The 144179-nt window shown below is 38.5% G+C and overlaps 1 protein-coding gene across 2 annotated transcripts; it reads right to left on the reverse strand.

The window, feature by feature from the left end:
- Positions 1-28882: 28882 nt before the first annotated feature.
- On the reverse strand, positions 28883-108638 carry LOC149259679 (uncharacterized). Of its 2 annotated transcripts, XR_016257782.1 has the most exons (3): positions 107246-108636; positions 106468-106530; positions 28883-29490 (listed from the first exon to the last, which is right to left on the reverse strand). XR_016257782.1 is itself a non-coding variant. In XM_089418925.1 (2 exons), the coding sequence occupies exon 1, from the start codon at positions 108088-108090 to the stop codon at positions 107260-107262; it is 831 nt and encodes a 276-aa protein (XP_089275051.1). In that variant the 5' UTR covers positions 108091-108638; the 3' UTR covers positions 28883-29490; positions 107246-107259. The 2 variants fall into 2 exon arrangements, 1 of the variants encoding a protein (XP_089275051.1); XM_089418925.1 differs by lacking the exon at positions 106468-106530 and having other exon boundaries at positions 107246-108638.
- Between the last annotated feature and the right edge of the window lie 35541 nt (positions 108639-144179).

A 144179-nucleotide genomic window follows, 5' to 3' on the forward strand; every position in this document is an offset into this window, starting at 1 on the left:
TAATAGAAAATTAACATTCATCAGACCATTCTTCCTAATTCTAGTCAATGTGCTTGACATAAGGATAACATCCCTAATTCTGGTAATAGCACAGGACACGGGAGGAATATTTGTCCATGAAACCATTATTCCTAATTCTGGTCAAATTGACATAGGGATAATATCCCTAATTTTGTATACATTAAATTTCTAAAAATAAAGGTAAATCTCATTAATAGCATCTTTATCTAGGTCAATACGCTTTAGCTACATCAACATCAACATCAATCTACACCACAACCCAGTTTAGCTCTACTAACAATGGTACTTACTCAGCTAGTCACCATGATCCAGTAGGCACCTCACCTCATGGTACTCTGACTAGTTCAGGGTTGTCATCCCCCATGGTCAAACCCTAGGGAAACCCATGTACCAAATCCAAATGCCTCTCTCTAGGTCATGATGTTGAATAAGTACCCACTCCATGAGATTTTGGGCCTTAGAGACCACTGCTTTCAAGAATGTGTGTCCCTAATGCCATCTTACCAACAGTCAAGGTCATGCTCCTATTGTCACTAACAGTCCAAGCCATACCGTTTTCTCCCATGCATCAAAAGTCCAAGTCATCCTCCTATTGTCACCAACAGTCTCATCCATACTCATGTTGTCCATCCATCAACAGTCTAGGTCATGCTCCTATTATCACCAATAGTCAGATCCATAACCCTGTTGTCCATCATTAACAGCCTAAGTCATGCTCATGTTGTCACTAACAATTTGATCCATACCCCTATTTTTCATCCATCAACAACATTGTTCACGTTCTTATTGTCATCAATAGTCTAAGCCATACCCTTGTTGTCCATCCATGAATAGTTCGGGTCATGCTCATGTTGTTACCAACAGTTTGATACATACCCATGTTGTCCACCCATTAACAGCCCAAGTCATGTTCCTATTTTCACTAACATTCCAAGCCATACCCATGTTGTCCATCCATCAACAATCTAGTTCATGCTCCTTTGTGACCAACATTTTGAGCCATACCCTTGTTTTCCATCCATCAACAAACCAAGTCATGCTCCTATTGTCACCAACGGTCTAAGCCATATGCTTGTTGTTAATCTGTCAACAATCCAAGTCATGCTCTTGTTCTCACCAATAGTCTGAGCCATACCCTTGTTTTCCATCCATCAACAATACAAGTCATGCTCCTGTTGTCACTAACAATCCAAGCCATACCCTTATTTTCTATCTAACAATAGTTTGGGTCATGTTCTTCTTGTTACCAAGAGTGTAATCCATACCCCTTTTGATGTCACATTAATGCTCCCTCTCACTTGATAGAGGATTTCTCTACTAATCCAAGCTTGTCTCTAAAGTATACAAACTTCACCTGAGACAGAGGCTTTGTGAGAATGTCAATCGTCTTCTCATCAGTGGAGATATACTAGAGCCTCACTGATCCCTTCTATACCATATCATGAATGTAGTGGTACTTGATACCAATTTTCTTCAACCTCCATGTAGATTTGACTGTCACAAAATATCATGGTTGATTCCAACACCTACTCAAACATTCTGGAAAGAAATTTCTAAAGCCAAATTGTTTCACAACAAATTGTACAGGCTGCCATATATTCAGCTTCAGCAATAATAAGTGCCATGGAAGATTGTTTCTTGCTCATCCAAGAAACCATTGTTGATCCCAATTGAAAACATCTGCTAGATGTACTCTTTCCATCAACAACACTTTTAACCCAATCAGATTCAGAGTATTCCAACAACCTAAGTTCATTACCAAGTTAATTAAAGAACCAATCAGTTGTTTATCATCATCAAACTTTTGTAAAGAAGATATCATCAGGTTTCATCAATTCAAGATCACATTCAATGGCCAGCTCCCTCTTAATTTGAGACATATTCTACTATGATCATTTCAAGATCCTTCTGAAGCCAACATAAGTTTTTCCATTTTCCCCTTCTTTAATACAGCATATCATAGTTGCTTCATGTGAGTCCTTGTGGCCCTCTTAAAGTATGAGACTTATTCAAAGTCTTAGCAACTGGAGCAAAACATGATCTCCCTCTTACACGAAGAATCTTCTATTCTCTCATCTCTAGTCACAGACAGGTATATTTCAAATTTGTTTATCTATTTGCTCCCTCTTAAGCTCATATCTTCAAATCTTGATTTTGGAATATATCCTTTTCTCACGGGGTTTGCTTCATTCTTCCAATTCTTCTCCCTTTGTTGCCAGAGCCATTACCTATAATACTCATTACCTTTTAAGGAGAATGTTAGCTCCTAGGGAATTTGAGAGATAAGTCTTTGTCACAGTTGGTATATCAAAATATTATGATGCAAGTCTTCAGACTTCTGACTGAGCTTCTCTTATGATGATAAGAGATCATCTAAGTATACTTCAAATAAGATTGTAGTGATGATGCATAACACACATTCCAACTTAGTTCTCCCATTATAGTATTTTATGCATGGAAACCTTTATCAAGCTTGACTTCATTGCAAATTCATCTAGGATTTTGATTAGAAGAAAGTATCTAGGAATCTCAAAGACCTTTATAGACAGCTTCAATGATGTTAATATTCTTCCATGTTATGATCTCCTCATGGTCACTTTATAGTGAATATCCTCGGACTTTAACACAGCAATATTTATACACATAAATGAGAACAATATGCTCCAATGACTCAGCTTGACATCTATCATAGGTCTTCAAACTTAAAATTTTTATCATAGTTGTAGTGTGCTTACAAATACTTCCAAATTTTCCATAATTCATAATTTGGTCAAAATATATTTGATACATGGTAAGTAAACAACATCATCTAATAACCAACTTTTGGTAAATCATCAGCATTAACTACTCACCATATCGTGGTTGATACCTGACACATGGCATATCTTAGCATCAACTATTCATCATATTCTGGTCACACTAACATATGGTACGCAGGCTAATCACCATCATCCTGGTCAATATCTCTAACTTGTGGTGAATCTCCAAGGGCCTCACTCTTCATGAGTGATTTCTAGCCTAATGCTAAGTGTGCTCCTCATCCTATCTGGAGAGTTTGAGCCTGATGTTGAAAGGCACCCACTCAACTAAGTGTATGGGCCTCTAGGACCATTCTTCCTCATTTTGGTCAATATATTTGACTCAAGAAGAATTTTTGTCCTCTACCAGACCATTCTCCTTAAGGTAGAATGTTTGTCCCCTACTGGACCATTCTCCTAAGGTAGAATTTTTGTCCCTTGATGCTATCATATCAACAATTTGGACCATTATTTCGGTCAACCTAATCTAAAGAGAATGTTTGTCGTTGATGTTTTTATCTCATCACTCCCTCTTGTTGAGAGAGACATGCTCAATATTTTCAAGTTTGTCCTCAAAGTATATAAGCTTCGTCTTGGGATCAATCTGCTTGATGTAGAATTGGAGCCATACTTATCTCTTATGTATCGTGTCTTAGTACACTACATATCAAGGTGCCCCAACCTGTCATCATGTTATCACTTGCACCTGAACAAATAATTCTACAAGTACTTTCTAAAGCCCTACTGCTTCACAATTTTCCATCCAACTGCAATATACTTGGCCACCGCAATACAAAGTGCGAAATATTTTTGCTTCATGCTCATAGTCATAACGAACCCTAGATTGAAACAATATCATAATGAATTTCTTTTTTCAGCACTCTCTTCCTAATATGAATATGTAATTGTACTTCATTATTTGAGACAAATCTCAAAACATAATTAACTTTGTCATGACCAATTGTACCATGCTGGTACATTGACCCTTTTACAAGGTCTATCACCATAGTTGCTTTCCTATCATCCTAACTAGATGCTCCCTCTCACACTAAGACATATCTTATTGTGGTAATTATGGCTACTCTCTATGCCATTGCAACCTTTCAACATATAAGCTATCTAGCCTAACAATGTCAATGGTGGTCCATAATTTCAAATTCGGAGATCTACTCTCTCTGAAGCTAGTACAAGGTTCTCTAACTTCTCACAGAGGAAATTCTTTCTGCCACAATTTCTCCTTTTGACACAAGTCCTTCAATTTTTTTCAAAGATAAATCGCATGAGATCAACCAAGCCTAGTATGTTTGCTTGTAATAGCCTTCTTGTGAACTTGTGCCCTTAATCTTTAGCTTTGTTGGCAGACAGAGATCAGCTTAGTTCCTTGTATAGGCTTAGATGTGATCTTCAACTTCCTTGCTTTCACCAAAGCTCTGACACCATGTTGACTTTTCAATACGATTTATACAAGTACTTTATTTCTAAACTATGGTAATTACTTGTGAATATATATTATATTTTCTTTATCAATCACACTTAGAAATTCAATTAATAATAATGAAAGGAAAGTAGAGATCACAATGTGTGTGAAAAATGAAAAGTTTCAATTGTATTTTATATCCAAGAGACATGTCTCTTTGTAAATTAGATCACGTCTCTTTGTAAAATAAACTTTAGTAAGTCTATTCATTTACATTTTTACTCATATTTGTTAAAGTGTTGAAGATCACATAAATAATGGTGGGCAGTAACTCTTGGTAAATATATTTATTTACATTATGTTCCTATTTTGTATTTTATGTAAATACTTGCTTAAATTATGGTGGGTAGTAACTTATGGTAAATATGTTACTTACATGAGTATGAGCTATTTTTAAGGATCTTAATTTTAGGTGTTTTTGTTGATTTCCTTTCTTTTAATTTTTGTTTCTTTTAATTTTATTTTATGTGTTTACATAGTATTATAAATACATCAAGGATTATGAAGACATGCCATAGCTACTTTCTTCAACATCAAAAGTCGCTCCACTTGTTACATGAACTATCACATTCAACATTCAAACTCTGATTTGGTTTTATGGATCTAACATATGTTCCTTACCTATGTTTTGCCAAAGTATTTAGTGTCTAGTGACATCATGGAAAGACATTCGTTCCAGTGGATAGTAGCCAAAGGGGATTTCAAATCCTTGTATGGATTTGGTGTGTAAATGATATCGTTTATCGGTCGTCAGGAATGTCTTACAACCACTGTAGTGAATTATTACATTTAGTTGCTAGATTTCCTCCAAATTTTGCAGAAGGGAAAATTTATAAATAGAAAGGTTTCCCTCGGACCATCCTCTACTTCAGGATTTCTCATTAGTTAGGGTAAGGATTTTATAGTTTTTCTTTTTCCATGTTTGTCAGTCATGTTGGCAGTATTTTCTTCCTCCAACGATTTTGGGTTTTGTTTGGGGAAGTCTTGGGTTATTTGTTGGTTTGTGGGCTTTGGTCTACTCTAATTCTAGCAGTCTGATTAATTTCTATACTAGTCACAATCCAGGAAAGTGTTCTATTTGATTAGTCAACTCTGCCTGAAGGTCTTTTCTTGCTACACAACTTTAGGTTTCTTTATCATTCTAAGTCTAGGTTGTGTTTCATATTCGAAATTCTTGGTTAGATGTTATCTTACTTGGTCATTCCTTTCACTTTTTGGGTTTATTTCTCAGCAATGGGAGAGCTTTGGGACCCTTCTACTCTTCTTCCACAACTGAAGGTCTATGTAGGTCACTTGCAGTCCTTGCATTGATCCTTCTCTTGTCACTCAAGTGAGAATAGGCTTGCAAGGGCTTTTTTTATCTTCATATTAGTCATTGGTATGGTCTCTTTGGGCATTGGTGGTGCCTCCTAGCTTGGTTGAAAAGGAGACGTGTTTAAAACCTGCCTTCTTGTTTCCATTCAAAGGTTTTTAGCTTGGTTGTGCAATCGCTTACTTGCTTCTTATCATCCTTGGAGGATGTGCTCTTATAATTACTAGTCAATAATGCCTAGATACTGAGGTATGGGTGGGCGTAGGGGCAAGAGAAGCTCCAGATTTCCATCCACATCCCAAGTTGAATAAGGTGTGGAGCACTCATTTGCAGTTTATTATAGGAATAACCCACCTCATATTCGTAGGAAAATTAAAGAGGCAAAAGAGGGAGCTCATTTAGAACATTGTTTTATATTTTATGTAGATGCGATAGAATAAGTAGGTTGTTGGGTTCCAGATACTAGTTATACGAGGACCAGGCATACTTGTTATTTGCAAGTGGATGATGATTTGGAAAATTAAGATAATAATGGGTATGGTTTTGATTGAGAGGTTTAAGGACCAGTGGGAGATCTTATTAACAGTGGATGAATTACAAAGGCAGATTGGAAAATTGGACCACAAAGTCATGGTGTTGGTGAAGAAGCTAGCCAATATCAAGTTTCATATTCTGAGGAGGATGTTGGTCCACCAAAAACCCTCCAAGTGAACTACCCCATTGCATAGACATTGTTCAATTATTGTTTATTGCTCGCTTTTAGTCATGTATACAATTTTGTTATCTAGATAGATATAGTATGCTCTCAGGCCTTATGTAGTATGCATAGGCTCTATGATTGTATTTTTTGTATATGATAGGTTTTGCTACTTGGTTTCAAGTTTTTGAATGGCAAAAAAAGACTAAGTTGTGCTATTAGTCTATTTTGTATCTCTATGATATCTTATTAATACAAGTTGCCCAACTTTTACCAAAAAACAAAAAACAAAAAAGTATTTATATGACAATTGGATTTATCTTGGGTGAATGGCAAGAATGATTGTTATCCTCCCCGCCGAAATTCAATTCCCTCAAGTTAAGTTCATATTGAATATATTGTCATGATGACTTCAAGCCTTACCCTTACTTATGAACTATTAAATAATTATATATAAAGAAACAACAAAAACACTCTTAGCTCCACCAATAAAAAATGTGGTAGTCTAGTTCTTTTTTGATCCAGGTGGCTCTAGAGACACACACAGGGCAAAGAGGGCTTATGAAAGCTCCAAAATCAAAGTGATCGGAATGCTTTCGAACTAAGACCAGAGTGTAGATCTCGTTGTCCTGATCGCGGTGGTGTGAACAGTTCATCAATCCGAGCTCATATGAGGGAGAACGAACCAGTCAAAGTTCTGGTCAAAGTTGGGTTGTAGGCCAAATTTTAGTGTCCTGCAATTTGACCGACCCCGGGGCATGAAACCTAGCTCCTGAAAGCAGGGGAAAATGTTGCCTCTTTAATTTTGTCTAATAACCCTTATGTTAGACAAAATTAAAAAAATGCCCTATTTTAAATATAAAAAAATTATATATATATATATATATATATATGTGGTGGTGGGCGACCACCCCCGCCACCCGCAAAACCATATAACAAAATTTAATTAAAATAAGAAACTACGGCCATGACCCAACTGGTTCAACCGCACCCTCCACATATATATATATATATATATATATATATATATATATATATATATATATATATATATGACTTAATTATGGGGTGGGTGGGCCCGGTGGACCCGACCCACACGCCCAAAACCCCAACACATAGCGACTGTAAATGCCATTCATTAGAGTGAGGCCGGCGGGGATCGAACCTGCCCGAACCACGTGGGCTGGCCCCATGTGGTGGCGTACACCAACACCATAAACAGTGAACCTCCATTCCATTAAATGCAGCGCCCAATCCAAAATTAATACAAGTCTACAAGGGTTATGGGGCGGACCGCCCAATGCAGAGCCAACCATCGATAAAGTATACATAGTTTGTTAAAAAAAAACTAATGTAAGTTAATTTGGGAGGGGCGGGATTTGATCCCCCAACCCCTCCTCAACAAATTGCCACATTTACCACAATGCCAAACCACCTTATTTGATAAGTTTGCCCACGAATTTATATAAATCTCATTTGCACAGTTCGCCCAGGCAGTATGGAGGAACCAGGAGCGGGCACGGAAACCGAGGCTATAATTTTTCTAATTAATTTATTGCAAGTGGAATCATGATTGAGCGAAATTTCCAGGAGGGTGAAATTTTTGCAATGTCCAAATTGGACAAATTTTATGTCGATCTTACACCTCTCAACGACAGGAATCCAATGGTGCAATCAGTTTCCTGATCTGAGCAGCAAATTTGCAGAGGACCCGAAGGAGAGAATCTTTGAGGAAGCTATGGGAAATCTAAAAGATTCCTTAAGCCCAAGATTTCCAATTTCTCATAATTCAGAAATTTGATAGTCGATTTTGCACTATTCAACGCCACAAATCTGATGGTGTATTCAGATTTTCCATTTTCTCATTCTATTTTTTGGCCACTTTTCTAAGTGGAGTGCAGGTGTCAGCGTTCATGTGCGTGCATCCATTCCATGAGATTTGACGTCGCAAGATTGATGGTACGGCCAACTTCAGTAGTTTGACATTCTTCTCTTTAGATGGCCCTGGATGTGAGGTATGTGTAGAGTGTTCATGTGCTTCTTTTGCTATGAGATGCATTGTGCTACACTGATACCTGTTGATGTTTGATGTGAGATCTTGTTTCTTACTTGCCTCATGATTCATGTTTGATGTGATGCAGAATCGTTCGTGGGATGTACTTGTTGTCATAATTCATCATGTTTTATTTGAGATCCCTTTGTTGTTATGTTGATGGGAGACTCATGTGTTGCCATGTATGTTTGCATTGAGATCCCTTTTATGCCATGTTGGAGGGATGTTCATTATCACCATGCATGAGTTTATGTCATACTGATAGGAGTCCTTTTTTACTGAGAGTTCCTGTAGTGAAACATCTCTTGGAGCCACTCCTGCGTGAGGGCATTTTCCTTGTATGATAGCGACATCACCTCTTATATACATCATCATTATTGACAGCACTTAATGCAACGGCCCACAGCATCTTGACACCGAGGCCCGGAGACGTAGTCCCTCTTGGACGAACTTCGTTATCAATGGCTTATGTTTTTATGTGTTGATGATTGTCATGTGCTTCTTCTTTACAGCATGCACATATATTCATTTATGTTCTTTTAAAAATGCAATTTAACACATCACCAAAGTAAAAGGTCTTGTAACGGTCCTTTGTCACACCTGGACTCAGATCATTTTTTGCCCTAAAAGTCATGGAAATTCCGGTCATATTTTGATAAAATCCGCCCAGAATTTTTCTAAATCTTAGTTATAATTGTCAATCTTCAATATTTTGCGTGCCTTAGAGGTTTTTGATGGTGTTGAATCCATTTCCACCATCAAAAACATGATTCAAACACTACTACTGCATGATTTTTTGAAATTTTTTTGCCCGGATTCCAACCACTTATGATCGTCCGGGCAATTCTTCCACCTCTGTAAATGACTCCATAAAAAAAAAGTGAAATTAACATTACTTTTATTTAAAAAAAAATTGATTGCATTAAAATATTTCCATTTCAATTATTTTTCCAATTACCTTAGAATTTAATAGCTATAATAATTAAATTATATTATATTGGATCTCAATTACTTTTATTCATTAAAATTTGTTATTAAACTATTTCTAAATTAATTTTTTAATTTTATATTTAATGTTATAAGAGTGCATTTATTTTTTTTAATAAAGAAATAAGTTGCCTGATGTTTGCGGCTTAGCTTTTCCCTGTCCCGACTTGTCCCCATGGCAGCTTTCTGACACAGAAATCTTGCACATTACGCACAGGTTTGGGCAAATTAACAGGAAGTGCGCAATTTATTAATTTATATAGCAAGATTTTCCATGGAAGGAACTGATTCCATACACTATATGTAACCTGTTTTACCGTGTGATGTTCAATTCCACTACAGGAACTGAGAACTGATTGTAATATCACAGTTTTGATCCATGGTTCACTTTGTGTATGTACATGGTAAATGGTAGCTAATGTAATTTGTAACTAAGCATTGAAGGTTAATAAGATACATTACTGCACTCATTATACCACATTATACCAGAAAAGGATATAAGAAATAGGGTTATGACTACCAAAAGAAAAAAAGGAAAGGTAAGGGAGTTTAATTTAAGAAAAAAGAAAAAGGATTTTACTAAGTGATTTTATATGTTTAAAATTTTAATTATATTGCTTTATTATAAACCAATATTTATATGTTTAAAATTTTAATTATTTTGTTTTATTATTAGCTAATATTTGTTTTATTAGTACATTGAAAGAGGAACATGGATTTCTATAAATATATATGGTTTCTTCAAATCATGCAAATTAAATTTTATATTTTTGTCATAAAAGCAAAATATTATTTGGTTGAAGATTTGAGGAGGGAATTTGTTTGGATTATTAGAGAGCTTAATTCTTAGAAGTTTGAATTATTTTGCAAATTATCTCTCAATTGCTGAAATCTAAATATCTTTGAGTAAACTACCTTGAGCATATTGTAAGCAAATTATGAAAAACTATAGTGACATATCACATAAGAATTAAACTTGTATAGATGATAATTATCATTATTGAGAAAATTTTAACTACAAATGATAATCCATGGAATCTTAATAGAGGGATTTTGTGGTTATGCTTAATCCCAATTTGGAAATGGGATAGCCTAAGAAACTACTAAGCAGAGAAGGGGATCCCATTCCTTGGGTTGTGCAAGCTTGTGGGGAAAAGGAATATGGATTGGGAGTGTTATAAATATAAATATTGACTAGAATTTGGACTATGAAAAGAAAATTTGAGCAAACCATAGAATAAAAAAGGTTCACCCATGTGAATTCATAACCTCAACTTGAGTGCGGCCTTTGTTACAGGGAGAACTAGTGCAATATGGAGCTTATGGTTGGATGGAACATTCATCTTTTGAACAAGTTTGTTGTTATGCAACTAACTCACAAGAAAGATAGATCAATGACTTAAAATTAGCCTCTTCGAGGGGGAAACCTCTTTTACATTACATAAATGAACAATTCTTGGATGATACAAATGAAAAAACCTCCTTTGTATATATAGGAGTCTAAGGGGTCACAATATAATCAAAGTCTACATAACAATAATAATGTAAGGGAACAACAATAACAATAGTGGGCTTCTATGGGGCAAAACATTAACAATAAGGGGGATTCACTAGTATTATAGGGACCTAGCATGCCCCTCTCTTTCAAAAAAGTGTTGTTCTCAATGCTTGAGTAGTTTTGGATGCTTCAGTATAGAATTATCATCCTCCCATGTGGAATCTTCAGTGGGTAAGTTCTAGCAACACTGTTTGAACTGGAAGCTTGTCACTGATAACCTTCTTTAAGCATGAAACATGGAAAACTGTGTGTACTCGGGAAGATGCAGGCAGCTCCAATTTGTATGCCATAGTACCAATCTTTTGCAACACCTTGTAAGGACCGTAGTACTTGGGTGATAATTTATTATCCTTCTTAGCTTTCTTGAGAGACATTTGTTTGTATGATTGTAGCTATAAAAATACCCAGTCACTTACATCAAAACTTCTTTCACTACGATGATGATCTGCCTATTGTTTCATTCAATTCTGCGCCAGAGTGAGGTTATCCTTTAGAAGTTGGAGAACTTCTTGTTGATGCTCGATGTGATCTTCCACTGCTTGAACCTTAGAATTCTCTTAATGATGATGTGATGGATGGTGGATGATATCCATAAAGTGCCATAAATGGGGTCATTTTTGCTGCAATATCGAAGGAAGTGTTATACCATCATTCAGCTAGAGGTAACGATTTGACCCATTGTGTTTGTTTATCAAATTCAAAGCAACGAAGATGTCCTTCCAAACATTTGTTCACTATCTTAGTTTTCCCATAAGATTGAGGATGATAAGATGAGCTATGAGCTAATTGAATACCAAGACAAGAAAATAATTCCGTCCAAAAATTTCCAATGAAAATGGGATCTCTATCACTTAGTATAATTTTTGGGTTTCCATGAAGCTTTTGAATTGTTTCCATAAATGCAGTAGCAATTGTATTGGCTTTAAAAGGATGAAATAATGCACAAAAGTGTGCATACTTGGTAAGTCTATCAACTACCACCATGATGACACTCTTTCCTTCAGACTTAGGTAAACCTGTGATAAAATCCATTGAGACCTCCTCCCAACGCTGACTTGGAATGGATAAAGGTTATAACAGACCTAGGGTCTTAATTGTCTCAACTTTATTTTGTTGGCAAACCAAACATTCTGCTACAAACTTCTGAATGTCATATTTAATACCATCCCAACAAAATTGCTTCTTGACCCTATGGTAAGTTTTTAAAAATCATGAGTTCCCTCCTGAGGGAGAGGTGTGCAATTCCAAAAGAATATTTTGTTTGAATTGGGAATTCTTACAAAGATATAAGCGATCTTTGTACCATAATGAATCATTTTTCCAGCTAAATGTATCAGATGTATTGGGATCTTGCTGCAACTTTTGAATGCATGACCACACCTCTTCATCATTCTTCCATCCATCCCTTGCTTTAATTATCCACTTAGTTTGGATAATAGAAATGGCACAAAGTAATGCTTCCACATCCTCATCCTTTCTTCAGAGTGCATTTGCAACAACATTTTGCTTCCCTTTTTTGTAGATGATTTCAAAGTCATAACCCAACATCTTTGTCACCCATTTTTGCTGCTCTTTTAAATATAATCTTTGTTCCAAAAAATATTTAAGACTATCACAATTTTTTTTTACCTTTGACGTGTCTCCCCATTAGGTAAGGTCGTCATTGCTCTAGTGCATGTAGTATTGCCAACATTTCATTCTCATAAATAGGTTTGTGTATATACTTTCCTTTAATTGGACGACTTTCAAAAGTAATGGGTCTTCCTTCTTGCGTTAAAACAGCACCAATTCCATTTCCTGAAGCATCACATTCCACACAAAAAAAATAATAATAATAAAATAAAATAAAATGTGAAGTCTAACGTAGCTAAGACCGATGCTTGGCACATTGCCTCTTTAAGATGTTCAAAGGTCTTTGTTGCTTCTGGAGTCCAAGAAAATGCATCTTTCTTTAGTAATGATGTTAGAGGTGTCACTATTCTCCCATAATTCTTAGCAAACTTGTGATAATACCCTATCAACCCGAGAAATCCTCAAAGATGCTTTATGGTTGTGGGGATTTTCCATTCCTTAATGGCTTTTATTTTGTTAGGGTTTCCCTTAGCACCCTCATGAGATACAATATGACCCAAATATTCCACCTCTTGTACTCCAAAGAAACATGTGGAGGTTTTTTCATATAATTGTTTCTCCTCCAATAGTTTGAACACCCTATCAACATGGTTAACATGATCACTCCAAGACTTGTTGTAGATTACTATATCATCAAAAAATACTAACACAAAATATCTAAGGAATGGTTTGAAAATGGAATTCATCAAACCTTGAAATGTGGAGGGTGCATTAGTAAGGCAAAAAGGCATGACCAAAAATTCATAATGACCCTCATGAGTTCTAAATGTTGTTTTCAAAATGTCTTCAGTCTTCATTCTAATTTGCTGATATCCTAAACAAAGATCCAGCTTGGTGAATTAAATTGCTCCATGTAATTCATCCAACAATTCATCAATCACAGGAATGGGAAATTTATATTTAATAGTGAGCTTCTTGATCTCCCTATAATCTGGACACATACACCATGATCCACACCAATACTACTGAGGCAGAGAAAGAACTTTGACTAGATTGAATTATACCAGCGACTAGCATTTTTGCAACCATATGTTCAATTTCATTCTTTTGGGCATAAGGATATTTGTAAGGCATGATGTTTGGAAGAACACTTCCTGGAATCAAGTGAATCACATGATCATGAATAGGTGGGAGGCCTTTGGGAGTCTCAAACACCTTGGAATGATTTTCCAAGACTTTTTGGAGATCTAGAGAAATATATTATTTCGATGTTTGAACCCCTAGTGAGCATAATTGTGCAATTACGCCTCGTTGTTCTTTCTTCAAAAGATTTTTCATTCCATTAGAGTTGATTATATTTCTTGGTTTCCCTGTGATACCCCTTAATTCAACTTCCTTTCCTTCCCAAAAAAAATTCAAGAAAATTTCTTGAAAATTGAAAGTTATCATCCCCAAAGATTATAACCATTGGACTCCTAGTACAACATCAGCACCACCCATTGGAATGGAAAGCATTGGAATATTCAATACATATTCCCCCATGGTTAGCTTGATATTATGGCACTTTCCAGAGAAATTTATAGTTCCTCCATTTGCAACCATCACTTGACACTCTAGTGTTGGATATAGGAATCAATTCAATTCCTTAGCTATCTTACAATGAATAAAATTATGGGTACTACCTGAATCAATCAGCACTATTACATTTTTCTTCTTCATATATCCTTCTATCTTGAGAGTTTGAGGAGTGGTAATTCCTGCCAATGCATTACAAGATATGGTTAGATTCATTTCTTCTTTCTCTAGGGTTGGTTCCTAGTGTATATCCTCCTCTTTTGATGTTTCTTGTTCATTTTCTTCCTCCTCTTCACAATCTATGTAGAATAATTTCTTCTCAACACATTTATGACCTTTAGTGTATTTTCTATCACAACTGTAACAAATCCCTTTTGCTCTTTTTTCCTCCAGTTTTTGTGGTGTCAACCTTGTAGGTTGTGGAAGACTAAGAGCAACAACACTACATCTTTATAGTTGTGAGAGGTAGACTTCCTTGTTGCCATAATTTTGCTTTCAACTTTTCTTGCACCCCTGAATGTCTTCTCCAATGAATCAGGTTCTCAAAGGCGAACCTCATGTTGGATGTTCTATTTTAAAGTCCCTATGAAGACATCAATTATATGTTCCTCTGTAATATCAATTATCCTAATATTCAATTTTTGGAAGTCTTCAATGTGCTCTTCCATTGAACCCTTTTGTTTTAGATTTATCAATTGGCTAAAGAAGGTGTGGCTCGTATCTTCATAATGTGCTATCATTTCCTCCGTAAAAATTGACCAGGTGACAAGTGGTTTACAAGAACAAAGTCATCTATACCATACAAACTTATTGGGTTTTAAATATACAGATGCAATACGTACCTTTTGTGAGGGTTGCACATACTGTAGATCAAAATATTGCTCCATTTTTAGTATCCATGATACCGAATCCTTGCCATCAAACTTCCTCATATCTATCTTTGGAATGTGGTGGTTCTTAAACCCCACATTGGAGTCTCTAAAATAGTAATTTATACTCCTTTTGTCCTCGTCATGGTTTTCATGGATTACCTTGTACCCACCGGGAAGCCTTTCATGCAACAACTTTGTCAAACCTTCCATGTTTGCTTTTAAGCCATTCATGTCGCCTTTTAAACCATCAATGTCACCTTTTAGTTCATCTTTGTTTGCTCTTTGTGAGAGCGAAATTTGTTGCACTTGGTCCCGTAATTTTGATATATCATGTTGCAATTCTTTCTCTTCATGCATCATAGTAGAGATTTCTGAGGGCTTAATGGGTGTAGAATTCTTTTTCTTAAGAGGAATTTTAGAACCCAATACTAATATATAGGCTTCAATATTCCATTGGAATCGCGTCAAATTGATTTGTCAAACAAAAGTTATGCAATTTTTAAAAACAATACACACATTTTTCTTGCTTTTAGAAGCTCGATCTTGAAACGGGTGTAACTTTGCAATTTCGGATCTCCAAGTTCTATATTTCTTCCTCTAGTATCTCTCTGAGTCTTATTTCCAACCCCACAAGTTTGATCGAGATTGGATTCTTCAAGAAAGATTTATTCCAAATATCCCACGATCACCTAATTATGGACTAGTTTGGTAGATCGAAGTTGTACGAGATGCCATGTGTCACTGTTTCAACATTCGGACTTGAAATTGATACACAGAAAACTAAAGTTTGTGCACTTTCAACCACTTTTTACAGAATTGAAATCTGATGCTTGAAACGAAAGTTATGATGATTTTCCCTACGTCACCGATTTGAGATTGAATTCTGAAGCCTCCAAAAACCCGAACTTCTTCATATCACATCTCTGGAAATATAGTGAACCAAGCTCTGAAATTTTTACACAAAGTTCACCAAGATTTCAGCTCCACGTGGTAAAAAATTTAGCATTTGAAGCCTCGTAAAAAAAAATAGTTATAGCGAAAATTCCAAGATGGTTTGTTTGAAGAATCAAAACCCTAGAATCCAAAGCTCTGATTCCAAATGTTATACAACCAGCGCACAGAAAAGATAGATCAATGACTTAAAAATTATCCTCTTCGAGGGAGAAACCTCCTTTACATTACATAAATGAATAATTATTGGATGATACAAATGACAAGACCTCCTTTGTATATATAGGAGACTAAGGGGTTACAATATAATGAGACCCTACCAATAATAATGTAAGGGAACAACAATAACAATAGTGGGCTTCTATGAGGCACAACAATAACAATAAGGGGGCCTACAAGGGCACAACAATAAAAATAAAGGGGATACACTAGTATTATAGGGACCTAACATTTGTGAACAATTCCAAACAAATAAATGTTCATAAATATATATGGCATTATAGTAGATTATTTTGAATTATTATGGTTTATGTCATCGTTTGAATTAAGCTTTAATCTATTTAGATCTAACTACTTGTATTAGTCTACATTCATAATATGGTTCATGGATTGAATGGTTTCATTGTGTTGTGTATATCTATATTGTCATGTTTTCATATGGTAAATAGTAAATAGTTAATAATTGAACAATGAGATATAGTAATGAGCAAAAATTAGTGTGAATTTGGCTAGTGAAAAAAAAAATATCATATTGGGTACATTATAGAATGGGATCAAAGTTATTGGATAAATCATTAGGGTTGTATGGGAAAGAACTTAGTTGTAAATGAAGAAATTACAATGGTGTGACAAGTGTTTCACAGAATTCCTCCATGAGAATAATTTGGAAGATAGTGGGACTGCATGGGTAAGAAATGAGTTGTATGTGAAGAAATTACAATGATTTGACACATGTTTGACAAAATTTATCCATTAGAATAATTGGGGAAATAGTGTTAGAAGCTTGGAAATATTGAATTGAGTACCACAATTATCACCTCAGAATGTTGTTAGAGTCGTTAGGTAAACTTATGGAAGCATAAATGAAGTGCTTGAATTTCAAAGTTAGTGCTATGAAAATTTTGGAAAATGCAAGTTATAGGCCAAGTGTTTAACAAAAATTCCATGAGGAAAAAAGATTATATAGAGCCATAACTTCCAACTTAGAAGCCCAAATTGGGTACCAGTGTAATCACTAGAAGGTCAATTTTAAGGGGAATAATTACATAATTATTCATCCAATCTAGAAGTTAGAATCCCCATACACAACCTATAATGGAAGGCCTCTATTTCATGGGGCCAACCGATGCAATTTAAGCACATCGATAAGAGGAGAATTTCTCAGGAGGAGTTCAATAAAAATAGTTTCATTCTAAGCACTATCTTTAGAAAAATATGTGAAATTTTTTCGAGATCAAACCAGAAAATATGACTATGGAAGAATATGAAAATAAGTTTTTGGTGTTGTTGAGATATGTTAGCTATATTAAATATGAGAAGGAAAAGATACAAATATTCATAAGTGGATATCCTACATTTAATGAAGCTAAGATTCTTGAAGAGACAACCAAGAAGACCAAGTACTTGTATGACCAAATCAAGGAATATGCAGATTCTCAAAATTCTTCGAGAGATAATAAAAAATATAGACAAGATCATAGGAAGAGGAGATTTCAACCTCCTTTCTTCAAGAAAGGTCCTAATATATATCAACCAATCTAGCTAACTTAAGATGGATATAAAATGAAAAAATCCTCAGATAAAAGAGCAGGGAAGCAAATGAAAAATCCTTAGATAAAAGAGCAGGGAAGCAAATGAAATGTTGGGGATGTGAAGGACATCATTTGTAAAAATACTTCACTCAAAAGGAAGGCATAATGAGGAAATTGCACAAAATATGAGAGGAAACTATAATGGAGGATGTGGGTAGGAACATCCCAAGGATATATATCACCTTGGAAAATCAACAGGCTAATCATCAATGAAACATCATTGAGGTTGAAGGTAAGATTACCAATCAACCTCTGCAATTTTAATTTATTCAAGAACAAGTCATAATAAAATTTCCCTTGATTTGGTCGAAAGATTTCATTTGAAAAGAAGCAAGAAATCATGGTTGGTTCAATTGGCTACTATAACTAAAACAAAAATCAATAAGATTGTCAAACATTGCCCATTAGATATGAATGATGTTAACATTATTGTAGACATGAACGTTACACCACTTAGTTCATATGATGTTCTTACTAGAATGCATTGGTTGAATGTGCATCATGTTGTCCTAGATTGTCATAATAAGATTTTCAGTTGTGTTCATAAAGAAGGAAAGTATAGGACAACGAAGGGCATTCCCATATGCATTTCTATAATGGAGATTTCATCCTTACAAATGAAAAGATGTTTTAAGAAAGTGTCAATTGAATGCAACTCAAGTAGAAGAGTCAAGAAAGTGTATAAACATTAATCTCAAGTACTTTCAAGTGTTGTAGGAGTACGCAAATGTATTTGGAGAAATACCAGGCTTAACACCAAATACAGATATTGATTTTTCTATTAGTTTGATGTCTAGAGCTACTCTAGTATATAAAACTCCATATAAAATGAGTATACCTTAATTGAAAGATCTACAAATGCAATTAAAAAAAATTGTTAAAGAAGGGATATATGCATCCAAGTGTCTTTCCCTTGAGGAGCACTAGCATTTTTTGTAAATAAATATGGGAATTTGAGGTTGTGCATTTAATTTAGATAGCTAAATAAGGTCATTATGAGAACTAAATATCGTTTACCAAAACTTGATGACATATTTGATTTTCTAAGAGAAACAAAGATCTTTTTGAAGATAGATCTAAAGTCAAGTTACTATTAGATAACGACAAAGGATGAAAACATCAATGAGATAGCTTTCTGAACAAGGTATGGACACTATGAATTTGTAGTGGTGCCAGTTGGAGTAACAATCCACCAACTTCCTCCATGTGCTTAATGGATGCGATATTTAGATATTTACTTGGATAAAAATTTATTGTATTCCTAGATGACATTCTTATTTATTCAAAGTCAAAGGAGGAGCATAAAGAGCATGTTAGGTTAGTAGAACAAGTATTATGATCAGATCAATTGTATGTGAAGTTGAGCAAGTGTTCATTTTATCAAAGGTAGATTCTTTACATTGGACAAAACATCTATGAAAAAGGAATGGCAATAGATCTAGAGAAGATTAAAGTTATTATTAGGGAATGGCCTACATTTAAGAACGTAGCCAAGGTAAGGTCATTCATGGAGCTTGTTGGATACTACAAATAATTGTCCAAGATTGTTCATCCCATTACATCTTTACAAAAGAAGAGAATGAAATTAGAATGGACACAAAAATGTGAAGAAAGCTTCCAACTATTACAGGAATTTCTTAGTAGTGCACCCATTGTTAAGATTTTTTTGACCCAAATGATGCAAAAACAGACTATGTGGAGTTCTTACTTAGAATGGACATGTGATCTATTATGAATTAAGGGAGCCTAAGGAGCATGAAAATAACCATCACAAATTACTCAAACTTGTTGCAATAGTTAATGCACTAAAGATGCAAAGACATTATTTGATGGGGAGGAAGTTAAAATTGAAAACAAACCATGGTGGTCTAATACTTATTTGAACAAAAGACTTTAAATGTCTGGTAAACAAGATGGTTATCTTTTCTTAATGATTATGACTTTGATATTAAACATACTATAGAGAAAGAGAACAAGGTTGTTGATACACTTAGCAAAAGAGCACATGCAAATGCATGTTACAGCCATTAATATGTACCAATATGATTTGAATTATAGATTTTTTAATGACGTTACATTTCAGCAAACATTATATTAATATGAAAATAATATACAACAGAAGTATGAAAGTTATCAGTTGGAATAGAATGACATTCTTATGCATAAAAATAAAGTTTATGTCCTTAACTTTATGAATTAAGGAAGTTTGTATTGAATGAAATGCAAAATGTTCCATATGATAGACATATTGGTTATGAGAAAAGAATTCCAAAAATAAGAAGTCCATTTTTTTTTGCTAGGAATGAAGAAAGATGTGGCTAATTATATTCCCATATGTATGAAATGTCAAAGAGTAAAGATTGGGCATAGGAATCCAGTGGATTTGCTACAACCATTACCAATTCTAGAATAAAACTTGGTAGTGGTAACTATTGATTTTATTACTAGGTCACCCTAGGCAACAAGGCAACATGATTTAATAACAGTAGCAGTCAGAAATTAATCAAGGTTGTGCACTTTATTCTAATTAAGTTGGCTAAGAAGAAAACTAATATAGCAAAGATGTACTTGAAATATATTGTGAGGTTATGCAAGATGTCTAAGGAAAATTTTAAATAAAGTTCCAAAGTTTACCTCAAACTTTTGAAAATGATTATTCAAAGATTTTGGTATAAATGTAACCTTTGGTATAGCTTATCATCCAAAAGTCAATGGGAAAATAGAGATTTTCAATCAAGTGATTGCAAACATGTTAAGAATGTATTTGATACATAAGACATCGAAATGAAAGTAGAATACCAAGGTAATTTAAAGTTGGGGACCTTGTGCTTCTAAAAATGAAACCAAGGAAAAAATCATTGAAATTGGAGAGTTGCACTAGATTGGCAACTAAATATTATAGTCCTTTTGATATCTTAGATAAGATAAAACTTATTGCAACATTCTTGCATTATTTGATGTCATAAAAGTTCATAATGTGTTTCATGAGTCATTATTAAAAAAGCACGAACAAGACCCTAACTTGTTGAGAAACCAAGTACAATGTGTACAAGTACTATTTCTAAACTACTGATAATTATTTGTGAATTATTAGAGCTTTTTTCGTCAAATAATTGCACTTCAAAAATTCAACTAATAACAATGACAAAAAAGTAAACATCATAGTGCACAATAGACAAGAGACACCAGAAATTCGGCCAGTGGCCATGGCAAAACCCACAAGGGGAAAACCTAACAATCTTCTTTCCTTAGAGAACCAATCCAAGAAGAGATATCAAAGTCAAGTTATGATCAAACTAATCAACTTCACCAAGTGTCCAAGTCAGCCCTCATCAAATTGAACATAGAAGATGTACCTCAAAAATATATGGCCCTCTATCACACATATTAACCACAAGTCCGGATCTTTGTTACAATAGCCTCCATTGGTTTGGATCTTTGTCACAGTGGCCTTCACAGGTTCAGATCTTTGTCACATTAGTCTCCACAAGTTCAGATCTCTTGCATAGTAGCCTCAACAGATTCGGATCTCTGCCACAGTAGTCTCCATATATTCATATCTCTTGCACGGTAGCCTCAAAAGGTTCGGGTCTTTGTCACAGTGATCTCCACAGGTTCGGGTCTTTGCCACGATAGTCTCCACAGATTCAAATCTCTTCACAAGTGTTACCACATATTTGGCCTTCTTGCACAGGGGGTATATTGCAAAATTCAAATCTCTTATAGAAACTAATCATAGAAAGATTTGCCAGAGAAATTGGCTCATGCACAGGATACAAATCACAAATATGGATCACAGAGACACTATGTATTTTGAAAGACTTTTTAATTTGTTTATTTTCTTGATCTGTATGCCCAAAACTTACTTGTATATGCTTAGACGAGTTGTGCCTTTGAGGAAGAATAACTCTTATTTATAGCCACTTATGAGGTCGAATGGGTGCCATTTCTAGCTTAGCCAACTTGAGGAGATGGGGGGCCAACTTGAACACTTGGGAGCCAAAGCCAAATTTTTAAAAATTTAAATTTTTGTTCTTTTCCAAATTTGATTTTCATATGAACACGTACATCAATATGAAGACTGGCCATTGCTACAAATTCAACATAACCATGCCATTACTTGGGCTTTGATTGAGGTGGACCCAGAAGGAGAGTTTCAGGCATAACCAATGTGTATATTGGACAAGGTCATTGTGCTCAGAAATAGTTCATAGCGTAGATAAAGGTCCAATGCACCCACTTGACCATAAAGAAGCAATGTGAAAGTATGTAATGGAGAAGGAATATCGGGTTTTTTTACATTTTGATGTGAAAAAAGCAATTATTGTATATAATGGTGATGTGCAACCAAGATGGTGCAAAATCTAAGTGTAAGGTAGTGTAGTACTCTAATTTTGATCCCTAATTCAATGTTGTGTATGTACGTGATGAATAGTGATGCTGGAAAATGTAATTTGTCACTGTACATTAAACATTAATACAATACATCATCCATTACAGCATAAAAGGATAAAAGAGAGCGTGACTCCACCAGAGGGAAAACAAGGGGTACATATCCCTTCATTATTAAAAAATCACTATTTTATTAATGTTGGGGGTTAGTGCATGGGAGAGGTATGTGGGTATTGGACATGAAAGTAATTGTGCTCCACAAAAAAGTCATAGTGTAGATAAGGGTTCGGTGGACCTATGCCCTAAAGAAGCAACTTGGGAACTAGAAGACACAATGTAGAAAACATATTCACTTCTATTTTCACAAGTTTATATATATATATATATATATATATATATATATATTGATTTGCACAAGGACAATGCAAAATCTAGGAGGATGGGGATGTAATACCCTAATTTCAATCCCCAATTTATATTGTGTATGTACATGATGAATGGTTATAAGTTGAAAAATGTGATTTATAACTCAACAATGAATGTTAACAAAATGCATTATCAATTACAGAAAAAAGAGGACAAAAAGGAGGTTATGAATCCACAATTGAGGAAAAACAAGAAGGCATAAGTAGATTAAGAAAAAGGACATTAGTAAGTGATTTAACCCAAAGGCATTGCAACCACAATGGTGCCCCTTCATTATTTATTAATTGCTCTTTTACTAAGTCGTGGGAAATGAGGGAATAAAGCAGGGACATGGGTCTCTATACGAATATGTGGCCCCTCCATGTCATCTAACTTAAGCTTTACACTTTTGCCATGCAAATGAAGAATTTTTCGAATTTTCAGTTAGGAGTTTTAAATGTTTGGTGCCATTTGAATTATCAGAGCATTGAACTACCGGATGTCCAAATTACTCTACAAACTTTGCTTCGATTATGAAAAATTAAGAGACTTACGTAATGCATCTAGTGGGGTAATACAAGATACCTAGGAATGCACTCAAGGGGAATAATAATATATATATGGCTATGTATTGCTATATATAGAGGCCATTTCTAGTAAAGAAGGTTCCACCTATAAAGTTCCTTATGTAGAATGTTCATAGTTGGTTAAGATAGAATTATAAAAAGAGTATAAATAATGTAATCTCTAGAATGTTCTTCGGAAGTTAGATAGAATTATAAAAAGAGTAGAAATAGTGTAATGGAGGTATTGTGAAGTTATAGCAACCATTATTACTTATAGAGTGCTTTCCTTAAGGAATAATTTATGGTGTTACTCTACATCAAGGGCTCTACAATTTGAGTGTTCACTCTTTTGTGTTTTTGCTATGAATGATTTAATTTGTTTTTGAAAGTTCTATTCTATGTTCTATTTTCATATTTATTACATAAATATAATTTAGTATTAGAGCTCTTTCTTGGGCCAAAAAATGGAAAGATGTTTTTACATATATTTTTAAGGAAACAAAGAGAGAGGTAGGCTTTTGTTGTAGCGGCTACAACCACCCTCCAAAATTTTGCCTTAACTTCATTTTGAAGGCCTACCAACCTTTCACAGCACAATGTCTTGCTTCGTCAAGTACACAAGCTTTAGTGTTTTTCTTACAGAAAGGCAGCCTGTCTAACAGAGCTTGATGCATACCCCTCACAGGTTGTTTCTCCGGACTTGGTCCAGCTGCAAGTTGTGCCGCTCCTTCAAGAAATTGCACAATTCTGGAGGGAAACTAGCCTTCCTTCCAGAAATTGCGCAATTCTGGAGGGAAACTAGCCTTCCTTCCAGAAATTGCGCAATTCAGTCTGGCAGCGTGTTGGGCTCCAGAATTACGCAATTTTGCCAATCAGGCTTCATCTATAAAATTGCACAATTCTTCCCAGCAGAGCTGCTCAACCCAGGAATTGCGCAATCCTTGGCAGCAGTCAGCTGCTCTGCCCAGAAATTGCGCAAATCTCCTGGGCAGTCAGTCCAGCTCCCATCAAGAAATGCGCATTTTTTCCCAACAGTTGAACAGGCTCTTACATGTGCAATTGAGTTGACTGGTTCCCTCCGAGACCGAGAAAAATTGATTTGCATGCATGGGATGCTTCTCCCAAGGCAGCATGCAAAGGCATCCCTTGATTCAGGGATCTACTTTTAGTAGCTGGAGGTTGCATGCAAAGATCATTTCGGAAACCTCCCACCAAGTGTCGCTCTTCCTAGATTTGTGGCATGCGCGTCACATCTTCGATTTTATCAAAACTCATGAACCGGATGCTACAGAGCTCATTCCTCACATCAACCTTGCAGCTCTGACATCCCACATCGCATCTAGGAGTCATCGGCACATTCAACTCAGTTGTTTTGGGGTAAGCCCGCCTTCCATGTCTTGTGTTACATTTCTGACGTTTTTTGTGTTTCACTTCGTATGAATGATGTCTGCTTGATTTCAGTAAGTGTTTGTTGTCGTTTTGATACATACTAGCTTGTACTAGCACCATTTCAGTTTTCGTCAACATCTCAATGCTGTCACATGCATGAAATTGTTTTTCACGAACAGTCGTCGATTCCATGACTCGCCTCACCCACATACATGTTGTTATGTTTTCTGAATATGTCATTCACTGTTTGCATGCACAATCATTCACTTATGCCTACACTCAGTGTCGCCATGCATTCACATTCACATTCGCTTTCTGTTGCCCGTCGGCAGGTCTGGGTAACCTTCGCCCAGACTCTACCTCACCAAGACAGCGTTGTGCAATCCTAAAAGGGAAGGCTCTGTCTTCCTCTCAGGAAATGCGCATTTTTGTCCAATGACTGTCCTCCAGTCTTGCATTGCGCAATTCCAAAGGACAGTGACTGTTGGCCCAGAAAATTGCGCAATGTAGTCACTGAGCCTACAACCATTGCTAGCTGAGATTGCACATTGCGCAATTCCAGCAGTTAACAGCCAAGCTGGATTGTGCATTGCGCAGTTCCAGTAGTCAATCAGCCTCCTGACAGCCCAGACTGTGCCTTGCGCAGTCTTGGCAGTCAGTCTCTCGACCTCCCGATGGAAATTCCGCAACCTTCATGATCAGTCACACAGGTATGTTGCAAGTTAGTTCTCAAGTTCATTTTGGTTTTCGACTAACAAATTGCTTGCCATGAGTGTTGACATGTCTCCAAGGATCACGGGTGTTCATCTGCCTCTCAGCAGCATAGGTACAATGGTTTCTAGGAGAGCAGAGTCAAAGACACCGTTCATAACACACTTGGGGATGCAGTCGATCAAGTGTCTATGAACTTGCCTACCCACGAAGACATCAGATTGTTCGTAGACAAGGACATCAAGACATGACAGCAACAGCATTACAGCAAGCAACACCATGAACAGCAGCTGAAGGCAACATACCGGATGCAACGAATGCAAGAGGAAGGTTGTTGACAACACAGAGGCAGAACAAAGTTGCAAGCTCAAGTAGATCTACTTGTGGTGAAAGCAACTTTGGAGACTCAGGCTATGAGGTGATGGCGCAACATGAATATCATGCAAAGGCAGAGAACGGAACAGAGAAGGAGTTGCATGTGCTCAAGCATCAACTCAAGGAAGAACAGGAGCTGCACAGACGAAAGAATGAGTTGCAGCGGAACAGGTACAACAGGGGGTGCAACATGCACTCACGGATGAAACTGTGCCCGTACAAGTTATAGATCCATCCCAACAGCTGGCACAAAGCAGGCAAGGTGAGCAGTGTTGTCGATCGCACGCAAGGGAATGTAGCAACATGCATGTCATTGTGCGCACAAATGCGATCCCACCCATTCGGCACACCGAGGTGAAGACAAGAAGTAAGTCCAACTGGAGCTGAACATGTGCTTCAACAAGTTGATGTGCATGACCACTAGCACACACTTGAAGATCAGCACAGACACTATGCATCAGTGTTTCCAGTTCAGCTGCACCCAGAAGACCATGTGCATGTTATCAAACAAGTTGGATGGAGGAGCCATACCAATGCACCTGGATGCAACGGAGGTGAGAGTTTGCTTCAACAAGATGTCACCATGGAACACATGCACACCATCATAGATGACCAAGCTTGGCATCAGCTCACCACCTTGACCATCACAAGCATGTCAAAGAGTTGGTCTCACCACAACAAACCGAGTGTCAGTGATGTCTTGCATGCCTCGCTCAAGAAATTTTGTCTCACATGGGCACATGTGCATTGTAATGTAATGTCTTTTCAAGTGGAAGTTTAAGTGTTGATAATTGGATGTGACAGTCATAGAGTAAATGAAAAGTCATGAGGGTAGATGAACTGTCACAAAGGGGGATGTCAAGGATCACCCCACCCTTTCCTATAAATAATACCTCATAACTCATTGTATAGGCTTTTGGCCAGCCAAGCTTCCGATAAGACTATCTTAGAGAGAGCTTGGACAGTGTTGTAACAAGCCTTGGCTTCTCCACTGCGCAGCGCTAGTACATCTCTTTGGAGGAGCAGGTGGTTGTAGTTGTAACGTTCTGCTATTGGAAATAATGGTTGGACACGGATGTATTGTATGACTAGAACTTACACTTCTTAATATAACAAGAGTCAGCGCATTTCATGCATATGTTGTATTGTATTTTATGCTATCTGGTTTACTCTAAATGATATATGTATTGGTTTGCTACGCATGCATGTATAGCTATCTGTGTATGTATGTACGAATCTTTCTTAAATGTGTTGTTGGTTTAACCATCACTTTGGATTGCTTGCTAACTTGCCTTCCATGTTGTGATGCATCTTCACTCGTGTGTTCCCTTCTTAACTGCGTGCTATCATAGGTTTCCAAGGGGCGCACTCATCTCAACCCCTGTTAGAACCTCTCATGCACCTTCCTTGGCTCACTGCAACTGTCACACCCTTGCTACCAACAGAGATATCTTGCTTGCCTCCGTGCGAAATCGCGGTCAAGGCATTACTGTACGACCCACTACTGGAACTACTACACCAAACGGCCTAAGGTCTAATTGGGACTTCTTACCGGGGAGATCCCCTTCCATGTTCGCAGGTACTATCAACAACTTCATATCAATTTCTGAAACTTAATGAAAAGACTTAAAAACCAATTGTTTATCTAATCTCTTTTCAGAAAAACCACCAACTTCCAATTAAATATACAAATTAAAAGAATGATTAAGGAATAACTCACGATGTTACCCTACTTCAAAGGTTTTCTCTACAATATGAATGTTCACTCATGTTTATGTTATGAACAATTTGATTTATCTTGAAGATAAGGTTTCGTCTTTTATATTTTACTTTCAAAAATTATTGAGTAAATAACAAATTGTCCTTGAGTGAACTACCCTAAACATATTGTAACCAAATTGTGGAAAGGTATAGAGAGAAATTGGGTGAGTATTATAGTTGTATGGATTATAATCATTGTTATTGACTAAATATAGTTATCATTGATAATCCATAGAAGCCAACAATAAAATTTCTTAGCAAGCCTATACTCTAACCGTAGAGGGAATTGGGATAACTTGAGGGACTATTGATCAAAGTAAGGTATCCCATTCCTTGGGTCATGCAAGCTATAATAGATAAGAGGAAGGGTTGTGGATTAGGATTTTTGTAAGTGTAAATATTCACTATGATCCTAGGAATTGAGCTATAAAAAGAAAGAATGGAATTAGCAATGGGATGAGCCCACCCCTCTGGATTCATAGCATCCACTTAGGGATGTTGTATGTTACAAAGAGTGCTTTTCCAATAGGGGAACATATGGTTTGGTGGAACATTCATCTTCCACAACCAATTGGTGGACAATTGGATATAGATAAGTGCCCATGGATATATGTTGAATAATTATGGTTTATGTTATTGTTTGAATTGGTTTCCAATGTATGTAGTTTTGATTACCTGTATTAGCCTACATTATAATAATAGTCCCATCACTAATAGAACGGTCTTATTATGTTACATACATCTGCATTATCATACCTACCAATGTTAATTAGTTAATAACTGAACAATGCAATATAGTAACCTAGCAATAATTAGTGTGACTGTGACTTTGGGTGACGAAAAGAGTACACCATATCATCAATGCGTACAGAAGGTACTAGGTACATTATAAAATGGGATCAAAGTGTATACAAGGTACTAGGTACATTATAAAATGGGATCAAGCTAGAGAATATATATATAGACCAAAGGTTAGTTATATATTACAATTGTGTAACAAGTGTTTGACCAATTTCTCCATGAGGATAATTGAAGAAAATATCTCTAATACAACGGTTAAAATCAATATTGAGCAAAGAAGAAAAACAAAAACAAAACTTTTAAATACATGGAGAATTTACATATTGCAAGCCGACTGGCATAATGCAGATTGCAGATTCAATTAGAACGTTTCTCAAAAGGGGAATGGCTGCATGAACTAATTCTTACAAACAAACAAACAAAAAGCTTATTCTTACAAACAAACAAACAAAAATTGACTCCGAAATTATTTCCTTCACATTGTAACATGATATTCACGATATATCTTGTGGCATCCCAGGTTTTTCTGTGCAGTCGGGAAGGCCAGCAGCCATTATGCCTTAACATATTTTATGGACACAAGTATTTAATGTATAGATGCGTCAATCAAATGAAATCAATTTAAACATAAAATTTGGAGTGTGAATTCTGTGCATAAGATTACCTAAAATTTTGCAGAACGCTAACTTAAATTTTGTAAATTGTCTTCCCTGTGTTGTCAGCACAGCATAACATAAAATGAATCACATAACATAATCTGATAGATAGTTTAGATATTCAATTATATTCAATAGCAGATTGAGGAAAGATAAGTAAATGGCCGTAAAATTGAATTCCAGCTAAGCAGCAAAGTTTATCGATTGTTTTCTTTAACACAACTTTTCCATCATTTTTCCATTTATCCCAATGGTACTCCGTGATAAAAAAAAAGCATCGAACACAACTCAGAAGCTTTCATGGAATACAATGGAGGCAGCAAGAGACCATCTACAGTCTGTTAATAGAAAATTGTCGATTCAATACCATGCAAGCAGCAAAAGACTATCATATATAGGCTTTCACGGCCTGTTAATAGAAAATTGTCAATTCAATACCCTAGATTGCAACTTGTACCAAATTACTAAATAGTAATCCCCAATATTATCACAAACACTACACCATGCAGATGTAATCAATTCAGTACACATTAAATTATCAACCATTTCCATCAAAACAGAATGCAGAATGCGAAGCACTGTCTAGCAAAATTCCTCTGAAACTATCAACCAAGAGAATTTTAATTCAATAGATAATTTCAAACAAAATGGTAATTATTTTCATTAGAAGTATACCACAACTGTCATGTTGCCACTCTTCACATACTGATAAGCCTGTTGAGATAAGTATTCTTGCATCTGTATCCTCTCCTGCACCACAAAGCATAAATATTTCTAGAATTAGATCAATGCATCCTTCTCCACCTTGCATCAAGGCCCTTTTCATAAGCTAGCAAAAAATGTAAAGTGAAACAAAGATGCTAGAACCTATAGATGTCCAAAAGGGGCGACAAACACCATCTTTACATAATCTGATTTCAGTCAGTGTTATTATGTATTACTGATTTCCATGGTCTTGCATCCCAAAACATGGAAGATGGAACCGAATAAATCAATAAACAACTAGACACATAAGTCACACAACATAAAACACGAACTATTGCATCTGCAAAAGATGATGAGTTCTATAACTCCAACAGGGAAAGAAGGCAAATCTGTCTGCAAAGAGGAATTTGGGGAAAGCAGGAGCCAGAGAGAGTTTGTAACTGAGATGGAAAAAAAAATCCTTGTAGATGGAGCTTAGGATCAGCCTCCAACAATTATGCAGACATTTGTGTTGTTCGAAGGATTGCAATTCACTGGGAAGGCATCATCTCAACCATCTTCAATGCGAGAATCTAATCAGTGCTTTTGGCGCAATGGTCAATCTCCCCACATGCTTTAAAATCCTGGGCCTTTAGTGTACTCACTTTAAATTGACTTTAGCATATGCCCCCAATCGGATAGCAAATACTCAGAGATCTTCACATCACCTGCAATCTTAAAGAAAAGCACACAAACAAGCAAAATTGGTAGTCGATACAATCACCCTACAGCTTGTCATCTGCTGTAGCAATTCATAAGAATGCAGCCTCCCAACTCACTTCTTTATCATTTTGCACCTTATAATTTGTCAGAATATCGTGACAAAACAGCTTGTAGAAAATGTCCCCAGGAAGAAGTTTGAGCAGTATCGAGGTCACAGAGGACCTTAATGAACTGAGAAGCCAACATCCAAAATGAGAAGAAAATGGAAGGGAAGAAGGAAAATCTAAAGGTAGCTGTGATGCCATCTCCTGTAAACTTGAAAATAAAAAGCAAAGAATTAAAGACGCTGGAGAGATATAGAGCATCTATTCTTTGTTACAAGGTGGAGAAAATATAATGAGGCAAAGTCAGTCTTGAGACAAGCTCCTAGTAAAAATGAAAAGCGTGTTCTTAGAAAAGTAAAATAAGAAGAGCACATGTTTCCTTAATCTTGGCCCTTCCTGTACCACAATGGACATCCCCTTCTAACTCTTGGCAGCTAAGTTGCTTTCAAATGGATATAATTTTTGTAAATTCTCAGAAATACAAGTTAAACAAGGCTATGGAAGTTTGTGCAAATCAGTATATATATATATATTTCTTATTGTTAGAAATACACAAAAATGGACAGAGATATGTAAGTATGTGATCCATATTATTATATGATATGGACATAAATACAATTTTAATGACCCTTGGTTTCATATTCCAAGAGGTCCCTTGGACTTCTGATGGCTGTTAAAGTTCACTTGAGGCTTTTCTCCTTCCTCTTAAGTGAATAATACAATTTACATAATCCCCTAAGGATACATCTCCAACACTTACGAAAGAAACTCAGCTGCCAAGAGTTAGAAGGGTGTAACAACTCAAGATTGCAAGCAATGGAAGAAGGGTGTCACTTGTATATATCAGATAAGTGACACAAGATTACAAGCAATGGAAGAATCTTAGAATTGTTGCACATGAACAGATTGTTGGCAATAAATTCATGATGGGTGTAGCAAGTATTCCAGGAACACTGGTCCAAAAAGATCTCCCATCACTACTTGATTGCCTCAAGTGTCTGTACACGTTTACCATATCTAAAATGCACTTACATGCTTTCGAGTAGAGAGATGATTATGGATTCAAATAGGCTAATCAAGGCTTCTTCTAGGCACAGACCTCTTGCAATAAAGCCAGCTTGCATTGATATTTTATTTCTGTGGACTAATCAACAGTTCCTTTAAGGAAAGGGTCCAAATGATCAAATGAGTACTTATCTTCTCCTAATCATGATAGTGACTTCTTGTAGTTTTTAAAGAAAAATGATAATAGGCTTAAGCAACTTCCGATAATAAGAGGAGAAAGACAGGAGCAAAAACTCATTTTAGTAGCATGGGAACAACCGTATAATACCATAGATAATATATATCGATGTGGATGATGGAACCATAAACTTGTTGATTTTTCATAGGTCTTCTATCTGATAGTTACTTCTAATGATATTCACTTTAAATTCTTTCATATTCGCACTAATCATTAACCAATTACACAGAAGATCTTCAACAATAGACATTAGGATCATAAAGAGACAGCCAAATCAAGAACACGAGCATTTACCCTGGGAAATGTTGATTTTTCAAGTGCAATAGATACAAGCACTAATTTCTGCAGTACTGATAATTACTTGTAATGACATGGATCTTCTTTTAGCAATTCTGGTTTATCATTAAGCAATTACACTTCAGAAATTCAACCATAAATATACAAGGGCAGTAGAGATAACAATGCACAAAGAGAACACAAAATATACCTTGGAAAAACCCACTTGGGGGAAAAACCATAGATAATATATATTGATGCAGATGATGGAACAATAAACTTGTTGATTTTTCGTAGGGCTTCTATCCGATAATTCTAATGATATTCACTCTAGATTCTTTAATATTCACATTAATCATTAAACAATTACACAAAAGATCTTCAATAATAGACATTAGGATCATAAAGAGACAGCCAAATCAAGAACACAAGCATTTACCCTGGGAAAACCCACATGGGGGAAAAACCAACAATACTTTTCTTAGAGAAATCATTAAGTTCAACATAGATACATCAAGTCATATAGCCCTGGACACACCTAGTCAACCTGACCTCTTAGATAAGTCAAACTTTTCATCAAACGATTTTGCCTAGTCCGCTTAGAACTCGGCCTCCTGCCTGCCACAAAATTTGGCCCTTTCTTGTCTTAAAGTTCGGCCCTTTTTCTGCCTCAGAGTTCAGCTCCTTGCCTCAGAATTCCGTCTGACCAGAAGATGAATTAGGCTGCCACATAATACTTCTTTTGGAGGAACTCAGCCTCCTCTCTACTCTTTCGTTGATGTACAGAGGATCTAAATGGGTTGCCTTGGATGAGAGATGAATGACACATATATATAGTCATCATGATGACCAAATGGGTGTGTCTAAGAGGGCAGATCAACCTAGACTTTTCGAGGGCCGACTTTAAAATTTGGAGGCAAATTTAATATAATTTGAAAATTCAATTTTCCCTCTTTTTGAGGCCAAGATGAAGAACATGTCGCATAATAATTATTTCAGGGGCTAATCAATAAAATGACATGAACAACATGTCTTACATTTTTATTATATATTTCAAGGGCTAAAACAATAATTATGAAGACCGACCATAGCGACAAAATTCAACACTCCCTCTTAGCTAGGGAGGTATTCATAATGACTATTTAGATGTTCTCATGTTGACAAATTTCTCTAAGAAAAGGTTATAACAATTCATCAACATCAGCATCATCTGATTACCATAATCTAGTCAACAACTTTGACACATGGTAAATCAACAGCATCAACATTATCCAATTACCATAATCTGGTCAACAACTGTGACACATGGTAAATCAGCAGCATCAATAAGTTACCATAATTTTGGTCGGTACCTCTTACCTATGGTGCATCATCCCAATAATCCTGACCGGTACCCCTGACACATGGTACATCATTTAGCATCAACTAGTCACCATGATTCTGGTTGGTGCCTCTGACCCATGGTATACTGAGTAGTCCTAGTTCACTATCATCCTGGTCAATCTCTTTGACTCGTGATGAAGCCCTAGGGACACACCAATCCATTTAAGTAATCTGGTCCCAAATCCAAAGGACTCACTCTAGGCCATGATGTTAAATGGGCTCACTCAACCTACCTGGAGAGTAATTTGAGCCTGATGGTGAAAGGCACCTACTCAACTAAGTGATCCTGGGCCTCTAGGACCATTTTTCCTAATCCGGTCAATATATTTGACACAAGAAGAATGATTGTCCTCTGTTGGACCATTCTCCCTAATCTGATCAACATGGTTCACACAAGGAGAATGTTTGTCCCTGATGTTATTACTTTGGACCATTTTCCCTAATCCTAGTCAACTTGACCTAGGGAGAATGACTCTCCTAGATGTTGCAGTCTCATCACTCCCTCTTACTGAGAGAGACATGCTCAATCACTCCAAGCTTGTCCTCATAGTATATAGACTTCATTTTTGGACAAAAGCTTTATCAGCAATCTACTAGACTGTAGAATAGTACCAAAGCCATATTGCTTCCTTTTGTAGCATGTCTCCGTACTAAATCACATTGTTCTTTGACCTATCATTATGGTCGTCACCTGCACCTGATCAAGATAATCCTACAAATAGCTTTTGAACCCATACTACTTCACAACTTACCAACCAAGTTGCAACATACTCGACTTCTGCAGCATTAAGTGCAACAGATGTATGTTTCTTGCTCATCCAAGAAATCATCACAGAGCCCAAACTGAAGCAATATCCTAATGAGCTCTTTTTGTCTTTTGCACTCTCTACCCAATCTGAATCTTGTGAGTTCCCGCAGTTGTACTTCATTGTTTGAGGCATATCTCATAACTGGCTATGCCTGGACCAAATGTACCATGTTGGTACTTCAACACATGTTGAGCCACATGTCTCGGCTCAACCATAGATCGATCGACTTCCTTCACTGGATGTATCATCATGGCTACTATCTAGTTACCCTAACTGGGTACTTTTTCTAAAACAGCTTCTGATGTGGAAATCTTGGTTTCTTCCTCTGCCACTGCCACTTTCTAGCATATTAGTTATCTAGCCTGACAATGTCAATGACAATCCATCATCTCGAACTTAGAGGTCAACCCTCTCTGAAGCTTAAACAAGGCTCTCTGATTGCTCCCTCTGTTACGGAAGCAATTCTTCCTGCCACAATTGCTCCCTTTGACACATGATTCATTATGCTTTCATCAAAAAAAAATCATATAGGATCAACTTTGGTCCATCAACCCAACGTGTCTGCTTGTGATCGTACAAAGCCTTCTTCAATCATGAGACTTCTTCTCGTGTACTTCAAAGCCCCGAGTTAACTCTATGTACACTTCTTCTTCCTTAATTACTTCATTGAGAAAAACGATCTCTACATCCACCTGGTGCAATTTTCAAAGCAATGATAATAGTTCTAACAAAAGTGTACCTGACAATTGAAGCAAACATTTTGTCATGATCCTCTCCCTCTTTCTGGGAGAACCTTCTATTCTCAACTCTCGCTTTGTACTTGTCTATGCTGCACGTTAGATCTTATAGATCCATTTGGAAGTCACCATTGAATTCTCTTCGACACAAACAAGGTATACTTCAAACTTGATGATTTGCTTGCTCCCTCTGAGCTCGAATCTCATCTAGTACAATATATCTCACACAAATCACTAATTCTAGGAAAGTCTTCTTGTCACCAGTTTTGCTTTGTTCTTCCATTATTTCCATCTGTTGCCAAAGCCTTAGCAACCTTCTCTATGTACTTGCAATCCTCACTAGGAGGTCATGGAAGAACAATTATAACTTGGCAAAGAGAAACAAAGACAAGAGGCTAACTAATAGTAAAACAACAATAATAACAAAGGAAGAGAGAGATATAAGGTACTTATCTTTTGATGATACTAGGAAATGTCAACTCCCTCTTGATCTTAGCCTTCTTGCATCCATCTTGCAAAATTATCATCGATCTCATCCACATCATCAACATGATGTCATTCCTTCCTTGCAAGAGCTAGAATTTCTTCTTTCAGCAAAAATGTTAATCCAGATCCAAGGTTTTATCTAGAAACCCTAGAGTTTTCACATCCAAGACTTCCATTCTTCTAAACCTTAGAATTTCAAAAATCCGTTTTGCAAGTCTAACAGACTTCGTCATGTGCAAATTTTGCTTTCCATATCCAAATGTCCAAAAACCATAGAGTCCCAATCCCTCAACAAACAATCAAGGATATTACAAAATGTGTCTTCATGATAGATCCACATCATACTTGGTATATGCTTTAGTGTTTCTAGCAATGATATTCTCACAACTCAGCTAAACATCAATGTTGACCGTTTCCAACTCAAGAGCTTATCATGGCAGTGGTAATAATAAAGACACATGAAGTTCTACATATTACTCATCTTTCTTAAGAGTACTTTTGACTCCAAACTCGAAGGACTTTGTCTTTTCTTCATTATAATCTTGTTCCATCATGGTGTGCTTTCTCCAAGTGATATATCTTAATGACAGTGATCTTTTTCCTCATTTCGAATCTTGGTTGTCTAGATTCTAGGACTGGGCATCCACATTTCACAAGTTATATCTTATCATCAGCATATGCAATGCATCTTCCAGGGCCTCGAGATTTACGGCAACAAATGATGTTAATACTTTACAAGTTTGTAGCTTCAACATCCTGCTCAATACATACAACATCTTCAAGGAAAAACATAGGTTCGTTATGTTATACTTCAAATGTTCAATATTGTATATGGATTTCCCTTAACTGGCCTTGTCTTCTCTTAAGCCACAATACGAATTATGATGACTTTCATGCTACAAATCCGTAGCATTATTGAAGATCATTTGAGAAGCTCATCGATGAACTTGTAGGTAAAAAGGACTCCTTTAATTGTTATCCTAACTATTCTTCAAGGATCCCTTGTGAGGCAACAAATTAGATCTTTGACACAGTCCTATGATAGTCCTGTTTAAATTCCTATGAAACAACTTTAATACAAGTCAAGCATATTCATTGACAAGGCTATTTAGAGATCATTCCTTCTAGCTAAAGTATAAGAGTATTTGATCCCAAATGAAATCACTATAAGCAAAGTGAGCGATGATACATACGTTATAATCCAAGCATCAATCTTCAGACTTTAGGTAGACCTTTTTATAGCTTTGCTTAGTCTCTTTGTATGTCTAAATTCCCATGTTTAAATTGCCATTGTGGTGTGCTTGCATGCAAACAAGAGCATGCTTGCTAGGTGGCCAAACATCCAACACTTCAATCTTGCCATTTATACTAAAGCATTTAGTCCTTTTCATACACTCTGTATTGTATCTTATATATGGGCATGAGGTTTAAGACATCAGTCCCAAGTCTTATGTACAGTGCCTTTTCTCATGCACAAATATTTTCAAATTTCCTTTTGGTTGCTTCCTCCAAAGTGACACCAACTCAACTCCTTGGAGCTAAGCATAAGTTATTCTCTCTCCCCAATAAAATCTCCCTTGACGAAGATATCACCAAAATCATAAGATGATGGGCCTAAACGCTCTAGAGAACTAGTTGCAACATCACACAATGTAGGGAAATGGGCAATCATCCAGAACCTCAAAGTAGTTATTCTAGATTCTTTTCCAACCGAGTGGGATTCCCGCTCTAGGGTTCCCAAAAGACAAGCCTAACAAGAGATGGGATAGAGTGCAAGCATCTCCATCAATTGTTGGAATGGCATTGGGTCTTTCTAGTCATCACCAAGTCTCGTATATGATGCTTTGAGGTCGTCAAATGTTTTATTCATCATTGAGACTCGTGACAGCTATGTTTGACCTCTCCCAAACATCATAGGGTACCATCAATTCTCGACATGTAAGCAAAAGACAAGGAGTTTTGGCGATATTAGGGGCTCAGGCAGAATTGCTTGTTTTGTTAGAGATTCCCTCTAGAGCATGATATCTTTAGTGGCCACAAATGAATTTTCTAGGTTTAAGTGGGTTCGGGTTATAGATGTCTCCCCACTCCCTAGCGACATTTACATTGCAGTCTATTACTTCCCTCCAACTTCTTCATCATGTGTTATTCATGACCCTGAAGGAGGTCCATTTACAGATTTGTATGCCAATATCACCCAATCAAATCACAAGATGACGAGCTCGACTCCTTAGAGCTAAGCATAAGTTATTCTCTCTCCCCGATAAAATCTTCCTTGATGAAGATCTCACCAAATCACAAGATGACGAGCTTAAATGCTCTAGACAAATAGTTGTAACATCACGCAATGCAGGGAAAATGGGCAATCATCCAAAACCTCAAAGTAGTTATTCTGGACTATTTTCCAACCAAGTGGGATTCCTGCAGTAGGGTTCCAAAATGACATGCCTAACAAGAGAGGGGGCAGAGTGCAAGCATCTGCATCAATTGTTGGAATGGCATTGGGTCTTTCTAGTCATCACCAAGTCTCATATATGATGCTTTGAGGTCGACAAATGTATTATTCAACATTGAGACTCATGACAACTATGCTTGCCTTTCCCATACATCATAAGGTACCATCAGTTCCCGACATGTAAGCAAGAGACGAGGAGTTTTGGAGGTATTAGGGGCTTACGCAAAATTACTTGTTTTGTTAAAGACTCCCTCTGGAGCATGATAACTTTAGTGGCCACAAATGAGTTTGCTAGGTTTAAGTGGGTTTGGGTTAGATATGTCTCCCCACTCCCTAGGGACATTTACATTGCAGTCTGTTACTTCCCTTCAACTCCTCCATCATTTGTTATTCATGACCCTAAAGGAGATCTATTTATAGATTTGTATGCCAATATCACCCAATATTATTTGTTGGGGAAGTTATCCTTCTAGGACTTCAATTCCCACACTAGATCCCTCCATATTCTTCTCCACGACCAATCAAAGGATGTATTTTGTACCCAGTAGATAGATTCAGCATCAATGGAGCTTTATTAACTATTAGATACCTCTCACAACCTACAATCAACACCTACAACTAGGAGAGTCTCATCAATTGTGGATTGTTAATGGGCCCCCATGTTTCCCAAATTCCCTCTTTTTCACATGTCGCCCTTATGGCGAAGAGGCAAGTGTTGTTTATTATGTCCTCTCTGACAAGAAGTTATTTTTATTCAACACTTGATTGTCTCCCTCATTCCCTTTACGAACCACACTCTTTTTTCCTTCTCTCTGGACTAACACCCTCCCCTCTCCTACCACCCCCTCCCCCCCCCCGGGTCACAGCTTTTGTTTCTAGGAGGGGGACCTAGACACCATTACTACACAACTCTGCCAGATGCACTCCCATTTGTTCAATAGTTCTCCTCACTAGACTTTGCTTCTACCAACTACATTTGTCTCTCATCCATCATTTGTGAAACAACCCTCAAGTCCTAACCCTCACTCCACCAGACCCACTTCCACAACCCCAAAAAGCAACTCCTGTCCTATGAACCACTAGTACGATGAAAAATGCAAGGCTCTCCACTGCCAACGTCATTACGCACTCACCCATTCTCACCCATCTTACCCCAACATCAAAGCATCCTATCATCATCTTCTCCGCCGCAAGAAACACCTCTTTGTCTCTCAAAGGAGACAAGACATGTGTCGCTCCTTTATTCACTCCCCTAAACATTTCTAGCGCATTGCGTTCCCTTGCCACTCCCTTCTCCCATCTGACCTTAACCTTGACTCCTTATTCTTGCATATATCCACCCTCTATGATATCCCTGGGGTTAAAATTCAAGTTACATCTTCACCTTCTTCATGCCTCTTGTTCATAGATAAGGACATCAAAGAGGCCATGTGGGTGATGAACAACGACAAAGAAACAAACAGGGATGGCTTCCAAGCAAAGTCTTTAAACACAATTTTCGTCCTCTAGTTCCTTACTTGGTTGATCTCTTTAACCATGTGGTCCATACAAGTTTTCCATTGCCATGGTCACATCACATCATTCACATGACTCTAATCCCAAAAACTACAGGACGATCATGGTGGGCCATACATTTTCGGAGCTCTATACAAGGGTTCTCCACTTGAAGGTCTCTAGGGAGCTTGTGCAGCAACATCTCAGAGCTAGAGGACAGGACAATTTTCAGCCTAAGCACCAAACTACTGACCACATCCTTACACTCAGGGCCATTAATGAGGAACCCCGCCATCCCTCTTTGAAATTTTGTTTAGGAACTTTCAGAAAGTTTTTGATTCAATCCCTAGGGAGGGGCTTTATTACAAAGACTCGGAGACACTTGCATCTTAGAGATTGTCAACCATCACACAACTATACGAGTTAGTCCGTGGTCGCTTGCAGAGAGCACATGGCCTATCAAATTTCATCTAGAGTACTATTGGGGATAAATAGGGTTGCCCCCTATCCCACACATTATTTGGAATCTACACTAACAAGTTGGAGACATGGTCAAATCACATCCAGGATGGCAATGGTTGCCTCTTACAGCATGTCTTAATTTCTATCATTTTGTTTGCACATGATGTGATCCTAGCCTTATCCCCAGAAGGATTGCTGCAACAGTTGGATGCCCTGGCCCTTTTCTGTGATCTTGATTAGTTCACAGTCAACCTAGCTAAAACCAACGTCATGATCTTCAATGCATCGAAGAAGATTCTTTGATCACCACTTCTTTTTCAAAGGTGATGAGATCGAGATCACCACCACATACACTTATCTGGGGTATTATTCATAGGTCTTCGCTTTAGTTTGCAGCATGGGCTTCAACCCCGAATCAACAAGGGCTATTGGTCCTTAGCTCTACTAGATAAACAATGTTTTCAATAGCATTCGCAGGACATATTATCCAAGATGTTGCTCATGGACACTCTTGTTCGCCCCACAGTTCTTACGGATATGAGGTTTGGGGTCCTGGTTTACTAGAGTTTGATTGGTCCTCAATAGAGAGAATTCAGACTATCCTCCTTCGATGCTTCATTCAATGCAAATAGAAAATTCCTCAACTCATCCTCCTCGTAGAGTTTGGAACTTACCCCTTTCATCTTGAAGTAGCGTTCACTCTCATCTTACTTCTACACAGTGTTCAAAGTTTTGTTGATACAGCACAGGGGCATGACAGATATCCATACTTGGCCTACTGCAAATTCAATTGCAATAGTGAATCCTTCAACTCGATCTCAATGTTGTTATATCGAGGTCTAACATCTCCTTACTTCAATTGGTATTATGTTGGACCGACTTCCTCCATTTAGATATTCCTTATGTGCACCCAACCACCTCTTACCAACCAAACAGGAGATGAATACAATCATTCTCAAGGACATCTACAAGCAATATGTACAACTCACTTAGGTAACCCCTCAAGGTGGGTTACATCCAAAGATGGCCTTCTATGTTGAGCACTTCATGATGACGAGGGACTAACTCATTATTCATCCCCACGACACGCTTTTCCATTCGATGCACACCCATCAGATTCCCTTAGGACAATTCAAAACTGGATCTTAATGTTGCAAATTGAGATGGACCACTAGATAGACCGCTCAAATAGAACTGCCAGCTATGTCATCTTTGAGAGATTGAGTCAAATGAGCACTTCATCTTTCGTTGCCCCATTTATCATGATATTTGTGGGAATTTCATTACGTGTTCAAGGGGCTCCACAACCCTTCCAACTTCTTCTAGTACTCAAACCCTTTACATGCAGACCCTCACACTTCGTACCCACACTCTCTAGCATCCTAGGGAGATCCTATTCAGTGGATTACTACTTTCTTTATGATGCTCGCATTGGCTAACGGGACTAAGAGATAGGTCGATGAAAACATTGCTTTTAACTCCTAAACAATGCAGACCATAGGGACCATCCCCCCTCCCAAAAGAACTCAAAGATGTCATCATACCATATACATTACCAGCAAGCAGATCAGATAACGTAGACATTAGCAGCAAGTTATTGCGGCCAAGGAATAGCACAGTAGAAGGTCCAAATCTTCCACTAGCTCTTATTCAAGATATTGTCCGATCTTGAGTTTTCTTCATTCAACCTCTAATGTTAGGAGAGGTAGATCTAGTGGATCATGACTCGGTCCCTAGATCTTTTCCCTCTACACATATCCTTCCCATTGCAACTATCCGCACTTGGATCCAAGGGTTTTCTCCTGTTATCGCATATAGACTTCATGTTTCTACTTTAATTTTTGTTCTTTATATAGGAGACTTTTTAGTACTCATGCTTGTATTAACATCATGGTACTTAACAATCCCATTGACCTAATTTTGTGGTCATTTGTTTCACACTAATATAATTATCTTATCATTGAAGAATCCCCCCCCCCCCCCCGCTTCTTTTGTGTAGGATTTGATTGTAATTCTTGTGGATATATCAATGTGAAACATGATTACGAGCACTCTTGTGATTTATGTCAAGCATTAAGAGCACTCAGAAGCCAATACCATTCACTTAAGACCCACTCTAGCCAACCAAAAGACAAATTCTCACGCAAACCAAAACTATGGGACAATGCCCAATCAAATCACTCAATGAAAGGGGTCATGTGACCTATGGGAAGGATTAGCAGTTGCTAGAGAGAGGGGGCGGAGAGAACGCATAGGAAGGGCGTATAGCTCATAAAAGGACATCATTGCTTAGTTGATACCCAAAATAATAGTGTATGGTCCCTCTAGTGAAGGGATAACCAACATATGGCCCAACCAATGATGAGTTGTGACCCAATGAAGGCATATGGCATGTGGAGGAAGTGTAAACGCATAACCAATAAGGATTTGTAGCCTAGTGAGGGAGTATGGGCTATGGGGAGTAAGAAAAACAACCAGCAAAACTAAGTTGAACTCAAGGGAAGAAATACCAATTTTTAGGAGAGAAAATTCGCTAACAACCATAAAACCAAAACAGCAACTTCCTACACATTTGAAACAGCACTGGAATGAGATCCATTGACATCCCATCTACCAAATAGATGTACAAAAACAATTAAAGCGAAACTAGGTTGGTTTATTAGCTTATCAAGATTGTATCTATAGAGAACAACCTCAAACAACAATTGGTGGAAAGTTCATCTTACTAAAACAACACACAAGCAACCATTAAACTACAAAGTAACTCCATTTCAGCTCATAGATAGAGAAAGCCACATAAAAACAAATAAATTAACATATAGAAACTCAAAATTTACCTTGGAAAACCAACATTCAATTGGCTTTAGTCAAGCTCCTTAGTATGCAACAATAGCTTGGTTACAAGCTCTCTTGTTCATCCTAATGCTCCTCATTGCAGTTCGGATAGTATTCCTCTTCATTCTCAACCAAAAAACCCCTCTTCACTTGTGAGGAAACAATACATAGGAGGTTGGCTCAACTTAAGGGGAAGGGGAGGCAACAAGAAGGTCAAACGTCCCCAACCCTTCATCTTCCCCCAAGATCATTTCTCCTCCTCTTTCTTTCTGTCTTTTCTACACTACAGAAGAGGTCTCACGAAATTTGTATTTTTTAAATACATGTTCTTTTCTAAAAATAATATTCTTCCTCTACATCTCATGTGCTTTCCCTATGATTTATTGAATGTAAGGGTGAACATTGATCATGATGGCATGGGGCCCTTCATGCCAACAAGCCATTCTCCTTCATTGTCTATAGCTTCAAACTTTATCAGTGTCGATCATAATAAAGCTTGTGCCAATAGCCAATTGTTCTTGTGCAGATCCAATTTGGATCCCAATTGGGAGGAAACTTGCTTGTAATTTGGTTCCTCTCATACCACTTCACCTTCCTTGGAGTATGTGCTTTGAGACCAATTTGCGACCTCTTTCCATTCTCTGTGAATTGGGTGTTCTTACACTGCAAAAATGTCTTCCTTCAAGTACTCCACATTCACCATAGAACTGATCTACATATAAGGAGGAAGTTTTAACCTAAAGGCATTCTCATTTTCGTGCTCAATCATGTCAAATGGTTTGTATCGCAAAGGCCTATGTTTCTTCATTACTCGTTGAAATCACTCCTTATGGAGTTGAAGCCACGCCTTATCTCCAAAATGAAATATTTGATCCTCCCGTTGCTAGTCATGCCTACCTTTATATTGTTGTTGGCTCTTCTCAAGTCTCTTTTGAACCCTTATATGTATCTGTTTGATCTTGTCCACAATTATGTTCACTATTTTTCATCCTTCCGCTAGTGATACACAAAATCAAATAGTGAAGGTGGTAAGCAGTGTTGCAAACATCTCGATAACATCCTGATTTTATCTCGAAATCACAATTTTTTTGGTCTAGCAGATGTTTGCCGATTTTTATCGATATTTTTATGGTATCTTAATTTTGCAGATGTCTTATCACTTTTTACGATTTTTTGGTTTTCCAGACCCTTGCCGATTTTATCCTGATGTCGATGTTCACAACATTGGTGGTAAGTAATTGAAACAAGTCATAAAAGGAGATTTGATGTAGAAGAATGGAGTGCTTTATTGTAGAGTGTTGATTGTAAATTAGTTGTTCATCCTGTGTCTTTGGATGTTTACTATTGTAGCCTCTCAACAATTGTACCAATGTCCAGTTGATAACCTTGGGTTGTTTGTCATTTTGGAAATGGAATGCAATGGAATACCTCGACTTGGTATCCATTTTCTCTGAAAGTGTTTTCTAAAATCTACACAAGAACCTGCTATCTTGATCAAATATGATGGAGCTTGGGAATCCAAAATGTACTCAAATTGTTAAACCCATTGATACCAGATGTTACACTAATACCAAATGTTGCAACTAGCAAGCTCTAAAATTGTGCTTTGAAACCACTAGCTGAGTTGACCAAGCTTTAAACTAAACTCTATGACTCAATCACCTAAACCTTTAGAAGATAACAAAAAAACAAAAACAAACAATGGCAAACAATGGAAAACACATAAAGATATGCACAGTACACAAAGATTTTTACCTTACAAACCCTTAACCAAGAAACCAACCTACCTTTGAGCTTCACAGCGCTTTATATTCTTCACCAAAAATTCAGACAAATTATAACGAACATCAACCTTGGTCCACACCTAAGGCCAATGTGTTCATTACATCACTTGATATAAACTCATCAATTCATCATTTCATATTCTTACAGCCTTTACATCATGCTCTATTTATAGCCATATTCTTACATAAGAAACACTAATTCATAGCACTCAAATCAGATACAAAAGGTTGAATCTCATCTGCTAAGATATGAAAATTTCAAGATTTTTAACCATTTCTGACAAAGTTCAACTATAGTCAATGACCTCTCAACCACCAAACTCTGTCGACCCTACAAGTCCCCAATAGCGATCACTTTTAGCTATTCCAAATCGACTTTTGTCGCCTACTCCTTCAACATATGATTGTGATCCTTGTCCCAACTTTATCGTCTGCCATCAACTTGACTCAAACATCTTGTTTATCCTTCTAGTCTATCTACCACAACAAAAGAGTTACCTAGTCTATTCACCTTGACTAGCTAGTGCACCGACTGTGCTCCAGTCAAATGAGTTTCCTCTACAAAGAATATAACACCTCAACACAAACATATAGCTAAAAAATAGTTCAACTACCTCGCATCCAAAGATCAACTTCTTATACGAAATGAGCACACACATCCTATTGAAGCAGTCCACCATGACAAACTAGCAGTCATGGCCTCTATGAGTAATAAGAGAACCTCTAAGAAACTCTATGGACATGATCTCCCAAGTACAATGGTATTTACAAGCAAATTTCCTATTGCTTAGCTTGCTAGTGCCACAAAGAATGCAAACTCTAACAAATTTTTCCACCTACTCTTGCATCTTTGGCCAACACACATACCACTGTAGATCTTCCATTGTCTTCATCACACCAAAATACCCAACAATTTTGGAAGTGTGAGCTTCTCTCATCAACTGAATTCTTATATCTTTGGAATGCACAAATTGTCCAACTTTTATAGTAACCAATCTTGGAGGTGATATTCATTCTCGTCCATGGAAATCACTGATCTCTTCTTCAAATGCTTGCATAATCCTATGATATCGCCATCTCCCTTGTAGTCTTCACTCAAAATTTCATGAGTGAAATGCTTGAGATGCATTAAAAATTCCAATTACTGTAATCTTCTTCAGTGGAAATTAAGAGAGCATGTCTACTAACCGATTTGTGGCTCCTTTCTTGCACTTGATCAATAGGTGAAATTGTTGCAAGATTCATAACCAATTGTAATGCCTCGCCTACTACATTTTTCTATGCCTTTACAAGTACTAATTCGGATTATGATTTATGTGTATGATGGGTCTCTTTTCCAGGGAGATAGTGCTTCCACTTCTTCACCACTTGTACAATCACAAAGAGCACCTTATCATATGTGGGGTAGTCAATTACTACTCCATGACACAACTCTAAATGGTAACACACCATCCTTCTCTTTGCATTAGCATTGCTTCTAATGCATACCCATTGGAATCTAGTTCAAGAGGTATGTCTAAGACCAAAGCATCGTTAACCATCTTATTCAAGTCTTCAAATGCTCATTGTTGTGGCTTGCACCAATGAATGTTCTTTCCTCTGGAGATCAAGGCATGCAATGGCACTACTAGGATGGAAAAAGTGTTGCTACCATGGAAAAGTATATAATGATTCCTCAAGTATTGGGTTGATCCCATGAAACTCCTTATGTCACACTAAGAGGAATAGACCATTGGGTGATCATTGCAATCTCTCCAAATCCATTCTCAACTCTCCTCCACTAATCATGTGTCCAAGATATATCAAGTACATCTTCCTGAACTCACATTTCACAAATTGGCAATCAATTGATTCTTCCTTAAGGCATCTAGTACCTGCTTCACATGTGAGAAGTGCTTTTTCCACGTATTCTTGACAGTGCTTCATCAAGAGTGTCAATGAAAGGAGGTTGTACATCATTCATTAGTTTCATGAAAGTTGTAGGGGCATTACACAAACCTAAAGGCATCACTAACCACTTGTACAAACCTTGTTTGCTTTTGCATGTGGTCTTTTACACTTCTTCTACTTTGATCCTCACTTGATAGTAACATGATTTGAGGTTTAGCTTGGTCCAGAATTTAGAATGTTACAACTAATTCAACAAATAATCAATCCTTGGCAGAGGAAATCTATTCTTGATGTTGATTTTGTTCAAGGCACAATAGCCAATGAACATTCTCCAACTTTCACACTTCTTTGGTACCATGATGATGGGTGAACCACATAAGGTACTCGGTAGGATGACTCCATGCTCCAACAACTACTATAGTTTCTTCTTCACTTCATCCACTTCAATGATGGATTGTCTATACAGACCAATGTTAGGCAGTGGTGATTTCGACAACAACTAAATCTCGACCTCAACTCTTGCTTAGGTGGTAGGCCCTAAGGCTCTCAAAAAACTTTCTTGTAGGCTTCAATCAATTGTTGTGGTTGTTTGTTACTTGCCACTACATCCTTCGAACGATACCTTCATTTCCACCTCGTTGCCTTCTTGGTGCTTTCCTTCTCTCAAAAACAGCAAGACATCTTCTTATTGCCCATTATTCTTCTACATAATAAGTGTTGATCAAGGAGAGCTTAATAGAAAATCGATTAGGGCAGCGTATTAATTCATCTTTTCCTAACTTTGACATTATTTGTGACATTATGTTATTCTTCTTTTGTTTATGCTTATGTTCTCATCATTGAATATTTGCCAAAAAGAAAACAATGAAGATCACATGAACACAAGATATAGGCTCCAAGCCAAGGCAAAACCCCTCCAAGGGGAAAACCCAAAAAGAACCTTTCTTCTTATAGAATCAAAGGAGACTTCCAAGACCAAACCCTAGACCAAGGCTCCCACCAGGACCAAGTCAACCAATCCGCCTTTCCACAAAAGGTCTTCAAAGATAGTGAAGCAGAATCTCTCCAAGAAGAGGCTCTTCTAGCCTTTCGATCTCACAAACACAGTATGTTATCTCTTCCTGCAATTCAGAACTAAGGAAACCCTAGAAGAACCTAGGGACTTCACACGTGGCAGCAGAGATGAACGAATTTCAAATCTTCAATACCTTTTAGGGCAGACTTGCTTATTCGCTGGGCTCTTCTAGCCTCTTCGCATCCTTCGCTAGCCGCAGACCATATCCAAAATGCAGTGTGCTTATGTATATAGCCTTCCAAGTGGCTCTTTAAGCCCACTCTAGGTTGACTTTAGTTAGTTGGCCGACTTGTTCTTGGGAGCCCTCTAAACACTTCCAAATACAAAATAAATTTTCTTTTTCTTGATACAAGTGCCCGCAAGGGTCTTTTACAAAGTGACAATGACTCTTGACTCATGACAAACCCTAGGAGCATTTAATGGATGCTTGACCTAATGACACAATGACTTGAGCATGAAACCTGTGCTTTACATAAATCATTTCCTTTTGATATTTACATCATTTTTCTTTCTTCTTTTGATAGATACATAAGAATTACATCATGAGATGAGTCAAATGACAATTATGAAGACCGAAACTAGTTACGTTCTTCAACAGAGTTTGGCTTTGTTCTTGTCTGCATTTATAGTATATGCCTTTCCATCCTTGACTAGCATATACAAGTTTTCTCTCCTCCTCAAGATGGTATCTCTCACGTACAAGTATGAGCTTCCCGAGATGACTCTACATACGTCCAATAGAACCATATCTACAACCAATTCGTCAACAAAGGTCTAATTGATTGCAAGATTCAATTTGCATTATTTGTTCACTTTCAATTCCACATTTTGCCTTACCCAACCTAGGGGGTATCGCTACAAATGATTTGTCTCTAACATAGGCTTCTCAACCAATTGTGCAAATATCATGTTGGGCTACAAAACAGCATCAAACAAACAATTCCTCTTACCCTATTTCATGTGGATTTTGATGCAAAACAGTTGATTATCTCCTTCTCCTCCTTGTGACTGCAACCAACTAATGCCACCTCTTTCCAAAATTATTGCCACTAATTTTCCTTTCCAAGCATGAGGTATCGTCCAACTTTTCTTCAGCGTCCACTCAATGCCTTCTTTTTCTAGAAATGTTTGGGGCACTTCTTAGGGTGCAATTTCTAATATCCCTCCTTAGTGTCCCTTTCGATCGCATCCTTTTCATATCATAGTGGATGTTGCTCCCTGTGCCATTCCCACAATCTTCTTCTCAATCCATTTTTTCTTATTTTTCTCTTTCTCTACTACTATGGTTTCATTTTCCTATGCATGCTTGAATATTTCTTCTACTCGTCCCCCTTCAAGTATATTGTGTTTGAACACTACCCTCATCAATCATCTTTCACCTAAATAACATCAATTGACAAGGAATCTTAGGTAGCAATGCCTCCATGTACTTAATTAGCATATATGGGCTTTTAAGAATATTAAGAGAAAATTTGCGTGGAAATCATTTTATTTATTTCCACCTCAACACTTTATTTATTTCCCTTTTTTATCATTTTTTCCTTTGATTTCATTTATCATGTCCCTTTTCTCTAGATATTCATAAACAAACATGGAACATAGGGCTATGGGCCTTTTTAATGAGATTACATAGCTCTAGCTTTGTTTATTTCTTCATTTTAATTTTTCTTGTGTTTCGCGACTAAAAATAATTGCTTTTCTTTGAATTAGGCTTACATCATTACTTGTTCTTTCTTGATTAGATCTTGTTGGAGTACATTTGATAAGTCAACCATGAGTGGGAAATATTTTTTCTTTTTTCAAATTACTAGAGAGGAAGTGAGAAAAGGAAAATTGAAAGTTGAATCCCAAAATGATATCTAATATAATGCACTGCGTAAACCCCCATACTTAAAATTGAAAGTGTTAAGTATGATTAGGATATGAGGCCCGCTAACTTAACCAAATTATTACTAGTACGATTAAGCCCAAGTTTTGATGACACTTATTAGAATATTAATTTCCCCCATGGTGCTACAAAGAAAAACGCAAAATTGTAAGTGTTTATGAAGTGTCATTAGATTACAACTTGATGTTACCACATTCATGACAAGTATAGAGGTTATAGTACCAGTAACCACATCTAAGTATTAAACCCATGCAAATGAGAACATGACCATGCGTAAAGAAAGCATAGTGCATCTATCAATTAAGGCAAGAGGCTAGAGAGAGTTGGCATACCATGGCCAAAGAATCTAATAATGAAGGCTCTGTGACTAAGAACAAGGAGAATATCTATATCTAATTGGCATGAGCAAGGGATCTCATGCAGTAAGGAACACACCACATCAGCTGATTGGGTGAATCTTAAACAGCTACCCCTAAGGGGACAAATGTTACCTCTAACGCAAATTGTTTTTTCAATATTTCTTTATTTCCATGTTTGCCACCATGGAGGACAAAGCTTCCCTCATGTTTATTAACTGCCTAATCAATATATAATGAGGTGCAAATCTAGTTTCTCCAAACTTTAAATGTTGGAGTCTAGCAAATTCCTTATACATAGGTTATGCATGATGGAAATTAGTAATAAAAATCTAAATTACAATACTTTTTTCATAGTGTTTTCACCCATTCAACTTCAACAACAATGAATTTAAACCATGCACCACACAAGATGTCCAAAAAATATCGTCACATCATGCCTTAATAATCACCCCAACTGCTTTTCATGAACGTGCATTATCTGTGGTAAATTGCACAATATTTGAAGGGCCCAAGATCTCAATTGCTTCTAAATATTTTCAAAAATCCATTCAACATTCTTCCCCTCCCATGAAGCATCTATTGCCCTATGTGTTGAAAAATGTAACTAATGTCAGTCTTCATAATGTAATAAAATGTAATTTTTATCTTTGATATATTTATTATATTCATCACTATTATTTTATTTTTTGGTCAAAGCATGTTCTTCATGCTTATAGAGTCAAAAGAGTCAAAGAAAATTTTATTATGAGTCAAGTCCCATTTGGACTTTTGAAAGAAAAAGAAAAACGAATTTCAATTTTTAGTCAAAGTGTCAACACAAGACCAAGTCGGCCCTCCTTGGACAAGTCTGCCTAAGAGGCAGCTATTCGACACTCTTGGACATGTACATATGGATTCAACTCGACCTCTTGGTGACAGATTCATTCATCATCACATCACATTGATTTTTGTGCAAGAACAAGAAGGAAAATCAGCTGAAGTCAAAGGAGAGAGAAGAAAGTCAAAGGAGAGGAAATTCCGAGTTTTCTGCCCTAATTTTGTTCACACATGTGAAATTTCTGTGGTTTTCTGAGGCTACTACAGGACCGAAATTCAGCCTCCACTGCAGGTCTGAGATTTTCTGTGATTTGACCAGATTTTAGAAGGTTTTGACCAACATTGACTTTTGTTGACTTTGACTTGTTGGAGGAGACTTGGAGGAGTGCTGACTTGGGATCTTTGTGGCAGTCTTAGTCTTGGTCTTGGTCTTGGGTCTTGGATATCTCATTTTGATCTGATTCTATAAGAGAAGGATTTTTGGGTCTTCCTCATTGTGGGGTTTTGCCCTAGCTTGGAGCCTAATTCTGGGGTTCTTTGTCTATTTGTGATCTTTATGTTTTGGTAATAGTTTGATGAAGAGAACATGAAATTTAATAAGTCAACAAACATTCACAAGTAATTATCAAGTTATGAGAAATCAACCATTAACTTCTAACACTTGGTTTCTCAATAGTATGGGCCTAAAAGAGGCACTACAATAATATTTACCCATGGTTTATTGGTTGTATCAGTCCAACCATCAAAGATAATAGAAACAACATTATCTTTATGGTATTCTATACTTTGTTGTGTATGTTTCTCCCATTAACTCTCCCAACTTTGTTGCCATATAGCATACACAACAAGGTATTTTGTTGTGTATGCTATAGAACAAAGTAGGGAGAGTATAGCATACATAGAAAAATAGAATACACAACAATCTATAGGGTGGGGTTGAGGGGAGTTAATGGGAGAAAAATACAAATCAAAGTATTTGGTGGTATAGAATACACAACAAAGTATTTTGCAAGTGGGGGAAGTTACTGAGAGAAACATACACAGCAAAGTTATACTTTGTTGTATAGCATACAAAACAATCTATAGGGTGGGGTTGAGGGGAGTTAATGGGAGAAAAATACAAATCAAAGTATTTTGTGGTATAGAATACACAACAAAGTATTTTGCAAGTGGGGGAAGTTATTGAGAGAAACATACACAGCAAAGTTATACTTTGTTGTATAGCATACACAACAAAGTATTTGTCCATGTATAGTATTCTATACTTTGTTGTGTATGTTTCTCCCATTAATTCTCCCAACATTGTTGCTATATAGCGTACACAACAAAATACTTTGTTGTGTATGCTATTGAGCAAAGCGGGGCGACTATAGCATACATAGAAAAATAGAATACACAACAATCTATAGGGTGGAATTGAGAGGGATTAATGGGAGAAAAATACAAAGCAAAGTATTTTGTTGTATAGCATACACAACAAAGTATTTTGCAAGTGGGGGCAGTGAATGGGAGAAGCATACACAACAAAGTAATACTTTGTTGTATGGCATACACAACAAAGTATTTTGCCATGTATCCCCTATAGATTGTTGTGTATTCTATTTTTCTATGTATGCTATACTCTCCACACTTTGCTCTATAGAATACATGACAAAGTATTTTTCCATGTACATTGAAAAATACTTTCTTGTGTATACTATACAGCAAAGTAATACTTTGCTGTATATGCTTCTCCCATTCACTTCCCCAACTTTGTTGCCATATAACATACACAACAAAGTATTTTATTGTGTACGCTATAGAGCAAAGTGAGTAGAGTATAGCGCGCACACAAAAAATATGTTTTTCCCGTTAATTCCACCCACTTGTTCTATAGCATAGATTGCAAAGTATTTTGTTATGTATACACAGTGTTAAACCTCATTTGTATGAGATTCCACATTGTGTTTTTCAGCACATTGATGGAGATTTGCAGTTGTTACCATTTGAACATTGGACCGACTAGGGGGGAATACATCTCCGTGGAGCCCTTTCTCTTGATAGCACTGGATTCTTTGATGGAGGTCTTTGGTTGGGGTTGTCCCAATTCTCTGTGATTAGTTGACCATGCCTGCTAGTTTGGTGGTCTTCAAACATGTGCTTGCCTTGAGATCATCCTTTGGTTGCATATTTGACTCAAAGAGAGACTTTCTCAGAAGAGATTTTCTGAAGAATTTGCATGAGTCATAGTGCAGATTTAGTGAGAGATTCACAGACTGAGAAAAAAGAAGCAACGGGGAATTTTTTCAGTGGTAGAAATTTGCAGAGAACCCACATGTGTGAGCAGTCCAAGTTGTTTCTGCAAGTGGGAGGCTGCATGTGGGAAGCAGAGTGGGTTTTTGAACCATGGAGAGGCTGCACATGTGACGCAAAAGAGAAAGGAAAGGTCACACGTGTAAAGTGGGCTGATGTATTTTGCTGGAGAAAAATCTCAGGTTTTATTGGTGTATTTTTCCTGTAATTTTCTGGGCCATTTTCCCTGGTAAGGGAGCCCTTGATTTTTCTAAGAAGAATTTAATAAAGAGAGAGTGAAGGGTTAAAATAATTGTTGTTCTTGTCTAATTTTTTCTGGTTTGTTTTCTGAAATATTTTCCACTGCTATTTGCTAATTTGAAGCGCCAAAGAATTTTCTGTTGCTAGTTTTCAAAATTCTTTACTTGGTAAAATAATTTCTGAGGGTAAAATAAGCGCACGAGACATTAAATCCAAAACTAGCACTTGAAAACTAACATGCTATCAGAGCTATAGCAAGCTCTGAGAAAGGAAGAACAGTGAACAAGGGTTGTAACAGCAATTTTTATATAGCAGAATCTGAATTTACAGCAAGGGTTTTATGGCTACAAGTCGATCTAGACAAAAAATGACAAGTGGTTTGAGGTTTGAGGATTGGCTAGAAGGGGAGTCCAACTTCAGTCCGTGGAAGGAGAGGATCATGCTTATCCTGATGAAGAACAGCCTGTGGGAATTTGTTGAGACAAATATCCAACCTCCTTCAGATGCTACAAAACAAACCACTCACAACTTGAAAGATGTGAAGACTAGGCACATCATTTTGGATGTTGTGATGGATCATATAATCCCTCACATCTCAGAGAAGAATCCCATAGCATGTGGACAACCTCGACAATGTTGTACCAAAGCAGTGACCAGAATCGGAAGATGATGTTAAGAGATAAATTGAGAAACACTAATGAGCAGATCTAAAACAATAACCTCATACCTCACCAGGGTCCAATAGGTTCGATATGAACTTACAGTTGTTGGGAATGTTGTGGATGAAGATGAAATTGCTAAGATAGCCCAAAGTGGTTTTTCCAAACAATGGGCTACCTTTATGACAGATATCCTTGCACGTGATAAACTTCCTTATTGGACTAGGTTATGGGACAATTGCACCCAAAAGGAGATCTGGGAGGAATCATTAATTGTTGGATAGGACAAGGGTGGGGATGAAGAGAACCTTTCTCTTGGTGGGCAAGCAAAGACGGTCAAGGGGTAAGCCAAGAAGAACCCAGGTGGAGGAGCATCTTCACATAGTGAGAAAAAGGACATAAGCAAAGTCAAGCGTTTTGCATGTCATAAATATGGACACTATACAAGGCAATGTCCAAACAAGAAGAGCGAGGGGAAAACACCTATGGTTGCATCTGCACAGATGGACGAGCTAGCCAAAAAGTTTGAGATGGAATTTTCCTAGGTGTCTTGTCTTTTTGGCACCATGATACAAGTGTGGTTTGTGGACAGTAGAGCTTCTCGTCACATGACGGGATCTCAAAACTTATTCACCAATATAGCCAAGGAGCACAGGGATCTACATGTGGAGCTCAATGATAATGCCAAGTATGCAGTGGAGGGTGGGGGGAGCATACAATTCTAGTTGGATTCAAAGGATTCCTATGGAGGTGAACAAAGTAATGTATGTACCTAGGTTAGAGAAGAACCTATTCTCAGTTTTGACCATGGAGGACAAGGGGTATGAGAACATCTTTACAAGAGGCTAGGTACTTGTCAGGCCAAAAGGATCGAATCCTAGTGTGAGGTGAGTAATAGGAGGCAAATAAGGTAACTTATATCTGTTGAGAGGACAACCAATATGAGCCCTAGTGCATGATAGTGACAACCATTGTGAATTGCAGCATAGGAGGATGGGTCACTTGCACTAAAGAGCTCTACCACTGTTGCAAGAGATGATCATTAGTCTTCCGGAGTTTAGAGTGGAGCATGATGCAGTGTGCAAGGGATGTGCACTTGGCAAGTATGCCAAGGCTGTTTTTCCAAGCAACGAGACTAGGTCCAAGGGTGTGTTGGACTTGATTCATTCCAATGTGTGTGGTCCTATGTCAGTGTAGTCTATGACTAGATATTGTTATTATGTGTCATTTATAGATGATTCTGCAGGAGGACATGGATATACTTCTTGAAGGACAAGGATGAGGTCTTCAATTGGTTCCAAGAGTTCAAATCTCTTGTGGAGAACCACACAAGGAAGAAAATCAAATTTCTCAAATCACACAATGGGGGCAAGTATACCTCCAACGAGTTCAAGAATATTTGCAAGAAGGCAAGAATCAAGAATGAGTTGATAATGCCATATAATCTGCAGCAAAATCGAACAACAGAGAGGAAAAATAGGGCTATCGTCGAAGCAGCCAAAGGCTATGATCCATGACCAGGATCTGCGCATGTTCATGTAGGCAAAGGCATGCAATACGATTCTATATTTGTAGAACAAAAGTCCTCACAAGGCATTCGGGCACAAAACTCCTAAGGAAGCTTTCACAGGAGTGAAACCAAAGATGCACCACCTTCGCATCTCTCGTAGTCCAGTGTATATTCATATTCCTTTAGAGAAGACTAAATTGGAGCCCTCGGTAAGGAAGGGCATTCTTATTGGATATAGTGAGACTTCAAATATCTACAGGGTCTACATTCCCGCATAGAGGAGGACAATGGTCAATCGAGACATTAGATTTAAGGAGGTTGGGACCTTTAGGAGGTCATGTGGGTCAGATCCAACAATGGTAGAGGATCAAGAGCAAGAGGCTTCAAACACTGAGGAGGGACCAGTAGCAGGTACACATTCTTCCAATCAAGTGGACGATTAAGATATTCCTTCGAGCTCTATCAAGAGGAGGTCGAGATGGGCTGAGCAAACATTGGGGGATGTTGAGGAGCATGTGGAGGCTCCTAGTAGCACTATTAGGGAGAGTAGAGCACCGGGGATATTTTCCAACTACATGGCCTTGATGAGCAACATCAGTGAGTCCCAAGCCTTCTACTTTTAAGGAGGCAGCAATCCAAGAGGTTTGGAGGGATGCCATGGTGGAGTACAACTACATCATAGAGAATGATATCTAGGAAATTGTACCGAGGTCTGAGGGTTCTCCATCATAGAGAAGTATAAGGTGAGGTTCGTGGCCAGAGGGTTCTCCCAGGAAAAAGGAGTAAACTACAAGGATTTTTTTCTCCTATCGCTAGATATGCATCAACTAGGGCAATCATTTCTATTGCTTCAAAGATGGGGTGGAAGATACATCAAAAGGATGTGAAGATTGTTGAAATATGTAACTAGGTTCGGTCTTCATAATGACATGTGTAGTCATGATTTTATGTAATTAATGTAAAGAAGAAAAAGAAATTGTTTTTGTTATGCTTCAGACATGGGTTTCATGCTCAAGGAATTTTATTTTTATAGATCAAGCTCCCATTGTGAGCTCTTAGGATTGGTCATTAAGTCATAAAGTCAATTGAGTCTTTGTCATGTATTGAAGACCCATTTGAGCATGTTACATATTGTAAAAGAGAAATTATTTGAGTCATTGTAAGAGTCAAAAGACCCTCCAAGACCAAGTCCAAGTGCTACTAGCAAGTCGACCTCAAAATGAAGCAATCAGCCTACACCAAGATCAAGTCGGCCTCAAAATGAAGCAATCAGCGTGCACCAAGATCAAGTCGGCCTAGAGTCAATGATAAGTCGGCCTCAAATCATGGACAAGAAGCCTATATAAGGAGGCACTCGGCCTCTCTCAAGGACACACTTCTCACTTGATACTCGATCACAACAAAAAGGAAAAAGGAGCGAAGAAGAGGAAGAAAAAAGAAGAGAATAAAAGGACTAATTTTTGAATTTGTTTGGGTTAGTTTCTCTCCACAAGTGCGAGGAAGCTAGGGCACATTATACTGCTGCAAATTAGAGAAATAGTCACCTCAAGTAGATCGAAATAATGCAAGGAATTGATTGATCTTGCAAGCTGAAATCACCAAGCAACTAGTCCAAGTATAGCAAAGGAGGAGAAGGATTAAAAGAGCCCTTAACTTGTCACACAAGCAAAAAAGACAATCGATTGCAAGGAGTTGAAAATTTCAGGAAGGCCGAAAGTTTCAGACTTGAGTTGCAAGATCAAGATCGGAGGTGTGGAGAGAAGGAGAAGTTGCAGCATCTTCTAAGAAGAAATTGACTTTGACTTGAAGCAAGGGTTAACTTGGTCTTGGAGGGGTTGTTGGTCAAGGGTCTAGGTCTTGGAATTCATCAATTGAAAATTCTATAAGAAGAAGAATTCGGTGGGTTTTCCTCTCAAGCTTGGAGAGGTTTTGGTCCTCGCTGATAGCCTACATCTTGTGTCCTTTGTCTCATTGTTCTTTATGATTTGGTAGTTGTTTGATGAAGAAGAACACATAATAATACTAATCAAGTCAAGAAGAACCTAATTAAGAAAAGCAAAAAGTATTCACAAGCAGTTATCATTGCTAGAGAAATCTCCTCATCTCTCTACCCTAGATTTCTCAACATGGTATCAAATCAAGGAAGGGAAGCTCAACAAGGGACACTCAAGCTCTCAAAGATCAAGGTTCTAGAAGGATATCAAGGGCATCAAAGAATCAAGAAGATCCTCTCATCTCCAAGGCATTTTTGAAGTCAAAGCCTACATCATCATCTTGAAGGAAGAGTTAAAACCCTAAATCGATCAAAGAAGAAGTCCACAGTTAAAGCATTCTTGGGATCCTCGCTCAAGTCATCATCACAAGGAAGGAGACCTCAAAAGGCCCTAACTCTACTTGAATTGAAGAAATCATCAAATCAAAGCATCTTGAAGTATACTCATCCAAGGGAAGCAAGAAGAAAGGAGTTGTTGGCATCATCAAAAGATTAAAGGTGATCTCCCTCTCAAAGAGTCAAGGATCAGTTTTGAAGAAAACCATCTTCATCAAGAAGAAATCTTCTATTATCTATATCATCATCAAATTCAAGGCAGCGGGTTGAGGAGCATCTTCACAAGTAAGTATATTTATGTCTAGATTTGAATCTGTCAAATGTCTTTTTGCAAGGAAAGCAACAAACTGGTTGGGGCTTCAAACTTTCTTGCATGGAAGAAAAGAACATATATGAACCTCATAGATAATGAGGTGATGGAACATGTTAAGGGCTCAATCACCAAACCTCCAAAGGAAGATGCTCAAGCACTTGCAAAGTATATGAAAGGGGAAGTAAGGGCTCAAAGGATTCTCATAGAATCCATCAAGGATCCCCTCATTCCCTATGTATCAAAATTAGAAACATCAAAAGAAATATATGACAAACTTGTAGAATTGTTCTCTGTAAGCACTACGGGAGAAGTAATCTCGTTAAGGCAAGAACTCTACAAGTTGAAGATATCAAAATAAGAAGGAATAGCCTCATACTTTATGAGGATATTTGAAATAAGATATCAACTACAAGAATTGGGAGAGATAATGTCTGATAAAGAGATGACTACCATAGTACTCAATGCACTACCGGAAGAATGGGGAAACTTCACATCAAGTATCTGTGGGAAGAAGGAAGCTACTACATTCAATGATCTGTGGTCACTATGCAAAATTGAAGAAATCAGATTAAGGCAAAATCTGATGTAGGATCAAATGAGCAAACCTAGGCATATGTTGTCATGGCAAAAGAGAAAAGGGAAGTCTATAGCAGTCACCTATAGCAGGATATAGCTGAAATATAAGTCTATAGCAGTCACCTATAGAAGGATATAGCTCTTGGTAACTTCAGTAGTACTTATGGGAAAAATAAAGTCATCTAGCATTACATCATTCAAGAGGAGCATTTGCTAAATGAGAATGATCAAGATCCTCCGTTGGAATCTTCTTTGGAAAGTTCACCCACTGAAAGAAGCAAGTATCTCTCCAGGAATTCCAACTTGTATGGGATTCATGGGATAATGGTATGATGTCAAAAGAAGTGAAGCAAGTTAAGGGATTGAAGTTCTTCAATCAAGGAAGTTGTCGAAGGAAGTCTAGATGACCAAAAGAAAGAGATGAGGTATTTATGCTTGTAAAAATAGAGTCATGTCATATGGTTGCAACTATCATGAATGAGTGCTCTACCTCAAGAGCATGATCAAAAGAAAAGGATCTCCTCCTTTGAAAGGATACATGAAGGCATGGTTCACACATTGACTAGATGAAATCAACATAATATGTCCTCATATGAAATATGAGGTGGTTGACAAGTTTGAAGGAACTATGACTAGAAGTTCATGGGAGGAAATGTGTGAATAAAGAAAGGAAGAGATAACGAAAAATGCAACTATGGAGAAGGAAATCAACATCCAAGGACTAAAAGATTTGACCATGATATCTCCATGGGAAAGATATGAAGATCCTGATAAAATCTGATAATTTAAATAAACAAAAAAAAACACTTGACGTTGTATATCTTTTTGGAGATGTGTCAATATATATGCAGGATTCTGATGCAAAGATGTCATGATAAAAGACCATCACAAAGTTAATTTTAGTTTAATATTCATTTTCTATTTTTTGATGATATCTGGATGGGCTAAAGTAAGGATACCAAGAAAAGAGTTGTAGATGTCATCTACAACTGATATTCATGTGATTGGATGAAAGATCATGAAGGAATCATGACATGAAGAAGGTAGCAAGGCATGAAGGAAGGCCAAATATGGATTAATGGATCACTTTCCAATGAAAAGAATGAATAATTCCTTAATTCCTTAATTCGAAGGAAGGATTCCTACAAGTAGTTGTTTGTCCCATGATCTCCACCTAAAGGGTTGTTGGAAGCAAGTCCCTGGTCAAGAGGGAGCTTGGTCAAGTCCTGGATTAAGAGGGAGCTTGGGTACATTCCTTTTATAGAATGGGTACATTCCTTCATTGGAATGGGCATATCTTCCCTAGTTAAGAGGGAGAGATAGACACACCATTCTAGTCTTCACTTGGGAAGATAGAATGGAGGATTGGGTAAGCATCTGGCATCCGATACTCTATGAGGATGTGATAGGGCATCCAAGACAAAAGTAGTCGTAGAGGATCGATATTCTTTGAGGACTGGGAATCCAAGGTAAGAATAGTCGTGGTGGAACATACTCTGATAGAACCGGAGTGGGGTATGTTCCGAGAGAGACAACAATGAGGGTGTCTATAAATCATTGGTCTCGTCAGCATTGTGCTCTGATCTTGTGGAGAGGTAGAGAGGTTAGTCAAGGCCTTGCTATGTGACAATGTTGGATGATATGATGTTATATAAATGGGTTACCAATCTGACTCTTCTTATGAGAATTCTTCAGATTGAGAATGTCCAAGTTGTATGGATTATGAATACATCCCTAGTTAAGAGGGAGTGTTGAAATATGTAACTAGGTTCGGTCTTCATAATAACATGTGTAATCATGATTTTATGTAATTAATGTAAAGAAGAAGAATAAATTTCTTTTTGTTAAACTTGAGACATGGGTTTCATGCTCAAGGAATTTTATTTTTATAGATCAAGCTCCCATTGCGAGCTCTTAGGATTGGTCATTAAGTCATAAATTCAATTGAGATCATGTATTGAAGACCCATTTGGGCATGTTACATATTGTAAAAGAGAAATTATTCGAGTCATTGTAAGAGTCAAAAGGACCCTCCAAGACCAATTCCAAGTGCTACTAGCAAGTCGGCCTCAAATTGAAGCAATCAACCTACACCAAGATCAAGGCAGCCTAGAGTCGATGATAAGTCGACCTCAAATCATGGGCAAGAAGCCTATATAAGGAGGCACTCGCCCTCTGTGAAATTTTATCTATTACAGTTACAGGAAATTATTCTTCTAACTAAAAATTTAATTATGCACTTTATTTGCTACGGAAAACAACTAATAAAATCACAACTGCAATTTTCACCATAAAAATACTACGGAAAATAAAATACTGGAAACTGAGAAATTCTAGCACATACACAATAATTTGACACAATTATATTTCGACAATTGTCCCCGGAAAAACCCAACTTAGGAAAACCGGTGTAGCAGATAAGGGTTTTATTATTAATCTTCAGCAACAATTCCGAGTACAATAATTTAGATGGCCTACTAGAAATCTAATATGAGGAAAATATTGGCAAAAATATAGTGAGAATTTTCTTTCACCCCACAGCTATTCTTTGCATCTAAAACTGCCTCCCTAGCCTCTACGTTGAGCTCCCTGCGTCACCCTTTGCGCAGAGCTTACGCTGGCCCTCTTGAAAATTTCGACCTTCCCTCCTTTGCTTCTCTCGAGAATTGGAAATCTTCCTCTCGGAATGTTGCTGCCCTCCTCTTCCACTTGCTACTCACCCTCTAGCTCTATCTTTTCTGCTAACCTGTTGCTTATGAGAAAATCGAACTGCCTAGGCAACTAGGTATCTGCACTAGATGATTTCTCCATCACCACATCGACTTCCTCTTATAATCCACTATTGGAGCACCAACAACCAAGATTAAAACTTAATCAATGGCTAGGATCATCTTTGGATCAATCCGTGTGAGTTTCTAGAAGATTCTCACCTTGACTTAATTAATTTTGATTAATTAACCATATTCCCTAAGTTTAGACTTATGAAATATTTAAAAATTGGTTAATAATCTAATTATGTCATTTCTAAGCAGAATTTCCAGAAATGATTTCTGGGTTTATGGAGATCTCATGTATTCTAGCCTCTCCACAAAATTTCAAGGCTAGAACACATTTGATGCTACAAAAACTAACAAAATCCTTCCCTCCTTTACTTCTCCTAAGTCCTTGCAACTGGAAATCTTCCTCCCAGAATGTTGTTGCCCCTCCTCTTCCACTTGCTACTCACCCTCTGGCTCTATCTTCTCTGCTGAGCTGCTGCTTCTGAGAAAATCAAACTACCTGGGCAACTGAGCATCTACAGTAGATGATTTCTCTATCACCACATCAAGTTCCTCTTATAATCCATTGTTGGAGCACCAACGACCAAGATTAAAACTTAATCAGTGGCTAGGATCATCTTCAGATCAATCCGTGTGAGTTTCTAGAAGATTCTCAACTTGACTTAATTAATTTTGATTAATTAACCATATTCCCTAAGTTTAGACTTAGGAAATATTTTAAAATTGGTTAATAATCTAATTAAGTCATTTCTAGGTGAAATTTCCAGAAACAATTTCTAGGTTTTGGAGATCTCTTGTATTCTAGCCTCTCCACAAAATTTCAAGGCTAAAACACATCCGATGCTACAAAAACTAACACTCCCTCTTAGCAAGGAATGTATTCTAGTGCCTAGGTATCTGCACTAGATGATTTCTCCATCACCACATCGACTTCCTCTTATAATCCACTATTGGAGCACCAACAACCAAGATTAAAACTTAATCAATGGCTAGGATCATCTTTGGATCGATCCGTGTGAGTTTCTAGAAGATTCTCACCTTGACTTAATTAATTTTGATTAATTAACCATATTCCCTAAGTTTAGACTTATGAAATATTTAAAAATTGGTTAATAATCTAATTATGTCATTTCTAAGCAGAATTTCCAGAAATGATTTCTGGGTTTATGGAGATCTCATGTATTCTAGCCTCTCCACAAAATTTCAAGGCTAGAACACATTTGATGCTACAAAAACTAACAAAATCCTTCCCTCCTTTACTTCTCCTAAGTCCTTGCAACTGGAAATCTTCCTCCCAGAATGTTGTTGCCCTCCTCTTCCACTTGCTACTCACCCTCTGGCTCTATCTTCTCTGCTGAGCTGCTGCTTCTGAGAAAATCAAACTACCTGGGCAACTGAGCATCTACACTAGATGATTTCTCTATCACCACATCAAGTTCCTCTTATAATCCATTGTTGGAGCACCAATGACCAAGATTAAAACTTAATCAGTGGCTAGGATCATCTTCAGATCAATCCGTGTGAGTTTCTAGAAGATTCTCAACTTGACTTAATTAATTTTGATTAATTAACCATATTCCCTAAGTTTAGACTTAGGAAATATTTTAAAATTGGTTAATAATCTAATTAAGTCATTTCTAGGTGAAATTTCCAGAAACAATTTCTAGGTTTTGGAGATCTCATGTATTCTAGCCTCTCCACAAAATTTCAAGGCTAAAACACATCCGATGCTACAAAAACTAACACTCCCTCTTAGCAAGGAATGTATTCTAGTGCTACTACTCACCCTATAGTAACACCCTATCTTTGCATTATCTCCTGTCACGTTGTTGATGTTTGGCCATGCTGCCCACCAACCACTGCGCAACTCTGATATACATTGCAATTGTGTTGCTACTGACACTGCCATACTGCGGCCAACATTGCAACTCCCTCTCATTTGTTGTTGTTACAACTACAATTGCAACATCTTCAACTGAAAAGCATCCAAAATAGCCTGTCCCTGCTACTGAAATGAGTTCTCCACCATACCCATCTATTCTCTAAAATAGACGAACTTAGCTCTCCCTAGAGCTTTCATTAGTATATCTGCAACCTGCTCTTCTATGGGAACATATTGTAGCTAGACTACTTCTCGTTGTACACAATCTTTGATCAAGTGACACCGAATATCGATGTGCTTCGACCTGTCATGAAACATTGGATTCTCAAAGAGCTTTATGCAACTCTGATTATCACAATAGACACTAGTCGCCTCCATCCTCTACCTGAACAAGCTTACTAGCAGCTTTCAAAGCCATATGCTTCACTCATAGTTGTGTTGGATGCCATATACTCTGCTCCTGCATAGCTCAGTGCTACTGACTTCTGCTTCACCAAGAAACCACCCCTAATCCAACACTGAAGCAGTACTTGGAGGTACTTTACCTATCCACTGAACTACCTACCCAATCTACATCTGTGTACCCACAAAGTTTGACATCATCCCCTCAAGTATATCTCAATCCATACTCGATTGTGCCGCGAACATACATTAGAATATGCCTCGTTGTTGCCCAGTGTACCTTCTTAGGCTCTACCATGAACTCACTGTGGAAATTGACTGCGAAGCAGATATATAGGCTAGTGTTGGCCAAATACATGAGGGACCCAATAAGTTGTCTATACAAGGTGGGATCGACATCCTTGTCATCTAATGCATCTATCTTCTTCCAGTTGGTGATCATGGGTGTAGACATGGATCTGTTATCTTGCATCCTGAACCTCTTCAGAATTTCTGTAGTATATCTTCCTTGCCCAAGGAATATCTATCCTTCTGCCACACTTCCAATCCTAGGAACTAGTGCATCAACCCCAAATCCTTCATGTCAAATTCTGCTGCCAGGTTCCTCTTGCAATCCTTTATGAACCTTGATGATCCTGTCAAAAAGAGATCATCCACATACAAAACTAGAATGAGTGGTTCACCCTCTACCATCAAATAGTAAAGGTTGGGATCTACGTCACTCTTGACGAATCCGATCTTCTGCAAGTAGCTGTCAATCCTACCATATGATGCCCTGGGAGCTTGCTTGAGTCCGTATAGAGATTTCTTCAATCTGCACACATGAGTGTGCCTCTCATGAGTCTCAAATCCCTCTGGTTGTTTTATGTACACTTCTTCCTCTATCACCCCGTTCAAGAAGGTTGTCTTGACGTCCATCTGGTGAATTTGCCATCTCATCTAAGCTACTAGAGATATAACTGACCGGATAGAAGTGTATCTGGCAACTGGGGCAAAGGTCTCCTCATAATCTATCCCTTCGTTTTGTGCATACCCCTTTGCCACGAACCTAGCCTTGTACTTTTCTACACTATCATCTGCCACATATTTGATGTTATAGATCCATCTAGAACCTACAATTAATCTATCTTCCGGCCTTGGCACTACCTCCCAAACATCATTCGTCATGATAGAGCTATACTCTTCTACCATGGCATCTACCCACACCTGATGTTGTGCGGCCTCCTGAAAGTTGGAAGGTTCTGCAACCTGAGCCACCAATGCTTGGTACTTGTCAAGGTGTCTACGTTGTCTTTTGCTCGTCATAAAGTTCTAATAAACTCCTCTGCATCTCTCAATGTCTGACGAACATCTTTGTTGGCTTGACCTCTAGTCGTAGGAGGTTCTGCCAGCTCTTCCTCATGCTGTCTCTACTACTCTATCTATTGAGAACTCCCCGGATTTCTTACACCTGAGGAAATATTGGTATTGGTCACAGTACTTGATCCTTGTGACTGTCCTCCTACATGTCCCACTAGCTGCCCTTGCTGCTAGACTAAAGGAGCTTCTACTGACTGATTCTAATCACCTGCAAGCATCTCACAAGATCTCCTGAAAGCTCGGTCCTCCATGAACTTCACGTCTCGCCTTACTACAATCTTCCTATTGCTAGGAATGTAGATTTTGTATGCCTTTTAGGTTTCATTGTACCCAACGAAGAACCCCTTCTCTGCAGTCTGATCCAATTTGGTCCTTTTATCATCTGGCACATGGCAATAAGCAATGCTGCCAAAAATTCTGAAGTGGCTTACTTTTGGCTTCTTCCATGTAAAGACTCCTTCTGGCATTTTCTTCCTGAATGCTCTAAGAGGATTCTTGTTTTGAATGTACACTGTCGTGTTACATGCTTATGCCCATAGAAATTTGGGTAGATCCTGGTCATATAACATAGCCTTCGCAGCTCCAACAATGGTTTTGTTTTTCTGCTCCGCTACACCATTCTGCGGTGGATTGTATGGAGTTGTCCAATCTCTTGATGCCTTCCTTCACACAAAAATCTGTGAATTGCTTATCAATATATTCTCCACCATTATCTAAGCGAAGTACTTTGATCTTCTTCCCTATCGCATTCTCTACGAGAGCTTTAAACTCCCTAAAACGATCGAAAACCTCATCCTTGGTCTTCAAGAAGTGCATCCAAGTTTTCCTGGAATGGTCATCAATAAAGGTGACGAAATATCCGGCACCACTGAGAGCTCTAGTGGACATCGGACCGCAAATATCTAAATGTATGAGTCCTAACACACCATCAGCTCTGTTATCACTTCTTGGAAATGTTGCCTTAGCATACTTCCCAAGTACGCATCCTCTGCAAACATCATCGTGTTCGGTGCCAAGTTCTTGAACCCCTGTTACCGTTCCTCTGATCATCCTGAGTGCTCCATGGTGTAGATGTCCCATTTCCTATGCCATAACTGATTCAGCTCCTTCCCACTGCTACTGTAACTGCCTACCAGTGCCATTGGAGAATCAGTTTGTAACCAGTACAATCTGTTACTTCGAACTCCAATCTGTCTTACTTGTTTCCAACTCGGGTGTTTGACATACACTTTCTTCCCTACGAAGTGAATATCATACCCCTTATCCTGTAACTAGGATACTGAAATCAGGTTCATACCCAATCCTGGCACATGCAATACACTGAAATCAAGTAACCGGGATACTGAAATTAGGTTCATACCCAATCCTGGCACATGCAATACCTCTATAGCGCTAGTGCTTGCTCCTGACTCCCTCTGAAAATCTATGGTACATCTCCCTACTGGAGTACATTTTGTTTCCCATAGTAATTTAGAAGTCCATCTTCTCCTCTTTGTAGCTAGATAAATATTCTCTAACCCCTATCATGTGAGTTGATGCTCCACTGTCTATGTACCAAACTCCCTGTGAAGCTGATCCTGCTAAGCAAGCAAATTCGTCCTCCAATCTGGAAGACAAATCTGAAGTCTCCTGAATGTTACTTTTGTCCATGGCTATGCTGAAGAATTTAGTGTGTTATTCCTCTTTTCCACCCTGACATTGGCTCTACTCTAGCGAACTACTGCAAAAACCCTCTGCGTCCAGCTAGAGATCTGCTCAACAAGAAAATCTGAGTTGCTCCCTCTGCCTCTGGAATCACTTGTTCTGGAAGAATCAAATTTTTCTGCCCCTCTCAGAAAAATCGGTCTTCCTCAAGCAATTCGGCCTCCTGGCAAAGAGACTGCACTACCCATCAAGGATTTTGACCTGCTGCCCACACTGAGCATCAAAATTCCTTCTTTTCTCTTTTGAGCTCTCTGGTTGATCAATTGTGCTCTAATACCATGTGAAATTTTATCTATTGCAACTACTGGAAATTATTCTTCTAACTGAAAATTTAATTATGCAGTTTATTTGCTACAGCAAACAACGAATAAAATCACAACTGCAATTTTCACCATAAAAATACTATGGAAAATAAAATACTGGAAACTGAGAAATTCTAGCGCACACAATAATTTGACACGGTTATTTTTGGACAATTGTCCCTAGAAAAACCAACTTGGGAAAATCGGTGCAGCAAATGAGGGTTTTATTATTAATCTTCAAAAGCAACTCTGAGTACAATAATTTAGATGCCCTGCTAGCAATCTAATCTGAGGAAAATACTGGTAAAAATATCGTGAGATTTTTCTCTCACCCCACAACTATTCTCTGTCTCTAAAACTGCTTCGCTAACCTCTGCATTTAGCTCCCTGCATCACCCTCTCCGCAGAACTTATGTTGGCCCTCTTGAAAATTTCGGCCTTCCCTCCTTTGCTTCTCCCGGGAACTAGAAATCTTCCTCCTAGAATGTTGTTGCCCTCCTCTTCCACCTGCTACTCACCCTCTGGCTTTATCTTCTCTGTTAAGTTGTTGCTTCTGAGAAAATCGAACTACCTGGGCAACTAAGTATCTGCACTAGATGATTTCTCCATCACCACATCAACTTCCTTTTAGAATCCATTGTTGGAGCACCAACAGCGAAGATTAAAACTTAATCAATGGCTAGGATCATCTCTGGATCAATCCGTGTGAGTTTCTAGAAGATTCTCACCTTGACTTAATTAATTTTGATTAATTAACCATATTCCCTAAGTTTAGACTTAGGAAATATTTAAAAATTGGTTAATAATCTAATTAAATCATTTCTACGTGGAATTTCCATAAACAATTTCTGGGTTTTGGCGATCTCGTGTATTCTAGACTCTCCACAAAATTTCAAGGCTAGAACACATCTAATGCTACAAAAACTAACAGCCTCTCTCAAGGACACACTTCTCATTTGATACTCGATCAGAACAAAAAGGAAAAAGGAGCGAAGAAGAGGAAGAAAAAGGAAGAGAATAAAAGGACGAATTTCTGAATTCGTTTGGGTTAGTTTCTCTCCACACGTGCGAGGAAGCTAGGACACATTATACAACTGCAAATCAAAGAAATAGTCACCTCAAGTAGATCGAAATAAGGCAGGGAATTGATTCATCTTGCAAGCCGAAATCACTAAGCAACTAGTCCAAGTATAGCAAAGGAGGAGAAGGATTAAAAGATCCCTTATCTTGTCACACATGCGAAAAAGACAGTCAATTGCAAGGAGCCGAGAATTTCAGGAAGGAAGGCCGAAAGTTTCAGACTTGAGTTGCAGGATCGAGGGTGAGGAAAGAAGGAGAAGTTGCAACATCTTCTAAGAAGAAATTGACTTTGACTTGAAGCAAGGGGTAACTTAGTCTTGGAGGGGTTGTTGGTCAAGGGTCTAGGTCTTGGAATTCATCAATTGAAAATGCTATAAGAAGAAGAATTTGGTGGGTTTTCCTCTCAAGCCTAGAGAGGTTTTGGCCCTGGTTGATAGCCTACATCTTGTGTCCTTTGTCTCATTGTTTTTTATGATTTGGTAGTTGTTTAATGAATAAGAACACATAATAATAATAATAAAGTCAAGAAGAACCTAATTAAGAAAAGAAAAAAGTATTCACAAGCAATTATCATTGCTATAGAAATCTCCTTATCTCTCTGCCCTAGATTTCTCAACAAAGGCTTCCTTCCTCAATGGGGTAATTGAGGAAGGGGTGTATATTGAGTAGCCTCAAGGATTTTAAGTGCATGGGAGGGAGTCCCACGTATGCAGGTTGGAGAAAACTTTGTACCAACTTAAGCAAGGACCTTGACCATAGTACACACGAATTGATGAGCACTTGCTTGGCTTGGGCTTCACCAAAAGTGAGGTGGATTCCAAACTGTACTATGTACTTTTGATGGTGAATTGCTCATCGTGGTGCCCTAGATTTCTCAACAAAGGCTTCCTTCCTCAATGGGGTAATTGAGGAAGGGCTGTATATTGAGTAGCCTCAAGGATTTTAAGTGCATGGGAGGGAGTCCCACGTAAGCAGGTTGGAGAAAACTTTGTACCAACTTAAGCAAGGACCTTGACCATAGTACACACGGATTGATGAGCACTTGCTTGGCTTGGGCTTCACCAAAAGTGATGTGGATTCCAAACTGTACTATGTACTTTTGATGGTGAATTGCTCATCGTGGTGCCCTATGTAGATGATCTCTTTCTTACGAGATTTGAGAGACTCGTAGTAATGTGTAAGGATGACTTTGCTTCGAAGTTCGAGATGGACATAAGGTTGATGCACTACTTTTGGGATGTTGAAACCTATAATTACCAACTTGAGGAAGTTTAATGCTTCTAAGAGTGAGTTGGTGGATCCTACTTTGTACAAGTAATTGATCGGGTCCTTGATGTATCTAGTCAATTCCAAGCTATATATTTGCTTCGCTGTGAACACACTTAGCTAGTTTATGGTGGAGCCGAGGAGGGTTTCATTTGGTGGCAACAAAGCATGTGCTCATGTATCTTTGGGTATAGTGGAGTATGGACCCAAGTATGAGAGAGTTGGTAGTGCAATTGCAGGGCCATACAAATTCGGATTGGGATGGGAGTGCAATGGGTAGGAAGAGTACTTCTGGGTGTTGTTTCAGCTTGGGATCAGTAGTGATCTCGTGGTTTAGCAGGAGACAGCATTCCTTGGCACTTAGCTCAACATGGTGTTGGAAAATGTAACTAGGTTTGGTCTTAATAATTATCATTGTATTTTCCATGTAGAAGCAAAAGAAGAAAAGAGAAATTATTATTATTATTATTATTATTCATTAGTCAAGCATGTTCTTCATGCTTCTAGGGTTTATTGAGTCAAAAGAATATCTTCTCATGAGTCAATTCATTGTACTAGAGTCAAGTCCCATTTGGACTTTTGAAAGAAAATGGAAAAAGAATTTTATTTGTGTCAAAATAGTCAATTTTGTCCCCACAAGACCAAGTCGGCACTATAAGGGACCCATTCGACCTCCTGGATGTGTATATACAATGCAATTCTACCTCATTGGAGGACAAGCAAGAAACTTTGATTTCTGTGCCAAGAGAGAGAAAACCAACAAAGATGCCTAAGAAGAAGAGCTAAGAGTCAAGGGAGAGAGAGCAAAAGTCAGAGAGAAAGAAGAATCTGCCACACATGTGAAATTATGCCCTAGAATCTACCACATGTGAGAAATTTCAAAAGGTTGTAGGGGCTGAAATTGCAGACCTATTGCAAGAGCCAAAAATCTGTTGCAGGGGCCGAAAATGAGAGTTTGATCTAGAATTGAAGAGGTTTGACTATCATTGACTTTAATTGCATTTGACTTGGTTGAGGAAGGTTTGAAGGAGAGCTAACTTGGTTGAGGAAGGTTTGAAGGAGAGCTGACTTGGTTGAGGAAGGTTGGAAGGAGAGCTGACTTGGGTCTTGTGGGAGGTCTTGGTCTTGGATTTGGATCCTTGCATTTCTCACTTTGATCTAATTCTATAAAAAGAGAAGAGTTGACTAGGTTTTCCCCTTGTGGGGTTTTTCATTGTCTTCTTATGATCTTCATGTTTATGTTTTGGTAATTATTTAACGAAGAAAAACATGATAAAGTAATAAGAAGCTAACATATATTCACAAGAAATTATCAAGGAAGAGAAATCTACCCTAATTCACTGCCCTAGTGATTTCTCAGCATGGTATCAAAGCTAAGGTGAGGAGTGTTGAAATATGTAACTAGGTTCGGTCTTCATAATGACATATGTAATCATGATTCTATGTATTTATTGTAAAGAGAAAAATAAATTTATTATTGTTGTTCTTGAGGCATGAGTTTCATGCTCAAGGGAAAATTATTTTTAGATCAAGCACCCATTGGGTGCTTCTAGGGCTTATCATTAAGTCTACAAGTCAATTGAATCATTGTCATGAATGGAAGACCCTTCTGGGCATGTTACATATTGTGAAGAAAATTTATTTGAGTCAAAGTTATAGTCCAAGACCCTCCAAGACCTTGTCAAAATGCAAGTAACAAGTCAACCTAGAGACAGGGACAAGTCGGCCTACAAGCTTGGACAAGAAGCCTATATATAAGAGACTAGTCGACCACCATTGGACTCACTCACTCACCCAAGCATCTCGTGGAAGCACAAGAAGAGCGATGATACCTAACGAAGGGTAGAAGAATCCAAGAAGGAGAAAAACTAAGTTTGAAATAATACACGTGTGAGGAGACTAGGGCAAAATTCATTGCAACAGAGCTGAAGTACAATCACCTCAAGGAGGCCGAAACGAGGTGGGAAAAGGATCTTTCTTGCAAATCGAAGTTCCAAGAGTCACATGTGCGAAACTGCAGGTCAACAGGGAGGCTGAAAATTGCAGGTGAAAGAGGCTGAGGTTGCAGTAAAAATTGCAGCCTTGCAGGTCAAATTTCTCCGTCAAAGGAAAAGTGAAGGTTGCAAGAAGGCAAGTTTGACTTGGGTTTAAAAAGTACTTCAAGAAGAAGTTTGACTAGGTCTTGGAGGGATCTTGGTCAAGGGTCATAGGTCTTGGAATTCATCAATTGAAGTTCTATAAGAAGAGAAGAATTCTTGTGGGTTTTCCTCTCAAATGGAGAGGTTTTGGCCCTAGATGATCGCCTATATCTTGTGTCCTCTTGTCTTGTTTTTTATGGTTTGGTAGTTGTTTGATGATAAGAACGATAATTATAATTAAGTGAAAGAAGATGCTAATCAAGATAAGCAAAATATATCACAAGCAGTTATCAAAGTGAGAGAAATCACTTAATTTGTTGCCCCTAGATTTCTCAACATGGTATCAGAGCTATGGTGACAAGACAAGGAAAGGCAGCTTGAAGAAGGACCATCAAAAAGGGATCAAAGAGGACATCAAACTATCAAGAAAGGATACACAAGGGCCAAGCACAAGGAAATCATCAAAGGACTAACCCACTCATCATCTTGAAGGAAGGAATATCAAAGAAGACTTCAAAACCCCAGCTCATCCAAAGAAGGGTGTCACATTCTTGAAGCTCACACATTTTACAATCTCAAGGAGAAGAAGACCTCAAGGACCCTATATCCACTTAAAGAAAGAAGGCCTACACATTGAAGCATCTTGAAGTCTCTACATCAAAAGAAAGCAAGAAGAAGTGTTGCCATCATCATCAAAGACATCAAGGTGATCTCCCTCTCTTTGAATCAAGGATCACTTTTCAAAGCATTCTTGAAGGAAGACATCTTCATCAAGAAGACATCTTCTATTATCAACATCATCAAGAAAGGCATCAAGTTGAAGATTTCATCATATAGGAGTATCTTCACTTGACAAGTAAGTATCTTTATATATATGTCTAAATCTATCAAAATGACTTCATTTTGCAAGGAGAGCAACAAATTGGTTGGGTCATCAAACTTCCTTGCATGGAAAAAGAGGACAGATTTGATCCTCATAGAGAATGAAGTTATTGGTCATGTCAATGGTAAGGTCTCCAAACCATCACAAGAAGAAGCTCAAGCATTGTCGATGTATATGAATTGGGAAATATGGGCTCAAAGGATTCTTATACAATCCATCAAGGATCCCCTCATACCTTATGTAGCAAAGTTGAAGACATCAAAAGAAATTTATGAAAAGCTAGTAGAATTGTTCTTTGTATGCACTGTTGTTGAAATCATATCTTTAATAACCGAGCTATACAAGATGAAGATATCACAAGAAGAAGAATAGCCTCATACTTTATGACGGTGTCACAAATAAGAGACCAACTATAAGAGTTGGGGGAAATTATGTCCGATAAAGAAATGACCACAGTTGTGCTCAATGCACTACCGGAGGAATGGGGCAACTTCGTATCAAGCATCTATGGAAAGAAGGAACCTACCCCATGCAATGAACTTTCGTCATTATGTAAGATTGAAGAAACGAGGTTGAAGGCAAAAAGCGATGTTGGATCAAACGAACAAGTTCAAGCATTTGTTGCCATGACCAAGTGAAAAGGAAAGTTTGGGAAGTTTGGTCCTCAAAAAAAGGAAGATCGATATGTCAAAGATCTAATGCTATGGTTGTCAAGAATATGGCCATTACAAGAGAGATTGTCCTAAATTCAAGAAGGACAACATGAAAAGGAAAGAAAGGAATGAAGCCCATATCACCGAAGAAGAGGAAGAACTTGATGAGAAGTAATCCAAAGGGATAGATCTTCACTATTAAGGTTTCACAAATGCAGTACAAGGAGAAGTAAGAGGTGAAAAGGCAATCTAGATGGGAAGCATTATGACAAGATGCATCTTAGTAGAAGATGGCATCATATTAGAAGCATACAATTGAAGCGAAGAAAGGGCTCATGACATCATTATAGAAGCTTGAAAGGATAAGTCTACATGGTTGTAGCAGTCATGATGATGGTAGCTCATATCGAAGTAGTAATATGATTGGAAGAAAGTCATCTAGCACGACAAAAGATAAAAGGAATCCATCATACATCATCATCATTAGAAAGGAGCATTTGCAGGATGAGGATAATTAAGATCCTCTATTGGAATCTTCATTAGAACTTTCACCTCTACTTGGAAGAAGCAAGTGTCTTGTTGATCATTCCACCATGAGTGGGATCCATTGTTTAGAAGGAAGATGGTATGATGACATGAGGAGTGCAGCATGGTCGAAATACTTTCAAGCAAGGAAAGGAAGCTGCCAAAGAAATTCTAGATGACCAAAGAAGAAAAGAGGTATGCATATATTTGTTAGATTAAGTCATGTCATCATATAGTTGTTGATATGGGCATTAAAAGAGAGATTGTCCTAAATTCAAGAAGGACAACATGAAAAGGAAAGAAAGGAATGAAGCCCATATCACCGAAAAAATGGAAGAACCTGATGAGAAAAAATCCAAAGGGATAGATCTTTACTATTAAGGTTTCACAAATGCAGTACAAGGAGAAGTAAGAGGTGAAAAGGCAATCTAGATGGGAAGCATTATGACAAGATGCATCTTAGTAGAAGATGGCATCATATTAGAAGCATACAATTGAAGCGAAGAAAGGGCTCATGACATCATTATAGAAGCTTGAAAGGATAAGTCTACGTGGTTGTAGCAGTCATGATGATGGTAGCTCATACCGAAGTAGTAATATGATTGGAAGAAAGTCATCTAGCATGACAAAAGATAAAAGGAATCCATCATACATCATCATTATTAGAAAGGAGCATTTGCAGGATGAGGATAATCAAGATCCTTTATTGGAATCTTCATTAGAAGGTTCAACTCTACTTGGAAGAAGCGTCTTGTTGATCAATCCACCATGAGTGGGATCCATTGTTTAGAAGGAAGATGGTATGATGACATAAGGAGTGCAGAATGGTCGAAATACTTTCAAGCAAGGAAAGGATGTTGCCAAAGAAAGTCTAGATGACCAAAAGAAGAAAAGAGGTATGCATATAATTGTTAGATTAAGTCATGTCATCATACAGTTGTTGATAGCAGAGGTAAATGCTCTAAGAAGGAGGATCTTTTCCTTTGGTAAAATACATGAAGGCATATGTTTTGGAACAAGTTCACATATTTACAAGATGAAATCAACATAATATGTCATCATATGGAATAGCAGGTGGTTGACAAAGATGAAGGAACTATGTATAGAAGTTCCTAGGAACAATATGTGAAGAAAGGAAGATGAGTTTGTAAGAAATGCAACTATGGTCACATAAGATAAGAGAGTGCTCAAAATCCGATGACTGAAAGAATTGGCTGGGACATCTCCATGGAGAAGGCATGAAGACTCTAATAAAGTTTGGAAAAAAAGGAAAACCTTGACAATGAATATCTTGGAGATGTGTCAATGAATGTGCAGGTTGTTGCAAGCAAGCAGATGCCATGATGAAAGGCCATCACAAAAGGTAACTTTGACTTGATGTTCATTTTTTATTTTTGAACAACATTTGGATGGGTTGATACAGGGCTATCGAAAGAGAGTTGTAGATGTCACCTACAACTAGCACTCATGTGGTGGGTTGAAAGATCTTGAAAGAAACACGACGTGAAAAAGGTAGCTATGTGAAGAAAAGTGAGATGTGGACTGGAAAATCACTTTCCGATGAAAAGAAGGATGACATGACTGATGGTTCAACCCTATGGTTCATTAACAGAAAGTGATGGATTGCTGATGTTCTACGAAAGATGAAGGCTCCATAATGATGAAGATGAAATTCATGACATCGAAAGGGGGAGCCCAACTAACAATTGATAGTGCCATGATCTCCACCAAAAAGTTGTTGTTGGAAACAAGTCCCTAGTTGAGAGGGAGCTTAGACAAGTCCCTGGTTAAGAGGGAGCTTGGGTATATTCCTTTTAAAGGAAGGACTTGGTCCTCCCAGGATAAGAAGGAGTGAAAGATATACCATGACTAACAATCATAAGTCTTAGTGAAGGCCATGAGGAGAGATAAACACATCATTCTTGTCTTCATATTGTGAAGAAAGAATGGAGGATTGGGTAAGCATCTAGCTTTCGAGACTCTTTGAGGATGAGGTAGGGCATCCAAGATAAGAGTAGTCGAAGAGGAAATTCCTTGAGGACGAGTTAATTCCAAGATAGGAATTGTCCTAAAAGAACATACCCTGTGAACACCCAGGTGGGTTATGTGCCTTGAGAGACAATGATGATGGTGTCTATCAGTCATTGGTCTCGCCAGCATTGTGCTTTGATCTTGTGAAGAGATAGAGTTGTTAGTCAAGGGCCAAGGCCTTACTATGTGACAATGCTAGTTGGTATGATGCAAAGAGATAAGTTGAATTGATAGCTTATGAGATGGCTTACCAATCCGACTCTTCTTATGAGAATTCTTCAAATTGAGAATGTCCAAGTACCTTGTATGGATTATAAATACCTCCCTAGTTAAGAGGGAGTGTTGAAATATGTAACTAGGTTCGGTCTTCATAATGACATATGTAATCATGATTCTATGTATTTATTGTAAAGAGAAAAATAAGTTTATTATTGTTGTTCTTGAGGCATGGATTTCATGCTCAAGGGAAATTTATTTTTAGGTCAAGCACCCATTGAGTGCTTCTAGGGCTTATCATTGAATCTACAAGTCAATTGAGTTATTGTCATGTATGGAAGACCCTTTTGGGCATGTTACATATTGTAAAGAAAATTTATTTGAGTCAAAGTTAGAGTCAAAGACCCTCCAAGACCTTGTCAAAAATGTAACAAGTCAGCCTATCAAGCAATGACAAGTCGGCCTACAAGCTTGGACAAGAAGCCTATATATAAGAGGCTAGTCGACCACCTTTGAACTCAGTCACTCAAGCATCTCGTGGAAGCACAAGAAGAGTGAAGATACCTAGCAAAAGGCAGAAGAATTCAAGAAGGAGAAAAGTGAAGTTTGCAGGGACTGTTTTTGGGCTATATCTGTTCACACGTGTGAGAAGACTATGGCAGAATTCATTGCAGTAGTGCCGAAGTACAGTCACCTCAAGGAGGCCAAAATAAGGTTGCAAAAGGATCTATCTTGCAAGCCGAAGTTCCAAGGAGATCAGCTCAAGACAAGTGAAGAAGAGAAGCATCACAATTTGCCCTAGATTGGTCACACATGCGAAATTGCAAGGTCAACAAGGAAGCTAAAAATTGCAAGTCCAATTTCTTGGTCAAAGGAGAAGTGAAGGCTACAAGAAGGTAAGTTTGACTAGGGTTGAAAAAGTGCTTCAAGGAGTAGTTTGACTAGGTCTTGGACAAATCTTGGTCAAGGGCCATAGGTCTTTGAATTTGTAAATTGAAGTTCTATAAGAGGAGAAGAATTCTTATGGGTTTTCCTCTCAAATGGAGAGGTTTTGGCGTTAGCTGATCGCCTATATCTTGTGTCCTCTTGTCTTATTGTTCTTTATGGTTTAGTAGTTGTTTGATGATAAGAACAATAATTATAATTAAGTGAAAGAAGTAAATCAAGATAAGTAAAATATATCACAAGCAGTTATCAAAGTGAGAAAAATCACCTAATTTGTTGCCCCTAGATTTCTCAACAAGGAGAAGGCAGCTTGAAGATCACTCTTGTTACCATAAGTGTAAGACATTCATCTGAGCTACCTTGGAGGACATCATTTGCAAAGGACATAAGGAAGGGCTTAAGGAAGAAGATTCATCATTCATCTTGAAGGAAGACTAATGCATAAGCTATTCACCTCTCTCTCTATCATTGAAGGCTCTTGTTTACTCATCATCAATTTGTAGAAGATCATCATCTCTCTCTCTTGGAAGCTCTTGATCATCACTCATCTTGAAGGCATCTTTATAGAAGTCATCACTCAAAAAGCATCAAGATTTTTGGAGCATCGTCTACACTATTAGAAGCATCATCATTCAGAGTTGAAGTTACTATTGCATCAACCATCCTAGAAGTCATCATCTTTGAAGTCTCTTGGAAATCTTGGGAGCATCAACACATTTGAAGACATCATCATCAAGCAAGACACTCTTTTGACAAGTAAGTACTATATTACTCTCTATGTCTCAATCTTCAAATCAAATGACTTCATTTTGTAAGGAAGGCAACAAACTCGATGGATCATCAAATTTTCAAGCATGGAAGAAGAGAATTGATTTGGTGCTCATAGAAAATGAAGTCATGGACCACGTTCTAGGCAAAGTTACAGAACCAGAGAAGGATAAGACTCAAGAATTGGCAAAGTATAATAAAGGAGAAATTAGGGCTCAAAGGATTTTCATTGAGTCCATCAAAGATCGTCTTATACCCTTTGTTGCAGATTTGGGCACATCTAAAGCAATCTATGACAAGTTGGTAAAGCTCTTGCAGTCAGTGCCACCGATCAGAAAATATCTTTGCGGAATCGACTTTACAAAACAAGGTTATCAAAAGATGAAAACGTGGCCTCATATCTTATTAAAATCTCACAATTGAAGGATCAACTACAAGGACTTGGAGAAGTCATTTCCAATTTTGAATTAACTAGTTGTGTACTCAATGCTTTACCTTCAAAATGGAGTAGTTTTGTGACTAGAATATTCAAGAAAGGACACTTAAAACTTCGATGAGTTGTGGACTTTATGTATTCTAGAAGAAACTAGATTGAAGGACAAGGATGACACCAAACCCAACAATGAAAAGTCTCAAGCTTTTGCTGCTAGATCAAAGGAGGAGGATGGAGAGTTTGGAAAATTTGAACCCCGTCGGAAGTACAACAATAACAACATGTGGAAGACAAGACATGTCCAAAGTACAACGCTTTGGGTGCAATGAACATGGACACTTTAGAAGGGATTGTCCCAAGGATCCTCAAAACAAGAACAATAAGAGGAAAGAAAGGAGTGGAGCTCATATTGCTGAAGAAAATGAAGAACCTGAAAAGAAGCCGAAGAATGAAGATCATAAGGATCTCTATTATTGAAGAACTCCACCATTACAAGGTCTACAAGCAATTTATTTTCTCTTTTATTAGAAGATGGCAGTTAGAGTAGTTTACGCAGTTACATTTGTCGAAGTGTCTTGGATTTTGCAAGTTACGGCATCATGAAAAGAAGCATATAGCATTGAAGGAATTTGAGTTTCCATAGTCAATTGCATTTTATTGGAAGTAGTCATCTAGCAAAGCAAGGATAGAAGGATTTAGTACTTCACGGTTCATGCAGCAATTACTTGGTAATATTTTGATCTAGAAGCAGTCATTTAGCAAAAAAGAATCATAAGGATCCTCTACAATAACAGAACCATCATTATAAGAAGGTTCTTCAGTATATGGAAGAATCATAGTAACATGGCAAGAATATATTCTACTAGAAGACCATGGAAGCAGCTTTGGAGCAATCTAAGAAGTTTGAAGGTATGAAGATAATCAAGTTGCAGCATGATGACATAATTGGAGCATTTCTCATCTTAGAGAAGGAATATCATCTTAGACATCATCTTCAAAGAAAGAAGCAGTTCGTTCAAAAGAGAGTTATCTAGATGGCAATATGAAAGGAAGAAGTATGAATATCTTTGGAAAAGAGCTCTTCATTAGAAATTAGATTCATGTCTTCAGAAGGTATTGTAGGAAGAGTTGGATGCAAAAATATACTCAGAAGCATGGGCATGGTATGTCTTGGTTAGATCAGAAAAGACATAACTCTTCCATATGGTTATTCGATATATATTGAAGCATGATAGATGAACATAACACATGGTGATATTGATCAACATTCAATATGGTCTCTTGAAGAAGGTAAGAAAGACAGTAAAGACAACTTCACAGCAGGTTGTAAAGACCCTGATGAATACAATATTGAAACTTGTTGATTGGTTCAAAAACAAACTGATTGATGATTGAAAGCTTAAGAGCATGAAGAATAACTCTATTGCAATATGAAGATAGACCATGTGAAGGGATGTTGACCTCAGAAGGAGCAAGAAATTGAATTTGACACCTTGACTAGAGGCTACTATGATTTGGCAATTCTGATATTGGGAAAATATGTTTGGATAGGGTATGACTACCTGAAAGAGTATATGGCAGAAATGTATACACTATAAAGGCAGGAAAGGCAGCAATTTGATATAGTAAGTCACGAGATGGTTTGATTACTTAATGGCATGATGAATTCAATGTTGATCTAAAAGAAGTTCACTTTCCCCGGATGGACAAAGGGAGCTATAATTAGCTCTAGATTGATTGGTTTGACAAAGTACTTTTGATAATAGATACTACAAATGATGGTTGATGGAAAGTGATATGAAAGGATGATGGCAAGAACCCTGTCACAAAGTTAGATTATGAAAAAGTTTGGGTCCATGATATCCATGAAGGTCGAAGCTCAAGTATGATATGATGATGCGAGATATAAGCCCTTGCAGCTACTACTAAGATCTCCACGAAAGAATAAATAATTAATGAAAGAGACAAGCTAAGGATTGTAATGAAGTCTCCCTAGTTGAGAGGGAGTAAGGATCTTCTCCCCGGTTGAGAGGGAGTGATGAGGGACACTATATTCTCCATGTGTCATGCACTAGACCAGGACTAACAACCGTAAGTCTAGTGAAGGCACTGGCAGGGAGAATGGAGGATTGGATAAGCATCTCTCCTTGAGGATTTGGAATCCAAGACAAGTAGTAATCCTGTGGACCGATACTCTTTAAGGATAAGACAGGGTATCCAAGATAAGAGTAGTCAAAGAGGATCAATATTCTTTAAGGATTAGGAATCCAAGATAAGAATAGTCTTGTAAAGACATACCTGGTGAACATCCAAATGGGGTATGTGCCTTAAAGAGGTTGTGGTGTTGGTGTCCAAATGTATGCCTCCCAGCTTTGTGCTCTAATCTAGTGGAGAGTTAGAGCTTGTTAGTCAAGGCCTTGTTATATTGCAAATTGACAATGTTGGTTATGATGTTGATATTTTGATGATGGCTTATCAATCTGACTCTTCTTATGAGAATATTTCAATTTGAGAGTATCCTTATATCCAATTTTGTAATTATGAATACCTCCCTAGTTAAGAGGGAGTGTTGGAAAATGTAACTAGGTTCGGTCTTCATAATTATCATTATACTTGTATCATTGAATTTTCCATGTAAAAGCAAAAGAAGAAAAGAGAAGCTATTATTAGTATTACTATTATTATTAGTCAAGCATGGTCTTTATGCTTCTAGGGTTTATTGAGTCAAAAGAATATTTTGTCAGGAGTCAATTCATTGTATTAGAGTCAAGTCCCATTTGGACTTTTGAAAGAAAGTGGAAAAAGAATTTTATTTGAGTCAAAATAGTCAACTTTGTCCCCACAAGACCAAGTTAGCTCTGCTTGGACAAGACAGCCCTGGAAGGGACCTATTCGACCTCCTGGATGTGTATATATACAACGCAGTTTGACCTCATTTGAGGACAAGCAAGCAACTTCTATTTTTGTGCCAAGAAGAGAGAAAACCAGCGAAGAAGCCTAAGAAGAAGAGCTAAAAGTGAAGGGAGAGAGAGCGAACGTCAAAGAGAAAGACGAATCTACCACACGTGGGAAATTTCAGAAGGTTGCAGGGCTAGAAAATCGCAAACTTCTTGCAGGAGCCGAAAATTTGTTGCAAGGGCTGAAAATCGGGGTTTGACCTAGATTTGAAGAGGTTTGACTATCGTTGACTTGGTTGGATTTGACTTGGTTGAGGAAGGTTTGAAGGAGGGCTGAAGGGTCTTGTGGGAGGTCCTGGTCTTGGATTTTGGGTCGTGGATTTCTCATTTTGATCTGATTTTATAAGAAGAGAAGGGTTGACTGGGTTTTCCCCTTGTGGGGTTTTCCCCTAGCTTGGAGCCTATATCTTGTGTTCATTGTCTTCTTGTGATCTTCACATTTATGTTTTGGTAATTGTTTGATGAAGAAAAACATAATAAAAGTAGTAAGAAGCTAACGTATATTAACAAGCAATTATCAAGGAAGAGAAATCTACCCTAATTGGCTGCCCCAGTGATTTCTTAACACATGGCAGTGATTCTGGCAAGTTGTGAGGCCATATGGCTTCACAAGATGCTCTCAAGGTTGTTTGGTTTTGAGATGGGGCCTATGATGATTCACTGTGACAACCAAAGCGATATCAAGCTTTCGAAGAATCCAATGTTTCATGATAGGTCCAAGCACATAGAGATCAAATATCGCTTCATCAAAGACAAGGTTTGTTGAAGCTTGTGGTAGCTTCAAAAGGTCTTTTGCATAGGCTTAGTGTCTTAGCATGTGGAAGATGATTTATTGCCTCTCTAGGTGCTTGCTTGGTGGAGTAAGTGATTTATGTACAATAATTAAAGTCAAATAATTATTGTGGACTACAAAGACATTTTCCAAGGATAAATAATTTAATTATTTACATGACCTAGAAATAATCTCAACCATTGATCTCCAAGATATTCTATAAGGGAGATTAGGGTTAGGGGTTTAGGCTTAATACAGATTATAAAAAGAGCCTAGTGAAGAGATGAAGACCCACAAGAACTCAAGAGAGAGCAATTTTCTCTAGTGTGACTGGACTAGTAGACTAAAGCGTAGAGGGGGATAAGTACAGGAGAATTTGAGATTGAATCAAGGAGGCCGAGTTGTGGAGATTGTAGGGTCGAGTTGCTGAAGTGAGGCGCAGTTGCAAGGGAGGTTGAATTGCCAAAGCCCAATTGTTGGACACAAAGGCCGATTTTCTAGTGATGAATGGGGTGGATTTACTTCAGGCCAAATTACTTCTAAGGGTGATTTCTAGGTGGTTGAATTCCTTGGGCCAAATTCATCCTCTGGGGGCTAGTTGAGGTACTTACATCAACATGGCACAATTTTCTAGGGTGCAACTTTCCTAGGTGCTCTCTCATCATTATTGCATGAATATTTCAACTACTCTTGGCATCATTTGACCTTTCTTGGAGAGCACCCTCACCTCTTTGACTCGACACATAATATTCTATTGGATGTGGTTATGGATGAGCTTTATTGAAGAGTGTGTGGCATATTACGAGGATAAGTGTCCCCTTGCATGCATCTTCCATGCACTTAGAGCTTCAGGAGGGCCACACGTGGCATGTTGCATGCTCTTACTTGGTCTTCATTCTATTTCAAGAGAATTATCTTGGAGGACACACTTGTGGACATCTTCCACTTGCCATTTTGGGAGTTGACCACTTCATTTATTGTGGAGTGCTCCATCTAGTTAGCACTTTGCACATTCATCCATGGTGTCAAATAACTTGGGAGTCACACATGTGGATTGGTTGCATGGATCTTGTGGACCACTTTATATTTTTGGATGGTTGTTATGGAACATTCTCCTAGGAGGATTATTATATTTTTGCCACTCATGCATCTTGGAGGATCACCTAGTGAGCTCTTCTAAATGAACCTTTGAGCACGTCCTCCTATGTTGAAGATATTTCACTATATTTTGCATGCATGCATCTTGGAGGGCACATTCTATGCGGAACTTTAGCATCTTGACTTGATTATCATGCCTATTTTCGGTAATATGCTCTCTCTTGGACATATGTTATGTGCTTTCCTTCCTATTTTTGGATGAGGACAAGTATTTTTGGAGAGGCTAATGTCCACATATGTTGACATGGTCAACCATTAACCAAGGAGGGATCTAACTGCTCCATTTTTATATTATTTGTTTGACTTGTCATAGAAATAGTTGCCAAATAATATTTTTTTATTGTGAGAGAGAATACTCCTCCCTCTATAAAGAGGAATCTTCTCTCCATTAGTAATGGATGGGAATTTCGAGATTGAGGAGCTCTGCCCTTGGGATATATTGTACATCATTTTGGCAAGCTTGATGGAAGATTTGAGGTATTATTCTATTCCATGTGAGGCTTATGCTTTTATGTGCTGTTAATGTTGTTGGATGCTTGTAGGAATCTCTTGCAAAGAACGTGTTATGAAGACCAAATGGAGCATCTTTCATTTGGATAGGAGTAATGTGAGGAGGTTCTCCCTCGTATTTCATGTTGCAGTTATACTTCTGCATATATGAATTCTTCACCTATCAAACAAGTTTTTGTAATTAATATATCATTGTAGAGCAGCACCTTCATAAACTTGTTCAAGACTGGCACCAATAGGGCTCTCCAAGACTCATTTCTATAGTTATTTCCAGCACTATTAAGGCTGATTGTGGCAAGCTATTTGTGGACATTTCCTCACTAATAATTCACCAAAACAGTACTCTTTAGAGTGATGTTCCTTGTCTCCATTTTGCCCAAAATTTGTTAAGAACTAGTCTTGGTGTGTCCATAACCTTTTTGTTATCCCACAATCATTCTCCGACCTATTCTACAACCATATGTTTTGTTACAACTTACTCTTCAATCATCACCTAGAGCCTCCACTCCATAGCCAATCCTATCTTTAGGGAAGCCCCCATTGAATTGGAGAAGAGCTAACCAAAAGGGAAAGAAAGAGCTACTAAGGTGACAATGGGCAGCCTTCTTGAGTTGCACAAAACTAACACCCTGGTGATTGGGACTCTACAAGTTTTGTGGGTGCTAGATTTTGTTGTAACACAGAGTAAGACAGGAGAAACATACACAGTAAAGTATTTTGCTGTATATGGTAGGGGTAGGGGGAGTTAATGGGAGAAGGGAAATTAATAGGAGAAACATACACAGCAAATTATTTTGCTGTATAGCATACAGAGTGGAGTATTTTGCCATGCATACACAGAAAAATACTTTGCTATGTATGATATACAGCAAAATACTTTGCTGTGTATGTTATGCAGCAAAATACTTCTCTGTGTATGTTCCTCCCATTAACTTTCCCCACTCCCACTTTCATGCACAGCAAAAATGCTTCGTTCTGTATGGCTATACAGAAAAACATTTTGCTGTGTGTGTTTCTCCCATTGACTCCCCCCACTGCCACTTTCATGCATAGCTAAATACTTCATTATGTATGCTATACAGCAAAATACTTTGTTGTTTATGTTTCTTCCATCAAGTCCCTGCACTCCCACCCTCATGCACTGCAAAATAAAAACACTTTGTTGTGTATGCTATACAGCAATATACTTTGTTGTGTATGCTTCTCCCATAAACTCCCCCCTCCAAACTCACCCTCACCATACACCGCAAAATACTTCATTGTGTATGCTATACAGGAAAATACTTTTCCGTGTATGCTATACAACAAAATACTCTGCTGTTACATTTCTTCAATTAACTCCCCCAAGCCTTATGTACAGAAAAATACTTTAATGTGTATGTCTCTCCCATTAATACTGCCCACTCCCACCCTCATGCACAGAAAATACGTTGTTGTGTGTGCTATACAGCAAAATACTTTAATGTGCATGTTTCTCCCATTAACTGCCTCACCCCCTCATCTTGAGGGTGGCATACACGACAAAGTACTTTGTTGTGTATGCTTGTTAGCATATGCAATAAACTAGCAAAGTATTTTGACATTTATACTAACAAGCATATGCAAAGTATTTTGATGTTTATACTAAAAAGCATATGCAAAGTGTTTTGCTATGTATGCAAAGTATTTTGGTTATATACTAACAAGCATATTAACGGCAAAGTATTTTGCCATGTATGCTAAGATCCACAACAAAAAGCCTCCTAAATTAAAGTCAAACGTATAAAGACCTCAAGGCTTATAAAAACAATACTCAACTCATAACACCTCAAGGCTCAGAGTCTAGACCAAAGCTGTGTATACATGGCAAAATACTTAGCTTTGTATGCTTCTCCTTCTCCCATTAACTCCCCCCGATCCCCACCTCCGCCCTCATGACAACAAAATACTTTGCTGCGTACACTTTACAGAAAAATACTTGTTTGTGTATGTTTCTGCCATTAACTTCCTCCCAACCCTACCCTTGACACAGCAAAATACTTTGATGCATATGTTTATCCCATTAACTCCCTACCCCCACTCTCAGACACAGCAGCAAAATACTTTGATGCATATGTTTATACCATTAACTTCCCTATCCCCACTCTCAGACACAGCAGCAAAATACTTTGATGCATATGTTTATCACATTAAGTGTATGTTTCTCCCATGAACTCCACATAGTAAAATATTTTCTGTGCATGATTCTCCCACTAACTCACCCACCCTCCAGACACAGAAAAACACTTTGATGTGTGTGTTATGTAGCGAAATAATTTATTGTGTATGTTTTCCCCATTAACCCCCCTTACCCCACTCCCAGACACAGCAGAATACTTTGTTGTGTATATTCCTCATATTAACTCCACACAGCAAAGACTCTGCTGTGTATGCCTCTCCCAATAACTCCCCCACCTCCACCGAACCCCTCCCTCAAACACAACAAAATACTTTGTTGTCTAAGTCACCGACTCACCAGACACGTCCCTCCCCCCACCACGTGTCGCGAATCCTATGTGTCTGACATGATTAGAGCCTGACACGAGTTTGACTCATGTCCTATTCATAGGACACCAGCCCTACTAGTGTCCCAAAATTTGGACATGTCTCTTGTGAAAAAAACATCCTCAAATCATTTTATTGCAACATTCTCACGCAATTCAGTCACAATTTTGGAGCTCTTGAAGGTTTTGAAGTGCAGCTAAGGGCAATTAAGCAACGTTGGAAGGGATTCCAAGTGTTGGGAAGTGGATTTTTCCAAGCCCTACTAATGTTATTAATGGTAATATTAAATTCTTAAAGTAGGAGGAAAATGAAATATAAAGGAGAATTTCATCCTTTTACTTAAATTCTTAGCATTACCATGAAATGACTCGGGATGTTTGAGAGTGATTTCAACCTCATTGAATTTCATATGGAGAAAGTAGAATTTTAGATTCCACTCAAAATCCAGCAAACTTAACAGTTTTCAGGATTTCAAGATTGGGTGGATTACAACATTTCCATTGCAGTTTTTCATGTATGAGGGGATGGAACTAGCATTTAATTAAGAGGACCAAGCCCTCTATGTACTTTAATGTTGGTGGCATCGAGTGTTGAACTCCTCTATCATGACCATTGTAAAAATGCACCCATCACTCGAACTGAATCTCAATTTGACATGTTAAGTTTTTTCTATCTTATTATAATGCTTAGTCCATTGCAGCTTGTCATGTATGAGGGGATGGAACTAGCATTTAATTAAGAGGACCAAGCCCTCTATGTACCTTGATGTTGGTGGCATCGAGTGTAGAACTCCTCTATCATGACCATAGTAAAAATGCACCCATCACTCAAACTGAATCTCAATTTGACATGTTAAGTTTTTTCCATCTTATTATAATGCTTAGAGGGTGATGATGATAAGGATCCCAATATAGGCAATGATTTCGAGGATATATAGTACTAGTTATTTGTTGTAGCATGATTTTTTGGACTATACACATTTAGGGCCTCTTGGTTGATGTGTTTTTGGTTTAGAGATGGATTGCAATTGTACCCAATGCTATTGGATTTGTATCATCATCATCTAAATGTTTTATATATTTCATATTTTATGTGTAATTCAGTATTTTAATATATATTATATTTATTCAATATATAATATATAACATATCCTTTGTATCCTGTTTCAGAGGGGTCATCATGTCACGTGTCGAATACTCGTATTTTCGTGTCCTACATGTCTTATGTCCTCGTGTCAAGTGACTTAGTTTGTTGTGTATATGCTTTGTTGTTTCTCCCACCCGCATGAGCATGCATGTTTCTCCCATTAACTCTCCCCATCTCCACCCCACCCTCATGGGGGATGGATGTTTCTTCCATTAACTCCCCCCTACTCCCACTTTACTTTGTATATTTCCCAAGTAACTCCCCCAACCGCACTCTCAAACACAACAAAATACTTTGTTGTTAATGTTTATGTTTCTCATATTAACTCCACACAACAAAAGACTTTGTTGTGTATGTCTTTCCCATTAACTCCACGATCCCCACCCCACCCTAAGACACAACAAAATACTTTGATGTGTGTGATTTTGTTAAAATTGGAAACTAGGGCCAAACTCCACATGGGTCATCTTATTTATGGCAGTTGATATTTTTCTTGGATTCCTCTCTCCAAGAGGTGTAGGGTTGATCTAAAGATCATCTGATTCCAACATGTAAAAATGAAAATATGAATTTATTTATATTATTGACAAATTGTCAATGTCGGTCAGCAAACAAAACAGGCAGTTTTACCCCCAGTTCATCCTCAACGTTGCATATAAAAGGAGGAGACCTCAAGTCATTATTTCATCATCTCATCTTCACTCATCTCTCTCTCCTCACTTGATTGGGTACACAGATTAGGGCAGCCATCTCTCAGCTACTGCAGATTTGATGAGGCAGCTTCTCCTTGGTTGGCCGCAGATCTGGGCACTGAAATCGAGGTGATCTAACCTCTGGTTTGACCAGCATTGACTGCCCTAGTTGCTGGCTGCAGTTTGACTTCAGTTGACCAAACTTTGACTGAATTTTTTGGACTATTTTGGATTGTTTGGGTTTGTTGTTGAAGGCCGAAGTTGACTGGGTTTGACCGAGCTGTTTAGAGGAAGAATTTTGCCATGTTTGACCAACGTTGACTTTTCTAGTTAGGGCTTTTCTGTTGCTGTCATAAATTATCAGATTTGTAATTTGTACTATCTCTCTCTTTGCTAAACTATTGAAGAATATAAGAAGAATTGATCAAGGGTTCCCCACAATGGGGTTTGTCCCTGGCTGGTGCCACATCTTGTGTCCTCTTGTCTTGGCTTGTCTTCTACTGTTTATGTTCATGTTCTATCTGCATTTTACTATCATGATGATGTGATTGCTAAACTGGATATTGATATTACGCTAATAAAGAAATTGAAGTAAATTGCTCTTAAGCATAGAACATACCAAAAATTAACATGGAATCAGAGTTGGGGTGAAGACAAAGCCCAAGCAAGAGAGAAAGAGCAATCACCAAAGACAGTCGGACAAGGACAAAAGGCTCAATGGGTTCCTCATCCCACTTCCCGGCTAAAGACAAGCTCCATGAAAAGTCTGACTATCATGGATGGAAGATGTCTCTTGATCTGACATTGGAAGAACAAGAAGTGTTGGATTATGTGAAGGGGAAAATCCCTGAGCCTTCTTCAAATGCACCGGCTGCTGCGAAGAACAAGTACAATAAGGCTGAAGTCAAAGCGAAGAAGATTATCAGAGATTCCATTGACAAGCATCTGGTGGCCTACATCTCCGATTTGAACACCTCCAAGGAGATCTACGATAGGTTGGTCAGCATGTTCAAGGTTAGTGATGCAAATCAAATTTTATTTCTCAAAAATAAGTTGAAGGATATTAAGAAGGGCAAGGACGAGGATATTCAATCCTACTTCTTAAGGATCACTGAGATCAAGAATGATCTTCTTTTAATTGGAGAGGTCATTCCTAACAGGGAACTTACTATCACTACCCTTGGAGGACTCCCACTCGAGTGGTATATATTTAGAACCACTATTCTCAATAATGATCGAATTCCAGGGTTTGAAGAATTGATGTCGAGATGCATTCAAGAAGATACAAGAATGGTGGAGCAAGAGATGCCTTCTAATAGAAGCAACCCCACTGCTTTTTCTCCACTCATTCCAAAAGGAGAAATAATGCAAGGTATAAAGGTCATTTCAATGGAAAGCCTGGATCAAAGGGTGGAAGGAAGGGCAAGTGCTTTGTTTGCAATAAATTTGGCCACTATGTAAGGGAGTGTCCAAATAGAAGGGACACATCACATGATGATGATCACAATCATTCCAGGGGCAACTTCAACAACAACAATCAAAGGAATGGCAGGTTCAATAGCCGAGGAAAAAGGAATGCGGGACATCAAGGAAATGGTCAACCCTCCAAGAAAGCAAGGAACTCTAGGTATGAAAAATCAAATGTTGTTAACAATAAGCAAAAGGAGTGTTATCTTATATTGGCCCTCTCCACTACCTCTCCTCCGGACTCTTTGGGGAATTGGCTAATTGATAGTGGTGCCTCAAGGCACTTCACCGGATACAAGGAAGCTCTCACTAATCTAATAGAGAAGGAGACAAACTTGGAGATTATTCTTGAAGATGATGCCAACTATCCCGTGAAGGGGGTAGGAAATGTTACCCTTCAATTGAATCAAGGTAACGCGATTCGTTTACAAGAAGTTCTATATGTACCTGATGTCCATTTTGGCAATGGAAGACAAAGGATACAAGGTGGCATTCATCAATGGAAAGGTACGTGTATGGAAAAGGAATTTTAAAGATGCTTTTTTTTTACTCTTGGGTTTAGGGTTGACACTTTGTATCAAGTTGGAGGAAGTCCATTGGGAGCCATGTCTTGCGACACATCTCTACAATCTGAACTATGGCATCAGAGGTTTTCCTATCTTCATTATAAGGCTTTACCAGATGTGAGACAGATGGTGACAAGTATGCCAGAGTTCAAAGTAGAGCTTGAAGGTGTATGTCCAAGATATGCCAAAGGAAAACTTACAAGGGGACCATTCCCCTCAAGTAATAGCAAGACCACAGATATATTGCAGTTGATCCACTCCGACATATCTGGTATGATGCTCGTAAACTCTCTCGGAGGATACTTATATTATCTCACCTTTACGGATGACTATTCTCACAAGACTTCGATCTACTTCTTGAAAAAGAAGGATGAAGTGTTCACCTGGTTCCGTCACTTCAAAGCCATGATCGAAAATCAATCCGAGAAGAGAATCAAGATATTGAGGACTAATAATGGGACTGAGTACGAATCAAATGAATTCCATGATTATTGCAGAGAAGCTGGCATTAAGAGGGAGACTACAACACCATACACTCCCGAGCAAAATGGTGTGGCTGAAAGGAAGAATCGTACTATTGTAGAAGTTGTTCATGCCATGCTTCATGATCAAGGGCTTCCGAAGTTCCTATGGGCTGAAGCTGCAAATACCGCCGTGTATGTTCAAAACTGATGCCCTCATCAAGCATTGGACTCCAAGACTCCCAAAGAAATATTCACTAGTAAGAAACCTGATGTCTCTCATTTTAGAATTTTTGCAAGTCCAGTTTATTTTCATGTGCCGAAAGAGAAAAGAAGCAAGTTAGGTGCATCAGGGAAGAAAGGAATCTTTGTGGGCTATAGCGAAAATTATAAGGTCTATAGAATTTATGTAGTTGGCCAAAGGGAAGTTGAGATAAGTCATGATGTTACCTTTGACGAAGATATGGCCCTCAGCAAGATCAACAACCTTCCTATCCCAAGGAAGGACAAAGAACTTGACACCGAAAAATAGTGTGAAAAAGAGGACGAGACGATGCATGATGTTGATGAACCTATGGATCCTATTGATCCTCCTCCCCAAGAGCCCTCCTCCTCCAAGAAGAGACCCTCATGGCTTAGGGAGACTCTAGAAAATGCCGAGAGACATATTGCATCGAAAGGGACTTTCAGTGACAGAAAGAAGCCGAACAGGTATCAAGGATACTTGACTACCATGAGCACTATCATTCAAAATGAGCCTTCATCATTTGAAGAAGTCGTGAAGCAACAAGTATGGAAGGGTGCTATGAATGAAGAGTACGAGTCAATTATGAAGAATGATGTCTAGGATGTGGTTCCTAGACCCCAGGACAAATCGGTTGTCACCTCTGAATGGCTTTACAAAATCAAGCATGGAGCTTATGGAAGTGTTGAAAAGTTGAAGGCTCGCTTTGTTGCTCGAGGCTTCTCTCAAAAGGAAGGTGTAGATTACGATGAGATATTTGCACTTGTTGCCCGATAAACCACCATCCGCTTGATCGTAGCCCTTGCTGCCTCGCAAGGATGGAACCTACATCAAATGGATGTCAAGACCGCTTTCTTGCATGGTTCGATTAAAGAGGAAGTCTATGTGGAACAACCTAAGGGGTTTGAGGTCCATGACCGGGAATCTCATGTATGCAGGTTGAAGAAATCTCTTTATGGCTTGAAGCAAGCACCCCGAGCATGGTATGAGAGGATTGATAGCTATCTGATGAAGCTGAGATTCACTAGAAGTGAAGTTGATCCGAACCTTTACTTTAAAGTTGAAGATGATAAACCTCTCAAACTGGTACTTAATGTGGACGACCTCTTTCTGTCAGGTGCAGACCCTCTCATTCTCAAATGTAAGGGGGAGTTAGCTTCTGAATTTGAGATGAAAGACCTAGGACTGATGCACTACTTCCTAGGGTTGGAAGTCTGGCAAAAGCCAAGAGAAATTTTCCTATCTAAACTAATGGCTGAAAATAAAATTATGCAGAAAATAAAACAGCTCACAGCACTTCATGAGAGTAACACCAGCAAGATTTCAACCCCAAAGTCTTTCTTTATTTGCACCAGAAAAAAGTTTACAAGAGAGCTCTCTTCAGCACAAGACTCACAGATCGAATGATCTCAAATGACCCCTAGCACCCTATTTAAAGGAAAAATTCCCAACGGCTAGTTCGAGTGATCCATGTCAAAATGATCTCGACCGTCGATGAGGATCAAGATATCTTTTAATCTCATCCGTCGAATTTTTAAATATATATTAAAAAATTGAAATTCTGCATTTATTTACTCAAAAATTTGACTTATTATTATTTTATTATTTTATTTTATTTTTCAAATTTTTATTTATTTTTTAATTTATTTTTTAAATTTTATTTTATTTTATTTTTTATTATTTTTTTAATCTATTATTTTTTTTAATTTTTTTTTTTTAGTTTTTTAATTCTTTTTAGTTTTATTATTATTTATCTTTTATTTTTTATTGTTTTTTATTTTTTTAAATGGATCCTCGAACTTAGCCTTTGGAAAAATCACCTAGGACCTAGGACTTAGGACTTATGAGGGGATTAAAACATTTCCTAACCCTCAAGACACTTTACATCATGACTTTTACAATTTTACATCTCAAGGGGGGAAAACCCATTTGACATAGACCACCCAGTCTTGCGACACAGACATAATCTAGCAGATCAACGCACTAGGATTCCCCTAAGATTCTAATGACAAAATTCATTCCAGCTTTAGGGTTACGCTGAAGGAAAACTCTGTCGATCATGGATCGGTGAGACAAAAAACCTTCTGGAACGTAGATTATCACTAGAAAATTAGGTCCACCTAGGCAAGTTTACATACATGACTCAGCTCTGCTAAGATTATTTACAATTCACACATGCAGACTGGGTTTACAACATAATATGATCAAGTCGACGATGACTGTCGAATGGCACAGACACGTCAATCAAGCGTTATCCCTTTTGCGAAGAAAAGGGGGTGTACTTGCTATGGGAAGTTGACACGTAGTGGTCAACATCTGGCTCTACTTGGGGACACGTTGCATTGCAGGAATGTGAGAATCCAGAATCTGCATCCACGCAACACACAACAGAAATAAGTAGCGTCCATTCAAAAATCATCATATAACATTTAAGCACATGAAAGATATAAACTCTTCATTTATTAACAAGGAAAGTAAATCTAATCCTAAAACATAAATAAAATGTTGAAATAACAAGGAGTAGGGTTAGAAATACAATACAAAGGATGCCCTATGGCATCAGATATCATCTTTGAAGAACAGCTTGAGCATTTGGCCATTCGCAGGTAGATCAAGTGGTTCGCCATCCAATCTTCTTAAGTGGAATGAGTTTGGTCCAGCTATATCTCGAATGATGTATGGTCCCAGCCACAAACTATCGAACTTCTTATGTTTTCCTGGTTTTTCATTCTTGCGATCCCAAAGAAGTACCATATCTCCCACCTGCAAAGATCTAGATCGAGAGAATTTATCAAAGCTTTTCTTAATGTTAGATTGATTTTTACATAGCATCAAAAGCTGTCCTATGGGCTTCATCTAACTCCACAATCTGATCTATTCTATTTTGAACAACATCTTTATTAGTAGAAAATTTTTGAAGGAGCTGATAAGCTAACAATTTTAGGTAAGGTTACATCCAGGCCATAAACTAATTCAAAGGGAGATTTACTAGTAGCTTTCTTAGTGATTCTATCTTCCCATATAGCATACTTGATTTTGCTATCCCATGATCTTTTATTATCTGCTACTATCTTCTTGATAATGGTTATGAGATTCTTGTTACTTGATTCGGCCAGACCATTACCCTGAGGATAATAATTTGACGAATGAGATAAGACAATGCCATACTTGAAACAAAAAGATGAAAACTTTGAGGAACTAAAAGCTTTGGCATTGTCAATAGTGATCTTAGCAGGGACACCAAATCTAGTAATGATATTATTTTCAATGAAATCCATAATAACCTTTTCAATGGCATTCTTAACAAGAATGGCTTCAACCTATTTAGTGAAATAATCCGTAGCAGTCAAAATCCATGAATAGCCATTACTAGAATTTTCATGGAACTTTCCGATGAAGTCTAGACCCCAACGCTGAAAAGGTGCCTCTACAATGACAGGTTGCAGGGGCAGGGCAACAAGCTTCTGTTTTCCAGTGAATAGTTGACAAGCTTGACAAGTCCTAACAAACTTATGCACATCAGAAAAAATTGAATGCCAATAATAACCAGCTCTCAGAATTTTGTGGGCGGTAGTTCTAGCAGCATAATGACCACCAAAAAATCCTGAATGAAACTCACAGATTAATTTCTTGGCTTCAATTTCATCGACACACCTAAGTACTATGCCCTCAAGATTTCTCCACCCAAGGCCATCCTTCATAAGGCAATACTTAGTGGCTTTTAGTCTAAGAGCCCTTCTCTTATGAGCAGCGAAATGGTTAGGACATGTAAGATTCATCAAGTAATAAACAATGTCCTTGTACCACTCATGCTCTCCTAATCTTTGCAACTCCGGCGAAAATAGATCGCTAAGACAAAATAAACCAAGAGTCTTTTCGTTACTTTCAGTCAACATTTGAGCCAAACCTTGGCCTTTGACTAGCTTGGTGGGTCTGATCTCTAAATCATATTCTCGTATTTTAGTAAGCCACCTAGCGCGAGTCCCTAAGCAATCTGTTTGAGTTAATATATCTTTAACAGCAGAATGTGGGACGGAAGCAATGATTTTAGAATAACCCACATAAGTTTTGAAGTGCTTAAGAAACTTGACCAGGGCATAAGCTTGCTTTTCCATCGTATTGTATTTTAATTCGGAATTTTGAAGCGCTCTACTCATGAAAGCAATAGGTTGCTCGTGACCATCTTTATTATTTTGTAACAGGACACCAGGGATGGTATCTTCGGAAGCGAAAGAAAAATCATGAAATCCTTGGAATAATCAGGACTAACTAAGACAGGAGCTCTTGCAATAGCGCATTTGATTTCTTGAAAAGCCCTTTTGTCGTCTGCTTGCCAAACAAATTTTGCATCTTTTTTCAGAAGACTTTGAATAGGCTTAGCTATTTATGTGTAATTTGGAATAAACCTTCTAAGAAAAATTGTCTTTCCAAGGAAAGACTGAAGGGATTTAAGATTATGAGGAAGAGGAATCTTTTGGATTGCTTCAATTCTTTCAGGATCAATCTTGATTCCATCCTTAGAAATGATATGGCCAAGTAATTTCCCTTTGGTCACTCCAAAAACAGACTTAGCTGGATTCAAAGAAATCCCGTATTCTCTACATCTATCGAAAACCTGCCTAAGATGATTTATATCACTGATACCATCTTTAGAAAATACAGTAAGATCATCTTGGTAAATCTCAATAAATTTCCTGATTAACCCCTTGAAGGCATAATCCATAGCCCTTTGAAATGTAGCCCCAGCGCTGGTTAATCCAAACGGCATTCTAATGTACTCAAAAGTACCCCATGGTGTGGTGATTGTGGTTTTATGATGATCTTCCTTTTTAACCCATACCTGATTGTACCCAGAAAAACCATCTAGCAACGACATCATTGTAGAACCGGTTACTCTTTGCAATAAAGTCTCCATGTTTGGCAAAGGGTAATTATCTTTCTTGCATGCTAGATTAAGATTTCGAAAATTGACACAAAGCCTTATCGTACCGTTCTTTTTCCTAACAATCACCAAATTTGAACACCATGTCGAATGCCTTGTTTGAGCGATAATTCCAGCCGCAAGCATTTTTGCAAGCTCTTTCTGTTTGGATCAACCTATTCTGCAAAGTAGCTATCTCCTTATTATGATTCATTTCCATGCTTTCGATCTTTTGGAGCAATTTCTGAACAAGCTCGCTTTCAGGTTCTTGAACTGCTTTTCCTTTAGGTTCTTTTAGTTTCGTAGCAGCCCTATCGAAACCTGGGATCTCAGACTTTCCAGATGCTGCCTTGTCCTTTTCAAGCTCTATAGCTAAGGCTTGGCAATCTCTATAATCTTTAAGCCTAGCACGCCTTAATTCATAAGATGGCTCAGGACTAAAGGCATCAATGTAAAAATCTCGGAGAGATTTGTCTGTAGGTTTATAGTCTTGCGGTAATTCTCTAACAATACCATTAAACCTTTTCTTAAATTCTTCAACAGTTTCATTCTCTCTCTTTTTTATTATGCTAATAGCTTTTATGAGGTGTCTTCCTTCTCTCTTATCTCCATACTTTTCCTTAAAGGCATCAATGATCGATTGTAAGGAATTAAATGAATTCTGAGGCTTTTTGGCAAACCAATCATAGGCATCGCCCCCTAAAGTTAAGATGAAAATAGTCATTCTAACATCCTCATGATCGAAATCAACAGACCTTGCGTACTTAGCCATCCATATACTAAAATCTCTCAAATGTGAATTAGCACTAATCGCATTATCTCCCTGAAAGTTAGGCAATTTATCTATCCCAAGTGATGGAAGATCATTGGGATACCTTGGAATGTTAGAAAAATCGCAAGGGGCGTATATATCCATGATGTTGTGCCCAACTTGACTAGTAAAAAGGAAATGGATATCAGAGAGGGCTTCTTGTCCGAGATTAACAAGAAGCGTACGAGAAGAGAGTTTGTGTAATCGTACCCTGAGGGCCCTTTCAGGATCAGGAGCAGGATTGCACAGATTGCTTGGATGTCTTCTAGTATACACTCTTGTAGATAATATATGAGGTGGAGTCGCCACCTGGATAGGAAGTGAAACACGAAAAAGCTCGAAATGAAAGGACCAAGGATAGAAAAAACTCTATCCCCGGCAACAGCGCCAAAAAAAGATGTTGACCACTACGTGTCAACTTCCCATAGCAAGTACACCGCCTTTTCTTCGCAAAAGGGATAGCGCTTGATTGACGTGTCCGTGCCATTTGACAGTCATCGTCGACTTGATCATATTATGTTGTAAACCCAGTCTGCATGTGTGAATTGTAAATAATCTTAGCAGAGCTGAGTCATGTATGTAAAATTGCCTAGGTGGACCTAATTTTCTAGTGATAATCTACATTCCGGAAGTTTTTTTGTCTCACCGATCCATGATCGGCAGAGTTTTCCTTCAGCCTAACCCCAAAGTCGGAATGAATTTTGTCATTAGAATCTTGGGGGAATCCTAGTGCGTTGATCTGCTAGATTATGTCTGTGTTGCAAGACTGGGTGGTCTATGAGGGTCTATGTCAAATGGGTTTTCCCCCCTTGAGATGTAAAATTGTAAAAGTCATGATGTAAAGTGTCTTGAGGGTTAGGAAATGTTTTAATCCCCTCATAAGTCCTAAGTCCTAGGTCCTAGGTGATTTTTCCAAAGGCTAAGTTCGAGGATCCATTTAAAAAAATAAAAAAATAAAAAACAATAAAAAATAAAAGATATAAATAATAATAAAACTAAAAAGAATTAAAAAACTAAAAAATAAAAATAAAATAAAATAGAATTTAAAAAATAAAATAAAATAGAATTTAAAAAATATATTAAAAAATAAATAAAAATTTGAATAATAAAATAATAATAAGTCAAATTTTTGAGTAAATAAATGTTGAATTTCAATTTTTTAATATATTTAAAAATTCGACGGATGAGATTAAAAGATATCTTGATCCTCATCGACAGTCGAGATCATTTTGACATGGATCACTCGAACTAGCCATTGGGAATTTTTCATTTAAATAGGGTGCTAGGGGTCATTTGAGATCATTCGATCTGTGAGTCTTGTGCTGAAGAGAGCTCTCTTATAAACTTTTTCTGGTGCAAATAAAGAAAGACTTTGGGGTTGAAATCTTGCTGGTGTTACTCTCATGAAGTGCTGTGAGCTGTTTTATTTTCTGCATAATTTTATTTTCAGCCATTAGTAATAGCTTGATGTTAATCAATTAAGTGCTTGTTTCCCCTTGTTTCCCCCAGTTGGTCATCCATTATCCCATAGGGTCTACCCCCCCTTAGCCGTGGGAGACAGGGTTAAACAGAGAGATCAAGGATCAGGGTGACAGCCCCCGGTCTGAGCGTTGTCGTGACAATCTGTGCGACAACAAGCCTCATCGCATACATTGGATTGGTGCCAAGAATCTTCTGAGATATCTTTGGGGCACAATCACTCATGGACTGAGATACACTGCCGGAGATGTGAGGCTGCATGGTAAATTTGATGTTGATTGGGTTGGCAGTGTGGTGGATCGCAAGAGCACTTCTAGGTGCTACTTTTCTTCAGGTTCTGCTTCGATATCCTATATGAGTAGGAAACAAAAGCCAGTTGCCTTGAGCACCGTTGAGGTAGAATACATAGCTGCGAGTATGACTTCTTGTGAAGTTGTCCGGTTGAGGAAGCTCTTCAATGAGCTGTTTGGACATGTTCTAGATACCACCGTGATCCTCTGCGACAACCAGAGTGGGATCTGATTATCAAAGAATCTCGTATTTCATGATCGCTCCAAGCACATAGTTATCAGGTACCACTTTATCTGGAATATGGGACAACGAAGACCAATAAGGCTCCATCACATTGGGACTGATGAGCAGGTCGCCGACATTCTGACAAAGCCCTTGTGAAAGGTCAAATTCTTGACTTTCCGAGAATGACTAGGAGTTATGGAGAGACCCTCTTATGAGGGTCCTATATGATATGGACATTGAGCTCTAGGAGCTCCGAGGGGCTTGGGGTACTTCTTGGAGTGATGAGCAACCATAGGGTGAGTGGTTCAGCCTTCCCCTAGTGGTTTGTTGTGTACAAGGTGAGTGGTTCAGCCTTCCCCTGTGATACCACGTGGCGACATGTAGGCAGGATGAGTGTTTCATCCTTCTCCTACTGAGACATCCTACCCATGCAGTTTGGGACTCATGGGAAGTACCTCTCATTTGGCCAATGAGTAGGGAAATGAGAATAGGGACCATAGTACCATCGATGGATGCATCATGTACTACCATACTCCCTATGCTAGGATGACCGATATTGATCTGGGATCAATTGGAATTGACTTTGAGTCAATAAGAGTGGTATGAGACACTCCTTCTTCATAGTTCAACAGAGCAGAGCAGTGCATTGATGGCAAAGATAGTACCGACTGACAAATGGATTAGCAGATGGAGTTCTCCCTAGTTGAAAAGGAGTGTTAAAATTGGCAACTAGGGCCAAACTCCACATGATCATCTTATTTATGGAAGCTGATATTTTTCTTGGATTCCTCTCTCCGAGAGGTTTAGGATTGATCTAAAGATCATTTGATTCCGACATGTAAAAATGAAGATATGAATTTATTTATATTATTGACAAATTGTCAAGGTCGGCCAGCAAGCAAAACAAGGATTTTTACCCCCAATTCATCCTCAACATTGCATATAAAAGGAGGAGACCTCAAGTCATTATTTCATCATCTCATCTTCACTCATCTCTCTCTCCTCACTTGATTGGGTACGCAGATTAGGGCAGCCATCTCTCACACATGCGAAGGAAGGAGTTGACTGCGTTGACCAACGTTGACCGAGCTGCAAGGAGACTGTTTGGCTGCGTTGACCACTTGCATTGACCTGTTTTGACTGTGGATTGGGTGAGGCAGCTTCTCCTTGGCTGGCCACAAATCTGGGCACTAAAACCGAGGTGATCTGACCTCTGGTTTGACCAGCGTTGACTGCCCTAGTTGTTGGCTGCAATTTGACTTCAGTTGACCAATCTTTGACTGCATTTTTCAAACTGTTTTGGACTATTTGGGTTTGCTGTTGAAGGCCGAAGTTGACTGGGTTTGACCGAGCTGTTTAGAGGAAGAATTCTGCCATGTTTGACCAGAGTTGACTTTTCTGGCTAAGGCTTTTCTGCTGCTGTCATAAATTATCAGATTTGTAATTTGTACTCTCTCTCTTTGCTCATTCTTTCTCCCCTCACTACTTGTGCATTGTGAAAGAAGAATTCAAACTTGAAAAAGAGTTGGAGACAGTTGAAGATTGTGAGAGAGAGACTTGGAGAGTAAGAGCAAAACTTAGTGAGCCAAGGTTGATTCAGTGTTTCGGTGTTGATTCAATTTAAGGGAAGGTTGATTCAATGTGTGCATTTGTTGCTGCTACCACTTATCTTCATACTACAGCTTGTTCATATATTTGGGTGAACTTGCTCAATCTCTTGATCTCTCATTGTACTTTGTATCTCTACTGAACAATTTATTTCTAATAGAAGAAGAATTTGGTTGGGTTTTTCCTTGGTCATTCGACCTAAATTCTGTATGTCTCATTGCATTCTTGGTCGTCTTCTATTGTGCATTTGATTTATGTTCTATCTACAATTGTTTATCTAATATTGCAACATAAAGAAGTTACTTGTTACAACATCGAACATCAGAATTTGAACATGGTACCATAGCTTTGGTGCAAACAAGCTCAAGAAGACAAGTGTTGTTCCAGCCCATTTTTTGCTGAAATGTCTCTTGTTGTCCACTCTAGTTGTAAGTGACATTGGCTTCCATGGTCTTTTTTAAACTTGTGTTAGAGTCCCACCCTAACCCCCTTATTTATGTAGTGGGATCGAGTCATAGTAAAGAGTCAATAAAGCCCATATTAATAATTGTAAGTGGTTAACCCGCAATTAATGACGGGACCACAGTTAGTTGCAAATGGGCCATGGTATTAGATAGATAGTATTAATAAAACCCATGGTATTGCATGTATGAGTCATATATAAAGGATAGAGACTCCCTGCAAGGAGCATCGTGTCTTATTTTTGTATCGAGCTTTGCTCTATTAGAGGTTGCCCCCTCGAAGAGGCCAGTGAACATTGCTTTCTGAATAATAAAATATTTGTTGTTGTCTCTCACTATTCTATGTTCTGGGTATCTTTCTTCGCATATTCTGTATTTGGGTATCTTTTGCAGGTTAAGAGCATAACAAGTGGTATCAGAGCACTTTCCAGGGCCGGTGGGATCTCCATTTCTTAGCAAAAAAAAATTTTGCTAGAGACGTGTTCCGGCGTCTTTAAACCACGGGATTTGTCGTTCAGCGTAGAAACCTGCCGATTTGAGAAGGCATGCACACAGGAAATACAAGAGGTGGTCACGCTTGTTGGACTCCCTTATAACCCCTGTGGGTACCCGTTCGAGTAGTAGCGCATTAGACAGAACCGCGTACGGACTGTCTTCCAAGTACCTTCTGGATATATCGGAAGCCCCTTAGCTCCTCTGCAACCTCGCCATAGATAAACCGTCAGCCGTCTTGCTGCTACAGTACACCGAGAACAGCAATCAGAGAGATTACTCGCCCGTACGATAGGGTAGTCGGGTTGTACGGCTAAGGGTACGGTTGATCCTCCTTAGTTAGAGCCCTGAAACATTGGGCCGAGTACTACTGTCAAACCCTTATGTATATTGCAATCTGTAACACCTGACACTCCTCGAGACCATAGTTCCCTTTTCTATCTGGGGATCACGAATCATCTCTGCCAGATCCGCTCGCGCAAAGGGGTGCAGCAGCAGCAAACATCAGTCCTACAGTTCCGAGTTAGCAGACCAGCCATTTCGATCTATTAGATCCATCAGATCCGCAGCAGCAATCTGTTCCGCCGCTCAGAGCTATCCGATCCGCCATTTAGATCTCTCAGATCCACCTGATCTGAGTAGTTGTCTGGGGTTCCTATACCGGGGCATGATTTTCGCAGGACTTTTGGTAGCATTGACATTTTGAGGATTCGGCTACTGCAGTATTCCTAAGGAAGGAGTACCATTCAATTCTTAGTGAAAAAAAAAAAATTTGGGCAGTCCCAATTTTCAAGAACATCAGGTCGGTGCATGGTAGAAACTAGAGCTCAAGCTATGGCCAATGAGAGGATGGACAAACTTGAAGAATCCTTGCAATCCCTCCAAATTCAACTTGACCGACTAACTAGCATAATCCCGAGCATAATCCCAAAGGGCAAGGAGGAAGCCCATGAGGAGGCGTATATTAGCAATGGACACAGTGAGGGTGAGTCTAGCCATTCTCTTCACCTCGAGGGCCCCCACCAACAATCCCGTCCGCGACCTCCCAAGTTGGATATGCATAAATTTGATGGTTCTCACCCGGCAGCATGGATAGCACAAATGGAGCAGTATTTCAATCTGAATAACATCTTAGATAATGAGACTCAGCTTATGGTGGGGAGCATGTACTTGGACAATGAAAGGTGGCAATGGTGGGAATGGCATCAACGTTGCAATGGACCTTTTATGACTTGGACCTCCTTCAAAAAAGCTCTTACAGAACGCTTTGACCAGGAATCTTCTTTTTTGGGTCGTCTTACTAAGCTCCGACAGACTGGCACAGTGGATGAATATATTACAGCCTTTGAAGCCTTAGCCTTCCGCACTAGGGGTCTCTCAGATGTGTTCTACACGGAATGTTTTATCAGCGGTCTTAAAGAAGCCATAAAATCCCACGTCTTACTGCACCACCCTCCCACATGGACGGAGGCTTGTAAGGTAGCTCGTAACGTGGAACGTGCGTTAGCAGCCCAGTACAGTCGCCCAAATTTCACCGCTAAGGGTCGCCCCCCACAGGCTCACAACACGACTCAAACACTTAAGGTTCAAAAGGTGTCACCTGCAAAAATGGCCAAAAGAAGAAAGCAAGGATTATGTTACTACTGTGATGAAAAATACTCCCCAGGTCATAAATGCAAGGAGCCCAAATTTTTCAAATTGATGCCACTGATTACAGCTCATCGGAGGAAGATCCACCGCTGGAGGAACATGAGGCGGTAGAAGAGGACAACCAAAAGGACAATGTCCCTGACGAACCAGTTATATCGTTGCATGCTTTGGCAGGGATTTCTTCACCTCAAGCTCTCAAAATCAGAGGTTTTATTAAACATCGCCCAGTAGTAGTCTTGATTGATAGTGGAAGTATACATAATTTCATCCATCAAAAAGTCGCAGAAGCAGTGCATTGTTTTATACAAGCCGTTTCTAACTTCCAAGTCCAAATTGCGGATGGGGGCACAATGAAATGTGAAGGCCGCTATGAAAATGTCAAACTTCAAATGGGGGATTATCAGTTGAAGACCCACATGTTTGCCATACACATGGGAGGGTACGACATTGTCCTCGGTGCTGAATGGCTTCACACTCTTGGGCCAATCACAATGGATTTCCAGGAGTTATATATGATTTTTAAGCAGAACAACTCCACACATACCCTCCGTGGACTCCAGGCAAGAGCTCCCTCTATCATCAGCTCGCATAGGATGAAAAAATTGCTAAAAAAGGGCCATCATGGAGTTATAGCTCAATTTAATGCCATCCAGGCAGTTGAAACCAAGTCTCTGTCGATTCATCCTGAGATGCAACAGATTTTAAATAACCATTTCCCGGTCTTTGACAAGCCTCATGAGCTTCCACCCTCGAGAGGGGAACATGATCATAGCATCACCTTGGTTCCAAGGACCCAATCCCCAAATGTGCGCCCATATAGATATCCGTTCACCCAAAAGAATGAAATAGAAAAAATAATCAAGGAACTTTTGGAAGCAGGTGTCATTCGTCCCAGCATTAGTCCTTATTCATCACCGGTGGTCATGGTGCTCAAGAAAGATGGGGAGTGGCGCATGTGTCCAGACTTCAGGGCCCTCAATAAGTTGACAGTCAAAGATAAATTTCCCATCCCGGTGGTTGACGATTTGCTGGATGAACTCAATGGGGCTCAATTCTTCACTAAGCTGGATCTTCGCTCAGGCTACCACCAAATTCGCATGAAGGAAGTCGACATTCCAAAGACTGCTTTCCGAACTCATGAAGGCCATTATGAGTTCCTGGTCATGCCATTCAGTCTTTGTAATGCCCCATCTACTTTTCAGAGCCTTATGAACCACCTTCTCAAACCATACCTCCGGAAATTTGTCCTTGTCTTCTTCCATGACATCCTCATCTATAGTTGCACTTGGGCCGCACATCTTCAACATGTAGATCTACTCTTGCAACTGCTCCGCAAGCATAAATTATTTGTCAAGATGTCCAAGTGTTCGTTTGGCATGGAAGAAGTTGAGTATTTGGGCCACATTGTGGGGCATTAAGGTGTCAAGGTGGACCCCAAAAAGATCCAGGCAATGCAGGATTGGCCTCAACCTAAAACCTTGAAGAGCCTGAGAGGATTTTTGGGTCTCACAGGCTATTATTGCAAATTTGTCCGCAATTATGGTCGCATAGCGAAGCCCCTCACTCAACTCCTGAAGAAAAATTCATTCTTCTGGAATGAGGACGCACAACAGGCATTTACAGCTCTCAAAAATGCCATGTGTTCCACTCCAGTCTTAGCACTACCTGACTTCACCAAATCTTTTGTCATTGGATGTGATGCTTCGGGTACGGGTATTGGGGCGGTCTTAATGCAGGAAGGGTGACCTTTGGCCTTCACAAGCCAACAATTAAGTGGGAAGAATCTGGGCCAATCTATCCATGAGAAGGAAATGATGGCCATTTTACATGCAGTAGAGACCTGGCGACCTTACTTATTAGGGCGACGTTTCCAAATCCGCACAGACCATCACAGTCTTAAATATTTTTTGGAGCAACGCCTATCCTCCCCACAACAAAATAAATGGCTCGCCAAAATTTTGGGATATGATTATGAGATCATTTACAAGAAAGGGCAAGAAAATAGTGTACCAGATGCATTATCTCGCCAATTTGAGGAGGGAAGTACCATGCTAGCAATTTCCCTTCCCATTCCAGAATGGATTGAAGAAGCTCGCAGGGAATGGTTTTCACATCCCGGGCTCTCCCAACTCATTTCTCAATTGCAGGCGGATCCAAATTCCACCAAGGGCTACTCGTGGCAAGATGAGATTCTTCGCTAGAGGGACAGAGTTGTAATATCACCAACATCCACCCTCAAAAGTCGCATTTTGGCAGAATTGCACTGATCCCCCATTGCAGGACATTCAAGCTTTCAGAAGACGTATGCTCGCACCAGAAGATCATTTTTTTGGACAGCCATGAAAAAGGACATCCTCACTTTTGTAGCAGAATGCGATGTCTGTCAACGCCACAAAGGGGAGACTGTCAAAGCACCAGGCACATTACAACCGTTGCCCATCCCGGCAGCAATATGGACGGAGGTTTCTATGGATTTCATTACAGGTCTTCCAAAGTCAGGAAACAAGTCAATCATCATGGTGGTTGTGGACAGACTTTCAAAGTATACTCATTTCTACGCCCTACCCCACCCATTTACACCGACTTTGGTCGCTCAATCTTTCATGGATCAAATCTTCAAATTGCATGGCATGCCCACTTCTATTGTGTCCGATCGCAACCCGATCTTCACCAGCAATTTTTGGCAGGAACTCTTCAGGCTACAAGGCACCCAACTAAAACTCAGTACTTCTTATCATCCACAAACGAATGGTCAAACGGAAGTCGTCAACAAATGTCTGGAAACCTACCTTAGGTGTTTCACTTCAGCAAAGCAACATCTTTGGGTACAATGGTTACCTCTGGCTGAATGGTGGTATAACACCAACTATCGTGCCACCACCAAAATGACTCCCTATGAAGCAGTATATGGTCAACTCCCTCCTTCCCCTACTTCTTATATCAAGGGGGGCTCAAAGGTATAAGCAGTGAATCAACTCCTACAAAACCGCGCAACCATGCTCGCCCATCTTAGAGAGAATCTTCATCAAGCTCAAAACCGCATGAAGCAACAGGTAGACCAGCATCGCTCAGAGCGCCAATTTCAAGAAGGGGATCAGGTCTTTTTGAGGCTGCAACCATATAAGCAAACATCACTCAAAGACAAGGGTTGTCAGAAACTATCTCCAAAATTCTACGGACCATATCAAGTACTTCAGCGCATTGGAGAAGTAGCCTACAAGCTGGCTTTGCCGCCTACTGCAAAAATCCATCCAGTTTTCCATGTCTCATGCCTCAAGAAAGTGATTGGGAACAATTGCAAAATTCAAACCAGTCTACCTGAATTGGACGAGGAAGGGTCAATCTGGCTCCAACCTGAACAGGTCCTAGACACACGAGAAAGGCATCTGCGTGGCCGCATGATTAGGGAAATTCTCGTCAAGTGGAAAGACACCTCTCCGAAAGATGCAACTTGGGAACCAACCACTATTCTTCAGCAGTTTCCGCAGCTTCAGCCTTGAGGACAAGGCTATTCTTAAGGGGGAGGGCATGTTAGGGTCCCACCCTAACCCCCTTATTTATGTAGTGGGATCGAGTCATAGTAAAGAGTCAATAAAGCCCATATTAATAATTGTAAGTGGTTAACCCGCAATTAATGACGGGACCACAATTAGTTGCAAATGGGCCATGGTATTAGATAGATGGTATTAATAAAACCCATGGTATTGATCCATGGTATTGCATGTATGAGTCATATATAAAGGATAGAGACTCCCTACGAGGAGCATCGTGTCTTATTTTTGTATCGAGCTCTGCTCTATTGGAGGTTGCCCCCTCGAAGAGGCCAATGAACATTGCTTTCTGAATAATAAAATATTTGCTGTTGTCTCTCACTATTCTATGTTCTGGGTATCTTTCTTCGCATATTCTATATTTGGGTATCTTTTGCAGGTTAAGAGCATAACAACTTGAGTTTAAAGGTATAATATTGATCAATTCCCATTGGAGGAACCAAATCCCAATTCCTGAATTGGAACCAAATCCCAATGACAAGAAACATATCTTATATCCAGAAATTGATCCTTCAACGAAAGATACCAAATCTTGAGAATCATATCTGAATTGTCAATTCCACACTTTGTGTCCAATTCAGATCCTAATAAGGGCTAAGAATCGCAAATCTTGTCACTTTGCCTACATATTGATATGAGATATATTGGGAAGGGGGTGATGTCTACCATGTATCATATTTTGTAGATTAAATAAGGCATGTACTCTATGGATAGAACTAGCTAAAATCTTAGAAGGATTTTATTCTTTCGTGTGGCATAAAGAAACCAACGGTTGTACAACACGAAGCTTGAAATAGCAATATTCAAAATTTCTTGTAACACAGACAAAAGAGCATTATTTACACACTTTCCAAATTCCCATCCTCTGAATAGAAAACTGTCAAGACAATATCCTAGTTTGCTGAATGGCAGTTCATAATATTATAACTAAGATTGCACTATAAAAAATATACCATAACCATTATATGATCTTCACACAGTGATAAGCTAGATCAGATCAATGTTCAAATCCTTTCCTGCATCACAAGCCACAAATAATTGGACAATTAGAACAATCATCTTTCTGTCTTCCATCATGATCGTTTCTGTAGGTTAACAAAATAATGTAAAGCTGTGAGAATTAAGCAATCAAATAATGCAAGACTAAACAAAGATACTGAACCCTAGAGACGTCCAAATTGAGGATTACTCCAATTTTACATCATCTAATTAGAGTTACTATTATCATGTATTATTGATATCAGGGGACTGCACTCGAACCAAATGGTCATGAACAGACTTACAAACTGGAACACAGCACCAGTTTCAATCCTGGAAGTGCCAAACTATACAGAAAATAAAGAATTGAACCCCGGCCCAAACCATAATCCAAGCTTATTTAATGATAGCCACCCTCAAAATGAATAGAAAAGGAATCTCTTAAAAAGTTCTACCTTGTAGAGTAGGTTCTGGAAAAAGCAAGGATATAATATCCCAAAACATTCTAAGAATCAATTAACCTAGAGCATAATGTAAATTGAAGTAAAGTGGGGTTTAATTGAGAAAACTTGCTGCTAGTATATTTGCTTTACAAGATCCAACCCAGACTGTTAAGGTGGGGCTAACAGATTATACATAATGGCATCTAAACATATTAACGAGCATACAAGATGTTGCCTGTAAAGATGAAGTTAGCATGAAAAGCAGTCACATTGAAATATTTCATCATCATAAGACTAATAACCCTCTCACCTGAACTAACCGCATCATCGTCTACCACGATACTTCTCATGCTTTCTTCTTCTTTTGCGTCTGTATTCTGAATCGGAATCAGAACTAGAACCAGACTCAGATTCGGAATCACTCTCAGATGTGCTATTCCTCCGATGCCTTTTATTATTGTGTTTCTTTCTTCTCCTCCGCTCTTCTTCAGAATCGGACTCTGAAGCTGTCCCAGAAGAAGTGGAATCGCTACCACTTGTTTCAGTCTCAGAGTCTGACTCTTCAGTAGATACGGATGCCTCGCTTACACCACTGTCGCTGCTATCATCAGACCTTCGCTTCCGTTTAGTCTTCTTTCTCTGGCTTTTGCTCTTCTTGCCGAGCCTCAGAGAGTCCGATCGATCAGACAGACCAGGTTGCAAGCCCAATGCATTTTGAGGATTGTCAGGGTTGTCCAGCTCGTACGGAACTGAAATTCTCATCTTCAGCTTTGGATTCTTGAGCTGTTGTGTTCGGGAGGGACGAGACATGTAAACTCTCTCGTTCTTGCATTCGTAAGTCCAATGCCCAGACTGAAAACATTTCTGGCATTGCTGAGACGCACCTCTAGATGAAGGTGTGGGTTTCAAGTCCTTTCTAACGCCCAATTTCACAGCCTTCTCAGTACTCATCAAATACATCTGCCGCTTCGCTTCTTTTCGCTCCTGCCATCGACTGGGCCCTTCTTCCTTCTGGCCATAAGCATTCACATTCCTTGCTGCTGCTGCAGCTGCTCGTTCGGCCTGAGCACGGCTAAGACCTTTGGCAGCGCTTAGTGCAGCAGCCTTGATTCGATCAGCCGCTGCTTGTGCTGCTTCATCTTTATTGCTCGACATTATCTCAAACAAAAAATAGATAAAACCCTAGTTTCCTGATTCAGAAGAAAATTTAACCTCTAGGACACAATTTCCACCTGGGAAGACCAGAATTAGGATTATCCAAACCAAATTCAAGCAAACGAAGCAAAATAAAGGCCAATATCGACTGCTCGTCCAATTATGGTTAAAAACTATCTGAGATGCCTGCTGATTAGCGCTGAATTTGATTGATAAATCAAAATAATTGCCAAACAGACCTTTTAGTCTTTCTTTCTTTCAAAGATCGCTAAAATAGCTCAAATTTATGTCAGGTATTCCACAAATTTAAATTAGATATATTTGTCTCTACAAGTCTTTGCTAATTCCAGAAAATAACTGCGCCAAACTACGCATCATTCGCTTCGGCCTACTGCCGCAGTTGAGAATAACACCGAACATGATCGAGAAACTCTTAAAAATCTATATTCTTAGATACCCGAAAACTTCTTCATCTAAATTCAGTCGGCCGGGCAAAAGACATTGACAACCCGGTGCAAAAGAGTAAATGTTCATCGATGGCGTTGTATTTATAGTTTTCTTACCGCTTTATTAAAACTAGCTCCAAATCTCATTCAGAAATCCCATAAAAGAAGGTATATTTGGGGTATCAAAGGACCATATATTAATATTCGTGGGTTCTAAATTGGCATGGTTCGAGCTTCACCTTCAATTTTCATGGTATTTATTGTAATATTAATATTGAAGGGTTCTAAATTGGCATGGTTCGAGCTTCACCTTCAATTTTCATGGTATTTATTGTGTCAAAAGTTAGTGAGATTAAAATTCTTACCGATCTACACAACTATGAACAATTGTGCAAAACATGCAAAATCTTTATTGTGACTTTGTGCAAATAGATCAAAACTCATTTTTTATAGTTTTTTTACCATTTTTAATGGGTTGATTTAATTGTCATGGGTAGCTTTTGTCTTACTATGGTAATGAAAATTTCAGCAATCACTTATGTGACACTGAGTGATTTTTAGGTGATAACAGTTGCTCCTGATGAATGAGTTAAAGCAAACATATAATTGAAATACATAATAGTTTACTTGTATGAATATTGCTTGAATGATGTTGTGATGGAGAGAGAGACTAAAGAGAGAAGGACGTCCTATAGGGGATCAAGAAGGGGCCACTTATAAAACACATGTGTAAAGAGATATGTACAATATAGAATTGAGGTGGGCATGTCCCATGTTCATGATCATGATCAACAAAGATGATGAAAATAAGGGGTATAAGATGTTAAATGATCGTGTTTGAGATGCCTAAAAGCATGATAATTGGTGTACGTTAAAGTAGAAATATGCATCGCCCTTAGGGGTGTCAATGACAACAAAGGGTCTTGAGGAGAACATGTATCTCAAACCTGACAGGACCATAGGTAAACATGCTTGATTGGGCATGGAAGGATGACCAAGCAAGGAGGCTCATTATTCAAATTGGGAGTTGTAATGGTTGTAAGGTATGACCCACCTTAATGTGATGATGTGTGTTGACGTCAAACATCAAGAGGACCAAGAATCATAGGGAACAATGACGACTCTCTTTGGCACGTCCGGGGTGTGTCGTGCTAGTAAAGGGTGAGAACTAAGATATCACTACATTCCTGAAAGTGATGACTTGAAGTCAACAAGAATGAAGTCACGACTACCAAGGGGAGAGGTCCTTATAGAAATCAATTGAAGAGGGGTGAGATACCAATTTACAAAGGAATGAAAAAGGGGATCACGATGATTAAGATCAAAATAGAAAGGCGGAAACTTAAGACTTCCCCTCGGCAAAGCACAAGTGATGGCTAACAAGTGGCAACAGTCAAAACATGATTGTATGGAAGGTAATCTAGTGTTAGAAGAACATATAGATATCGTAATGTACAAGGTCGTTGTAATAATGAGGATGTAGGGGATGCAAGGAGAAGGGAAACTAAGCATCACAACAAGGGGTATCGAGATACACAAAAGGTAGCATAGAGTGTTTACGAAGAAGGCACAAGTGACTCAATGTAGAAGCTCCAACTAAGGGCAATGAGGCTTGTCATTGGGGAAAAGAGTTGAATGAATCTAATAATGGCAAGAGGAGTTGCTTCTACAACAATACTTTGTACACTTGCTGAGTGAATGAAAAAAATATTGAGGGTGAATTTATAGACATGGAGATGGGTGCCTTCGGTGATGAAATGGCTCACTAACGAGGGAAAGAGAGAGTTAAAGGGGTATGAGGGGAGGAGGGTTCATTGGTTGGTCTCTATGTGGGATAGAAGAATGAAATGTGTAACACAAATGGTTTACTAATGATGGGAGGAAGAGTGGTTGTATGGGTGTGCAAAAATGCATTTGCCAAAACCGATCAACGTGAGAATGGTTGGAAATCGGAGAGGATAGGTCAGCATGATACAGAGAAAGGAGTATGTGATTCAATCGTTGAGATATGGACTATTTGACCCCCATCCTAAAGAGTGAAGCAACATGGGCACCAAAAATTCAAGGGGTGCTAAAAGTTTGGCAAACCATGGAGGTGGAAGAACTATTGATTGGGCACAACCAAATGCATAAGGACTAGATGAAAGTTTGACGCAAAGTTGGGAAAAGATGCCCTAAAGATGACTCAAGGGGCATATATTGGATCATGCAAAGAGAACAAAGGGAGGGCTTGTAGAAAATCCATGAAATTCTGCAACTGCCAATATCAACAATTTGAAATATAATTTATTTTCATATAAACATAGAATTTATCTACTAAACTTTTCAACATAATAGGAACATAAATAAACATAATTACACAATAAAAGCACATTATTTTTCTAGGGGACCCAACTAGGAAAACCCTCTGCTTGATTATTGATAAAAACTTAGCAATAGATCTCTTACAAATACAACTTATTTCAACCTGAAAATAACCTTGTTTCCCTACCTTGAACTAGGATTGAAACCCTTGCAAGATTGTTGATCCCTGCCTCCTAAATTTATGCGCACTCTTGAGCCCTATTTCCTTGCATTAAGGCTCCTAAATCCTAGTGCAATAAGCCTCATATTAAATAGGGATTCTCCCTATTTTTGTGCACACTCTCCAAGGAAATCTACTCTCTATCAAACTCGCACAAGCCTCAACACACCAGCACTAACATGTGCTCTCTACTGCCTTGTCTCACCAACTCATGCTCACAAGACAATGAATCAAATTATGCCTTTGTTCCTCCTTTTAAAGCAATTTGAATGGCTTTGTTTAGTGAGTTTCTAATTAAGGAGCTTGCTTTTGTGATTGGTTGAGTTAACATGAGCAAACTACCCATGCAACTCGTCCTATCTCAAATCAAGCACTTGAGACTCAAACACACATTCTTTTCCTTAATTAACTCGCACTAGAAGACTAATAACTTGGTCTTCCACTTTAACGCATCAGTTAACTATTTCATAACTCTTCGTAACTTTTAGGAACAAATCCTAAGTTATAGCAATTTGTCCTAACTTATAGGAAACTCAAGCTTTCCAGGGAAAAACTCGTTGTGTTCCTTTAATTAAGGCATAAATCAAGGAACATCTTTCTTGCTATTATTTTCAACACTCCCTCTTAGCGAGGAAGGTGTTCCTGGAAGAACCTCGTCCACTTGGATCTATCTCCAACACTACCATGTTCTTCGATGTCACAGCTACTCCCTCTAAGTTAAAAGGCTTCCATGTTTTCTTCTATGGAACCCGCTTTGAAGATCTGTTCTTTCCCACCATGCTCTATGAGTCCACCACTTTAGTAATAAGTGCCATGTGCCCTATGTAACTGTGTGGTTGCTTCCTCTGGTTGGAAGTGATATTGTAAGATCCAACTCTCTTCTGATCTTCCTTAATCAAATCCTCTGCCCACTTAGCTCTAAATCTCACTATACTGGAAGTCTCTAACTGAGTGGCTACCTCCACTCACCCTGGGCTATGCTCCTCTTCATCATGTTGGTCATCCCAACTACCAACTAGCTTAGATTCAAACTAATACACTGGTTGAGGCTCTATCTTGAGAGCTTTATCCTGCTCTCGTTATACCACCACATCTCTACTCTGGGAATTCCTTGCCTTGGTGCTCAAGGCTACATCTATCTCTACCTTCATCTTGTAAATATTATTCACGCTTACACTTATCTGCTTCTTACATCTAGAAGCTAAGCGTTGGAGGTACACCTTGCCTATATTGAAGATGATATCATATCCCTTGTCCTAAAGGGTAGCTATTGAAACAAGATTCTGCCTTAATCCTGGAACGTAGAGAACATCTCTGAGATGAAGAGGATGACCTAAATCCCTACGAAAATTGACAGTACCAATTCCTCTAGTTGCATATTGACCATCATCTCCTAGCTCAATCTTAAATTGCATGTCCTTCTCCTTCAGGTGGCTGAAACTCTTCATGTTCCCAGGTCATATGGAAGGATGATCTTGAACCAATATACTATATATTGTTATCTGTTGATCTTTCCATGCAAGCAATTAATGATAAATCTTTCTTGAACTGGGAAAAATATGCATCTACCTCCGTTGATGCAATAACATGATCCTTATTAGACTCCTTCTTCTTTTGATTAGGACACCTAGAAGCACAGTTCCCAAAGTCGTGGCAATGGAAGCACTTGATCTTGCTTAGATTCTTCTTATTGACCTTCTGACTAGACTTGGCCTCTCCTTGGCCCTTATTTCCCTTGGCTTTACCTACAAGAGCAAAATTCTCCTCGTCCTCAATCCTGATTGATCTCCCTTCTATGGTTCCTCTTTGGATCTCTTCCTGTATGTAGTTAGTCCAAAACCTTTCCCAATCGGGAAATTTGTCTCTCCCACAAACAACATCCCAAAACCCTTTCCAAGACTTGTGAAGTCCAGGTAAGGCAAGACTCACAAGGTCATGATCATATACAACTTCACCCACACCACCTATTTCATATAAAACCTGAGTGAACCTAGTAAGACATGTGATAATGGGCTCACCGTTGCTCATCTGGATACTCCTCAGCTTCTCCTTAAGAGAAAGCTTCTTGGTATCACTAGTACTTTGATATAGTTTTAAGATGGATGGATACATCTCATAAGTTGTCTCCTTCTCATGGATATGAGGCACATTTGACCCCTTATAGAATAATCCTTTTTGTCTTGACATCATTCTTAGTATGTTGGGCCAATTGTTGGGCATCTTGTGGTGGTGGGATAACCTTCTTCGCAAATTCTCCCACGTCATTATCCTCCAACACTATCATAATTCTTCCTTTCCAAGAGATGAAGTTTGATGCTCCATCTAAGAAATGATCATCTCCTAGTCCTTGACACACCATTTTTCCTACTTAGAGTACTCTCAAACACCTGCCCACTAACAATCTTGTAGTCCTTTACAAGAGGTTGTACTTAGATCTTGGAGGCTACCCACTTCATTGCTCCTTTAGTCCCTCAACTACAAATTATTGGGCTTTAATATATTTGCCATTTCTAGCACTCTTATCGTCCTTAACAAGACCTACACTTTGGCCACAATTAAGCACCTGCTGACAGTCCTCCACCTATACTTAAGATGTCACCTACTCTGTTCCAAACCAGGACAATCAACCTTACGTCAACACAAAAATTGGAAGGAGAATTACCAAACCCGGGATGTCAAATTTGTGAGGCTCCTGAATAGTGCTGGTGCGTTGGTCAAACCAAATGGAACAGCTACGAACTCATAGTGCCCAAATTGAGTATGAAAAGCAGTTTTTGAGATGTCCTCTTCCTTAATCCTCAATTGGTGGTATCCAGATCGTAGATCGATCTTTGAGAAAACCACTGCTCCCTTCATTTGATCAAATAGGTCATCTATTCGAGGTATCGGGTACCTATTCTTTATTGTGGCTCTATTCAAGTCCCTATAATCTATGGATAGCCGCAAGGAACCATCCTTCTTCTTGACAAAATCACTGGTGCACCCCAAGGTGAAATACTAGGTCTGATAAATCCCAAGTCTAAGAGCTCTTTTAACTGCATCCGCAACTCACAAAGTTCTGGGGTTGTCATCCTATAGGGTGTCTTAGATATTGGTTCTGCACGAGGTTTTAGGTCGATTGTGAAATCAATCTCCCTTGCAGGAGGTAATCCAGGCAATTACTTAGGAAAAACATCCTTGAATTCTCACAAAATTGGGTGTTGATCTAGGGAGGGTCCTTTCTGGTCACTTACAGCCTTGACCACATATAGCTTGCAACCTTGTCGGAGACAACATTTTAACTTCATCATGGATATGAATCGTAGCGACACTCGTCTCTTAATTCCAAAAATCTCAATTGGCCTACCTTCATCATCTAAACAAATCACCTTCTTCTTGAAACAGTCTACCAAAGCTCGATGAGCTTCTAGCCAATCCATTACAATAATTACATCATACATCCCTAATGTTGTGACGTATGCCTTCAACTTAGTCATACACACCCCGAGGTTTACCTGACATTGGTAAACACTAGGTCCTACTGCTTGCTTTATCCTAGAAGCCATCTCAACTTGCTTAAAGTCATCGTGCTCATAGGCTGCCAACCCACATTTTTCTAATGCAACTAGTGAAATGAAACTATCTGTAGCACCAGAATCAAACAAAATTTTAACTTTTACTTTGTTTATCATACTTGAGGTTTCTACCACGGCAGATTGGTGTTCAACTTGCTAGTTTTCAACTGCTGCATAGATTCAATGGTGGCTACTTGCCCCCCCCCCCCGCCCACATTGGTGCTTTTCCTTCTCTACGGTTGTTACCAGCTTGTAACTCAGGGCAGTCACACTGGTAATGAGGTCCCCCGCATCCCCAACAAGTGATGCACGGTAGACCTTGAACTGAATGTTGGGGAGTTCTTTGGAAAGAGTTCCTTCCCTTGGGACCCCTGCCCCTACTTGTTTCTCCTCGCATATGACCTTGATTTGCACGCACCCTTGAAGTTGCGGGTGAAGTTGCACTAGTAACCATTGAAATCCCCACTGTCGGTGCTTTGGGTACCACCCTGTTTCCATATGGTGGTGGCCTCAAACTTCCTCCCCTATGAATGGTACAAGGGGCCTTCCCCATAAACCTTGGTTGGCGTGGAAAAATGGTTTTGTTTCCACCCTTTAAGTCTAAGTGTTCTTCGACATAACGAGCCTGTTCCACAACTTCTGCAACTAAGGATGGTTTCCACATCCAAACCATTTCCCTAATCTTAGGGTTCAATCCATAAATAAAACAATCTGTTTGGCATTGGTCAATATCCATGTAGGAGACATACTTGACCAATTCCATGAAATTAATTTCATATTCTTCTACCATATGATTTCCCTGTACCAGGGCATGGAAGGCTCCTACCTGTTGTTCTTCATAATATGCTGGTAGGTACTTTTTCCTTAATCTCTCCTCAAATAATTCCCAAGTAATTGTGTCCGAAGTGAGGTGTAGTTGATGCTCTAAGTTACCCCACCAATTTAGAGCACTATCTCTGTGTTGGAATATTGCTATTTTATCTTTTGAACTGGAATTATAATCCCTTAGTGCGAAGCACCTTCTCATTCCTTCTAACCAGGCTTTTGCACGTTCGCTGGCATGACCTCCTGCAAACTCCGGGAGCTTAATCTTTTGGAGCTCCCTAGTAATGTCCTCGATTGGAGGTCCTCTATCAGAGCCTCTTGATCCCTCAAGATTTCCTAACCTTGAGGGAGGGTGCTCCACTTCCACTTCATTTGTTTGGCACCCTTTTAAAGTCTCATTAATTACTTCTAGGAAACGCAAGATGAGTGTCAATTCCGGTGAAGGTAATGGGTTATTTGTAGGAGGTCCTTGTGATGAATCTCCATGACCTTGATTTCTTCGCGTCCTCACCATTTTGAATTGTCCAAATATCTGCATGATGTGCAAGACTCGTTAATCCCTCTTAGGACTTATCCCTCTTAGCTGACTTACATACATGTGTATAACGATAGTCATAAGTTTTCCTTTTACTATGCTCATAAACAAGCATTATTAGTATTGAGAAGATTCCCAAGGATCTACCAAATCCTCTCATGTGTGAGTTCTACATAACTTACAAATTTTCTCTTAAGACTCGCTAGGGTACTGGTGCAATGTACTTGTAAGTCACGCTCTAACACAAATTGCTTTCTTCAGTACCATAGCTATAATTTAATATTGAGCTATTTAATAGCTTGGTTTAATATATTCAAATAATTAAGTCAAATACTAATGTGAATAATACCCTTTTTAGTCATGTCTTCCTTCAATGGCCATTAGTTGTTCCTTCCCACCCTTTTATATTATGTTTTTAAAATCATTTATGTCCATTTTATGAATCTTGGGACCCCCTATAGGACATATAAACAATTAGTCTCACCTCTTGAAGAGGCAGTGTCTTTGAAGCAAGGTTCCTAAGAAATTATCCATGAACGCATATATATATATATATATATACCTATTTGCAATAATTAGTTTAAAGAAGAAAAATTACATTGCCAAAATAAATGTGACTTCTTACTTGCTTCATAGACAAAATCTAAAATATTGTGGGATGAAAGAATGCCACTTTGTGATATTAATAGAATGGAGAAGGAAAATTAATACCACTTATATACTTGCAAAACACATAAATCTCAATTTCAAAATGTATTTAATATATAATTCTCATAACTTCTTAACTCATCGAACTAACGGAATTCAAAGAAGCTTTTAGGTCAATATTTGTGATTTAATTTCGATAGATTTAGTTCTTTTTTTTTTTTTTTGAAATGGTTGTGAGGTTGCAAGATTGAGCCATATTTTGAATGAGTGGCGTAGCTTTAGTATTCACAAAATGAGTTTAATCCATGCCTAAAGAAATGTGATTCATACCCAAACATTGTCAGACATGTTTTCAATCTTCAAGGATCAAAGTTTTCAAAGACTCAGAAACATAGAAGGGAGTTTTGTGAAACTAAAAAAAAAAAATAGCAACGAAGACCAAAGAGGTCTATGTAGATTCAAAGATTCCAAGGGATGGCTAGTTAAAGACTCTTTCAGAATACTGGAAATACTGTTTTCCACCCAACAAAATCATTTTGATGGGAAAAGTGTAAAAATAAAATCTGCTATGGAGTCTCTTTTGCCATACGAACTTATTTAATAAATTCTAGATAATCAACCTAAAAAGGTATAACTTGATATATGAACTTTAATACTTACATGGAAAAGCTCTCCAATTTTTTTTGAGATGATATAAAGATGCTCACAAATGGTATATATATAATTTTATATAATATTATAAACTAATATACATTTTATAATAAAAATATTTTATATTGTTTTATATATATATAATGTTTATATATAAATGAGAGAATTTTATTTATAGACAATTGTTGTGATTTAGGCACGGGAAAATTACAGAGTGGAAGTTTGTAAATAAAAAAAATTCTAGTTATGATTGCTTAACTAGAACTTAGTTGTTTAAAAGAATGAGAATAATTTATTTATTTTTGTTTGAAAATACCAAATTTCATTAAATTACGTGGCCATGGTGAGGAGGCACTGGAACTGTTTTGCAAAATTAATGAAATTAGGAAAGTGGAAAAACACTAAACAAGACGATGCAATTAGATTGAAGGCAAGTGATAGGAAAGTTTAAGAAAATTTAAAGCCAAAATTTATGAAAATGGTAGGTAAGCTTCTACTGTGAATCAATTTTAGATTTGTATCAGATAGTCTTGAAAGCTAATGTAGAAAGAGTGTGCAGAGGTTACATAGTAAAGTAAGATAGAATATGGAAGATGGTTTCTATGATATCGTAATCAAATTGTTTTATTTCGAAGCACTTTTGCTTCATTCTCTTGGATACAAATGTAAAGTAGACACCAACAGAGTTGTTTCAAATAACTGAATCAGATAAATCATATTTCAATATCTTTCCTAGCATCGTAATATCAATAATTTGAAGTGACAGGGCGGTGGTCAGTAGAGAGGGTTCCAGGAAACGAGGTGCAAGTTTAAGGCCCGTCAACTGTCCTCTCCATTTTTAACGTTTTTGCATAGACAATTGCAGTTCAAATAATATGCTTTTCTCCCACCTTTTGCACTACGCTGACCAAGAGAGAGGACTAATGGCTCGCTGGCACATTACTCGATTCCAAAATATATCCTTATATCAGTCCCTAATTTCGTTTTCTCTCCATTTGTCATCATCCGAAAGTTGTTAAAGCTTCGGAAAATCCCTCAACTTCTAACCGATTATGGTAATTGGGAATAGACAAGAACCCAAATTAGTGAGTCCATCCATAACTTCTGAGTTTCCAGACTCGTTGTTTGTTTCCACATTAGGGTTGACGGAAAAATAAATAAAGGTTTTCATATTAATAAACTGTAGGGTTTTAAATTTGAATGACGCCCAGATGTTAAACCAATATAATATTTCAAAATAATCATGACTGTCGAGTCTAGAACTACATAACATTTTTTTTTTCTTGGCATCTATTGTTGATTGTTTGGAGAAGATATATCATGTAGTTTAAGCACCCTATCTCAGCCTAGTAACAGTGTTTTGCTTGTAGAGATGAGCATTATTTTTCATCATGTTTAATGGAGATAAATAGGCCTCCATTGGTCTAGCTAACAAAGAAGGCACTTACAGCCTCTCGGATCAGTTTTATGTTTACATGGACAAAGATATTCTGAAACATTGTTGTATTAATATAGACGCCAGGTTGAAATGTATTCACTTTAAACATTTGTGATTTATACTGTCGCAATCGCTAAACTAACCTGAAACCTGTAATGGATCTCATGAGCAGCAGCAAGTCAAATGATTGTAAATTCCTCAAATTTTAGAATTCAAGGATGAAAATCGATTTCACATCTAATCCTCTCATCATTTTTGTCAAGCACACAGACTTCGTCATTAAACACAAATAAGAACTCGTGGAGCAAAAAAAAAATAGCAGAGAAAAAGCAGAGGAGACAAAAGGATAAGAAACCTCGACTTCCTAAGAGAACTGGAAACAACCAGGAGACGTGAGAGGCCTGTTGCCTCTCCTATCTAGAACAAGGGAGACAATTTCATGGGACTATTATTCACTCTGGATTTGAATTGAACGTCTTTGTAGGCAACGCACTTATGGACATGTATGTCAAGTGCAGTAGCATAGAGGATGCCCGCAAACTATTTGATCAAATGCCAGAGCGCGGTGAGGTTTCGTGGAATGTGATGGTCATAGGGTATTTGTGGGATGGGCAGGTTGAGGAATCCTTGAATCCTTTTCAGCAATCGCAGAGCATATCTTTTGATTTGTCTCAATTTGCATTTTCGAGCATTCTCAGTGCTTGCACCAGCTTACAGGCTTTCGAGCAGGGGAAACAACTTCATGCTCTGGTTATCAGAGCTGTTGTCGAGTCAAATGGCGTTGTTGGGAATGCTCTTATCGACATGTATGCTAAATGTGCTAGCATAGAGGATGCATATCAGATGTTTGACAAAATGCCCAACAGAAACCCTGATTTCCTAGACTGCTATAATCACAGGATATTCGTAGGCGAGATGTGGCGAGGAAGCTTTGGATTTGTTTTCTCAAATGCAGAAGACAATTGTGAAGCCCCATCAAGCAACCTTTGCTAGTGTTCTCAGAGCTTGTGCAAGCCTAGCAGCACTGGGACAGGGCAAGCAAATCCATGACTACATGATTAAAACTGGTTATGAGTCGAGCATTTTTTTTTCTTCAGGAAGTGCTCTGTTGGACATGTATGCCAAATGCAGAAGCATAGATGATGCTGATAAAGTTTTCGGTGTGATGCCTGAGTGGAATTTAGTCTCATGGAATGCCATGATATCAGCATATGCCCAGAATGGTTATGGCATGGAGGCACTTCAACTCTTTGAACAAATGCTACAGGAAGGCACAAAGCCAGAACATGTCAGCTTAATTTGATTGCATGACAAAAGATTATTGCGTTACACCGAGAGCAGAACACTATTCTTGCATGGTTGACCTTCTTGCTCACGTCGGGAACTTGAATGATGCAGAAAACTTCATCAATAATATCCCCCTCGAACTTGATGCTAGAATGTGGATGGCTTTGCTCGGTGCTTGTAGAACCTATGGAAATATAGAGCTAGGAGAACACACAGCAAAACACCTTTTGAATTGGAACCAGAGATGCTGCGGATTAAGATGTTGATGAAAGACAGAGGAATTAAAAAGGAGCCTGGATACAGCTGGATCGAGGTAAATAACAGGTCATATGCATTTGTTGTTGATGATAGATCACATGCTCAAACAGAGGAAATTTATGCAACATTGGAGAAACTGGCTGAACAGATGAAGATAATAGGGTATGTACCAGATACAAACTTTGACCTACATGACACATTGAACAGACCACCAACCCCACTATGGGATCTTCTTTGGATGTGTCGGGTTTAGGTTATGCATAATACTTTATTAATGGAATAATTGATGGTTATGACTGTAGATATTATATATCACATAAATTCTCATTTTCTGGAATACCCAAGGGCATGTAATATAGTGTAGGACGTTTGTATATATTTTTGAAAATAACAGGAAATATTAGGGCAATATAATTTTATATATTTCTACAATTTGAGAACTCTGGTGCAGTAATGTTTGCACAATCCACTTTACTATTTTCTATCGTGCAACTGAATTTAGAATATAATGATTGAGTACAGTCATATGGACAGCTGAAACATATGCAGAGGCCATAAGGTCCCAAAGAGTGTAAACTTTCTTCGATACCACCCGTGAGGCTCCCTCCTAGGGTCCTCTAACAGAACTAAATTCTCTAATTTCAAATACAATAAAACGGGAAATAATTTATTTCTAACTAAACATTTAAAATTTATTTCTTACAATTAAATAGTGAGCATTTCATTTCAATCCCTTACATGAGTAATCTATAAATTGAGGAATAACTGTTTCGATAGCTTGGTTGAGATGCCCCTGAGCTCCTGATCCTGCTGGGATGCTCCTCTTGACCACCAACCGGATTTACCTCCCAACCAACTAGGAAGTATTTCCTAGCCCAAGAAACTTCCACAGGTTCCCTAGCCCTCTGAGCCTAAGTCCAACCAGATGTAGTGTGTCCAAGATAAATAATACTCTCCTTCTCTCCCTCCTCTCTTCCCCACCTTACTCTCAAAAAAATCCTCTAAGACAACAACCAAACCAAAACCAAAAGCAAGACCAAGGATCCCCCCTCTCCTCCCCTCATATTTCCCCTTTTATGCCCCTTTCTCTTCTCCACCTCAACCACCTCTCATTAATGTCATAACTACCCCCTCATCCTTACATTTGACTTATCTTCTCCCAAGTAAATTTGAGAAGACATTTTGGGGATGAGATATGAATATATAATTTGGTAATTAATTGGAGAGGACCATGTCTTCTCCCAAGTAAATTTGAGAGGACATTTTGGGGATCAGATATGAATATTTAAATTGGAATAAATGGAAGGAGACCATATCCTATCAAAATTCAAATTTGAGGAGGTAAGTTGGGAATTGAATAATAACAAAATTTATATCAGTGATAAATTTACAGTTTCGCCAATGTAGGTATGTACCAATATTTCTTGATAATTATAAGTCAGTATTCTAAGGTAATTTAAACACTAGTAAAATTTGCATGATAAGATTAAGTAGGGCATTACAAAATTCACCCACAAATTTTGGTAATGTGCTAACACTTATGTCTGCAATCTTAGCATAGGTTAGGGTTGTTGTAGTTGTTGCTATAGCCCTCTAAAATTGACCTCATAAAGGTCCAAAAACTATGGTGTACCTTCCTCTTCAACAACCCTACTTTTGTGTCAATACACGACCCCTTCAAGATTGTTGTTCTGGCACTTCAAGGCACCAGACCAACCCCAAACTAGAGCTTGGTCCCACCAACAACAACACAAAGAATCTTGACCTTTTTCCCAAGAGATCAAGCACTTCAACAATAACACCAAACTGCCCAAAATTTGTACTTGTTCTTAGCTAGCTCCTACCCAAACTCGGATTCCCAAAAGAAGATACCCCAAAACAACCTCCTTCACCTTATGTGAGATGTACTTGTGTTGATCTTAAATTTGTTCCAAGAGCTCTGATACCATGTAGAAAATCCATGAACTTTTGCAATTGTTAATATCAACAATCAAAAATATAATTTATTTTCATATAAACACAAAATTTATCTACTAAACTTTGTAACATAATAGGAACATAAATAAATGCAATCACACAATAAAAGCACATTGTTTTTCTAGGGAACCCAATTGGGAAATCCCTCTACTTTATTATTAATAAAAATTGAGCAATAGATCTCATACAAACACAACTTGTTTCAACCTGAAAACAACCTTGTTTTCTTGCCTTAAACCAAGCTTGAAACCCTTGCAAGATTGTTGATCCCTGCCTCATAAATTTATGCACACTCTTAAGCCTTAGTTTCTTGCACCAGAGCTCCTAAATCCTAGCGTAATAGGCCTCATATTAAATAGGGATTCTCCCTATTTCTGTGCACACTCTCCAAGGAAATCTACTCTCTATCAAACTCACACAATCCTTAACACACAAGCACCAACATGTGCTCTCTATTTCCTTGTCTCAACAACTAGTGCTCACAAGACAAAGAATTAAATTGTGCCTTCATTCCTCATTTTAAAGCAATTTGAATGTCTAAGTTTAGTGAGTTTCTAATTAAGGAGTTTGCTTTTGTGATTGATTGAGTTAACATGAGTTAACTACTCATACAACCCACCCTATCTCAAATCAAGGACTTAAGACTCAAACACACATTTTTTTTTCTCAATTAACTTGCACTACAAGACTAATAACTCGACCTTCCATACCATCAGGTCCTAGAAGGCATCGGGAACTCTTTGGGAAGGTTCCGACACATGGATCGCGAAAGAATGGACAAAGGTATCTTCACTTTTGCATGCATTTGTGTGGAGATAGATTTAAGAAAAGGACTTGCTAATCATATTCATCTGACACATCAAGATTTCAAGTGGACACAGTGGTTAGATTTTGAAAATACTACTTTTAAATGACGGATTTTCCATCAAACAGGGCATTTGCATAACACATGCAAACAAGTAAAGAAAAGGATAAAGAAAATACTGCCAAAGCAAAAAAGATGGAAATTCCTAGAACCTCCATCTTTAGATGATGAGGACGAAGAAATGGATGAGACCCAACAACATCCAGAGACACAAAATCAACAAGGTTCTCAAAAGCAGGGAGAAGAGAATAAGAAGGATCAGAATAAACATGCAAAGATTCCCAATAACTCAGCAGTTACTTCGACCCTTGAGAACCAACATGAGGAAAAGATCAACAATCAAGGATTAGGTGGAACTAAGTGATTTCTAAGAAATAATGAGCTGGAGGTTGTTACAACTACTCCATCTCTTGGGGTTTGGCAAAAAGACCAAAAGAAAAAAGTTAAAAAAGAGACTACCAATTTATCTACCCAATTGTAATTTTATTTTCTTTTTGTAGTTTTTCTACTTTGAGTGCTTAATGCACACTCACTGGTCCCTTGGGACAATTCTTGAATGCACTTAATGCATCTACTCAATGTAATTTTTTATTTTTATTAATAAAAAGTTGTTGATTTTTCCATGGGGAAAAAATCAACCTTCCACTTTAACACATCAATTAGCTGCTTGATAACTCCTCCTAAATTTTAGGAACAAATCCTAAATTATAGGAATTCGTCCTAACTTATAGGAAACTCGAGCATGCCAAGGAGAAATTTATTGTGGTTACTTTGATTAAGGCATAGATCAACGAAACCTTTCTCGCTATTATTTTCAATAACTTAAGATGTCATTTTGAAGAAGTACATACCAAAAATGGGGCGAGACTACCCCAAATGAGTGTGCTTTAGGATTTTGGAACAGGTTTGTGAATAGAATTTTGCACACATGAAATGGATGAACCCCAAGTGAAGGTATTGATGTAAAAATTTACAACAAAGAAACAAATTAATGATGAGAGCAGTGATCTCATTCACCTTTGGGGTTGAGAGGCCTAAGATGTGTGAACCTAGGGCAAAGTGAGATGTGAGGTAGGTGAACCATGTTAAAATGCTAGGAATGGTGTGTTGATTTCCTTGGCACAAAAGGTTGGAATACTAGAGCTAGTAGGTTATCATATCTACTTCAAGAAGATTGGGAAGGAGTGATAAATAAGGGGTAGACTCCACCATGCCACTTCATTTGTACTTGCATTGAGGTGGCAATGAGTTGAAGAGGAGTGCACAAGTGTTTGGAGCTTTTTTAGCATGGTCCAAGGCCCAGATATTGACATGGTTAAATCCAACTAAGTTGTTATGACCCAACATTCTGTATTACATGTAGTAGGGCAGGTTGTACAGACCCGGGGGGGTCATATGACCCCTTTTTTGAGGGGCCACACACATCCACATGACGAAATCAAAGTCATATTGATCCACATGAGAGTAAGTGGACCAATCACATGTATATTTATGTGACTAAGTTGTGACTAGTTGTGTGAGCATCCACTTGACTCAATTGTGAGCAATAGCATGGGTATTTGCATGACTAGATAATGAACAGTTGTGCGAGCATCTGCATGACAGAATTACAAACAATTGCGTATACCCATAATATATCTTGTTTTTAAGATTCATAACATTAAGTTATTGATGTGTAGGACTCTACATTCATCATGCCAATCCATTAGCAAGAATGGGACTACAACGACATCTAAGATGTTGTGGCGAGGCATCCTCCTTCTTGGAAAGATCTAATTTAGTGGGGACCATGGAAGTTTTCTAGTGAAAACTCGTCCGTTTCTAGGAGGAGTTGTTAGACTTCTTATTATGTTTTCAAAGACTGCACACAGTTTGAGGGTTGTGGCTAGATAGTGAAGCTGACCACAAAGGTAGACATCTATTTTCTAATTGGTTTATAGCCTCAGGGGGATGAGATTCTAGTCCAACCCGCCCCAAGTAGGTTGATGATCCAAAATTGGGCACGCTAATACTGTGGAGGTCCCTAGCCAGTGAGGGGAGGGGTCATTTAGATCAAAATGATTCAAGATGTGTGGGTCTATGTTATAGTTGCATTGATTGTATCAATGTACTTGAGTAGGACCCCACATGAGATCACAACAATGCAAATGGGGATCTTGGAGGAGGCGATCCAGGGTCAATCGTTTACATGGGAACATTTAACAAGGGGAAATCCATTGAACTAGCTAACCCATTATGTGCATGGGGAGATGGAAGAGTTTACCTTTGGTTCATTATTATGTAGTTTCTTATCTGAGTGTGTAGTTCTCGTTAGGCCGTATATTCAAGTTATTGTGACCACCCCCTCCACTTGGGCGAGAATGAGGTGATGGGAAGGTCTACATATTTGAGAGGAGGCATAATCGACAAATTCTAGACACTAGCGATATGTAGCTGGTGAAGATTGATGACAAAGATTATCATGGCATACATGTGTGTTGATATGGATTACCTACATAACAATACTATAATGTTACTCCTGTAGCGACCTAGATGTTGGAGAATCTAGTAAGCTTGTCATTTTTTTTTTTAATATTTTTTTAGTTACAGAGGAATCGGCAACTGGAGCAGCCTCACAACTCGCGTTACACGGGGTCGATTCTAACTGCTACCACTATAACCCCTGGGAAACTGCGCCCGCCCCTCTCCACAACTCCGGGTTAGTTCGGGGGAATTGAACTTGTGACCTTCAGTGCAGAGCCTGCGTTTCTAACGAACTTCACCGCAATGTGATTGCCAACTCGCCTACCCCCATGGGGCTCTAGTAAGGTTGTCATTTAAACAATTCTCTTTTCCTTAATAAATGCTTGTGAAATTATGTTAGCTTCTTCTTATTCTTTATTAAATTATTTTCATCAAACGATTATCAAGATCATAAAAGACAATGGGCACAAAATATAGGCTCCAAGATAGGGAAAATCCCCTCCAAAGGGGAAAACCCATAAATAATCTCTTATATTCCTATAGAATTAGATCAAATGATAAATCCAACACCCAAAGACTGAAGGCAAGACCACCTTCAAGCACCAAGTCAACCATTCAACAATTCCATCTTCAAATAAGCTCAAGTCAACAAGGTCAACGGAAGTCAAACTTAAAAATTTATGGTCAAATCAAAGTTTCGCCCCTCTATTTCAAATCTACAGTTTGGACCTACAATTTTAGACTTGCTGCAGTTACCGAGAAACCCTAATCACGCAAATGTGAGATAATCCAAGGATAAAAGTTAGATTTTCCTTGTTTTCTTCAACTTTCTCGTCTTCTTGTCCTTTACTCTTCTTGCTTCCTTTTTCATATTTCAGATCGAACTTGAAGTGTGTCTAAATGAGTCAAATTATCTTCCTTTATATACCCTTCTCAAGATGTCAAATAGGCCTCTCCTAGTCATACTTCTCACTGGCAAGGCCAACTTAGTCTTGGGGGTCATTTTGACTTTCTAAACTCAAAAATATTTTTTCTTTCTTGTTTACAAATTGCCCAAATGGGTCTTATACATATGACAAGGACTTTATTGTCTTGAAAAACCCTAGAAGAATGAAGAACATGCTTTACCTAGAGACAAATCAACTTGAGCATGAAACCCATGTTAGAAAATAATAATTATTTTTCCTCTTTTTAACAAAAATATATAATGTTATAAGTACAAAGGTCATTAAGAAGACTGAAACTAGTCACATTTTCCAACACTCGAGAGATATGGGTATGTATGTATAGTATTTGCATCATGATATTGTGTTTCTTATTTTATTAAACCGATAACCAACTAACATGTACCTTATATGTGTACGCATATGTGGGGCCACAAGGGAGAGAATTCCCTATTGTAGGGAAGGCCGAAAGGGGGAGAGTGCGGGTACAACACTGCTTTTGGTTGGTTGAGTGAGATTTCTGTCACTCAATGAGAGGAGTTAGAGAGGCTGATTTGACATGGTTAGCATGATGCAGAGGATGATCAGTCTCATGTACCAACAGTAGCAACAAGAGAGACAACTTAGGATCACGAGATTGGATGCCTCCTAGAGGAGATGGTTGAGTTGTGATGATGGGATGCATACCTGCAGAGAATGGATGTTATGTTCCATATGGTCCCCAAGGAGGGATGGGCCTCTCTAGGTGAGGATGTGATGAAGCCTTACATTCAACATGGCTACGATGAGTTGTGGTTATGTTAGGGCCTTATAATACTAGTGTAGCCCCCTTATTGTTATTGCTAGTGTAGCCCCCTTATTTTTATTGCTAGTGTAGCCCCCTATTGATATTGTTGTGCCCATGGAGGCCCCATATTGTAATTTTTTTTCCCCATATAAGCCCACTATTGTTATTGTTGTGCCCTTACATTATTATTGTTATGTAGGCTCTGATTATATTGTGACCCCTTAAGTCTCCTATATATACCAAGGAGGTCGTGTCATTTGTATCATCCAAGAATTGTTTATTTATGTTATGTAAAGGAGGTTTCCCCCTTGAAGAGGCTATTTATCAAGTCATTGATCTATCTTTTCTTCTATTTTTTGAGCTAGTTGCATAACATTTTGTATTAGAGCTTTGGATTCTAGGGTTTCACTTCTTCAAACAAGTCATCTGGCATTTTCAATATCACCTTTTCTTACAAAGATTCAAAATATGAAATTTCGACCACATAGAGCCAAAATCTTGGTGAAATTTGTGTAGAATTTTTTTTATCTTGGTTTGCTATATTTTCTGATATATGATCCGAAGAAGTTAGGGTTTTTGCATGCTCCAGGGTGACCTAGGGAAAATCCTCATAACTTTTTCTACAAGCATTAGATTTGAATTTTCATAAAAAGTGACTAAAAATGCATGGACTGTAGTTTTTCATGTATCATTTTTAGGGCCTAAAGTTGAAACAATAACACGTGGCATTCCGTACAATTTTTATCTACTAAATCAGTCCATAACCATGTCATCGTGGGAGATTAGGCATAAATTTATCTTGAGGAATCCAATCTCGGTCTAACTTGTGGCATTGGAAAGAAGACTCAAAAGGATACCGCAGGACGAAATTAAAGACCTTGGAAGTCTAAAATTACAAAGATACAACCATTTCAAGATTGAGCTCCTAAAAGCAAGAAAAAATATGTATTGTTTTTTAATTGCATATATTTTGTTTGAAAAATCAATTTGAAGTGATTCCAATAGCATATTGAACCATAAATATCAGTACTTGGTTCTAAAATACCTCAAAAACAAAAGAATTCTACACCCATTAAGCCCTCATAAAGCTCTACTATGACGCATGAAGAGGAAGAATTGCAACATGATATATCAAAATTACGAGACCAGGTGCAACAAATTTCGCTCTCACAAAGAGCAACCAAAGATGAACTAAAAGGGGACATAGATGGCTTAAAGGGGACATGGATGGTTTAAAAGTAGAATTAAAAGGCGACATGAATGGTTTAAAAGCAAACATGGAAGGTTTGATAAAGTTGCTACAAGAAATGCTTCCTAATGGTGATAAAGTATTCCATGAAACACATGATGAGAACAAAAGGAATATTAATCATGAATTTAGAGACTCTAACTTTGGGTTGAAGACCAACCATATTACAAATATCAATATGAGGAAGTTTGATGGCAAGGATCCGATAACATGGATACTACAAATGGAACAATATTTTGATCTACATGATGTGCAGCACTCACAAAAGATACATATTGCATCTTTATATTTAGAACCCAATCAGTTTGTATGGTATCAATGGCTTTGTTCTCGTAAACCACTTGTTACTTGGTCAATTTTTATGGAGGAAATGATAGCACATTGAGGATACAAAGGGAAACACCTTGTTTAGCCAATTGATAAATCTCAAACAAAAGGGTTCAATGGTGGAGCACATTGAGGATTTCCAAAAATTGAATATCAGGTAACTGATATTCCAAAGGAGCATAGGATTGATTTTTTCATAGGGACTTTAAAGGATAACATCCAACATGAGGTTCGCCTTTGGGAACCTAATTCATTGGAGAAGGCATTTAGGGTGGCAAGAAAAGTTGAAAGAAAAATTATGGAAACAAGAAAGTCTCTAGGTTTTTGTGATATGGTTGCATTACAAATTGGAGTTGTCTGCATCTTCCCGAGTACACTTAGTTTTCCATGTTTCATGCTTAAAGAAGGTTATCAGTGACAAGCTCCCAGTTCAAATAGTATTAACAGAACTTGACGAAGAAGGAAAAATCAGATTGGAGCCTAAAGCAGTCATGGAAACAAGAACCCGACAACTACGAAATCGATCAATTTCAAGGTATCTCATTAAGTGGAAGAACTCACTCGTTGAAAATTCCACATGGGAGGATGAGAATTTTATACCAAAACATCTAGAACTACTAAAGCGTTGAGGACAACAGTTTTTTGAAGAAGAGGGGCATGTTAGGTCCCTATAATACCTGTGTAATCCCCTTATTGTTATTATTAGTGTAGTCCCCTTATTGTTATTGTTTTTTTTTTCTCGTTAAGACTATGCTATTCTATTATATACATTAAAAGGAAAACAGTTACAGTCATGAGTTCATATTGCCAAAGGCTGAGGATGGCACTCTGGACTTACAGTGACAAAAAAAACCACCCAAACAGGGTCCACACCACTAAGACTGAATACCCGCGCAGGGGCCCTATCATGGAGACAAGTCACCCGCGCAGGGGCAGCGTCATTGACACAAAACACCCACGCAGGGGCAGCGTCATTGACACAAAACACCCACGCAGGGGCGCTACCACTGTGATAGATTGCCCACGCAGAGGCTTTAAACCATTGAGGAACAGTGAGAGCAAAAATAGTCATCCCATTCAGGGGCAGAGACGAGAAAAAGAAAACCTTCAACCATATCCCTCGCAGGGGCGCAGACAGACATTGAACTATATAATTCTCGAACCAAACAAAGACATTCAAGACATACAGTGAGCCGTTGTGGCGATTCATAGCAAAACCAGAGCATCGTCTGAAGGGAAGAGACTGAGCGAGCGGACGACTATTCGTCCGGCTCCTCTTCATAGATCCAGCACATACCTTCCGGGGGGGGACCCCAATCGACCTTGGCTTTCTCTGACGAAGGCGCTTCCTGAGTCGTAGGTGGGTCGATGTTCGGCTCTGGGCGATCCTCTGGCAGACCCTCAGCGGCCCTGGAGCTTTCAGCTTGATGAAACTGTGAGCGGGGTGGCTCCCCGCCTTCCTCCTTCGGTTCTTCCAAAAAAAGGACCGAAACATGGGCGTTAATACGAGAATTGCCCTGGGCATTGCTGAAGGAGAAGACCGCGGTTCCAAACGCAGGAAGTGGATTAGAGCCCGAATCAGGATTGCCCGAATCCATGAACTGGCTCACCTGGATGGGATGAGCCTCTGCAACTTGGTGGCATAGACAGCGGCAGCATCGAGAGGGGGCATTAGCGACTGAGGGACGTGAGGATCCACCTCTGCCAGAGCCTCGACGGCTGATGAGGCGCTGTCGTGGCTTGACCATGATGTCGCTGAAAGCAGGAAAGCGGAACAGAGCAGGGTAAGATGAGAAGGAAGGCGTGAAACAACCGTCGCCCACCCTTGCAGACTTGATACCACCCTCAATTGCCAGAGGGGCGCCTTGAACCTTAGCTCTGAGAGCCGACAGCCATACTCCCAATTCCAAAATCTGAGTTCGACCCAATGCATAATTTTCCATACCCCCATCATTCTTATGCTCCTCTGCATTGTCTCGATCCTCGTATGCCATAACTGCACACTGCAATCGTAATTGAAGCCCGGACAAGGCAGTGAAGTGCCGTCCTTTCTTGCTCCAGCACTCACGCTTGCAATACCTGACGGCGGATTGCAGTAAATGCCCTTCTTATGCTTGGGGCCGCCCATGGTGACCAGGTGGCATTCCAATCTCCTCGGTCGTGTCACCCGCATCCGGGGCCCCTTATTGTTATTGTTAGTGTATCCCCCTATTGTTATTGTTGTGCCCATGTAGCCCCCATATTGTTATTGTTGTGCCCCATAGAAACCCACTATTGTTATTGGTGCGCCCTTACGTTATTATTGTTATGTAGGCTCTAATTATATTATGACCCCTTAAACTCCTATATATACCAAGGAGGTATTTCCATTTGTATCATCCAATAAATGTTCATTTATGTGGTGTAAAGGATGTTTCCCTCTCGAAGAGGCTATTTCTCAAGTCGTTAATCTATATTTTCTTTAGTTTTGTGAGTTGCCACATCTATCGTTGCAGTGTTCCTAGTGCCATTAGGTAGAGGTGTAGATGGAGAAGCCTCGACAAGAGGTGGAGATGGAGAGGTAGTGACCCAAGGTATAAGGGTCCACCATATTTTACCACCATAGAGATGGTGATGTATATGCATCTTTGGTGATGTTCCACTAATATTTGTATTTAGAAGGGATTGGTGGGGCCAATATATGGGTTTGTGCATATGTGATGGTCACCAAGGATGTACCCAAAACACACACACACATATGCATGTTTTATTGATGATGCCAAAAATTGATTCATTTGAAAAACATAGGGATGGGTGGATTATGAGAAATGGTCCATCATCCAAGTATGCAAAAGAAGAAAAAGAAGAAATATTTATAATAAAAAAATACAAGGGCATAAGGCCAACTATTAGGAATACAATTTCTTGAGGTATAGTCAATTGATCGGGTCTTTAACGAAATTCCCATCATGATGGATCAATACGTATGCTCCTTGTGTTAGGCAACGTTTGATAATAAATGGTATTTTCCATAGAGTTTCAATTTTTTCAAGACCAAGGTTTCTTTGGCAACATTGTATGCTAAAGGAATGAGGGGTAATGTTGCGAACAAAAGTGGCTTTGGATATTTTATTGGTGGCTTCATTTTTTTGGAGAGAGAAGTGTTGATCCTCATCAACTCTTTCTAAAGCAATTAGGTGCTACTGCAACACAGTGGTGTCAAGTAGAATCAATGTGGGTATCTCACATCAATGGGTAACACTACTTCTACCTCATGAATGAGGTGGACAAGGGTAAAATTGGTAGCAGTTTCAATTGATTTATGATAAGCCCAAAGGCCAAAAAAAATCATGTGATGCCAATTGGTTTTGTGGTTGTTCACCATGTGTTGCAACATAGTTTTGAGCACTTCATTGCTAGCTTTCACTTTCCTGCTTTATTTTGGGTAGTATGGTGATGCAAACTAATGAGTGAAACCAAGGAGAGATGAAAGTTATTGTAATATCTCATTCACAAAGTTCTTTCCATGGTTTGAAACAAGCTACTTGGGGATTTTGAAACGAGTGATGATGTGATTTAATAAGAATAATGTGGTAATGTTAATTGTGTTATTAAAGGTGGGAATGGATTTGTCCCACTCGGTGAAGAAGTCAAAGACAACTACAATATACATATGGTTGTTTTTGGAGAGGGGATTGCATGTCATAAAGTTGATTCCCAACTTATAAAAGCATCCAACTATGACAATGGGGTGTAAGGGAGCTAGTGGTGCTCGATTATGAGTAAAATGTTGTGACAAAAACCCTCCAAAATTTTACCTATAACTGAATTTTGAAGCCTACCGTGGATCTTGCGATCAACCTTTCTATAGTCACTTATAGCTTTGTTAAGTCTTTGAGCTCCCTTTTGGATTGGAAGTGTCGAAGTCACTTTCTCACACATGCTCAGTCTGTAACAAGTGCATGAGCGCATTCTTTTACGCAAGCTTGAACAAGCATAGCATGGTCCATCAAGACTATGCATGTGTGATGTCCAATCCATGTCGACAGTTAGTGCGCACTGACATCAACAATTTATCACTTCTAGCTGCGTTTGTACTTCTATTTCGATGAGTTTTGCAAATTGTCACTTCACACACCTTTGTTTTCGCAAGTGTCATTTTCATGTTTTCGATTGTTGCTTTCACTTGATTTCCCTTTAATTAGTGTCATTTTCATGTTATCTTCACCCTGGCATGTGTTGTTTTCACCGTCGTTCACATATCGCAAGTGTCATTCACACTTTTATTTTCATATAGCAAGTGTCGTCTTTTGGCATGGGAATTGTCGCTTATCGTGTAAAGTGGAGTTTTGGTTTGTTTCAAGGGGAAATATTTTTGATAATGAGTTTTTCTTATCATGTAGACATGTTTCACACTCATTTCCAAAGTTTCATGCACTGTCACACAAGTGTCGTCATTGTCATTGCGAAAGGGTATCTTTAGCGTCACACTTGGAATGGGTTGTCGCAATGTCATTGCATTGAGGAAAGTATGTTTTTCATGTGTTCCGAGTGTTCTGTGTTGTGTCGTCAAGTGAACTAACCACTCAGCCTCATCCAACCCTCCCGAACTGTGTACCACACAGTCTCATTCCTCAAGTAGCAACCTTGTCTCTTGGCACTGCATAATGCACAATCTTTGCCTCCTAGAGATTCACATTTCACAACCTCAGTGCTCAAGCCTAGCCCCCGAGTCCCAGAACTACGCAATCTTTCTCTCCAGCCAAGCCAACACTGCACATTGCGCAATCTTAGTCCTCAAGCCTCAGTATTGAGCTCCTGAACTGCACAATCACTTGGCCTCCTGTCCTTCTAGTACTGCACATTTCACAATTTCAGTGCTCAAGCCCGAGCCTTGGCCTCCAAAACTGTGCAATCATGCCCTCCAGCTAGGCTTGAATTGCACATTCTGTAGTCTCAGATCTCAAGCCCAACCCTTGAGCTCCTAAGCTGCACAACTGCACAGTCACCTGGCCTCCTCTGCCTTCCAGAACTGCGCAGTTGGCTGAAACAATGCAAAACCCCTCAACCTGGCTCACTGACTCCCAAAACTGCGCAATCTACTTGTCCAGTCCAGCCTGAACTGCGCAATATACTTTCCCAGTCCAGCCTGAACTACGCAATCGGCTTGCCTAGTCCAGCCCAAACTGTAAAATCTGCTTGCCCAGTCCAACCCGAACTATGCATTTCACAGTCTCAGGGCTCAAGCTTCACCCCTAACTACTTGAGTTGTGCAACTACACAATCATTGAGCCTCTTCCTAAGCCTATCTCCCAATTCCAGCTCAGTCAGTGGATCATCATGCAACATCTGAGACTAGGGCTTTATCGAACTGGTGTCGTTTTTTCATGAGTGGACTACAAATGCAGGTACTCTATCATGCTATGTTAAGATGATGAAGAAGGAGATGGAGATGGAGGCCATGCCAGAAGATGCTTTATTAGCTGCAAAGACAAGTTGATCAATCAAGAGAAATCAAAGGGACATCAAATTGAGACAACAGCTGGAGATCAAGTTCCACTAAAGACTCCTCATCTCTAAGCCATTTGGAGGACAAAGAAGAAGATCATGACCCATCTTTTAGAAGACACAAAGCAAGCAACAACAAATAATGGCTTGACATTTCCATGTCATCATGCATTCCATGTCAGCAGTGTCATGTCATGTCTTGTCATGAGTCGTCATATGCCACATCATTATGGTGGATTATGTAATTATCTATTCAAAATGTATTGTAAAGTGGAAGTCCAAAGGACACATACAAAATATGAAGAGTCATGAAAATTTGAAAAGTCATAGGAAGTCAAACAATCATGAGGGTAGTCAAAGAGTCACAAGGAGGTGAAGCATCACCCCATTGGTTATATATACACCCTCATTGTATGAGCAAAGGACTTTTTCACCTTGGCTCCTCCCGCAAGGCATTAGAGAGACAAGCTAGTTCTTTTGGGGAGCAAGGAGTGGCTCCAACGCTCCACTATTGGGGCTAGTGGTGTTCGTTGTATACATGTGTCTTGTGACTTTTACTTAATATCAAAAGCCTCATGGCCAACACGTTCTTCTTGCATGGATTATGAATATTTGTAAGATTATTCTATGGATGTTTGTAATTCATGTTTGCTTTCATCTGTGCTAAAGTAGTTGAACTATTTCAGTTATTTTAGCACTTATCGTATTGAGAATGTGTTGTATGGTTGTTATAACTATCACATCCTTATGGACTATTCCGCTCGATGTTAGACAAATATTTCTTGTTTATAATGGTTACAATGACTTTCACACCTTGTGGAATATTCTGTTAGATGTTAGTCGAATATTTTTTTTTTGTCTCTACTAGGGTGGTCCTATTAACTCTCTCCTAGAGGATCACTTTCCTTTCCCTTTGCAGAAGAAGAATATTGATACACATACAACCGAACACTCATTGGTCATACTCACTTGCTGATACGATATTACATGTGCATAAATCTCTTGTGATAAACTTTGTAGCCAAGGAAAACCTATAAGAATACATGCTAGCCAGACCAATATCCTAGATGGGGCTCCTATTCCAAATAGTGTGAGGTCTAATTGGGACTTCACATCGGGGAGACCCCCTTGGTTGACGGATTTCCAGCACCGTCAACAAAATGGCGCTAGAAGGAGGGCAGATGACAAGTTGTGCATGTTGAGTCTGTTTTGAATCTCTTATCATAAATGGATCATCCTCAAATCATACTCTCAGGGTGTTTTTCTAACCTATCCCTTGGTAAACTGTTAATCCTCGATGAGCCTCTTTATCACTTGTCTCAATTGAAGTTTAATGGTGAGGATGGAACATCCATAATTGAGCACATTTCTAATTTTCTTAAATTTTGTGAACATTACGAAATCAATGATGAATATTTTGCTTGTGTGGCTTTCTTCCTCACCCTTGAAGGTCATGTTAATTGATGGTGTCATACCTTACCATCTGCTTCCATCCATTATTTTCATCATTTCCTCAAGGAGCTTTATCAAGCCTTTGATAGGTATGATTACCGAGATGTTCTTAAAAGAATCAATCAACTAAGAATGAAGCCTAATGAATCAGTTGAGGATTTCTCTTATCAATTCCTTCACCTTTGTTATGAATTTCTTGAAGAAGACATGGATTGGGATTTCTTTAAGAAAATTTTTGAGCATTTGGTTCACATCTCTCTGCATGGTGAATCTGAACCTCCTGATGTTTCTACTTCCCCAACTCTTGTAAATCATGAGGCACCTCTAATTTTAGAGGAGGAATCTACGATTCCTTTTGTTCCTTGTCCTCCTCCCTTTTCAGTTCTGATGTGGGTGCCTCCTTGCGATGATAATAAAGTTGGGAGATCTGCTAATCAAATTCCTAATCCATCTTCTCATTCTTCTTCTGCTTTTCATGACTCAGATTCAATGGAGGAAATCCTAGAATGGCTCATGAAGCCCATGGTGAAGACTAACTCCTCCATTTTGAAATATGATGTTACTATTCATAGCTCTAGTCTCGAATCTGATATGGATTTCTGTTATCCTCTATCATCTACATGCCATGACTCTTTCTATCATGATGAATCCAATCAATCAGTTCCACCAGCTAGTTTTTCACACTCTTGATTTTCGAGTTGTTGGTTCAAATTCCGATTAGATACAAGGCAAACACATTACAAAAGTAGAAGAGTAGGAAGGTGAAGATGCTTTCAATATTTCTTCTCTTCTTGGATGATTTTCAATTTCCTAATTTTGGTAGTTAATAAAATGCAATCAATTCTTTCAATCAATCTGTAGCCTTGGGCAATAATCAATATGATGATGATGACTCTGCTGATGTATGTGATCATGAATGCCTAGGTGTGTCATATGATCTTTTGGTTTCTCATGAAGACTTTACTTTAGATCTAGAATCTGATTCGGTCAAAGAAGATGTCCTTATTGAAACTTCCTCTTCATCTCACTATCCCTTGTGCTCTACCATTTGTGATGCATCTACTTGCGACGGAGATACTCCATGCTCTTCAAGTTCTTCATCCGATGAGTTAACTTCTCAATTGACATAAGGTGGTGATATTATCCATGATGAAAATGAAAACAATCAAATCATTGAGTACTCTTTCCATCCCTCATCATCTCTTCTCTTGCATGAAGAAAACTCTCCAAACTAGCTTGCTCATCAAATTTCTTTGATTCATACATCTTCAGATTTGTGATTAGATGAATCTTTCAACTTGAGTAATTTGGTTGTTGAAGTTGAAAAATTCGGTCAAGTCAGTGATAGAGATAGCTGCCATTTGGTGAGCACTAGTCGTATTGAAACCAACGGTATCAACTGTCCTCACACCATGCATGATCTAGTTCAATCTTCAAGATGCGATTTTACAATCCTTGAAAGTTTTGGGACTTGTCGAGAAGTCGAGGCACTTAAACTTCCGTTGATGGTTATTTCAAGATCTCACGACTTTGGTAAGCCCCCTGAACTAAGTTAGATTTGGTTTCTCTCACACAATCCTTCTCTTTACATGGTTTCACTCAATGTAAATATCTTTTTGAAAGATGTTTGGTATCTCAGATGTAATCTTTCAAACTTTCGAGATTTGGTTTCTGATCGGATTCAAGAATCTTCTTTAGTTGATCCATCTTCATGCAAATATCTCGCATCAAACTCGGGTTTGGAATGTGTATCTCTCATAGAGTCATGGAATTGTGAAGTTGATCATTTCAAAGACTATCTTTGGCCAAAGGGATCATGCCTATCGAATTCATTTCTTAATAGTCAACTCCTATTTTTTCTTGTGAATGTTGTATTGCAAACCTTTCCCTTCATTGCACTTGAAATTCTCTTGAGTGATAATGAATGCACAAGTTATTGTGTGGATCAAATTCTTCTCATTCATTATGTCTAGATTGGTCTCATGTGTTTGTGGTGTTGACATTCCTTTTAAATTCTTTCGATGATTATGATGCTTGTACAATTTGTCTCTAGTTACAGGAAAATGGTGTGTCACATTTGGCATGCGAGGAAGTTGGTTCTATTGTTCAGAGCATTCACATAGCTACTCAAATTGATTTATATTTGTTAATTACAAGTTGGGAATCTAATGCTTTAATCAACTCATCTGATCATGATTCTGTCTCTGATGACTATCATTTAGCTTATCATTTTCTCATCAGCACATCCAATGACAATTGTCTTACACCCTTCGATCTTTATGGTTTAACATTGCACTATTTGGGTACTTGTCAAGTAGTTGAGGCACCTCCACACTCACTAATGGTTATGTCAAGTCCTCATTGTCTTGGCACACCCACTGAATATGATCATATCTATTTCTCCTCACAAGATTCATAATCTCATTCCTTTAATTGGAAATTCATCTTTTCAAATATTTTGGGGTTTTAAAGAGGATTGTCATGAATTTTATGATCCAATCGTTGAATGGTTGGAGAAATCTTACTTGGAAAGATTCATCGCAAATAACAAGTTTTGATATTTCCTCACGCTTGCTAAGAAGTTTAGTGTAGATGGAGACACATTCACGAGAATATTTCGAGGTTTGTTCAATGACGATTCTCATAAAAAGGTGAGAATGTAAACTTGTTAAAAGTAGCGGTTATGGCATATCTTTCTGCTGACAGGAAAGACCTTCAAATTTTTGTGCAAGTTATTCAGGTTCTTATATTTTTTGTTGCACATTACTTTATATTTGTTTTAATTGTTCATATCTTTGTGGATGTAGGTTGGGAACAACTATAGTGGCTACATTGGAAATTTAATTATACGTGACCCTGACCTTCTAGTTGTTTAGGTTAGGATAGGATTAACTGCAGTCTAGTTTCCCCTTTCTTGCATTCATCCCGCACTTGCTTTTTGTAGTCTTTTTTTTGTTTTCTAACTTTTGTCTCGTGTTCTGTTTTGTATTTGGTTTTGTTCCATTGTCATGTGTTGTCTTTTTTGTTTTGTTTAATAAGACTTTGCATGAAGGATGTTCTCGTTGGCTCGAAAGACAATGTGACAAAATAGAAAAGGATTTTGTGACACTGCAACATTTGCCTAACTCTCCATCCTTCTTCCTTGTCTTGGTTACACCTTTTGTTCGATAATGTTCTGACAGAAAATATGATCCTTGCGTTAGGAAATCCTTGTGTCGAACCATGATCTCCAAGTCTATTATGGAAACCTCGCGCCTACACTCGGTTCTTTATGTTTCAATGTTTTCAGGCCGATCTAATCAAGTAGAGAAGGATAAGGGGAAAATCTAAACGAGAAAACCAATAGCATAGATCTTATATATGCTTCTATGAAATGACAACCTCTCTTTCTCTCAATAAGTCGGGATCCCTCTTCCGCCCATGAAATAAATAAGTGTCGATGCACAATCCTATATAAATAAATAAAGAAAGAAGAAAGAAGATAAAGTCTTCCTGCATAGAGAGGTGAAGCAAGCAACTCCGTCGAGGTATTGTCCAGGCTCACTGGCAGCGGAGAAATGTTTGTGTTCCGGAAGTGACTCTACCGGGGTACTGTCCAGGCCTGCTGATAGCGAAGCAACACCAGAGATGAAAAACTATACTCTGAAAATATAAAGCACACGAACTTCATTACCCTATCATGATTCAAAACATTGTGTGATCGCTGACCCTATGTTTGAGTGTAACCGAGTAAAGGAATGAAGGGGACTATGTTTATGCATGAGGTAAGTGGGGAAGCCATGGTAATCTGAACGATGAATCAATACTCCTTGAATAACTAGACCCTGCACGAAAGAATTGACCAAGGTAGAGAAGATGGAGTTCTACTAGTGTGTTGCCAAGTGTTGTCGTTGCGACAAACACCCTCCAAATTTTTTCCTATACTCGAATTTTGGAGCCTACTGTGGATCTTGCGATTGACCTTTTCGTAGTCACTTCTAACTCTGTTAAGTATTTGAACTCCCTTTTGTATTGGAAGTGTCGAAGTCACTTTCTCACATATGCTCAGTTTGTAACAAGTGCATGGGCACATTATTTTACGCAAGCTTGAACAAGCATAGCACGGTCCATCAAGACTATGCATGTGCGATGTCTAATCCATGTCGATAGTCTGTGCGCACTGACATCAACAATTTCTCACTTCTAGTTGCGTATGTAGTTGTATTTTAGTGAGTTTTGCAAACTTTCGCTTCGCGCACCTTTGTTTTTGCGAGTGTCGTTTTCATGTTTTTGGCTGTCTTTCGCTTGCTTTCCCTTTAATTATTGTCATTTTCATGTTATTTTCACCCTAACATGTTATGTTTTCACTGTCATTCACATATTGCAAGTGTCATTCACACTTTTATTTTCATATAACAAGTGTCGTCTTTTGGTGTAGGAATTGCTAGTAATTGTGTAAAGTGGAGTTTTGGTTTGTTTCAAGGGGCTTTCTTTGTGATAATGAGTTTTTCTTGTCATGCATACATGTTACGCATTCATTTCCAAAGTTTGACGCATTGGCGCACAAGTGTCGTCATTGTTGTCGCAAATTTATCTTTAGTGTTGCACTTGGAATGGGCTGTCACAATGTTGTTGCATTGAGAAAAGTATGTTGTTCATGTGTTATATGTTGTGTCATCAAGTGAACTAAGTGTGTGATCATGTTCAAGTCTTACCTTTATTCAACTTCCTCTTACTGATCCAAAACTTAGTGAAAATTGGAAAAAATCCTAATCGGGCCACTCAGCATCATCTAATCCTCCTGAATTGTGCATTGCGCAGTGTCAGTCCTCAGGCAACAACCTTGTCTCTTAGCACTACACAATGCATGGTCTCTACCTCCCAGAACTGCACATTTCCCAACCTTAATGCTCAAGCCTAGCCCCTGAGTCCCAGAATTGTGCAATCTTTCTCTCCAACCAAGCCAGAAGTTCACATTACGCAGTCTTAGTGATGAGCTCTCAAACTACACAATCACCTAGCCTCCTGTCCTTCTAGGACTACGCATTTGAAATTCCAGTGCTCAAGCCTAGGGTTGGCCTCCAAAAATGCATAATCATGCCCTCCAGCTAGGCCTAAACTACACATTGTGCAGTCTCAAACCTCAAGCCCAACCCTTGAGCTCCTGAGTTACGAAACTGCATAGTCACCTAACCTCCTCTATCTCCCAAAACTTTGTAGTTGGCTGAAACAATGCAAAACCCCTCAGCCTAGCTCACCGACTCCCAAAACTGTGTAATATTCTTTCCCAATCCAGCCCAAACTATGTAGTCTCAAGGCTCAAGATTCACCCCTCACTGCCTGAGTTACATAATCACGCAGTCACTAAGCCTCTCCCTCAGCTTGTCTCCCGGTTTCGGCTCAGTCAGTGGATCATCATGCAACATCTAAGACTGGGGGTTTATCATACTGATGTCATCTTGTCATGAGTGGACAATAGATACATGTGCTCTATCATGATATGGAAACATGATGAAGAAGGAGATGGAGAAAGACGCCATCCTAAAAGACACTTTATTAGCTACAAAGGTAAGCTGATCAATCTAGAGAAAGCAAAGGGACATCAAATTGAGACGATAGTTGGAGATCAAGTTCCATTAAAGAATCCTCATCTCTAAGCCATTTGGAGGACAAAGAAGAAGATCATGACCCATCTTTTAGAAGACACAAAGCAAGAAGCAACAAAGAATGGCTTGACATTGCCATGTCATCATGCAATCCATGTCAGCAGTGTCATGTCATGTCTCGTCATGAGTCATCATATGCCACATCATTATGGTGGATTATGTAATTATATATTCAAAATGTATTGTAAAGTGGAAGTCCAAATGACACATACAGAAAATGAAGAGTCATGAAAAGTCAAAAAGTCATAAGAAGTCAAACAGTCATGAGGGTAGTCAAAGAGTCACGAGGAGGTGAAGCATCACCCCATTGGTTATATATACACCCTCATTGTATGAGCAAAGGACTTTTTCACCTTGGCTCCTCTCGCAAGGCATTAGAGAGACAAGTTAGTTCTTTTGGGGAGCAAGGAGTGGCTCCACCACTCCATCATTAGGGCTAGTGGTGTTCGTTGTATACATGTGTCTTGTGACTTTTACTTAATCTTAGAAGCCTCATGGACAGCATGTTCTTCCTGCATGCATTATGAATATTTGTAATACTATTCTATGGATGTTTGTAATTCATGTTTGCTTTCATCTGTGCTAAAGTATTTCAACTATTTCAGCTATTTTAGTACTTATCATATTGATAATGTGTTGTAATGGTTGCTATAATTGTCGCATCCTTATGGACTATTCCGCTCGATGTTAGACATATCTTTGTTGTTTATAATGGTTACAATGATCATCACACCTTGTGGACTATTCCACTAGATGTTAGATGGATATTTTATGTGTGTGTGTGTGTGTCTACTAGGGTGGTACTATTACCTCTCTCCCAGAGGCTCACTTTCCTTTCCTTCCGCAGTAGAAGAATCTTGATACACATAAAACCAAACACTCTGTAGGCATACTCACTTGTTGATCCAAGATTACCTGTGCATAACTCTCTTGTGCTGAGCTTTTTAGCCAAGAAAAACCTATAAGAATACATGGAATCCGGGTTGATATCTCAATGGGGCTCCTATTCCAAATGGTGTGAGGTCTAATTGGGACTTCACATTGGGGAGACCCCCTTGGTTGATAGATTTCCAGCACCGTCAACATGAGGTTATCTAAATAAGCAAGAATTATATGAGAAAATTCATGATATATGTAAATCATTGCTTGTTGGAAACTGGCTCCATAATTCTTAAGAACAAAGGGCATGGCATGATACACAAAGGTGCCTTAAGGGGTGGTCAACGCGGTTTTGTATTAATCTGCATAGAGTATTTGATTTTATTATATGTCAAAAAGTCATCCATAACGGAGAGGTCTCATGTCTAGTGCAAACACTGGTGGCTTGATTGATGAATATAGGTGGATAGTTGTCTTTGGGACATGCTTGGTTTGGATGTGTAAATTTAGTATAGATGGAAATTGTACCCTACTTTTTCATCACGGGGACTAGATTAGAAACCCAAGAAGTATAAGCAATGGGGTAAATGAAGTCAACTTTGCGAAGAATTTTGATTTCAGCTTTAATGGTCAACTCCTTTGAAGGGTGTAGTGGTTTTTGCTTTTGTGTAATGGGTGTAGCATCAAGCCATGTATTGATTCAATGTTTAACAATGGTGGGGTTGAGGATAGATATTTCTATATAGGATTCAACATAGATATCGCAAAGATGATAAGACGAAAGTTGAAAACTTGAAACATGGTATTGATAACTAATACACCTCAGAGTCATAATCAAGACCATGAACACCACCACTATGCTCTCATTCATCTTCCTCTAGGTCTTCTAATCCAAGATATACCTCTATTAGTGTGAAGGATGACCCCTCAACTAGGATCATTAATATCGTCATTAAAAGCAACTATCTTAGGACCAAATAATTAAGATTAAAGTCAGAAAATGCTAATTATAGTAAAAATTATCTAAGTACCTGCTACTTCATGTTGAATTTATTGATAAACCAAAATGTTGAAAATAGCAACAAGAAATGATAAAAATAGAATCCAAAATATTCCAATTTTAATTTGTCCTTGAATTAAAATTGTGAATTAAATTCGAATTTAGTCTCACCAGCTGCTTGAAAAATAATTAATTAATTCATTATGGATTAATTAGTTGGAGAAATTCAAGTTAGAAGTCTTTCTGAAGTCATGCAACAGTTATCCCTTAAATTAAGGAGATTATCCCTTAATTAAGGAGATAAGATTGAGTTATATTTGAGTTGTAATTAGTTAGCTCAGTTCACTGAGTTAAGTCCAGTTAGATTAGTTCCAAACTGTTTTAGGAACTAATTGTGAGTTCAGTCAGTTAATGCATGCATGCATCCAACTAGTGTACTCCAGATAACTAAAGATTCTCTCATCATTAACTCATGCATGTCTATTCAGAGAAAGACCCAGTTGAGCTAAATGTCAAGGACAGGTTACTATCAGTTGCATGAGTTTTCCTATAAAGGAAACTCATCCATGCAGAAGGAACAAGGTTCCTTGAGGATTGCGCAGTTTTACAGGGTGTGAGATCAGTGTGAGTGATCAGTGTTACACTTGGTAACAGAAGGATCACCCAGAGAAACTGCGCAAGGAAATAAGAGGCTTGGGGGGCAAAGGAGAAGGTTTGTGAGAAGCCTTGTTTGCCTGTGAGCATCTAGGAGAATTGTACTGGGAGCTGGCTAGCTATGAGAGCTAAAGTTGTGTGTAATTCTGATATATTTCCACCTTGTATGATAATACAGATAGTGGGGTTTTTAG

The sequence above is a fragment of the Pinus tabuliformis genome, chromosome 6, assembly GCF_031772625.1.
Source record: "Pinus tabuliformis cultivar Carrire ecotype Pingquan chromosome 6, CPIR1, whole genome shotgun sequence".
NCBI lineage: Eukaryota > Viridiplantae > Streptophyta > Pinopsida > Pinales > Pinaceae > Pinus > Pinus tabuliformis.

Bases quoted from the DNA above. Each gene is read 5' to 3' on its own strand.
- LOC149259679 (XM_089418925.1), bottom strand. From the start codon at position 108,090: ATGTCGAGCAATAAAGATGAAGCAGCACAAGCAGCGGCTGATCGAATC.